The sequence below is a fragment of the Trachurus japonicus genome, chromosome 15 (genome assembly GCF_045865225.1).
Source record: "Trachurus japonicus isolate A0001 chromosome 15, Traja_1.0".
NCBI lineage: Eukaryota > Metazoa > Chordata > Actinopteri > Carangiformes > Carangidae > Trachurus > Trachurus japonicus.
In genome coordinates, this window is record NC_140921.1 from 14,673,051 (window position 1) to 14,805,808 (window position 132,758).

Below are 132,758 nucleotides of genomic sequence, written 5' to 3' on the forward strand. Positions count from 1 at the left end.
CTTTAACTGGCTTATGAAAAAAGAAAAATATTTGAAATGACAAAAATATCACAGCATCACTAGCATGAGCTGGTAGTTAGAGAAATACCATAAATCATATAGATTCAACCATATTTTGCAGAAAAATCCCATAATGTCTTGTAATCCATTCCTGAGCACTTTTTCGTGGCAAATAGCATTCTTCCACCTCAGTAACCTTTAATTAAATCACATTCATGACTGTTTAAGCATAAACATGGCTTCTATATATATACAAAGCTCTTAAGGTCCTAGAGGAAAGTGGTGACATGATCATAGAAATTGGCTACAGCAGGACATCACTCAGCATCAGTGTTGATGTAACAGATATGACAAAAACAGCAAAAATAACAGAGTTTGATCTGACCGTTGATCAGGCCGTTATATAAGCTGCACGAATGATCTCAAAATGCTCCAATGAAATTGAATGAGCAGTGGTGAGTAAAACTTTTCAAGGAGCAATTAAGATGGGATAAGATTAATATTCTGTTAAGATGTAGGTCTAATGATTGGCCCCGAATCTCCGAGTTAAAAAAAAAAAGAAAGAAAGAGAGAGGGAGGGAGGTTTTGCCCCCTTGAGAAGACATCAGAACATTAGTCTTTCAATGAGGTATCATCACTGACGACCAAATGTAATGTAATAGGCTGTAAGAGGCTATGAAACCAAAGAGGAGTCAAGAGAGCGGCACATGTCAGGAGATTTTTCCAGCAGACATTTTACACAGGGAAGCATTTGTACTAGTGACTGTGACGTGTCAGAAAGCACTGCCATCAAACCTGAGCATCGCTTCAAAACATGCAAACAATCACACACACCTTTGGAGAGACTGACGTGTGCACGGCATCACCTTAATCTAGCGGTGGAGGGATGATCGTCTGATGGCAGTGGCAGAGATAGTCTGGGACAAATGAGCTGCCTCTTGTCAAGGAGAGGCGCTTGGAGATGAGTGTTCTGGTTCTTTCTTGAGCTGCTTTCATTTTGGCAACAACAACGAGCATGTACCACCAGTGTTTGACTCTGCTGCTGCTGTTGCTAATCACAGAGCCCAACAGTTTGTAAATAAATCAAAGCGTCTCCCTCGGGGCTACAGGGCAGCGCTCTTTGTATTCAAGTCTCTTTGCAGTGTGCCTTGTTCTTGTGTTGTGCTCTTGTCATTCAGGCACTCGCCAAGTCTTTTGCTTTGGTCATTTACACTGCCAGCTACTTCTACGGAAGCACACAGATGGGATGAAAATGTTAATCAGACTCCCCTCATTGACTGGCTGGATCCCCCTCCCCACCCCCTGGCTCCCCTCTACAGCCCTACCCACAGCTCAGTGCCTGCCCTGCTCAACACAGAGGGGAAAGAGAAATGGCTCTGATCTTAAAGGCAAAAAGCCCCAACTGGGGTTTAACTTTATGCTGGGAGAAAGACAGGGTGCTGTCAGCCCATATTCCCATGTACTTGAAGAGGCTGTCTCAGGCACAAAGCAATTAACTGTTGTTGTGGCTGTGATGGAGCAAACTGGGATGTGCTGCTTCCTTAATTATAGATAGATTTTGTTTTTTATTGATACTATCATGACTGATAGCTTAATTCCACGCACTTCATCCTCTATTATTTCTACGTTGTGTATTTTATGTTCAGCCTCTCAATATTTTGAAAAAAAAAAAAAAAAAAGTGGGAGAAAAGCTATTCACTTCTATAATAGTATTCATTACCTGCTTGTTCCAGGTAATTTGCTTAACAACAGACAACACTATAGCATTAATATTTGAGTGGTAGAGGACTTAGTTGAATAAATGACCCAAAGTAGCCTAATGGCTGTTGCAGACACAGTGTAATTTCTATCTGCAGCACCATAATAAATGCAAAAATAGCCCTTTTCTTTATACAGTTATGCCTGTGTCATCCCAAACAATATGGACTCAGACAGGTTCACTCAGGAGGACATGAGGCACTTCTCCTAACGGTAGAGCTGCGGCTCAGCCTGTCGTTGAACTCTGTAAAAAGCTCCTCATTTCATCACCCACTTCACATCAGGAGCCGCCCTCATATTCCTCTCATTTAATAAGAAGCTTTACCTTCACAATGCGTATACACACACACAGAGTCCCACAAACACAGTTTCATACATATATTACCCCCCACACTGTGCTGCAGATTTCCAAAGCCAGCTAGTTTGAAGAGCCACAATATCTCCCGAGGTGACTCCAAACCTTAATTACCCCAGGAACAGAGGCATAGATGGATATCTAAGACAGCATCTCACTGAGTGCTGCGCCGCCGAAGAATCCCTGTAAGGCAATTACTACTTGTGCAAAGAATCAGGAGGCTAGGGTAAAGAAAGGAAAGCAAACTTCATTAAAATGAAGAGCATTAAAAAGTATACCCCCACACCAGCCACCCCCACTGTGATCATCATTTTCTTGTCCTCCAGTTCTGCAAACCTGGCCATAGCCCAGACTCATACAGGCATCAGACTTCGTGGTATCAAACTGAGAGGGATTTTTAAGACTGCAGAGCTCCGCCAAAGCCTGCTCGCCAACAATTGCACCCAAAGACATCATTCTTATCACGTCATTTATAGTTAAATTGAATCCTTGACCCTGCAAACATACCCTTTGGATTTGGAATCAAGCCGCTATCTGGCTTAAATTCCTAGTTATGGATTGTTATGGATTAAAAACAGTAACTGTCTAATGGTGAAAATCCTAGATCTGGAGCTCTACCAAAGTGTAATCAATTGTTCTCTGGCTCAAGGCCTACCTGTCCAGCTATTATCATGTAAATCCATTTGTACATTTCGAGATAGCTAGTGGAACATAATAACTAAGAGGCAAAGACATAACCTTGTTAGTGCAGGTATTAAGAGAGATGATTTGAGATAAATATTTAACATGCAATGAGAAACTTTCTGTATTTTCTAGGTCAGTGGATGGTTTCTAACATTGGCTTTTAAAACCTAATTATTTTCTAGTTATTTCTAGTAGAATAACAAGGGAACACGCCATTAAAAGTTACATTCACTGACTTTTAATGACTGAGATGATGTGGGTGATCACTCCTCTGCGAGCTCTAACACTTTGATACACCATATGAAATAGCTGTTGGAGTGATACAAGGACTTTGTAATGTGAAATAATTTCGGGAAGGAATTTGATGTTAGTATGCATAAAGCTGGTTTACCTTTTTACTGTCCCTGGAGCTCTTGATTATTTGTTTGATCTTCCTGAGCTTTGTATTTCCAATCTGAAATATCACACTGTGTTATATACATAACACATCTGGTCATTTGGATTCATATCCGAGAGATCAAAACCATTTTCAATAAGGTTTCACTTGATAGAAAATATATTTAAGAATATATTTGTCCTCTCAGCTGCTAAGATTTAAATAAGCATCTCTCCCTGTTAGAGTAGGTGTTCCTGTAGAGACAATTACTAAAGAAACTTCAGTGCTTTTGTCATTTGGTTATTTTCTCTCCGAGATCCTTGAGGATGGGTTCAAACTATTCAGCTAAACACGTGTGTATTGGCAGCACATGTCCGACTACCACCTGTACTTGATCCCTGGGTGGCCTTTGATGTGATTACCGTTGAATGCGTAAGGCTTTCCTTTGTGCAAAAAAGACGTGATATCACAGTAGCAGAAATATTCAGCTGTGGGCTGCATTCAGTGAAAGGTGCAAGAACATACTGTAAATGGCTTATGTAACCTTAATTTAGTGTTTCCTTTTGTTGCCTCTCATCAGACTGGTACTTCTTCAAGGAAGCGATGACTATGGTAACAATTTTTACTGCTGGGCGTTGAGCAAGGACAACTAACTGTTGAAAAATATTACAATTTGTCAGATTTGACTTGAGCTAAATGTTAACATCTGGTTACTATCATGTGTTTCTCAGGTATAATCAGTGTTTATCAGGTATAATGCTTACCATGTTCTTCATCTTAGCATAGTGTGTTTGTTTCTACCATTTGCGACTTAGCATTAAACACAGTACAGTTGAGGATGATGGGAGTGAACCTACATCATAATGAGTATTAAAATTTTGAAAAGTTGATTGTGAGGATACATGGAAAGTTAACAGATCACCAGTAAAAGTTTTGATTTATCCTGACTGTGAACCAAGTTTCATACAATTCCCATCCAAAATGAGAGACTTGCTTAAAAACTACATGAAAAAGACAGATCACAAAAATCCTCAGAGGACCTCAAATGACTGTGCAAATTTCATTCCTATACCATGTTGTAGAATGCATGAATGAATTTTTTATTTTCGTGTCCACCACTGTGGCCCATCCCATATGAGATTACAAGACACATTTAATGACAAACACTAGAAAGAAAGAAAAAAAGACTAGACAGTCCTTCCTGTTGGTGTTACCTGCCACACAGGTGTGACATAAATAAACAATTTAAGATTACTTTTAGTATTCATCTATATATCGCTCTTCGTCTCATTGCCCAAGCCTTTTCAAGAAATAAAGAAAATGCAAATATATTCAACTGAAAAAGATGTTTTAGCTAGATGTAGAGATATTTTACTGGAAAAGTGAAAGTTATGACCCTCCAGTGGCTTCAGCAGAAATTTCAGGGGATCATCAAAGTCATTTGAATCCATGGTCTATAGGTCATAAATATCTGTACCAGATTCATGACAATGGGTCCAGTTCAGTAGATGCCGAGATATCTCAGTCTAGTTGACCATTGGACTCGCTCAGCCATTGCTAAAAGTATACCTTTTGGTGAAAACCCTGATTACTTGAGTCCTTTGTTGTGGTCTCAGACCCAGAGTTTGATGTGAGAGCAGGTTTCTAAACTAGAAGGAAAGGTGAGTCATTCTAAGGGAATTATGGTGTTTTTTCCTCCTCTTTTCTTCTTTTTACTCGGGGTTCATTTTGAAACAAGCTGCTGTTGGCCCTCCTGCCGAGTACCTATGATCTGACCAACAAGAGCTCTATGGGTGTAGAGGAGGTGCTAGCAGGCCTCTGTAATCAAATTCAGTCTGACTTGTGAACTGCTTTAAAGTTGCCTATGCAACTCTAAAGATGAAAGCAAAGAGGGAGTCACGTACTTGTTAGGATAGAGAATAGGACCATCAATGCAGAATGCAGCAAACACAGTCTCCCGAGTTCAAACTTCACTTAACTTTGGCCACCACTGACAGTTTAGATTCCCACATACAATTCATCTCGGGTAACAGAGTGTTGCGCACACTCAAGAGGAAATGAAAGAATAGACCTAATGATTTTTTTTCTTACGTTGAGAGGATTGTTAAACCGAGTGTGAAACCATTCAATATCAGTATTCTGGAGGTTTTCATTATTCACAAAGAAATTGTTGATGCAGCTGAATTGCCCATGATGTAAAAGAATTGCTTTATCATGAGGATAAAGAACTGGACATTATTACTGTGGGAAAATGTATTCTGAGGTATTTTTCACCAAACAAAAAGGGTGAGTTAAAACATATTGTGAATAGATTTGTCGGGTGCGTTATCAGTCACAGCTCAAACATCTGCCCTTTGGGACATTAACAGTGAATTTACATACATCAGCATTTCAGATATTGTGTTTCAACAGCAAAATAAGTTTTTTATAAGCTATCATTTTTCAGCATTTCAACATATAATGAAATCCTGTCACAGCTATATGCTCTGCTGGCATTGTGGAGCTGTGTGTGCATGACTGCCATGGATATTTGTTATCTGTATTGTGACAGTTCAGACAATCTCGACAAATGTGTAAGGCTGTTCATTCTACGCTTAATTCCTGAATGTGCACAATTTGAGCAGACAACAAAAACTACATACTGTACTATGGACAGTTAGCAAAAGTACACATTGTCCTTGTAGAAGGGCCACGTGTCCCTCTGAAAAAGTCCATCAGACAGTCAAAGTCAAGTCAAAGCACTGCTGGGAGTCCTCAGAAGACAGTGCAGTAAATCTCTGCATTTCTGAGCTCTCTCTACTGGCTTCCCATTTGTCAAAAAATTGATTTTAAAACACTATTTTTTTTTTTTTAAAGCGCTGGATGGTTTACTACTAAAGTATATTTCTGACTTGCTGCTATGTTAAGGAACCAAGTTTGCCTCCTGTCCCCAGAGTCAAAACTAAACATGGGGAGGCAGTGTTCAGTTTCTATGAAACACATATCTGAAACAAACCCCCAGAAAAAGCGATGTCTGCTCCAACTCTCAGTTCTTTGACATCAAGGCTGAAAACTTTTGTGCCTGCTGCTGCTTGTCATTAAATTAGATTTGGAGCTAAACTTGCCCTGCACGGTAATTGCACTCGGTGTTGATCAGTTCACCATTTTGTTTCTAACTGAAGTACCGGTAGTTCCATTATGTGAATTGCTGTGAAATTTAGTACTGTCATTCATGTTTCCCAGGGGATTAGCCCATGATCTAAACTCTATATCGCCACCGCAAGGTTGGAGTTTGTGGTTCAGAGTGAAATAACTTGAGAGCTTGTTCACTGATTTCTTTGACATTTGCGATGGATATTGAAGGTCTGTAGAAGATCAGTTCTAATGACTGCAGCTTTCCTCTGGTGCCACCAAAAGGTCAAAGATTTTCTGCTATTTTATATAATATCTCAACATCTGCTGAATAGATTTGACATAATTTAGTGCAAATACCCATGATGCCCAGATAACATTTTCCTATTCACTCTGATGATCTTCAGACTTTTACCCTATAGTGCCTCATTGAGGTTGACACCTGACATTAAATATATTGACAACTACTGGATGGATTGCAGTGAAGTTTGGCACACACATTCATGGTCCCCAAAGGATGAAATGTAATTACTCTCATCCACAAACATTTCATTAAACACTATCTTCAGGATAAAATCTCTTACTTACTACTCTTTATGACCAAATACCTGCACCACTAATTACATTTCCATACTTTGTTTTGTGCTAAGAAATTAGCAAATATTTGTATGGTACAATTCTGATGAGAGTTATTTTATCTTTACACTCGCTTTGAACTGTTATTATTTGTTGTCATAGTTACATTCCAGTTACCTAATCTGTCTAATATCTGGCAGTAAAGCAAATGTCCTTCAGAATAATAAGTAGGTGGGAAAAGAAAACTGAAGATTTATGACCTTTGGTGACCTTGTCTTTATTCAGAGTTAGTGAGAAGTGTGAGTTGTTTTTAATTGCCAAACATTTGCTTGAAAAAGGTCTAGTACCGAAACGTTGCACAATAAAATTCTGCAAGTTGGCTTAGTGTGCGGGAACTCTTCTTTTTCTAATTTGGACTTGATTGTCGCCCTCCGACGCACCTGTCTGAGAAGTGGATGTGCGAAGATTTTTGCTTTTTCTAATTGGCATCTGAAAAACTGCTTTTAGAGACTGGGCTTTCATCAACGTTGTTTGCTGTGCATCTTTCACTGACGCATAATGGTCACTCTATACAAAGGTGCTGTGGAATTGAATGAAACCTTACATTATCAACTTTATACATGGAGTGCTACTGCACTCTCCCTTGTTTTGCACGAGTTGGAAAAAGGCACAGTGTGTAAAAAAACTTGTACAGAAACCAGAGAGGATCTTTATCCATAACTCACTGTAATGAATGTAATAGATGGAAATGAAAGCCCTTTGGTTCATGAAATAGAGGCCAAGGTTTGGTTCCATACCTGGTGCTCTTCGTTGTCATTGTCATTATTAAAGAAGAACACGGATAAATGAAAGAATTAAGGTCATGACTCCAGTATCTTGGCTCTGATTCATGTTAGCCTGCTGTCCTGGGACTTGAACTGTAGCTCTTTGAAGACAAACCTCAATCATTTTAATGAGTTCATCATATTGCTGCTGACTGAGATGTCCCTGATGTCACTGCGGGGCCTACACTAAATATATTCCATTGTTGTAACCATTGATTTTTTTTCCTCCGATACATTTGTTTTTAATGAGGTGGGTCTCTTCCCCGCTCCTTACAGGCAATCAAAAAATGACACACTGCTGTTGTAGTATCCCCAGCGGTGCTCCAACACTGCAGACGTCTATGGGTTATAGGTGCAGAAAATACCTGCAAGTATGATAAAAGATAACCTGTGTACTTTTTACGATGTAGTTTGGTTTCTCCAAAAAACAAGGATCATATCCGCAAGGAGATCATTATCTTATCTGGACTGTTTCATCCGCCCACTCAGCACATAGTAGCCTATGGATTATGTGAATAGGATACATATTTTCTATAGAGGTCAGATGTAGCTGGTTGGGGGTTATGGTGAGTGTACAAGATGAAGTGCTTATACACCACAGATAGAGAGCTTGGCATATAGGCTACACAAATGTGTTGTTCAACCACCTCAGACATCCAAACAGTTCCAAACAGTCATGATAGAGAGCGATAAGATGCAGTATCATTTCAAATATTGGAATAAGCGCACACGTTTTCAGACTCTCACTCCTGAAAGGCGTAGATAGTGTTGCACTGACTTGTTAACAAGAGAAGTGCCAGAAATAGTTGTGTCAAGACCGAAAATAGAGAGACAGAGATTGAAATCCAAACCCTGTTTCCTCTCTCACCTTCCTACCACCGGCCAATTGTGTTGTGAAGTGGGTGTCAAGGTTAGATTGTTGCCTGTATAAAGTTACAGAAACGGTTGGACGCATCTGATGTCAGTAAGGTGTGGGAGGCAAGGAGTGGATGAAGCTATCCAACTGTATGACAAGCAGTTGTGATGGAGTATGCCGGCAGTAAAATATGTGTCTGTATACTAGCATCTCTGTGAGGAGGTAATACAATAATGTCACATTTGTATCAGTCCTGTCTCAGTCCCATTTTTTAAAGCAATGGAGGTTGAGAAAGTGAGGTTTTTTTTGTTTGTTTGTGTTTTTAAAGAAAAGAAAAAACATATTAATCAGATCTGGAATGTAATAATTGTAGAGATGGTGGAGTCTCATTGTTACTCATGCAGGACTCACACGCAAATGAAAACTCACCTTGACTTTGTAATTTGGTCTTAGCAGCTGTGAATTAGCACCGTGATAGCCTTTTTATTGTCCGTCATGACTTACAGTGTGTGACAGCTGCTGTGACTAATAGCTTTCTGAGCAAAATTAATGGCTTACTCGTTTTTAAAAGACTTTATCAAAACCACCGTGGACTTGAAAACAAAAAAAACAACAAATGAATCAGTTTTGACTGCATCACAATGCAATTAAACCATCATTAGGACTCTAATTTAGAAAAATAATGAGATCAGAACATTAAGTAACCAACTTTTGTTTGAGTTGTTTAAATCGGCCAATATACTCACAGATGTACTTTCAAAGTGACAGTGACGTTGTGTGTCTCTTTTTCGTGCAAAAGATTCATTTGAAATCATTGTAGAACAACCCAGACAGCGTTTCTTTTTGTTGCTTAAGCACACCCATGTGAACGTCATAATTAATTCATAAAGTCTGAAAAGTGTGCCACAGAGAAGGCTCAGCCTCCTACGTCAGGCTTCAAAAAACTGGATGGTGCTTATAAAAGTTTCAGCTCCTTTCGGAATGAAGAGTTCAGACATGTTGTCTTTAATCATTTCATTTCACATTAAAAGTCTGAAAACATTCACTCCATATCCAGAAATGGGAAAAAAATGTTTGGTGCATTCGGAGGGCATCCCTTTTAGACCATTTCCATCTTCATTCATAAAACATGAGAAAGGTTGATAAGTCCCTAATAATCTTATCAGACTTCTTTTCTTTAAGATTTGATTGATTTTAATATCAGCTGTAAACAGGATTATCACATACAGCAAACAGAGTAAATGCTAGCTAGAGTTTTCATTGCAGGGGTAACTGGCTACTTCAAAGTCCATCTCTACTGCAGTTAGTGCAACCTCCCTCCATAAAAGCTCCCTGCTAACAGGTCTCTGAAGAGCCCTGTCTGGATTTCAGACATGTTTTAACCCTCTTTGATTGAAGAACCGGATGGTAACAAAATGACAAATGGTAAACGATGGATCTTAATGACATTATTGTGCAGAGTGAAAGATACAATTTTATGTTATATTGGCTTCAGTACTGTTCAGATATGTATGTGCCATGAGATTTGCAGACACATAGTAATGCTGAAATTCATCATTAGGAAGAGTTTGCCCCAAAAATTTGTAGCTTTGATGCCAGCAATATTTCCAATGCTGTCACATCAAAAATGTTCTGAGCAGCCACTGAACTCTGATAGTGTCCCATGTGAGATGCTTGTACCTCATTTGTGGCATGTTTCTTATTTCAGTCTTTCACAACAAAGTATAAGGAGCGAAGCTGGATAATGATGAGGTCATGGAGTTAAATGAAGTACATGTAGTCAACACCCCAACGCCGAATACTGATTCTTCCATAAATAGCATCCATTGACGTCACAGTTTAACTCCTCGCACAGATTAATTTAAACCCACATAAGGTATGTGAATACATTTCTGATGGCCTTGACAACTCTCCCTTCTCTCACACCTCCAATAAAACTTAACTGAGGAGTCTGCAAGCCTTTGTGTGAGCTGTTCACAGAGGCAAATCTCAGAGGAGCAGCGGTACTTGTGCTATGACAGTCAAGCCTGGGACATCGAAGTCTCGCACTTTTCTTCTTTATCTTCCCTTTTTTTCCCTCCTTGGCTACTGAGAATAAGCTGAGTCTTCCCAATTAGCAGCTTTCTGAAGAGGTGTTGTGACAGCCAGGGAATACAATTTACAGTTGTTAAAGCTCATCTCAAGTCGGTGTTTATGTCTTACAGGCGTAATATTAAGCTTGATAATAATCCAGAAAATTTTATAAAATGAAGTACTGTGATGATTGATCGGATACACATGGATCAAAGGCGGTCTAATCTTTACAGCACATCTGTCCGAGCAGCTTATACACTTATACGCTGACTATTGCCCAGCAGTTTGGTCAAATGCCACTGGAGACATGTTAAATAAACTACAATGTATACAGAATAGAGCTGCCTGCACAATACTTAAGTGTGACTACAGGACAAGGATAATTTCTATGCACAAGAAACTTAACTGGTTACTGGTCAAAGACAGACTATTGTACTCACTGTTTGTTGTTATTAGAAATATATCTGTCCTAAAAACACCTGTTATCTTGTTTAAAAACCTCGCTTTTAGTGCAGAGAGTCATAAATATATCACCAGACATGCAGCTGTAGGAAACTTTACATTACCTAAAGCAAGATCTAACGCCATCAAGCGTACGGTGTTGTATAGAGGTATGAAAGAATGGAATTCACTGCCGAAAAATATCAAACTCACCACGAACACAAAGAAATTCAAAATATTAATAAAACAGCATTTATCAAAGTAAGACAACATGGTATATTTATATATGGAGTATATTTCGATGGATATAGGATATGTGTTATTATAATGTATATTCGGTAGAATGAATGTATATACAAGTATGATGTGTGATGTGTAATGATGTATACATATATGATACGTAGAAATGTGGGTAATCGGATTAGTATGTGAACAATTAATATAACGAAGAATGAAGAATGAATGAAGCACAGTTAAGAAATGTAAACACTTATTCTGTTTTTGTTTTGTTAGGTTAAGCATATCGCTCACTTGTTTTTTTTGTTTTAAATTTTTATAATGTTTTTGTTTTGTGTTTTCAACTGTATATTTGATACTGTTGGACCCCAGGAAGAATAGCTGTGGCGTTGCTGCAGCTAATGGGGATCTTAATAAACAAATAAACAAATAAACACTTACCCAGAAATTGCTGTCTGCTGCCAGATAATATAGACCAATCGCAAATTACACCTGCTTGTTGTAAGCTGGTGGAAGACCTGCGGAGCTTAGCCAAAAGCAGGTGGAAAGTTTACAATGGGGAGACGAAGAAAAGAAATTAGAGACTGCCGCTGTTGATTCCTAGAAGTGCTGTGGCTCATTTTATTATAATCTGGCAAGAAACGATGAGAAATTTGGATGCAAGATGCTCCTAATTAATTTCACACGTCTAACAAACCTGTCTCATGAAGTGTCTTCACAAAGAATATGTTCATGATTTTTGTTTTTATTTCCATAACAACATGGCACCTCTAACACTCTTATTCCTAGCTCCGTGTTATCTTATGCTAAATTTAGGTACAGCTTGAGGTTAAATCTTTCACTGATCCAGGATCTGCTGGAGTTAGCTGTGCACTTCAGGTGTCTTGCCTTGTCTTAAAGATTGTAGGGAAATAAATGATGAAAGAATGCTTTAATTAAGGGCAAGTTTGACATTTTTTGGAATTTGGCTTTTATGCTTTCTTGTGGAGGGATGAGGATTTTGAGGCTACTTTCTCTCTAGAGTAAATATGAGCAACGTGTTTAATGCAAATGTGTGTTTATATGTGTAATTGTTATGTGTGTGTGTGTGTGTGTGTGTGTGTGTGTGTGTGTGTGTGTGTGTGTGTGTGTGTGTGTGTGTGTGTAGAAAACCAATGAATCACTATTATGCGAATTAAATAAACAAGAGCATAGCTGTTTCCTATTTACCTTTATGCTAAGCTAAATAGCCTAAGCCAGCTGGTGGAAACCTCACATAGCTAACTAGCAGACATAAGAACAGGTGTTAATCTTACTCTAAGCAAGGCTGGTTTAAACAGGATGATTTGATAATGTTTCTGCTTTACCTATGAATATGCGATGACAACAAGATATCTTCATATTGCAGTAGCAAACTTAAGTTAGCTTTGTGTTAGCTAAGTGATGTGGAACTAGTAGAAACGGCCCAGTAACCTGTTGTGTTGTCATATGATCACTTTGAGGTCTGACTGACTTTCTCTCAAACTGTTTACATCCTCAAAAGAGAGATGGAAAAAAGAACATCGGTGAGAATTAGCAGCATGCTACTCGACTAGAAGGCGCCGCTATAACTCACAAGGGGTTTTCAAGGGGCTAAGAATAAAGTGGGCATTATTGGTGTTTGCCAGACGAACAATATTTCTTCCACTGTCACAATGTCGGAATCTCGAAGGTGACCTCATCGCACCTCCGCTGTGAGGCAGCCACTATCGCATCTTGCCAGTGGGGTCGGAAGTGAAAAGCCTCAAATGCATTGATTTCTAATGGAGCGCTTTAATCTTAAATGACAGCTCTCTGTGAGTACCATTATGTGAAAGTCGCTCCAATGAACTCCATTGATTAATTTGTCTTTTGAAACGGCCGGCAGCCGTGGGTCCTGAATGTATATTTCTTTTATACTGATACAGAGAGTCAATATGTGGCCTTCCACACCATTGTCCACAGTTTTTTCAGTCAACTTTTTCTTCCACTCGTAGCCCAGTGTGTCTTGGAAATGACGTAGCCAGATAAAAGCCTGTCAATACAGCGAACGCTGACATGTTCTCAATAGAGGCAAGCCTTCTCCCTTGCTGTGGAATAGATTTATTTCATTTTCCCTTTATTCAAATGCCATTCAAGATTGTCAGCTGTATGCCTCTGACTATCTCCTGCAGATTCTTGATGCCAGAGCATTGTGGATCCAGGCACACAGTTGCAGCAGTTGATTTTCGTACAGCATGCTGCAATGCAGACCAGCTCGATGTATTGTGGAGAACTGGGAATAGCAGTGAAGGGACTGACCTATATGAACGCAGCATTTTAGACCTTCAAGCCACTAAATTAAAACCTTCATAAGTGGAGATTGACAGCACAGTTGCCTTCTGTGCTTGGGGATTTTTGCAGGACTGTTGGCAAATGCTGTACCTGCGTCCCTGAGCTACAGCCCAGGGTCAGTGCCGGAGGTGGCCACCTCAGCTTGGTGTAAAATGGCCAGTAAATCACAGGCAATCCAGGACAAGACAGTGCTTATGTGGAGGTGTGAGAGGGGTGTGGGCAGAGAGTATGTGTGCAATCTTTAGCATTTCAATGTTGCTCATCCACAGAGCTCTGACTACACAATGCATGCCTGATCAGCCAGGAGATTATGTACATTCGGGTAGCAGGGTACCCTTTGTGCACTGGTGAATGTTTATATTTGCCTCTATGCCAACATTTGCATGTGCCCGTGCATGTCTTTGTGTGTGCGTGCGGGTCACCCTGAAGCTGCCAGACCAGATGTGCAAGAGTCTGGATTGTGCAGAATGATGAGTGGCTCCCTCGCTGACTCTGCAGACTTGGAACAATGCACACAGGTCTCTCCAACTAATGAGCTCTCTATATAGTGAGCACATAGAGAGAGCCTCCTCTCTGCCTACAGTTTCAATCAAGGCCTCCATATCTGGGGAGCAGAGCTTTTTATGCTCATGCTGGCGCCGGACCAAGAAACTTGATACAAAATGCAAATCAGCATCGAGTACCTGAGGTGGTTCCAGTTTGTTTGTGTCACAAGGTGGAGAGTGACAGGTTCTTTGGATCAGGATAGAGCAGGTTTAGGAATGCAGAGGCAGCTGAGCTATTTTTGTTTTAGACTTTATAAAAGATAAAAACTCATGGGCATTGCACCTGGTGGATTCTGTTACAAAGCATTTTCTCGATGTGTGACTGTGACCTAAAACATTACAAAATGATACATTTCCAATAATCTGAGAGGTATGTGGTGCGTGGATGCTGTGTCACATTAACGCATCGCCACACAAGGACAAAGATGAATCATCTGCTTTAACGTTGCAAGCTCATTGTATCGGAAAGCTCTGCTCCCCGATGAGCTGTTAAAACAGACTCCAACAAATATAGGTTACAGGGGCCCGGAGTGACGCAGCCCCCCTTGAGGCAAGTGTCCAGACTTCTTACTCAGAAATGACTCTACATTATTCATTTCACCTCTAATGTCTTTGTTTTGCAACAGTGCAGAACAGGACAGGACCACTACCTTAAGTCTGAGATGCCTAACTGCCAGCGAGAACCTGCCAAATATGAGATTAAAGTTCACTTAGTTCATTAAAAAAAAAATAATAATCTAAAAATAGATTGATTTATTTTTTTTTTTGGCAGCTGGAAATATCCAAAGAAAGAGTGCTATGGCAACATCGTCATTATTAGAAGCACCCACAAGGAGGAAAGTCTTTTTATTATCACCAGTAGCAGCAGAAAGAATCAGAGCATACACTGAAATCTAGTCTTCCGAGTACTAAATACGGCTCTAATGAATCAGGGAATGGTGGGCTTTTAACCTAGGGTAAATATTTTTACCTGCCATGTGGTTTCTAACCTCAGGGGAGACAACAGAAAACACCATACCACATGTTTTTGGACTGCCGGGTACATTAAGACTTATGTGAGGTTGGTAATGATGAATTTTTTGCACAACAGGCAGTTTGGAATGCAAATCTACTCTTATGCTACCAATCATAGCCTGGTAGCAATATCATAAAATATTCATTTTCACAGGAACCCTATTCTGTGGTGGTGCAAAATTCGCTGCCTCTGATGGAGAAGTACAAAGATAGACTCACATACCCTACAGTGTTCCTCTGCCATATCGTGTACCTGTCAGGGAAATTACAAAGACTCGTGAGCTCGCGTCAGATTTCAAACGCCTAACCTTTCTGTCTTAGGTTTGTGTTTCTCTGGCAGCGCTAAATATATGAGATGCCCTCTAGTATCTTACAAGCTTACTGTTTTGATCTATGAGGTTGTGATATAAGCTTTGGTTAATAATTGATGTCTAGAAGGATGTCTCTCTCCAGCTCCTTCATATGACTCAAAAATGACATTCCTGAAAATAAGAGGGGTCTTCTGCAGGATGAAATATTTCACTTTGTGAATCACTGATGCAGTGTGTGGGAGTTCCCACCCCCATCCTTGCTCCCTTGTTATTGTGCAAAGTTAAGGGTTTTTTAAGTTTGCCATGGCCTTTAGACTAGTAGGGAAAAGCTGTGCTGACCTCATTAGTGGCTACCGGCTAGCATGAAGCTCTGCTATGTGTCCTGAAGATTTTATCTGTATTCTAAACAGTAACAATGACCTTTCACATACTGTCCGTGACCAATTACACAAGGGAATAGGGAGTAGAAGACGACTGCATTGTGAGGTGAAACATAGGAAAAGTATGTTGCTTCTAGCAAAAACAGTTGCTAACACCAAAGGCATGCGTTCAGTCAGTTTAGAGGAATGATGTGACATTTTGGAAAATACGCTTATCTGCCTTGTTGCTTAGAGTTAAATGGATGATGTCTGTGCAGTAAATATGTGACATGCCTAGTGCCAGGAGGTGGTTAGCTTAGCTTAGCTTAGCATAAAGACAAGAAAGAGGAGAAAAAGACACTACCTTGGTACTACAACAGCTTTTTCCCAGTCACAGTGTCAAATCACTTTTGCACTTTAATGGAATCATTTAATAATTATTTTAAAACTCTTTTTAACTCAGTCTGACTCCCCGGGGACTCATCTGCACAATAATTCCTATTTTATCCAGTTTGTCTGTGCACAAAATGGCGAAATAAACTTCTTGAATCTTGAATCTTGGTGGTTCATGATATCACATCCATCTCTTGTAATTTGTACTGGGCTATGATATTGTCGTTTTGAAGTTCTCATCACTTTGCTCTTCTAGAACTGATCATTTCCCCAACGTGGAACTATTAGCTAAAGGATAATCTCATCTGTTTAGCTCATCTTTGGACAGAGCTGCCTGTTCTGGGCGCATGACGTCTGTCCGACTACCCATTTCTCCGACCATACATTTCTTTATTTTTGCGTCCATTAGTCTGACCTCCCACTTCTCCGACTTAAGTAGCCTTAACCCTTAACCTTACCCTAAACCTAACCTTAACACTGTAGAATGGGTAGTCGGAGAAATGAGCCGTCGGACTTTTGGGCAGTCGGACTGACGTATGCTCCCCGCCTGTTCTGTTGTTTGTTGTTTGTTGTTTATTGCTAAGCTAAACAAACAAAGCAGCTTTTGGCTGTGTCGGTCCACATCCATGGTGACCCGTCTGTGACTGGAGGTGACCATGGATACGTGTCCTTTTTTAAATGTAAAGGGAAAACAGACTGGGGAGAAATGCCGATGTCTAGCATTTTTTCTTTGCTGCTAGTTAAAATACCTTCACTGCTCTTTAAAACCATCAAAAAGAATAATCCAATGAGATATCTCAGTTTGCCCTGTCACTAGATGTATACAAGGTTAACTGTCTCACTCTGTAATAAAGAGTTCTTGAAAAAAAAAATGTTTTCATGTATGTTCAGCATTATAGGTGTTGAACTGCAATGGACTTCACATTACATAGTTCACACCTTTGAATAGCTTACTAATCAAAATAAAATTGAAGGAATATAAATAATCAAGGCAGACAATTAGATTTCACAACTGCTTAAAAGTCTTGGAGGGTCAGTCTGAATTTGTTGTCGTCATTGTAAGCCTCCTGTAACATGAACTGAAGAGTTAAAATGTGGATAATCTGAGCTAAAATGACTTTATTGCTGCACTGCTTTGCCTGGGGTTTAAACTGATTAACAGTGACCAGGTGGGTTTTAGGTGGACTCTATTTTTTTGCAAAGCTGCTCCTCCATGATAGTAAAAGCTACAAAATTATTGATTGTGTTTTAGCACCATAATGACAATACACATATTCTGCCTTGGTGGTGTAACATAACATGCCAGTCAGGCTGACAGTTTCCTTCTTCCTCACACAAATTGCTCTATTTTTATATTTATCTCTCATTTTAAAAACCACCTCACTGCAGCTCTAGATCTTCTCTACCGTTCAGGACATGAGTGTTGTTGATCCTCTCATCTGACTCTCCACAAGAGAGAAAGCAAGAAAGCAAACAATCAAGACTATGTCTTCTTTCAGGCAGATAAATAGTACCACAGAGTGCTGTGTCTTTGAGTCTTGTCATTTGCAAATTGAGAAAACCGTTTGAGAAAGGAAACATCCATAATTGATAATTACAAGTCTGTGAATCGTGGTTGTGGCTCTGCAGCTGCAGGCTTGTGAAGAGTTGTTATAATTCCCACTGTGAGGAAAATGGTTGGACTTGTCCGGCTGAAGGATATTTTGGTCTGCCCTGTCTATCTCAAACAGTTTCCACATATTCATGTGGTCCACTTACAGTGTTTTTATGTGTGGCCATAAGATTTCAAAGATGTCTGGCTTCATTTACAAACTACTATAATAATCTCTAAAGTGAGCGGGTCAAAAAGAAAAAAGACCACAGTTTAATGAGAAGATCTTGCGTGGGAATCCCAGACTTCTGTCACTGCCACACAGCCTTTAAGTGGGCCTGAAGGACTTTCGAAAGTTTTAAATCCAAGCTACTTAACGAAAAACTTCAGGCCCACTGTGTCAACATTTCAATATTTCTCACAGATATTAATGTTTACATCCAGGCTATCTTCAACCACTGGGTCGGTTTATTTTTCCTCCTCCACTCTCAGAGCTTCCTCTGATCACCTGACCACATCCCTCAGGAATCATCTGAGTAATAGGTGATAAATAATCTGAGTAATCTAATATAGGGATGAATCACCTCCTCATCTCATCCACACATGTCATTTTTTCATAAAGAACTAAAAGACACGGGGCTGTTATCAGTGAACTTGTGTGGCTTTGGTTGGTTGCATTAAATAAACTTCACCTCCAGCCTAAGCAGCATCTTCTTTTCCTTTATCTGGGGCACCCGAAACATTTGGTTTTTGTTTATCTTTTGCTAAACACCACTAATACCTCATCTACCTCTTATGCAGGCTACACTTGCACAAAAACATAATTTAAAGAACATTTTCCTATTACTGAAAACATTGATGCATTTCATATTAGGCAGGGACATGTGTGCAGACCAGTGGGATATTAATTAAACAGATAGGCTGCCTTATTTTAATGGAAGTAAGGTTTTGGTAATGGTTTTGTTTGTTTTTATTGAAGCCTGCTGGCCACAGGAGGTATTAAATGCTTTAAATACATTATTTTCCAGAGTGCTAAAGTAATGGAATTTAGTTGTTAAATAAGTTCATATTATGACATGCAAAATTTTATTAGGGATGCACTTTTTTCATTTAGTGGGGACTAGAAAGATTTAATTGACTCTGGAGCACTTTAATGTGGTTCATTTTACTTAACAAGCTTTTAATTATGCTCTCATAGTTGGTCGTGTGAAAAATAAGTTTCCTTTCAAAGGTGCATGATAAAATAATCCATTGTCTTATGAGAGACCACACCAAGATGAGATGGTATTCCCCACTGAACTATGTTTATCTGATGCTGTCTTGGCAGACACACAAACACAACAACCACCACAACAAATAGAATACTATACAGTGAGTGTGCGCTGATGGTGTGAATAATGAATACTTGAAGAAACAATCGGCTGTTATACTTCTTAGTGCTAAGTGCTTATTAGGGCCTGTATTACCGCTAATATTTTCTGGTTACGCCAACATTATGCGAACTAGTGCATGTTTTATACATAATATAAAAACTTTTTTGCCTGATATAAATATGTATGAGCAGACACACCAGTGCAATGGTAAACAAGATCAGGAATGTATCATCTGTAACATTATCGTCATGAAAAAATGATTACCAGTTGAGAGGGTTTATTTTAAGATGCTTTACTTCACTTATATGTATTTGTAGAATAAAGCTCCAAAGATACATTTTAATAGATAATTAATTTCAAATCAAACACCAAACCACTTCACAAAGATAGTGTTTATTTTCTTTTAAAATTAGCCTCAATTATTTTGCTCATTAAAAAAAAGTTCATACCTGTTTCCCCACGCTGCAGTCTAATTTCTTCAAGTCTTGCGAGGAGCTGAGGCCATTAATGGGCTCAGACCTATCTCACACATTTCAAGTTGAGTTAAGGTCACGCAACATCAGAGCATTTTGGCTTCTTGGCAGGAGTGAAACAAGGAAAAATTTATGCCCTGTAGCTCAAACCATTAATTTCTTAACATTTCCTCAAATTGTGTGAATAATGTGCTCTTTAAATGTGGATTAGTGTAACTCTGTTGCTGCTGTTGTCATCCTGATCTGAACTGAAGGTTAAACAAACAAAAAAAGAGATTAGATAATGGCAAATAGGTGCTGTAACAAGCTGAATTAGAAAATCTATAAATTAATGATGCTCATGAATTGAATCAAACCTGAAATGCTGGAGCTGAAGGTCAATACATTTAAGCCATATCTACATAATAATAAAATAAGCACAAAATAAATCAAAGGAGAGAATGACAGTGACAGCAGTGGAAACTATACGTAATGTATTTCTGATTAGATATTAATAAATCTATGCAGGTATTTTTATACTATTTTATTCCTCTGTGAGTCACACAGCAGAGTACAAACCTTATATCACATCTTTGAAGAGTTACTGAAGGATTTGTGGTATCAAATGGATACACCCTGCAGCATTTCACTGGGGTCAGAGCACTTAACCTGCAGCATGTATTGCATTTCGCCATATCTCTCAATAATGTAATTGAAATCATTATTTGAAAAGGCGATTTTCTCTCCCGGTGCCCCAGAGGTGTGTTCAGCACTAATTGAAGTGGGCGTCTCAGGTGTCCATCATTAAAGTGAGCTATCTGCTGTGACTACCTCAACACCTTCTAACTTAGCACAAGCGCTTCTCTATCATTTCCACTTTTTTTTATTAACGGAAGGTGCTGAAAAGAAAAGAAATCTGTCTTTTCAATGGCAGCTGTGTGTGGCTTTTGTCACATGCTGCTAGTGCTTATGAAGCAGATGTTCATTTTTTAATCAAGCAGAACTGCATGACTAATGTCTGCAGTGTCTTTTGGTCCTTTTTTAAAAAATGTTATGAGGATCGGAGTTATAAGGACGCTTGTGAAAAGACATCAATGTGGAAAAGGTCTAGTTTCAAAGCTATACAGTCTTCTTTCGTCTTCCACTGAATTCTATTTAATTAAACATACAAAGAATAATCCACCAACATGGATCACTGTTGTCTCGTTGCTTTGTGTGCTTTTCACAGTGTCTGCTCACAAGGTCCCATCATTGAAGTATGAGCTCAGGGAGCGCAACACAGTTTGTATTCAGTCTGTGTGACAGGCGGCAAAGCAGCAATCTTGTCTGTCGAAAGACAATAATTCCACTCAGCTGCCATGTTGCGCACACAAATGTGCTATGCGATATCGGCTCTGAAATCTGTCACCTTGCAAAGTGAAATTTAAAGTCTGAAGATCCTCCCCAGGATATTTGATTTTTAATGCACACTTTACACCTCCCAAAGTCGACTTGTGCGTTCATATTTGAAGCTGTGTGCGTGTGTGTGTTAGAAATCTTTTTTTTTGAAAATATATTCAATCAGGAAAGACACAGATTAACGCTAATGGTGGAACTTAATATAATAAAGGCTTTGGCATTAGCGCTGTCGATTCAGGAGATGTATGATGATGGAGCCCTTTGAATAGCAGCCATTCTGTGAACCCCCATGGGAGCCTTGGATGGGGCCGGGCGGTGGTGCAGTGGTAGAGGGGCGAAGTTGCAAGCAGCACAGACAGCAGTGGCATACATACATAAAGGCAGTTTCTAAATTTTTCATATAAGATGATCAGCGGATGATAGGCAAGCCTGCACACAGACACATCATTGGATAATATAAGGGACAGGTGGAGCTGCATTGTGAGGATGAGATAAGGGCGGCTGAGTTGTCTTCCTGCTCGAACTTGATCTTACACATGATGGCAATTACACAACTTCATCCTCCCACTGCAGCTTCAAAGAGAAATCTTCATTTCATCCAGAGCGTAAATGATTCATCGACTACTTGATTAGTCAGTTATGAAAGAAAATTAATCTGCTGCTCTGATAGTCGACCAGTTGTTGGAGTCATTTTCAGGGAAAAGTACTAAACATTGTTTTCAGTCAAAGTTTTCTGATGTGAGATTTTCTGCTATTCTCACTAATCTATATTATTGCAAATTACTTATCTCTAGGTTTTTTTTTTCTCCAGACAAGATTTGAAAATATGATCTACATCCCTGAGAAACTGTGGCATTTCATTCCACTATTTCCTGACATTTTAAGCAATTAATTGGTTGATTGTGACAATGATCAGCTGATTAATTGATAATGACAATAATCATTAGTTGCATCCGCCTTCAGGAAATGACTTTTATCACAGATTAGTTGCGAGAAAAAAATAAAGGCGAAGCAAGCCAGCCATACACAACCCCTATCCACATGTGCACAACCAGCCATGTCTAAACTAAACAGACAGGTCAGACAAAAATCCATTATAATCACTCCACAATGTCAGAGCAGATGTATCCCTGATAAAGTCCCTGCAAGTAAAAAATACATGTAAAAAGCTGAATAGGTGCCACACACGGGCATTAGGCTACTTTCCTACGGAGGCTTTTCTGCATTGTAATAGTTGCACTCTGCTTTAGGTTTGCATTACAGTCAAGACTTGAGCTTTTTAGCCAATGTTCTCCATGATTGAAATTCTCAGTCAGCCATCAATCTGCATTATAGACTGGTTTCCCCTTGTCTGGTGGGGGCTAACTGAAACAGATTGAGACAGCTCTTGCTCACTGCATCACTAATGGCTGCCGATGAAAGACGTCTCTGTGCAGTTGACCCGTATGTGGAACAGGATCACGTCGCAGCTCGGAGCGAACACAGCTCAATATAGGCAGTCTCTTCAGCATCAGTCACCAGTCAACAGCATCCTCATCCTATTGACAAAATGTTGCCCAGGAATAGAATCTAATCACAGGGTTTGGACGGGCTCTAGTTCTCCTAATGGTTTACCATTAGCTGACTGGAACAAAGCCCAAAGTATAGAGAAATATAGCAACATAGGCTATTCCAGGGTGTCTGGTAATAATGGCTTCTCGATTATTTCCATGGCACCTGCTTAGCTCCCCTGTGCCTATATGCCGGCAAACAGAGTAAGGTGATAGAGAAAATTATAACTTGCTCACCTCTGTCCTTCTCATTATTTTCTGTTACCCAACCAGGAGCCCATTCGAAACAAAAGGCAATTTATTTTTTGGTATTAAATTATTAACCCATCTTCATTGATATGTTGTTTTATTTACAATGTTCTAAACAGTTTTTTATTCTTTCCTTGTTTTTAGAGAATAATCCCAAAGCCTGTGGATTATAAAATGAATGAAATAAAAAATGATTAAAGCCGTTTCACTGATATGAAACATTTATAATGTAAAAGATGGCCTTTAGCACATTTCTTTCCGTGGGTATCAGTCTTGCATCAAATAGGTACGCATATCTCTTCTGTCTTATATTTTAGGGCTTGTCGTGGCCTGTGGTGGGCGGGGGCCCAATGTGACATCTTTTCATGGGGCCCAAATTACCTGCCGGTGGCCCTGCGGACATGCTGCCATTAATCTAGGAAAGGAGCACAAGGTAAAATCAGAGGAGTATGCATCTTCTCCATTCATTTGTATGGATAATGCAGAAGTGCTGCCTAAGCAAAAAACACTTCCAAGCCATTTTGCAGGCTAGCCACAACAGAGTCATTACCTGCATGCCGTAATTGACAGTGAACACAGGCAATCCTGTTAATTGATTACCTAGGGCCGCACTAATGGAAAATGCAAAGCCTCATTGTATCTTCCATAAAGCCCCTGTCAGAAACATTTCCACACAGAGAGGACTGGAGGCAGAGCCAATAATGTCTGTAGATCCACTCCCCGGGGGGACCCCCCACATCTGAAGACCTTTCAGACTGTTTTAATCTGGTGCATAATTACCTATATGATGATGATCTGGTCAGATGTTTCATACAGACACTGTAGCAGATCAAAGGACAGAATAAAGACAGCACGCGCCTCTACAGAAATATAACTTAATTAAGAGAAGGCTACACCCAGCTGCTGTGCGTGTTTCTTTTTCTTTTCTTTTTTTTTTTTCTTTCTTCCATCCAGGTTGAGATGAGGATGCGGGGGTATGGGCCCCTCTCCCCTCTCGTGCAGGAATCAGCCTCCAGCTCCTCCTCTGATGCATCGTTTGCATCAGTAGACTTTGGAGCACTTGTCCGCGCGCTGCTGCTGCTGCTGCTGCTGCTGCTGCACCTCCCCACTGTGCATTCTCGGACTCCACTTCAGCAGGTGATGACAGACAGACGCTCCAGAGTGAGGATGATGTGTTTGTAACACGCCTGAAGTCGGAATTAACGGAGAATGGAGACGCGCCTCGGTTCCTGTCTTTTTATCATTTTCTCGGAGTGGATTTGGCTCTTCACCCTAACTTCTTCCATCCTGGGCGGAACAAAAGCGGAGGTGAGGTGCATTCCCTCGTGCCAGCTGCCGCAGGTCACAACGTTTCCCCGGGAACTCTCGACGCAGGATTTGGCTCATTTTGGCGAGGCACCAGCTGAAGAATTTGTTGGATTTAACGAGGGGTCACCGGGCGCCAAACCCAGCGCCGGCGGCGGGGACGAGAGGCGCAACGTTGCGGAATTAACCGCGAGCGAAGAAAGTTCGTCCAAAGTACGGTTACGGGGGAATAAAACAAGTTGCCTCCAGAAGGACGCGTTAAACGACCAACAAAAACTTTCCCACTCCAAAGTGTTTTCTCGCGCCTTTCCTAAAAACGTGACCGATAACAGCAGCGGTGATGCACAAAACAACAGATTTTCTGGGGGGAATTGGGCGCAGGGTGATGTGACAGTGCGTGAGGACAAGGATGTGGGAGGTTGGAGACGGACGCCGAGGAGCGCAGAGACTTGGTCCGGATTCAGAGCCGAGGGCGGGGATGAGGCTTCGTTTTCGGACCAGGGGGAGTTTCAGCTCACAAGTTCGACATTTGCACTGAGCGGGGACACGGCTCACAACCAGGCGATGGTGCACTGGTCCGGACAGAACAGCAGCGTAAGTGCTCACTCACTGTGCTCCACATTTACGCACGGGGCTGACGCAGTGTGGTCAGCGCTCACTCTCACAGCTTCTGTGGTCATTTAAAGCTTTAGACGTGACTGAATGACCGAGCAGAGCAGTGATTAAATCTGAGACTGCTGAGAGGCTGCAGAGTTTGAGGGAGTGTGTGCCTGTTTCTCCCTCTCTCTCACTCTCTCTCTCTTTCTCTTTCTCTCTGGCACACACACACCCTATCTATGGTATTGTTTATTGATTAGCTAACCTGGCAGATGAAAAAGGAAAAAAAAACAAAATAATATAAGTTTAATGTTCTATTCAGAGTTTAAAGGGAATTCTATCCCCTCTTTCCTTTGTCCTTCCCTCTCCCATTTATTCACTCATTCATATACAATCACACAAAGGAACACTGTGCTGTCTATTTGTCAAAGCACCAGATTTTGGCAGGTGACTATAGGCATACATTTTGCAAATGAGACTAATAAACCTTCCCACTTTCTTGCTATAGCTTTAGATCTGCTTTGCTCAAAACTAGATGAGTAAATGGGTTCTGCTTCAGAAGGTTAAGTATACAGCCCACCGACTGATGCACTGTGTCCTCAACATATTGGCTATAGTATGCCTGAGTGCCGTGGGGTAGAAGTGGTAGTCATTATACAGCAGATAGGTGGAAATTCTATTATCATTATTGCACTCTCCATATGAAGAAATGCACATTACAATAGAGAGAAATGAGTAGCCATCTGAAACACAAAATGGCACCACCGTAATGCAATAAAATACTGAATATATGCAGGGAGAGAAAAAGATTTCAAGTCGTAAAAGTGACTAGTAAAAACCAACCGTTTTAAGGAGTTTCTTTTAAAAAAAGCTCTCTGAGGTTGTCTCCCTAATATCTAGGGGACTGTCACTCCACAGTTTGGGAACATAAAAATGTCTCATGTCTGTGGTTCTGAACTTCTAACAACCCAGAGTGGAGGATGTGCACGAACATGAAGGCTTTTAAAACAACGGGGGGTTTGCAATGTAAGCTCATCCATTTAGAGCTTAATATAGGCTACAAGTAAAGAGACTTTAAAATCAATTCTACAAGACTCTTGGACCGATGTCAAAGTAAGCTGCTCAAACCACACACATGTGCTCCCTCCTTTTCCTAGTTTTTAGTGAGGTGTGAAGCAGCCTAGGCCTAATTAGTAATATTTTTGTCCCTAAATGGGCATTTCAGTACGACCAGTCAGAGTGTCCAGGGCTTCAGATGGAGGCTTGACTTAGCTTTTTGGCATTTTGTTGGCTGGAACTGCACTGTGGTAATATTTCTGAAGTGAAAGACTGCTGATCATATAGTGCTGAGGCTTGATCTGTGCAGCCAGAGATCCAGGATTTTTTGCATAGCGCATCTCTTTTGGCCTTGGGGCTAAGCAATAGTATTTAGTGTTATTAAGAAGCAAAAATGACTTTTTTCATATTGATCATATGCTTTTTTTTGTTTGTTTATCAATTCATTTTGTCACAGACCAGGGTGAAGGTGTTGTCTGACCAACGGTCCAGAACCCAAGGATCTTTGTTTTTACTATCATGTGTGACAAAGAAAAGCATCAGATCCTTGTTTTTTTAAAGGCTGCAAAAATGAAACATAATTTATTCTGTCTTTAAAATGATCCTTTCACTTCTATATACTTCAATTATTTGTCTAATTATTAAAAGCTTTAAATGAGTTTAAGGCTTTTGTGTCATTCGGTTTTTTAGACATGTATAATAATTGTATGTCATTTGGACAGATGGCGCAATCTATTTCAATTCATATGTATATGAATAGGGTCAAATCATGTCATGTAATCTCAAGGCACTCCACAGAGTTAGGTCAAGGCCTCACACTATTGTAGAGCGAAATCCAACAGTCCCTTTAATGAATAACTGCTTAGCAACCGGGGAGAAGAAAACTGTATAGATTGAAAAGGGGCATGGGATCAGTTACAATTATCCTTTTCTATGTGTAACAAAAATAACATTGGGTATATTAATCAAAATTGACTTCTAGTTTAAAAACACATGCAAAAAATATAAGTGATGCATTCACGGTCGTGTTTTCAATGAAGCCTTTTAATCGGTGAATCGATGGATTATTATATACATGTTAAGAGGTGTGTATCTGTAGGCCTGTAGTCTTTTCTGTCATAAACAAGAGTTTACGGTTTATCATGCAGGTTTGGTTTTCAGCCACAATGTGGAAGTGAACCTCCAAGTTACAAGTCATTTATCTAACATCACAAACGAAGCTGTTTAATGAAGGTAAAAATGAAACACAAGGTAAATAATCCTGCATAGTTCTTCTCCTCTATGCTACTCTCATCAGCGGTGTTCCTAGCAACAGTTTGCTATACTTAGCAACGGTCTGCCAACCGACTGCAGGAATTATGTTTCTGTTGTTGCAATCCCTATCTTGGTCAATAGATGGTGGGATTCTGTTCATTCTCCATATTCAACCTTTTAATCATGTCATGTTTTTATACATGAGTTGTTTTTTGTTATACTTATTTAGCTTAGCTTAGCATTAAAGGTAAAGGTAAAGGTACTTTATTTGTCACATATACAGCTAGTACAGTGAAATTCTTTCTCTGCATTTAACCCATCCCTGAGGAGCAGTGGGCAGCCACGGTGCAGCGCCCGGGGACCAACTCCAGACTGGTAGTAGTGGGAAACAGCTAGCCTGGCTTTGTAATGAACAATCTGCATAGAGCTTGCTACTGTGATGTGAACACCCTAATGCGGTGCAATGCATTATGGGGTTGTGCACTTTGGGGATTTGCGACACTTCGCGCTAAAGCAAGGTTCATTCATCATCCCGTTATACCCTGAATCAAACAGGTGGGGAATGAGAAAGCACTAGCACCGCGACTCGCGGAGATCTTGCAGTAAACGGTCGCGTAAAGAAATAACGTTACTTTATTAAGTCTTAATATTTTTTCATGTGAGAAAGTCGCAGTTTAGATCGCCAATCTGTGGTCAGTGTATCCAAATAACGCTTGTTAGGAAGTTTGCTCCAACGTTTTCGAGAAGTGCAAGAGCCACTGTGGGAGCAGCGACCGGGATCAGCGAGTCGTCCCAGAGGCAGCAGCCGGTCTGCTGAACTGATCGGCCTGTCAACCTGCATTGCTGGGTAACTTATCTGCAGGTTTTTAGAGGTTTACCGCCTGCTGGTTAAATTCTTTTTAGGAGATAAATGCTGGTCTCATTGATGAAATCTAACAACTGTGGCAGTAGCATTAGTTTGTTTAAATGTAAAGTGAAGCTATTGGACAGAGGAGCAGCGCTGCTTTAGGACTCTGTACAGAAATCACATTTACATCAATAAATTAATGTTTTACAATGAACCAATCAGTCTACATAAAACTTTATTTTATTAAGTTCTATATCATGGTTACGGTACACAACAAAGATACTTCACTACTCTAAACCGTCTTTGGTTAGGGTTAGAGGTCAGGGGCGCATTGCATTGTGGGATACAGGACAATTTAGACTGGTCAGATGCACATTGGTGATATGTTCCGAATCAGTACGACATCCGGGAATTTTTCGCATACTGCAGATTTAGCTTTTGTTTGCAACTTTGCATACTGCATAGGGTACTACAAACTACATTTCGGCCAAATCAGTAGGCTACATACTAGCAGTATAGTATGCGGTTTCGAATACAGCCACAGTGTCACAGCATCAGCTGCACTGCTGTGAAAAGCTCATACGCGCTCCCGCGGCTTGGCTGATGGCTGCAGTAACCCTACCGGTTGTCGTGTCATTAATGAGTCTTTTTTCTTGATCCTGCCCCAAGTTCCTTTAAATATTGAAATGATTTCTTGGCTCATCTGTTTTATAGTATAGTATAGTATATATTACAGTATAGTAGCAGTGGTAGTATATACAGTAAGCATTAGCAGCCAATATGAATATAAACTCTCATCAAGTGTCATCATATATTTGGTAAAGTTTTGTTTCTCAGCATGCATGATGAGATTACATTTCCAATCTGATATCCAGACATTTGTCTTTGATTCAAGTCATTATCAGCAGGATTTGTCATAATCTTTTTCACACTTACATGACAAACTTTCCAGTCTTGCTTTGACAAATTTACCCCCTGATGGCAGGCAGTCTCATCCCGCCCACTCACAATGTTATGTGTGCACGTTCACACTTCTGCTAAATGCCACACCCTCTCTCGCTGCGTAGGTGCAGGCCAGGTGGTCACCAATGAAGCTCGCCGATTTTCCAGCTGGTGTACTTTCTTACATATCTATTTTAAGTGGTAATCTGTTTCAAAGTTAGTCAGTTTCCCTTCTCCAAGTTAAACGTTTTTGTTCAGACAGTCTAGCCGTAACAATTGTAATCTGCTTCCTTTAGTATGAGAGGGTCTGAGAGAGGCTTAATACAGGCAATGCAAGTACAAAGAAAGGGTTTAGGGGCTGGTGGTACATGTAATATTTCATCCTCATTGTTCATGTGGCTCACACATGTGGGGGCTTCTGTCTTCTCACACCTCAGACACTTGCTGACTTTGTCATACATGAAATCACATCATCGTGCTGATATCAAGAAATATGTCCTGTGATGCATTTGTTGCAAATTCTAACAACTGATAATTGGTTTATATTATTAGGCTCTCTCAGTGTAGCAGCCAATTGGTACACACAGCGCGTGAACCGCTTTGTCTGAATTTGTCATTGATTCACGTTGATGTTTAGTTTTCTTGTCCAATGCCGGATTTCAGTCAGTCATTAATTTGCCGCTGAAGTCTCATTCTTACAATTCTTTTATCATTTGTCCAATTACACAGTGTGAGAACTAAGCTGTGATGTCATTTCAGCATTTCAATCAACATGAAAACCAAGTGAGATGCAAACGAGTGTTCAGACCACGTGCTGCTAGCGCACTCATTCATGTGGTAATTGTCTATGGCGAGAAACAGTTCAATAACAAGTGCCCTCACGCTGGATGTGCGCAATTTAGCTGAAGCAATTAATTGGCCCATGTCAAGGATTTGATAACAATGAAAAACTTGTGACAAATGAGTACATGTGCAAGTAAGCTTACAGTGGTATCGAGAGGCTGTATTGCTTTCAGCCTTGCATGGGTTATCCTAAGGAGCCTGTAAATAAATAATATAACTCAACTCATGTGGCAGAGGATGTAAATCATATATGCTGCTGGGCCTTCATGAGCAGATAGCCAAAAGCAAACCATGTTTTATGGCTGGAGATATGAAGCGTCATATGTATAAATATGCAGCGGTACATACTTGATTTCCTTGGGTGTGCGTTCACTTCGTCATTTTTGCATTTGAAATTCAAAGTAGGATTTGAACAAGTCTGGGAAAAAATGGAATGTTCCATCTGTATTAATCCGTTTGGATACTAAATTCCCAGTGTACTCAGAGTTCATTAAATGCACTGTTGCTGGTCACGCCACCAAACTGTCAAAGTGGTAAAAAGATGAAACATTTATGACAGGAAGAAAAAAAAGGTGGATCTTAAAGGTGATGTTGATGATGTTTTTAGCAATTTACATTTTTATTACTCTTGCACGTTGTGTGAACTCAGTGATACACACTTCAATCAGCCTTTCTGCACAGCCAGATGTATCGCTTCTTTGTTCACACTGTCCAGTTTATCAGCCCTGACATGGGTGATTGCTCTCAATGTAAGCACAGAACCTCCAGTGAAGTTCTTCAGACAACCAGGGTGCATCCTCAACAATATAGCCAGAAAAAAAAAAGCAGAAAGAAGAAAAAAAGCTTCATTATGTCCTGTTGTACAGTGAGCCACAGATGGTCTATTCTCCTCTCGGTCAAGATTACAATAACCACAACATGTAAAATACCATTCCAGGGATATTAAAACAAGCTCAGTGCATTCTATAATGAGTCTTCTGACAGTAGCCATGTGGGAAATCAGACCGTGGAACTGCTCAAGCTGCAAGACAGCTGACCAAAAATTCGAACATGCCAGTTATTCACCCATTTGTCCTACAGCCAGACTGTTGGTTGTTCAGAAATTAAACATAGCTCTAATTAGTTATTTGGGTGGGGATGTAAGGGGTGGGGTCATTTAAAACTAAGCTCAATCTGTCTAGCGTCTGCTTGACAATACATTAATGTTAGCCTGTCACTCCAGTGAGACAGAGCAGGCACCAGAACAATTTCAATGCTCTTCCATAATTTAGGATTATAGGCTCTATGGGTTGCATTTGAATTAATTTCAATGAATTATATGTTTTAATTAGTTTGAACTTTATCTTTTCAGTGGGTGATAGGCCCTTTTGGCATGATTCCCCTGCGCTTGAATGGGTTTTTTTATTCAGGTGCTCTAGATTCCCCTCACAGTCCAAAGACATGCAAGTAAGGTGAATCAGAAAATCTGAATTGCCCGTAGGTGTGAATGTGTTTGTCATTCTGTGTTAGCCCTGTGAGGCTGTCAAACTGTCCTGTCCAGTGCATGCTGGGATAGGCTGCAGTGCCCCATGACCTTGAGCACATCTGTCCTGTTTTGTTTCCGCTCGACTCATCTGTTTTAAATGCCACACGTATGATATTAATCGCTTAAAATTCTCCGCAGAAGAAATAGTACACAGACTGCACACTGTATTATTTAAGAGATATCATAGCTGATAGATATTTTACTGAAGAATAAGGCACTCAGGTCCTAGATGTGTTCAGAGGCATGAAGTCATCTGAGTTTGAAGAGAGTTTTCTTCCTCTTGCTTCGGGTTGTGACCAGGCTGATGAAGATCTTTACAGCTTCTAGGACAATTTCCTGGAGTTTTTGTCTCATAAAAACTGTTTAACATTCAGTTCCTGTGACTTTTTCTTTTGAGTTTTCCATCTCTAGGTGACAGGGGACACACAATCTTTCTCTATATCTAAGCCGAATGGCAATCCGTGCAAGAAGCTTAAAGTAGTTGTAGTAGGTATGTTTCATTGTTAGGTGTCCTCTGACTGCAGAAAGGAGGATGTCAGGTGATATAGTAGCTTGTTAACGCATATTACTAGATTTGGATGTATGAGTCAGCAAAACACAGGGCTTTGACACAGGAGACTGCTGTTTCTTTTTTATTTAAAGGGTTGAACCATGACCGTTCCATAACCCCCTGCATCGTCTCAGCGGTATAGGGACAAACAACCGTTGTTCAGGTTGGACGACTTGCTGACTGAGTGATCACATCCAGGGTTCACAAAAACCCTCTGTATTTGGATCCTGTGTTGACTTTTTCCATCTTTGGTAAAGAGCCTTCTACCCATGGGAAAATATATTTTTCTCTGCCTTCAAAAAGCTGTAGCTCAATTCTTGAAACGTCTCCTCTATCTTACAGCCATTGAATATTTATTTCCTGCTCATGGTTACTCAAGTCCGTGTTTTGTAGTACTTTTAGCTCCTCTATTTTCTAGTGGAGGATCCTCCCCTTTTTCGCAGACCTTGTACTTGATAGCCTGGCATGTAGCTTCTCTTATTTGGCTTCATTGATCTCTTGGTAGATTTTCTCATCTGTCTCTGAAAACTGGAGAAGGGCCAGGTACTGTATGCTGTCAGTAGTTTCATCTGAATTGTATAGTTGCTTTTATGACTCACTGACTGAACTGTGCATAAAATACTGTATTCTCTGGTTCTGCTTTAATATTTTTCTCAGTGTTCTCCATCATCGCTGAAGTACTGTGAGATGAATAAACTGTCCGTGCATTGTCTATCCTTTCAATGCAAACATCTATCCTTGGGGCGGTGCGTGGCGCAGTGGGTAGAGCGGCCGCCCCATGTAGAGGCTACAGTCCTCGCTGCAGGCGTCCCCGGTTCGAATCCCGCGTCGGGCAGACCTTTCCTGCGTGTCATTCCCCCTCTCTCTGCCTCCCCATTTCCTGTCTATCTCTACTGTCATCACTATCAAATAAAGGCAAAAAGCCGAAAATATACTTTAAAAAAAAAAAAAAAAAAAAAAACATCTATCCTATTATACTGAAATAATCCAGTTTTGTTCAATTATTCATTTCCACTGTCCCGTGGAAAGCAGTAGGCTGCGGTGCCATGACTACACATGCTTGGGGAAAAAGTCCATGAAAGATGACACTTTTAAGTTTTTGACTGTCGACGTCATTCGTCTGAGGCAACCGGAGGTAAATGATCAGTTGAACAGAAACAGAATGGGGTATGTTACAGGATGGAGAAAAAGATGAATCTAGCTCATTTCAGGATGTCAGTTACAAGAATTTATTTTGACTCTGTCAGCGCTTCAGTGCCACAAAGCACTGGAAAGATAATTGAAATTACTGTACGTGCATTCTGCATTCAGTCATTGTGCAGAGAGCCTAATGGATGTCAGAAACTGTTAAGTCAAAACAATCAATGTAAAGTTAACTTCATACCAAGTTTTGAAATTATTCAGTCAAGGTATATGACTGAATTTTTACTTTGCAGCACCAGGGATAAAAATAACCTCAGTGTGACTTGTGTGCAAACAAAGATTTCAACGGTGTCTTCAGTATCGTATCGAAAATATAGGTATGACAACAATATAAGGGTATGCAAAATAGCTATAATAAGAGCAGAGCTTGAGATATAAATCTGCAATCTTTTGAAGAAGTTGAAAGTTGTGTCTTCTCTCTTTGTGACATGCAGGGTTTTTTTTTTTCGCTAGAGATCCCACTGAACAAAAAGTTCTTGAGTCACAGTGAGCATAGCACATCTGCCAAATCTATTCAACAGCAGTGAAGAAACACACCCATATTATTTTGAGTAGAACGCTGGCCTTACTGAGAGGAGAACAATGTTAATGTATAATACATCTTATTTAAAAATATATGAACAAGACTAGGTCAAAACCTAGAATATGGATGGACTGCATGGTAGGCTATTTGCATTCTGCCTAGTGTCAGCCAGTTCCATCCCTTCATCTGTTTCTCTGCTCAGATATACAGTATTTTAATACAGCTGAATCCCCGATGTTCTCATTTATATTTTCCCCGTTTCTGTTGTCAGGCAATGGAACAATTATGAAATTGAGACTAAAAAGTAGCCAATGTTAACCAGCAGTCACTTTCGAGTCATTTCCAAACTCCTGAGTAAACGTTTTCAGACAAAATCACCATAGATATGAGTTAAAGAAGAAAGAAGAAGCTGTGCTGTGATGGTAGCTGTTTACTCTTTAAATGATGAATAAGAGGGAAAGTTAGAAGCTCGTGAAAGTCAGCGGCCATGTCTAAGCCTGGCATAGAGAGGTGTGCCTGTGGAGGGAAAGCTTCTACACAAAGTAGCTAAGATCTGGACAGTGGCTAGATTTGATAATGCATGCTTTTCTGAAAATAAGTTAATTGGACAAGAGGCTAATGGGGAAACTGCAGTGGTGTAAGATTGTCCCTCACTCAGTCAGCGACATCTGTATGTACAAGGCTGACCCTGCTGTAGCACTCCAGCCAAATATTATTCAATACACGGTATCACTGAATTCAGGATAAAATGAATTTAAATAAAAATACACATACCATGCAAATCTGGAGGGCAGACTTGGGGGAATGATGGAAAACAAAATAAGCCAAAGATAAAAGCGAGACTTGAGAGTATTATCGATCTTTTCATCTAAGACTTGGCAAGATGGCAAATATTCCATATTTCCCAGAATATTGAACTTTTGCTTTCAAAAGGCCCGAAGGCCCTTTGAACAGTGACTTCAATGAATAAAATGCAAAGAAATGTGCACAGGTCAGAAGGCGGTAAGAGGCCCTACGGGCTACCCAGAAGAATTCTAAAATTAGACCTATAGGCTCAGTTATCAGCTTACCAATAATTATCAATACCGTAATAACATTGTTTCATCATTTAACACATCCTGTAGACAAATACACTAGAGCCAAGTTTGATGGCACATTATTTATATAAGATTTCAGTTTGTTTTTTGATTGGTCACCCTTTGGTTGGTCTTTTAGTAATTAACAGATTGACCATGATTGCTTAAATTTCACACCTTTGTTGATTTTGTATTGCTAAACACAGAACATACTGTTTTAATGTCAATATAATCATAATAAATAAAATGTATTTTTCCTAACCTATTTTTGTCCCAATAAATCAATTTGGGACAATGACACCAGAAATAGCAGCTTGCCTGCAACAGCAATATCTACTTTGATCGACTGTTAGAGCCATCTTAGCTCTTATTAAAGCAGCACAGCTCTGTCTCTCCATGTTTTATCTTGGGGGGGTTAGGGATGGGGGAGTGGACAAGAGATTTAATACAATCAGTAGTTTAATGCAGAATAATTTGTAACGGCATTTGACCATTTTATCGTGACTACCTCCCCCACCTTGGTACTGCGTCCTCAGCACACTATGACAAACAGCCCTGTTTTTGGACACTGATGCATGTAGTAGCCTGTATATAACTATGTTGACATGCTCAGGCAACCCCGTGGCCGATGCTGTCAGCATGGACCTCCATCAGCTTCCCTCTCTCCTCTGCGGCTGTGATGGACAGGCTCTGGAGGTGTGTGTGTGTGTGTGTGTGTATGTATGTCTGTGTATGCGTGTGTGTTGTTGGTGTGGTGTTTCTGCGGCGTTGTTTCACAGAGTGAACATCACACATCCGGCTAAAGAAACATAAATAAATTCATGAAATACATAACGATAAGAATTCCATCAACACTATTCAGCCTCAGAAAACTAAAGACAAAGAATTTATTTCTCCTGACATATTCGTGAATGTGGCATTGCTTACATTGCATGGATAAACAGAGGGGCTGGTTTTTAGAGCTCAGCATGCAGCTCTGCACAGAAACTACTGGCAGGCTGAGTTCAGCTCTGCCAAGCCACCAAGCCTTCCTGTGGCGAGCTTCTCTAATGCCTTGAAATCCTGCAGTGTGTTTTTTTATTGACAAGCTGCGTTACCCTCCTGGGTTTCCTTTCTTCTCCACCGAGTGTTGTCTAATAGAGCAGAAATCCCCTACAAATCAGCCAAAGATTTTACACTAGACCAGGATAAAGTTAATTTGCCTGGAAAAATGCATAATGAGATCTTCCTCCTTCTTTTTCCTTTTTTTTTGTCCCAGACACGTCTTTGTGTTTGCTCTCCTTTGTGTTCATTTTAATAAAACTAGTGTTATGCAGTTCATAGTGTGCTTTTCTTGTTGTCACTGTGCCTCACTGTTTGTTTCATGAACAGCTGCAAAAGCTTCAGAATAACTGTGGCAGCAGTTGTTGAGCAAAGAATCCCTTTCAGGCATTTTTTTTTATCAGATAATGTCTCGACAACCAACATGAAAGTTAGCGATCTATGAAATGTATTTTTAAGTTCTCGACTGCTCGGTGTGTTAATGTAATTTAGTCAGTGCATCAGTGCTTCATCTATGAATCAGAAACGTTTTTTATTCATTTTACACTGGACACCCACATTACTCATTCATATGAGTTACACCATCTGGCTGCTGCAAGGAAAAGCCTCTCATTCAAAACCATAACTTTCACTCACTTACTGAAGTTTCATTTTTGGATTTATAGTTATGCATTTTGGCAAAAGTGTAGGTTTCAAGCACTGTGGGTGACTCTAATAAGACATATGGATGAGAGAAATCCTTCCCCGGCATATTTGTCATTATCAGCGATTTTACTTCATAGATGTCAGATGAAGTAAGTGTAGTTTATTAAAAAGTCCATGGAGCTTTTAGTTTGTCAACATGCAACCAATCTTTTACCACCTCACTCAGCACCTCCAAAGTGCTGAGTGAGGAGTGAAAGAAGTTTTGAAATAAAACAGACAAAAAATATAAAATAAATAAAACTTCTTTGCACAGTGGGCACAACTTTTTTGGTTGGGTTGAAAAACCTACCCACTTGCTGTCTAATCTTGCCTGCATTGATCAGACCCCCTGCCCGTGCATTGCTGAAGCTTCCAAGCTCAGCAGGCCTCCGTAGCCTAGCGTAGCTGCTGAACTTGCCCGAGCTTTCATTTATGGTGAAGAAGCAAATGATGCGGGAGTGTAAAGCCCAGAGAAGAAGGAAGCCGTTTCAGTTGACTTATCAACCGAGCTGCTACTTTCACACAAGGTCGTTGTCTCAACATGAGGAGTCCAATAAAGTCAGACACTTGCTGTTCTGCTTGGGAGCCATAGCTGTCACATGGAGTATCTGCTCACTGCACGGATTTAAGATGCTGGTGTGATGTTCACTGATCAATGTTATTACCATCTGTAAGGGTACTATAGTGTTCCCATCAGTCACACTACAGCTGAACTTTATTACTTCAAGAGCTACATGTAGAGTCATTTTAACAATGTTAAACACAAAGACAGAATATGTTTTGTTCATGTTCCCCTGTTCAGAGCTGTTCACTGCTCCTATTCTGTACAGTATAGCTACATCGGGTTTTACCAGGACACCAATAGTTTGTTCTGTGCAAAGTGATTTTGTGAAGTTGCTTCATAATTTATGATTGCAGTGACCTGCTATCCATGGGAGAGCCAACAACTCTGACTTCAAACAACCTAGCTTCAGCACAACATCTGGTCCACGAGGAAATGTTGCCTTTGTTAATGAAGTGATATAAATTGATATGGCAGACAAAAGCCTCTGTACATTACGTGTCACACCGCGGTGGTATTGAAGTATACGAGGATGCGCTTTCCTGCAGGCTTGTGTTGCTGTAAACAAAGTAATGGAAATAGACAATTCTTTCTTTATTACAAGTGTTAAATGATGCTGTTTAATGTGAGCTGGTTTTATCGAGTGGAGTTTCATACTTTATACCACACCAGCCCCTCGGGTCTATGATTTTGCTTTCTACACTGTGTGTGTGTTTTTTTTTTTCTTGAGAGGCGTTCGGTGCCACACTGTTAACACTTGCTTGGTGTTAATATCATGCAGACAGGTGTTCTCACCCTTCTCCTCCCAACTCATTTGTCTTAGCTGTGACATTGTCACAAGTCATCGCTAACTCGAACATCACCCTCACACAAGCCCTACAAAATGTGAAACTCACTACTTCATATTTTAAACTACTATAGTCATTTTTTCCTCATATGAACATTGGGTCATGGAGCTGCCTGTTTGTGAAACGTGTTGACCAGAGAGCGCAGAGCTCTACAGTCTTACAGCCGTCATGTGGGCACAAACATAACTCCAAGTTAATGATAATGTTGCTCCATGTCTGCTGGGTGTGTAAATTAGAAGTAGTTTGTCAACACATTTATCATATTATATAAAATCACAATGTGTTGGCGTTGTTTACAGCTGCTTCCAGTTGGCTGAAGATTCAATTAATACAGATGTGAAGGAAAACAAGTTTGGATAAATGAGCTCTGTTTCTCTGTAGCCTTGTGATTTCAAAGGGTTGAAAGGGCTAGGACCGATTTACAGCAGATTAACCCAACACACGCTGGGCATTTTATGTATATGGTTGGGGTTAGGGTTTTTTTATACGTCATATTTGTCTCTAATATTAATATTCTGGTCAGTAACTCCTGTAACAATTGCCTTTATGGAGTCATCCATCTGTTTAATTGCTGTGGCCAAAAGTGATGACAGTTTTATTGATGAGGCAACTTAATTCCAACAGCTGATAAGGCTGGATCAACCGGTTAGTGAGAGTGGGAATGAATTGTAATGCATACTCTGTCGCTCCTTCATTCGTTCATCCTTCAATAACAGAACCCCCCCCCCACTGACCCACCCTCTTCTAGCTTTTTTGATACCTCTATCCCACCTCTTCTCCTCTTCATACACCCCTTTCATTTCACACCGGTAATCTCTTCACCTTAAGCCCTTTAAGTCACCATTAAGCCTCCATTCATTCTTACATAATGATCAAATTCATCCCAGTCCATTTACCTCCAAGGTGTAGGGTTTACAAAGGATTACAGGTTGAAAAATCAATTTGCTTGCTCTTGGATGTCAAGTAATCCAGTTTGGAGATATGTTGGCTCTACTGCAGTCTAATGGGCCATGTGCTACACCATAGCAGAAATCAGTCGTGACACCCTTGTTGAAATTCAAAGGAAAAAATATGATAATACATATGGCATTATTATTTAAGTCATGCCATTACCCTGTGAATGGTTTAAAGAAGAGCCTTTGTCCGATGATTTCAAATAGCAGTTTAATGGCTTTTGTGACATCCTGAACTTCAAACACCTGTTTCACACAGAAACATCTACAAAGTGAATTTTGTATCACTGAACCAATGTGTTAACTGCAGCCATGGAGCTTCACCTTCAACATCTCTCACAACGCAGGAAATGTTTCCAGCCAGCAAGAAGGTGGATGCAAATTACATCTGACTAGAATCTTGGATCCTTCCCAAGTAAATGCATAAAGTTAATTGCCATACAGAGGAGGGGGAGTAGGGAGGGTTGGGGCATAATTTGCCCTAATTTTCAGACTGCTGCAGGTTGTTTTATTGTGTATGACAGTGTCCATGAGGGTATGACTTTTGGAAGGTATAAAGGCTATTTTATTGGAAACCCATAAATCTCTGCAACCCAGTCTGGACAGTGGGTACCACAGAGCTATAACAAGCTCTGTGGATTATCTCTGAACTAGCCCTCATATTAAAGGTTTCATACATTCAGCACAAAGTAATAGAGGAGTCAGAGTTTTCTTAGTCAGCTTATTCAAAAGAGGGCACATAATTAGGAAAGAAACCAAAACTATAAAGTTTAAATTGCATTATTAACGGCAAGAGTTTCTTTGGAGACTTTTGGTTTTACAGTGTTGTACATAATTTAATGGTTGTGGTATATAAATGGATATACATTCACTGCAGGTAAAGACATATGCTGTATAACAGAAAACACAAGGAAATTAATGATGATGACAGCACCCCTGAGGACAATGAATATAATTGTGAGCAGTTGACGTTAATAATTTGGTGATTAATTGATTAGTGGATCCTCAGAGAATTGGTAAGCAGCTGTTCGTATTATTGATCATTTTTAAGAAAAGAATAAGAGATTGAAGGGACTCTTTATCTTCAGCCTCATTGGGTTTGGTGATTCTGTTCACTCATGCAGGAATTAATCACATCGCAGACAAGAATCAGATAGAGAGATGGGGTATAGGGGTTATGTTTGGGATGCAGCACTTAAAGACTGATGTTTTGTGTTCACGAATCAGAGTGTTATTGTGTATCATGGCATTGCAGCAGTGAAATATATCGGCTGGCAGTTTGCTTGAAAAGAATGTAATGTTTTTGAAACAGTTTGTGCAGCTTTAATGATGGAGTTGATTGTATGGAAGTGACCTGGAAGTGTGAATGCGGCATGCATACTGTATGTTACTGTCACAGTTCAGCTTCACTGAAGCAATTAGGGTTGAGAGGGGGCAGGCAGACTTTTTATCTAGCAGACATGCGGAGGACGGACTTGTTTGATTTGAGCGAGAGCTTAGAAAACGGCTGCTGGTTGGAATTTCTGCAAAGACTGTGAGCTGGATTTTTCAACAAAGAAGCAAAAAATTCTTGTTTACATGATGGAATTCTTACTTGTCACAGCGAATGTCACCCCGAACACTCATAACCCTTGATAATTAGAAGATACTAGCTATGAAAAACTGAAGAAGATGCCCAGAGAAGTTTCCCTAGAGAGCTGTATGATCTGCAGGTTTTATGTTTGCCGAGTGCAGGCAGGCCGTTGCTGGAGGGATTCATTTGTGTTAAGGTTGAAGGGCACAACATGAACAACTGTTTTTGTGTCAAGAACTGTTGAAACTGTTTCTTCTAAAGCCAATAATCTGTAGGAAAAATACACTCTTTTTGACTTAAGTTGTTATAATCATCAGTATATTACTGTAGAAAGACTATATGCATATAAACATGACTTTATGCCTGAGTAATTATATGCATATAACACACAGGCTTTGATTTAGAGATTCTCTTCAGACTAAACAAAGACAAATAGAAATGAACACCCAGTAAGCCATTCATTTATATCTGGGTTAATTTACAGGACATCTTCTCATTCATATTGAGTAAAGGCCTACGATATAAACCACACACCACAACTGCAACACTTTTTATTATCCTCCTCAAAAAAGGATGCCCATGATATTTATGAGCTCTATATCTCTGAACCTCAAATAAATTAGCTTGTTGACTGATTTATTCTTTTACTCATAGTTCACCTGTGGTGGCATTTGTTGGGCGTCTGCCGAGCCTTAAAACCCATTATGGCATACATATGCTATTAGAGTATGCACAAGGTTTGGCTTTACAACAAGAAGGCCAGTGGCTTGACACACATCAGAGTTTTGTTTGGGTTTTTAATAAAGCCTGTCAGAAAGTTTAAAAGAAGTGCACAGACAGCTCGGCTCTTTTGTTGTATGTGACACTTTATTTTTTTATTTTTTTATCTGATGATACAATCCTGCGAAGGTAGTAATCTGTTTGATCTGTTTTTGTAGGTGATCCTCATGTTGACGAAATACTACGACTTCAACTCTGGCAGAGTAACGGAGAGTTCTTTATGGAGGTAAGATCTCCTGTCTGTTGTTACCTTACATCTACATTTACAGAGAGGCTGCAGCAAAACATTTGTTTTGTAATGATTTAACCCCAAAGCTGACTGTATTTTGTGCTTCTGAAGAATCCTCATTAATAGCTCAAAATCCTTTTAATATTGTTTTGTCAGCTTGACGACACTTCCTAATTATGTGAACTCTGAAAAGTTTTATTTTTCTCTTTCCTCAGAGCTTATTTGTCTTTCTGTTGTTGGTGCATAACCACAGAATAGTCACAAAAGCGCACACACTACACAGCTCGCTCTCTACATCTACTTATTATTTGATATTATATATATACGCATACATATGTATATCAAATCATATCAAGCCATACATCAAATCACTGAGGGTAGGCTCAATAACAGACATTCGTCTTTGTATAATCCAATGCAGTGCAACTAGCAGCATAAATTGGAGGCTCAAAAAAAGTTTCAACAAAAACTGAACATTATGACCTTCATGAATGAAGATTTATGATGTCTTATACATAGGTGCTCCTAATAAACTTACAACTGTGTGTATAACATCTAAAACATGAAATATGTCCTTATTTGGTGCAATAACAATAACAATGCTTTAATGTTGTCACCTTCATCATTTTGCAAGCCTAGTTTGTGGCAAATGGAGGAGTTACAACTTCAATATTCGTCTATGTATTGATTTTTTATAAGGTCATAATAAAAGAAAAGATATTTCAAGGAAAGAAAGTTACATAATATTGTTCTTTGGATACACAGCATTGGGTTCTGTGAGGTTCCAGACATCGAGGAAGTCAAGCCAATGTCATCAATATTTGCAGTTTAAATAAAATATAATGATGACGTATCTCCCAATAAACATGCCCATAAAAATAGAAAAAATACAGGACGTTTTATATTGCAGTGTAAAACATTTCATGGTTACAGTACTTGTTTCTGAAATGTCACCAAGCAACTGAGACCAATATCTATTTTGGTGACAGTGAATGACCTCCAAAATGAACTCAGCAAAAGAAAGCCATTTTCTGCAGGACAATCAATATTTTCAAGTATATCTCTGGTTTCGAAAAACTCTACTGTTCAAGTTTTTTTACCCGACAGGCAAATAAGTCCTCCAATCCTCCACCTGACTTAGAAGACATGGAAATCATAAACCTTTGAATTACGTTTTTACCCCAAAGCATCAACAACAATAATAACGATGATAATAATAATAATAATATTAATAATAGCTCATCCTCTCGCCATGCATACCACACAGGATATTCTTGTTTATTTTGATAATTAAAAAAATCTCCATCCATCTAGCAAATTGCCTCATGACTACTGCTGTTGCAATTTTCTGCTTGCCTGATATGCTTAATGATACCATCAGCATCATAACGACTAGGTGTTGTTCGGTTCTCCTTTACTTTCCACCGCAACCTATTTCCTTTATGCTATGATTGAATTTCTAGGTCAACAGATTATGGGACCACATATGAGAAACTTAATGAGAAAGTGGGTCTGAAAACCATACTGAGCTACCTGTACGTAAGTCCCAACAACAAAAGGAAGGTAAGTTCCCACGTGCACGTTATAAAAAGTCCTGCCTGTGTTAATTGAATCATTCAATTGCTATCACTATGTCGCAGAGTTATAATCAGTTTTGCTACATAGCAGCCCTGTAGGAGTCTCACTCTCCACCATGTGTGTGTGTGTGTGTGTGTGTGTGTGTTAAAAGAAGTACGTTGCACAGCCACTCTTAAGCCCTGTGGAATGGATCCTGTCGGGGTGGGCTGCTAACTCTCCCCCCCGTCTCCTTTCTCGTCTCGTCTCAGATCATGTTGCTGACCGACCCGGAGGTGGAGAGCAGCCTGCTCATTAGCCTTGACGAGGGGGCGTCCTATCAGAAACACAGCTTAGCCTTTGATATCCTCAGCCTGCTTTTTCACCCCGAACAGGAGGACTGGATTTTGGCTTACAGCCACGACCAAAAGGTAGCGTGTAGCTGTCAGGTGGCATGAAAAAGCTGGAATAAAAAACTGAATATGTGACAGGAAAAACAAAATCTCTGGATGGAAATAAGGGTTGTTGTGTCTGCTTTACTTGCAGCTTTTCTTAGCTCAGTATAGGAGCCCTGCCACCTTGTTCGGCTAGATTATATATCACAGGCCTATTGGTTCAGAACGTAAGTAATATCTCTATCAAATGATACAAACCATAGGTTGCTGTCATGGACAAAAACATTCATTTCGATAATAGCTACTAGCTGTAAAGAACATGGTCTTCGTGAGCAGAGACATCTACCACTTAAGTCAAGGCTGCAGATGCCGAACAGAGACAACTGATCACCTGCTCCCCTAAACAAGTCATAAGGTCTGGCTGCGTATAGCCTAACTTTGAATGGATGCGTCCTAGACAGCACAGGGGAAGGTTAACAAGGGAGACACGCCCACACAATTCCCAAGTTCTCACACACACACACACACACACACACACACACACACACTCACACACACACACACACACACACAATGGCAAGCATAAACCCACACACCCTTCATTACTCTTTGTGAGAACCCTGCTGTCTGCTTCACTCAACACCTCAGATATCAAACTTGGCCTCCACACAGCCTGCTATTGGAAGACTTGATTTTCAGAGAGAAGAAAAGTCAAGGTCTGAGAAGTGAAATAAATGGCGCAGGGAGTGAGATGAAAGCTTAGCTGAGAGCCATCGACAGGTCAAAATAAAGACGCTCCACAAAAGTTTGCCTGCAGGTCATCACTCTGTATGTCTTTGCTAAATTCACCAAGCTAACAGCTAAATTACATCAGGTTTTTTCCTTTTCTTTTATCACTGCCTGCTTGAATAAAATAAATCCAAGCCTGGTTTCATTTTACATTTATTGATTGTCTGTCATGTCTTAAAAGTTGTAAGCGCTAAGATAAGTCAAAACAATGTTGCTTAACATTGTTAATTTCTGCGCTTAAGATGCTCACTGCTTGATCATTGTTGCAACATATGACAGGTCTTTTGGATGCTGGTTTGATACGGTGACAGTTAAATGGGTGGTTTTATAAAACCAGTTGATTCACTGTGAAGAGACACAAATGCGTATTTGTGGGACCTAATGATATTTGCTATTTTCTAGTTTATTTTAAAACCCTGGTTTCAGAGCACCACTGTATTTTTATGGGAGCTGATGTTTTTTTTCTAATCACTGATGCATTTTCAATTAAAGTATATGCTCACTGGTGGAATATTCAAACAAGCATCAACATACTGTATTGATGCGATAAAATCTCCAACTTTGATGACAGCTGCTCAATTATACAGTATTCTCTTGGATATTCTTACTTTGAAAATTATTCTTTTCACTGTAACTCATTCAGTCAATGCATTCCTCTCATTTTCAGCTCTACGTCTCTGTTGAGTTTGGGAGGAGATGGCAGCTTGTGCACGATGGCGTCGTCCCCAACAGATTCTACTGGTGAGGTCCTAAGTCAATCATTTCTGTTTGAGTGTTTGTCTTTCTAGGAGTCAAATTCTGCACTATGAATAATTGACAGTATACAGAATATAATTACACAATACCTTAAATTGTGTACACTTTTAGTATTCTGTTCAGGGGGGAAATACGTTCACTGTATTTCACTGGTTTCATGTGCTATAAAATATGTTTCATTGATTTTTGGCTGGAAGAGTTTTCCCAGATTCTATATGCTGATGTAATTGAAATGCGCATAAACAGTGACCAGGGTTCTGACTCATACTGCATCAATATTAATGTTAATATTAATAATAATTTCATCTCATTTCCAGCAACAGCATGAATTATTGAGTCAGATTTGAACCTGTTAACAAGTCTGGTATGCAAAGTCTGGCATGCAGTCTCAGGAGTGCTGTGAAAAAATGAAATTAATAAAATGGTTGCTTTTGTTATTACAGTCAGTGGTGGATGAAATATTCTGATTCTCTACTTAAATGAAAGTACCAATGCAACAATGTAAAAATCTCAATGACAAAAAAAGGAAAAGTCCTGCATGTATTAAAACTATAAGTTAGTTTTAGGCAATGTTAGCATTTGTTTACTTCTTAGTTTAGGAGATGTTACAAGTTCAGCATCAAACTTCATTCCTTTTCTCACCAAGATGTTGTCTCCAGCAGCGAAAAGAAATCCTTTTGTTGTTTCTGTATTTCTAAACAGATCCACACACACACATCTGTTTAGTGAGGCAGGTGCGTAGGAGCAGGAAGACAAACAATTAATTTGCAATGTTTCGGTGCCAGACCTTAATGATAATGGTCTAACAAATTGTTTATTGCAGTCTATGGGATTTTATAATTGGTGTTTCTCTTTCTGTCGCTTCTACTGAAGTTAGCATACTAACTTGCTCGGGCTCGGTCATCTGACAATAACAAGTCACTTCCCTGAGGAGTAGCCCTACTCAGAGGACTTATCTATCTATCTATCTATCTATCTATCTATCTATCTATCTATCTATCTATCTATCTATCTATCTATCTATCTATCTATCTATCTATCTATCTATCTATCTATCTATCTATCTATCTATCTATCTATCTATCTACTCATCCTTGTACTAAAACAAAGAACAGAGACACAAACAGAGGGGTAGGGTTTTCTTTGCCCTTACCCCACTATATCTTGTATAGAAAATAGCTTTTTGCTGTTATCATTGTTTAACTAAGTAAATGTCCTTAGTTATTTTCCACCACTGCTGATAGTAAAGGTAAAAACTATATAAAGGTATTAACACTTCTCCCCCCTTTACTTCCAGTGCTATTATTACTGAATTCCAAACCAGGCACAGTTCGCATTGATAAATAATTTATGATTCCTTTTGTTGGTTTTTTTTAAGTAATGCACTAAGCCTCTAGTTTACACATGCAGAGTATTATTAGATGTGTTGAATGCAGCCTGCTTATGAAATATTGTTGGGATAGTGTGTCACAAATCGAATCATATCCAAACATTATCCATTCTCATTTCTTCTGGATGTCTCCTCGGAGCATTTTAGTGTTATTAGCGGTTGGGTGCTGGTACAGGGATTATGGCCCAGGATAAATCCTTAATTTATAATGGTTTTATAGTTGTTGGCTGCAAAATCCTTTTCACCCTCTTATCTACAGAATAAAAAACAGAGCCATGGATTAATGAAGGAGGTTGGAGTGACCCCAAGTGTTTTTGCCTTGGTCTGGGAAATATAAAAATATTTGTAATTTGTGTGAATAAAAGTCACTTGAGGGAAGAGGTGATGACTAAGTAGATATTAAACCAAACAAAGCACAAAGACTATCTCTTGTCTAATGAGGCAGATATTTTTATCCTCAAAGGAATGTGGATGTATGACACTCATTTCTTGTGGAGGTTGACGTGTAATCATTCTCCAGCGGCGCTAATTAATCTTTGCTCATTTATTCAGTCAAACAGCTGTGGTACACAAAGGGTTAACGGTACAGTTCAAGATTGCAGCATCTGCATTAAAAAAATAAAAATAAACCAAGTGTGCAAGTGTGCATGAAATAAATCCACACTAACGACTATTAGAGAGTCTCTATTGGTGTGTGCTTATTAGGTATATTGTTTATTGTGTATTGGTGCACATGCAAGTTTCTGCCCACATGGACCCATACAGTAAGATATCAAAAGCACAGAACGCAGTGGTGAAACATTCGTTAGATAAGGGCATAAAATATAATATCACAAATAAAGAAAGATAAAGAACTGCTGTCTGAAGCACTGCTGATGAAATATGGTACAAAAATCTCAAGGTTTTCATAGTCACTCACCTCACAGACCTCATCAGAAATACACAAAATCAGAGCCCTTAAATCATTGTGTAATGAGCGATAAAGCACAAAATGTACCTTGTTCTCAATCTAACCAAAGCCGCATAACAAAACCTTTTCTGTTTGGTCTCTGTAGCTAATGGTAGTGTACCTGAGCTCGACTGTGCACATAAAGATCTATGACTGTGCGTCACATTAGGCTTTGCACTGTTGCTGTAATGTAGGTTGTTGTACTGTAGTTTTGTTCCTAGTTTTTCTTCTTAGGAATAATTTATAGAAAGCATCATGCACCATATTGACTCTGCAACCTGTTTAAAATAATCATATTAATTAAAAACATTAATTTGACCTCACTAACTCAGAGATATCCATGCAAAATATCCCAGTTAAAGATCTTTCTGGTGAACGGCTGTCTGCAAGTACAGTACATTTACTGTATTTTCAATGCTAAAATACAGTATATCATAATTGTATAGTCATATTTACAGTCCACACGCCAAGTAAGACTAGTGATGTTCTGAGGTTTCTTTCACAACATCTAGAAATTGGGAGTTAGAAGATGATCAATCAAAAGCCCTATTTTTCATGTTCAGATATGTACTTCCTTTTGTCCTCCAGGAAATAAATCCACCAAAACATCCACACACGATGAGAGATTCACTATGAAAGAATTACTTTCATCCTTTTCTGCATTGCTCATCCTATCTGGAAAGAAAAAAATATCTGACAAACAAGATTTACAAAAACATGTTAACAGGCCCCCTCGCCAGGCAGTCGTAGTGGTATGTGTTAGTTATGGGGGAACACAGTGTAACATTGCAGGGGTTTATTTAAGAGCAAGGCCTGCTGCTCACTGATAGAATTGGATGAAGTGTTTGACAGAAAGTCCATTAAAAGAGATGGAGCTTTGAGGCAATTACAGAGTGCTGAGGGAAGCAGGATGGGGGCTTTTTATATTATAGTTCAGACACGGTATGGAAAATGAGAAGAAACCCATCTTGTGTCACAACAGCTGCTATTAATATAACAAGTGGTCACTCCTGTCGCTCTGCACATAACAAGGATTATGAAGAATCTCTATTAAACGTGAATGAAACGGCGAAGCACACCTTACCCATTAAGAGCAGTGCAGGTCAAATGTCCATCGGGCCAGATAAGGCTGTTGTGTTACTGCTGCAGAGACAAGTACAGAGGTCCCAGCTGCATCTCTTACCAACTCAAAATGAAAATCCGACCTTTATGTAATTCACAAATATCAACAGAAAAATAAATGATTTCTGTCAGCTGTGAACAATTTCCTCAGTTTCCTTTTGTTTAGGTTATAAATATTCACGCAACATCACTTTATCAAAATAAACCTTGGGGCAGCAGCATATAGTTGGTAAAACTTTTGCATCAGTGCCTCATTAAGCCACCTGATTCTGAAACAAATAAAAGAAAAGTTAAAATTGCGAAACAAATGCTCTATAACCAAGTCTATACGGCACTTTTATACAGTATACGACATAATGAGTGGCTCCTAGCTTGGGGGTCAAAACCAAGAGTTCCTAGATTAAATATGAGAGGGTAATTTCTCTGCCTTTTCTATAAGTTTTCCCTTTTTCAAGGCATTATTGTATTGGGTGATTAAAATCAGTTTGTACAAGTAAAACTTAAAGAAAAGTGGCATAACAGCCAATTTTTTTTTATCCAGGTTTAATCTTATCCTATATGTTTGTATGGTTTCTTTTCAAATGCATGTACGTAGTAGATACTATGTGTTTCATAGCTAGTAGTATCCATGCAGTTTATGCAGAAATTCTGGTTTTATGTTAATCTGAGGCTATTAAATGACTCATTTAGTACAGTTTTATAATACTGTTTAGTCATTTGTGGAACTCTCTTATTTTTGTGAAGTCTAATTCAAAATCTTCTCTGTTTTTATGATTTTTGAAAAGCTTTTTTGCTGCAGTGTCAGAGGTGTTGAGAAATATTTTACTCTCCTGTCATTAGTTTTGTCATTTTGTCAGTTTGTAACACATCAGTTACACAACGTAGTTACTGGGTGACACATTTGGTTACCGATGAAGTAAAAAGGAGTTTGTGTGGTGCATTTAGTGACACCCAAATCTTTCACTTCATAAACACTTGGGTTATAATTAGGCTCTGTCTGAACCCGTGAACAGCTGATGTCGCAATTCCTTTGAAGTGGAAGGGTTTTTAAAGTCCTTCTTAAGTATAAAATACATCAATTCATATTGTAATAATACAACAGAGAATGCAAAAAAAACTGAATGTGAGAAAGAAAAGTCAGTCTTTCTGTGAATAACTCAGGCTTACAAGTACAGCTCATGTTTTGATCAAGCCATAAACTGCGATGAGGAGAAACAAACAAGACATTGCATCATTTTAAAGAGTTGCAAGCCCTGTAGGTAAAGGATGTTGTTAATAATGTACACGATGTCACTATTAATAGGCACATGTCTGTAAGTAGAAATCTATGCTCATGTTTAATAGATGCATCTCATGATGTTACAGGTCCAGACTGGGTTTAGATAAAGAGCAGGGGATGATTCATCTGGAGATCAGCGTCTCTGATGGACGTGAGTAATAATATGACATATTACGAGTTAAGTCACATCCATCCGCTGTGTTTGTGTGTTTTTCCTCTTTCCTCTTTTCCCTATTGAAACGAGACTTAATGCCTGCTGTTAGTCATGATGTTTGCTGACATTTGTTTGTAATTCCTAAATCTCAGTTTCAAAAACCCAGGTGAGAGATCACATCTTTTTGTTCTTGTGTGCGCTAAAGCTGCCTCCCTCATCTGAACTGGCTGTATGGAGACTCCTCATGCGATTCAGCTAATTCATTTTTTAAAGGCCAGGCTATGACTTGGCTATTTTCTTGGCCACAGCACAGAGAAAGGGGGTAGGGGTATGGGTGGGGGTGGCGGGAGACCACTTCCATAAGGCCTCGTGTGTTAATGCCCTGTCCCTGGGGAGACCGCCTCATTTGGCTGATGCTAACACACTGGGACAGCTCTCTCTACTTTATCTATTAGTAAGAATAAGGAGTATAAAGGCATCCAAAATGTTGCCTCAGTGGCTCACTTAATACCATCAGCATAAGCAGCTAAACCCTGATTGTGGTCTAAGGAAGGTTGTTTGTTTGTCATATTTTTAGCACTGATTTCTTGCTTATCCACAGGGTCACAGTACATAACTTGTAAACTTCAGAACTGCTCTGATGGAAACAAGGGCAAGCCTTTCCCTGGATTTATCATCCCTAATTCCCTGGTGGTTCAGGATGAATACGTTTTCATCCAGGTGGGTTTTTATTGCAAGGTCTGGCTTCATTAAAAGACAATTAAAAGCTGTAAAACCGCCGCATTCAATCGCACCTTAATGTACAGTCATGTTTTTCATTAACTAAAAGGGGCCATTATACTGGGAAAGAATGGCATGTAACAGAAAACACTGTGTTGTATATTCTACTCAGGGCTGCACTGTTATCATGCACAACAACCCAATTAGCACAAACCCAGAGTTTTGATGGTGGTTTAAACTGTGTGATAGATGCTGCCAGCAATCAGTGTACACAGTGATGCTTATGAATATTCACCTGAAATGTGATGAACTGTAAATTGCACTATATTGCCTTTCTAGGTGCCCATAGGTGGCCAGTCTGTCCATTATGTGTCCTATAAAAGGAACGCTTTCTACCCCATGAAGCTTCCTAAGTACACTCTGCCAAAGGTAAGGCTGCTGGACAGGCTGCAGGGTTTGGTGAGTTGAGCACATGCAGAGCAACAAGCAGCAGAACAAGCGCTGCATTAATTTTGCCGCGAACCCCTCTGTTCATTCCTTCAGGCTATTCAGTGGTGCCATGATGACTTACTGTGGGTTGATTTTTCAAATGATTTTAAGTAGATTTGTTCCCAGTTAGTCATAATGTTTGCTGACAAATCCATTAAATTGTTTTCCCCACATTATTATCCTTCTGAAAATTGATTCTGTTACACATAATTATAATCTTTAGATCTTATGTTTATTTAAGAACCATGCCTAGCTTTTAATCAGTTGCCCTCCCGTCTGTATCCACAGATATTTACTCAAAAAATGAATGTGGAGTAACACAGTCAGTGTTCCCCAGAACTCCAAAGGAACTTTTTGAAGTCGAAAGGCCCATTTGCATTTGCACAAAACAGTGTTTTGCACTAATTTCCATTTACCAAAGGCGCAGCGGGGTGTCTTAGAGGTTTGAGATACCGTGTCATAACAAAAGGAGAGATTTAGTGCCCACACTGTTGTTTCGATCAATCTCTCCGCCCATCCATCCAACCATGTATACCCGCAAAATTTCCTTGAAGGACACACATCCCCTATATCTCGCCTCACTCTGAAAGGGATTCAGTAAAATTAAATGGAGCCTGTCCTCATTTTTAGTGCATGGCGTGAAGCGCCTGAGGTCTGATCACTGCTGATCCTGACTGAATGATGTCAAGAAGTGACGAATTGCTAGCTTGCCGTTCAAGCTCTGTAGCGACTATTATGCACACACACACACTGCTGTTCAGATGCAACTTTTATTTTTTGCTGGGACAGTTCACTCCAATCAATTCTTAAAATCTTTTTGCTTGGTTATCTGTCTAATCCGCAAACAGACATCTTCTCATGAATCTCCTTTATTCAGGACTTGCAAATAATCAGCACGGATGATAACCAGGTGGTGGCAGCGATTCAGGACTGGCACCAGAATGACTCCTACAACCTTTACATGTCTGAGTCCAGAGGACTGCTGTTCATCCTGATGCTGGAGAACGTTGTGAGCAGTGGAGGACCCGAGGGCAACATCATGATAGACCTGTATGAGGTAAGCAGTGACAGTGCTGTCGGCTCGCTGCTGTCATCTGTTTGCATGTTCCCAGGTTATTCCAGGTCGAGCTCAACCAACTCCCATCTCTGACCTGGTTTTGTGACTACTGCAGTTTGTAGGACAATGTCTCATATTTAAGTAACCTTTAGTGCAATAAATCAGTGGAATTGTACATAGTTGCAAAAATATTACTATTATTGTTGTGCAATTCTGTACTCGTGCCTCCATATTCTGTATGTTCCAATGCTGCCCATATTTGGAGTAGATTCAACTCATTTTACATTTAATTAGAGCTGGAATGAGTGAGTAAATTAGTAGTTAATCAATTGACTGAAAATCAATTTTGCGGCTATTTGAATAATTTGGTAAACATTAAAATAATTCATCAGACATGAATGCAAAACATTTGCTGGTTTCTGAATTCTGAGAATGTGTTGATAAATGTTGAATCAATATGCACTGTTTATCTTAGTATCTAACCTAACTGTGGGTTACATAAAAGGAGAAATTTTAAGACACGGTATGAACTGAATGATCAATCAGTGCTCAGCATGGCTTTTGTCTATCACATTATGCATTGGGCATGGACAGAGTGGAGTCTTCAGTTTGTCTTTTTACTGTGAGAGAGAGAGAGAGAGAGAGAGAGAGAGAGAGAGAGAGAGAGAGAGAGAGAGAGAGAGAGAGAGAGAGAGAGAGAGAGAGAGAGAGAGAGAGAGAGAGATAGATAGATAGATAGATAGATAGATAGATAGATAGATAGAGGTAAGATGGGGAAATCACATAAACAAATAGGCCCCATTCGCTGTGTGTGTCTAAGGGCATCATACAGTATAAACTTCAATTCCTTCTTTCAGAGCTTTCTTGGACAGTAAACAGAAAAGTACCAACATGGAGGCCCTCGCCATAATGGACCATACGTTTATACGCTGCATTTTAATCTGCATTATCTGAGTGTCTCACAAATTTAGTAAACTCTAGTGTCACTTACAGCCCATAGTCACAATGCAGGCGAAATACCAGCTTTAACTTGTGCCCAGAACACATTGTATCTGTGTTGACAGATGTACTATGAGGTTGCATTCACTGCCCATGTATGCATCACTCCAGATTATCCTCATCTCGCGGCCAGCAGTAAAAGCCTCACATTGTAACACACCTAAAATAGCCATCAGCGGAGGTTACTCTCACTGCTCACTGACCTCCACACACATCGTACGCCCAGACCTATTTAGAAGTGAAGACGGACTAGTTGGAGATGTGATATGGTCATTCTTCATTTGACAAAGCTGTGAGTGTGTGTGCTCTCCCCATGCTGGAGAAACGGGAGCTGAAGTGATAGCTGCATGTGAGCGTCTCCATCTCTCTGCACATAAATACAAAGAAGAAGAAGAAATATCTCAGGGCTGCGCCATATGTTGTTTTGATTCTGCTCAGTCCTACAGATGGTCCAAAATAGTGCTCCCTGTCAGAAAAGCTATCACTTTCAGACTTTCTCCTCGTCTCCGAACTAGGCCTTCAGCTTTGCTTAAGTTTGAATAATTTACAGATACTTTTTTCCCCCTCCCTCTCTGTGTTTTTTTTTTGTTGTTATTTTTCCACATACCGCTCTCTGTCTCTCATGTGCTCAGGTTGCAGGGATTAAAGGGGTGTTCCTGTCAAATAAAGTTGTTGAGAACCAAGTGAAAACTTATATCACATACAACAAGGGGAGAGACTGGCATCTTCTCCAGGCTCCAACAACCGATCTCCAGGGAAACAAGGTCTATTGTGAACAAGTAAGTGGGCCACTGACAAGAGATGGATTTGGTTATTTGGATTTCCATTATTCGCTCAAATAATACTGCACTGACTCACACCGTGCCATGGTCACAGACTACATATAAATCAGTCTCAAATCAATGCAGCTCAGAATATTTCAGTAGCTGAAAAGATCTTTTGAAATATTTGTAACGGTGTAAAATTTTGCACAATTTTGTCCATTATGGTAAAAACCCACCCATCTACATCAAAGTAATACTTATGTTATTACAATGCAATTATTATATTGTTTATTAATATTATTGTATTGTATATTATTGATATTGTTGTATGGCTTCTATTAGTGGTGGTAGCGGTACGTCCGATTTTATCATAATAGATTATGTTATGTTATAATACAATATAATATATAATAAATACTGGGATGAGTTCAATGCTTTGCTTAATGGTTTAATAAATTAGTTAGGAAGGAGCATTATGTTACCCTCCATTATTTCAAGACTGATAATCTGCAATCAGTTTGAATTGTTTTTGGCATCTGTCTTTTTAATTCATTTTAAAGGGAAGGTTTGTACACAACAGCAAGTAAAGCTATAAATTATCTCATAGTCACAGGAGGAGATATTACTGAAAGGCGTGGTGCAGAAAGCAGAGACACATTAATGACAATAAAGCAAAATAAATTGAAGGCGCACAAACGTAACTGGTAAACCTAGTCTAGGAAAACACAAAGTAAACAAATGGAAAACAATCGTATACTCATGGGATTCTGAAAAGAAAGAGTCTAAAAAAGATCTCGCAAACACATCCTATCTTCCAAACTGCCCTTCAATCTCCTCTGAATACACTTGTAAGAAGCTGTTTCCACTGTTGCATCCACACAGGTCATTTTAAATCTGAACCTTTTAGCTATTTCAACTGTCTAGAAGCTGTAACAATAACAGAAAAGACACATTTTGATATGTTTGGTATTTGAGTCGGCATGAATCAGGGGTCGATGATACCTCCATATTGAAGCATAAATCAGGAGTTTATCAGTTTTATTCTATAGAGACTTTGTGGTGTATGATAATATTTATATAACAGTTTGTAGTATGAAAATGTCAGCCATGTTCAGATTCCTCTTACAGATTTCACTACCACTTACATGTTTCCTTCAAGGCTTTTAATTAAATAAATTTCCATTTTAATAACCCTCAGTAGGCTCTTACGTCATACAAATAACCTAATGGGATCAGAATGAATTCAGGGCAGGTTTTATGACAGCTTTTATTTTCATTGTACGTGAACCAGGTCTCTGTGAAATCTTTTATTTTCACATTGTGACTGCAGCAAACTAATCTGCTTTGCGTTCCGCAGCCGTTCTGTTCGTTACATCTGCACCTTCATGTGTCGGAGAATCCTTACACCTCGGGAAACATTGTCAGCAAAGACTCGGCTCCAGGAATTATAATAGCATCGGGTGAGGACATTGTTTGATTCGCACATCCATGCTGTTGTTTGCTCTCAGCCTTAATGCTGCTCCTTGATCACATCCCTCAGTTCTACCAGTCAGATCTGTTCTTCAGTTCTGTTCCCAGCACCATCTTTCTCAGCTGGCAACAGTTTACAGAATGAAATGAAACCCATCCTCTCTACGCATCAGTTCCATGTTCAGTGGAGAGAATTTGTACTGGCACAAACAAAGAATAATAAAAAAGAAAAGAATAGAAGAAGTAGCAACCATACTGTTTAGCCAGTATTTGAGTGACTTCTTGAATTAAAATACTGCCTTTCTACCTTTTATATCCAGGTGTGGTTGGACCTGAGCTGACCAATACCAACGTCAGTATTTTCATCACATCTGATGCTGGAAACACCTGGAGAGAGGTACAGTACAATAACTGTTAGACTGGGGGTTTGGTGCCAATTTTGTTACCTGAACAATACCCCACATCTATGCATTAATACTATTTGAATACATTCATTTGCAGAGCATGATCACCTTTTCATGGGGGAAAAAAAACTCTTTATCGTTTTAACACAATGGAGAGAAGTTCTTCAAAGCGTCCGCACTAAACGCTGTCTTTCCTTCTAAACTTTCTCACAATACAATACAGAGTAAAATGAGCAAATATGTCTGCAGTGAGACATTATCTGAATAAAGAATAGGAGAACAAAACAAGGAATCTGATTGAGCATTTAATGCCAGCTTTCAGTTCATGGTGCTGCAGTCGCAGTTACGAAGAAATAGAGAATTGAGGTTTGACACCCAGCCTTGTGCGAGACATGTGGATCTCTGATCTGTAAAACAAATAAATCAAAAGGAGCATGCAGATTTTTGCCGTCGGCTTAACACTCCAGAATTCAACAAAGAGTGCAACACTTGCTCGACGCTTTTGTTTATTCGCACAACTGAGACTCTTGTGCAAAGAACAGTTGTGGCTTCTACTTTAATGCGTAGGTGTACACTAAGTAGGCGTGTGACTACAGTCGCATACTTTGTGTAGATGTGAACTTTTCTCAGGTGACATGAAGCGAAGCTGGTCGCTCTCGTTGCAGGTCTTTCAGGAGGAGTACAGTGTGTTTTTCCTGAATCAAGGAGGATCTCTGGTGGCCATCCGACACACACCTCTGCCAATTAGGCACATTTGGTAAGGCTCTCTGAGGGCGTGCTGCGTCTTTTTAAAGACTATACTCCATCTTTAAAACAAGAAGTCAGACTACTTTCCTATTGAGATTTTCCCACTGATTTCTACTCTATTTGTGGCGAGTCTGTCTGTGATCCAACCATTGTTCTGTCCCTCAGGCTGAGTTTTGATGAGGGCAGAAACTGGGACAAATATAGCTTTACCTCCTCTCCGCTCTATGTTGATGGGGTGCTGGGGGAGCCTGGAGAGGACACCCTCATAATGACGTAAGATATGAAGAATCATAAAGAGCTGATGTCCTCCTAGTTTGTTAATTACTGGACTATTTAATTATATATTGCCCTGATGAAGACCTAGAAGTGTACATGAATATTCTTGAATTAATTTAATGTGAGTTTGAAAAGGAGTTTCATAAGAGGAGTTTCTTCACCAACAGAGGAACATGGATTAAAGTCAGTTCATAAAAATTACCTAAAGTCAGGTCACTGTTATTTTTACACAACATGTTTTATTCATTGAATCTGCTCCATGTGCCATATGTTTCTGACCTTTGTCTCTGCAGGATATTCGGTCATTTCAGTCATCGATCTGAGTGGCAACTTGTCAAAATTGACTTCCGGTCCATTTTCCAACAACGATGCACATCTGAAGATTATTTGACATGGCAGTTACACAGTGAGGTAAGAGGATGTTGCTGCCACTTGAATGTTGAGACGATGAACTTTAAGTCATTGATTAAGCTTAAGTGAATCGCTTTGATTCAGTCACACACAATAAAAGCACGAGATAGTAAAAAGACAAAAACAATTGTGGGAAGAAGACCCTCTGATATGTTCATAATGCATTATTCATCACAGGGGGAAGTGTGCATCATGGGAATGAAGAGGATCTTCCAAAAACTGAAAGCAAACGTTCGATGTGTCAAGGCCAGAGATCAGTATATTTCCCAGATGTCAGACTCTTGCCCATGCACAGAGGCAGATTTTGAGTGGTGAGTTCCCTGCTCTGCAGCTACTCTTTTCACTTCATTAAATCCAATGAATGCACAACACTTTATCAATCTCCAGAGGCAGAGTCTGTGAAGCAAACCTAAGGCACAACAAGAGGAGAGTTTGAAGACTTATCTTATAATTCACATTTCCTTTTCTGTTATATTTTTATCTCCACAATTTAAGATGCTATCAGCTGTCTTAACTCTTGGGAATTAATCATTTTGTAACAGTCATTCTAATATAATATCTGATTTCTGTATATATCAGCGCAGCTATTACAATATCGCAAATATGTGCAAGATTTAATGTAAATAATCAAACTGGGATTCAAAAAATATGTTTACTAATTTTGTTCATTTCTAACTACATTTTGCTTGAAAATATATTTTGGACAGTAGAATATGATACAACAACTAGTCTGTGGTCATATAAACAATATTTAAAGATAACTGCGTAGCACTCAAATTGAAATTAAGATAAGGCTTTACGACTTTGCACGAAGATCAGATTATCATCATATAACATAAAAACAATATAGGACAAAAACATTGTCCACACTGTATGGAAAGAATGAGTCTAATGGATAAAATAACATGAGCAGCTTTAACATTTTTACAGATGTAATGATTCAGATATTCACTAGAGAGTCTCTGTCTCTTCATGTCAGACAACAATCAGCATATCTTGCAGCTAGTCCTGCACACAGACTCTTCTCCCCACATAGACGGGACAGTTTCTGAGCACCAGGGACATGAATGAACTCAGGATATATTGATGTATTGTTTATTTCCTTCGAACAGATCTTCCCCCACATCCTTATATTTCTAATAGTATAGTGGGAAGTGGGATTCTGTGTTGAATCTATTTTTTATGGCAAAGTGAACAGTGCTCGGCCGCCCTGAGAAGCCTGTTGTGCCTTTAACGGTCCAATATTTGATTTCATTTTCTCTTTGTTTTGAGATGATGTGGTCAGGCCAGATTGTCTGGTGTCTGTCCTGAAGCCGTGGTGTGTGCAGGCAGAACTTAAGGACCAGTCAGATTTGTGATAGGACTGCCATGCTGCATCTTTCTACTTATATTAAGTGGACTGGAAAAGATCTGCATAATGAATAACACTAATGGTTCATCCTAGACGCTATTATAAGCTTCTTCTTGATGTTTCACAAGTATCGCTTCAAGTCAGAACTTTTTGTTCATCTTTGTGCTTTGTTTCATACTTGCTTTCATCTTTCTGTTCCAGTCTTAATTGATCAGCACCGACCAGTATATTACAAGCTTAACACCACTTTATAACTAAAAGACTCATTAAACTTTGCAACTGTGGCTCCTGAGACTGTTTGACTGATCACGATGAAAGAACTGTGACAGAGCCCTCTGACTTTGCAGTGGTATAATTATAGTTTGTGTAAACAGGAACAATGCTTTTCTCTGCTTCAGAAGTTTGATACAAAAAAGCATCAAATCTCAAATACTCCGAGCTGCTGTGTTGTGAACATTTTTCTCTCACCCAGAACACCTCTATTCACAGTAGACGTGCACTTAATGGCTATGATTGTGGGCTCAGTGATTATTATGTTAGATATTTTAAATTAATGATCTAATCCTGATAACGTTTAACTCTATCTTTTTTTCTTCTTACTTGTCATTCCAACTGAAACAGCGATTATGGGTTTGAGAGGCAGATTGATGGGAGCTGCACTCCGGCTTTCTGGTTTGTTCCTTCGGCAGCATCTAGAGACTGCTTCACGGGGGACAGCTTCCTCAACACCACAGGGTACGCCTGATTCACTTGCACCGACACGAGCGAAAGCGCTAGAGGGGGCGCAAATGCCCTTGATTACATTTAAGCTCCTTTCCCTTGAAAACCTGCTATTCTGTGTGAAAATGCTTGTTTGCATATCACAAGTGAATGAATGGAAACCTTTACAATAGTTGAAAAATGATATATTGTTTTTCTCTGACTGTCTGTATCTATTCAATTATTCATAAAGTCCCCAAGCACTACGGAAGTTTTCTCAAAACACTTTATTGTGTATATATTGTATATACTGTATGTATGGCTGTATATATAATAGGATTTGGTGGTTAGTCACTCATTCTGTGTTCTTCTTTGTTTTTTCGGTATCATAAATAAATTCCAGATATCGCAAGGCGTTGTCTAACAACTGCACTGAAGGAACTCTGCTGAGGTACAGCCCCAGGCGACAGAAGTGTCCTAGTCGGGCCCCCAGGGGCCTCCAGCTCTTCACCAATGAGGGGACACTGGTAGCAACGTTGGGGAAGAATGTCACCTTCTTGGTCTTTCTGGAAGAGGTGCTGACTTCACTTACACAAAGCAACAACAGGGACTGGGCTGCATGGTTTTTCTTTTGTGTGTCTAATGTATTATCCTGTAAATCGAGATGCTGTCAGACTTAGCACCGAGGCTGGAGCTCCAGCATGTCAAATAAATATGCAGTGACATGATTTACCACTTGACCTTGTTCTTGAAGATATTATAGAAAATGCGCACTGTTATATGTCAGCGAGGCGGCTGACAAACAACTGAGGCTCCAGTTGTGAGTGACAGTATTTTGTTTTCTCTTTGAAGGGTCTTGGCTCCACAACGAGTATAACGGTGGACTTTGGCGACGGCACCGCCATATCATATGTTAACATAAGCTCCATTGAGGATGGGGTCAAGCATATCTACAGCAAAGTTGGCATCTACCAAGTTTCTGCAACAGCAAGCAACACTCTGGGCTTTGACAGGGTGATACTCTACCTCCACATCTCCTGTGAGTCAGAGACAGTCATCTAAAAGTTGCTGTCAAAATTTGAAATGTTTTTGTTTTTTACGTGTAAATAAAGAATGAGTGTTTTTTTTTTTTTTTCCTCCAAGTTATTGTCAGCATTATTTTAATCACTTGTTAAATATCCGTTTCACCCAAGTGTGGATTTACTATATGGTAATAAGCTGATGTGATAGAACTGTGCAATATGGTAGTGGATAATCAATGCAGCCAGGTGAAACATAGACAGGATGTACAGATGGTGTTGCAGCAGTGTTTGCCTGTCACACAGGTGTGAGTTACTGATGAGTGTTATAGTCACTGGTAGGAATGATTTCCTGATGAGTTTTTGAGCTGAATGAGTCTGTTAGAGATGAGGTGCATTGTGTCACGCAGTGTTTCATGCAGATGATGGGATGGATAGTCCACGATGCAGAGCAGTTTGCTCAGTGACCTGCTCCTCATGACTCAGTTCTGACCAGTAATGATCTCACCCAGCAAGTGAGTTAATTGGTCCTGCTGGCTTCTCTGGCACAGATGCTGCTCCCCCAGCAGACCAAAGCACAGTAGATGGCACTCATTACCCCAGACTGATGATCTCCAGCATCTCGCAGCATAGATTCAAAGATCTGAGCCCCCTTAGAAAGACGAGTCTGCTCGTCCTCTTCTGTCTGTGTTGCTCCTCCTTTATCACAGCTAATCATAGACCAACAGCCTTCAAATAGTTCAAAATACTTCAACTTGCCGGCCTTTAGAAATTAAAATAATAAAAAAAATAATTATAATGCGAAACACTTGGGCAAATGTGCTCATGACTCTTCAGTAACTTCAAATTGGCTCATTAAAGAGAGACTCGAGAACTCCATCCAAAGTTTCGAGTGTCACTCACCCTGTGCAGACATAAAAGACGCCTGTTAGTTGTTTTCTCATTGACAGAGGAGAGCAGCGGTCAGCTTGAATTCAGCTCATTATAATGGATTCCTGTGGTGACATTTTCATGGCAGCAAAAAGCATCAAACTGTCCTCCGACACTTGTCAAGCAACACTTTCTCCAGGGTCTGTCCATATGCTCATTGTGTTCCAGGCAGTGTTGTACTTAAAGATATTTACATTCATAACGGTGTGTGTGTTTAACATACTTTAACAAAAAGGTGTGAATGTGTGTGTTTTCTCTCATAAGGTCAACTTGAACAGGTCCAGCTCTCGGCTCCTTCAGTGGTCGTCAAGAACAAAGCAGTAAACCTCACCACAGTGTTACGGCCCAGCAACGTGGGCACTGTCATCTACTACTGGTGGTTTGATAATAAAACAGAGGTAAGCCTTCATTTTCCATTCTCTACCAGGCTGCCTGTTTACTCAAGACGTGAGAAATTCGCAAATCACATTCTTCTCTGTGTCTGTGTCTTTGCCTTCAGCCTGTTGTCACCCTGGATGGAGCCATGTCCTTCACTTTCTCCAAGGAGGGTCGCCACAGTGTCACCGTTCAGGCTTCAGTTGGCAACACTGTCCATCAGGACCAAATGACTGTGGCAGTTTATGGTGAACCATATACTCTTTTTCCATCACGCTCATCGCACTTCAACAGCCTCTTAATGCAACGCAGGAAAATCTGTAGAAATCCAAGCTTACTTTTTTTTAGAGGGGGAGGAGGAGGGGGGGGGGTCTGCTCAGTAGTAACTGAGATTGTTTCCATTCATTTTAGATTATGTTATAACAGGTGGTTATGTGTAGGAGAGATAGAAACCTTGGATTTTAGTCAAGGACTAAACTCCAATTGCCCATGAAGGCCATGAGATGTGGCTGAAAGCTTAAGTAAGTGAGCCTTGTAATAAGAAAAGGTCAAGCAGCAACCTATAAGCTCAACTTTGAAGTATTTTCCCCCATAAAAAAGATTAATATGATAATAACAATAACATGTAAAATCACACACAGCTAATACCTGGACCTATGCACATACAGTATAAGTATTTTTTTTCCATTCTTTCCTTTCTATTAAATTGTTAAAACTATTTCACTCTCATAATTAAAGTAGGCTTACCACTACAACTTATGGGGCTAGGGGGTTATTTAATAACTGAAGTGGATTATTATGAAGAGGTGATCCCACATAATGAAGATGTACATTATCTGACGTTAATTTATGACTATTTCAGATTATTTCCGGTCACATGTTTTGGCCTTCTCTTCTAATTTGGATGAGCTGAACCCTGGGGTGCCTGAGTGGAGGGAGGACATCTGCAGAGTTGTGAAGAGCTCCATGGTTCAGGTCAGTCCTTCAGCTGTTATCTCCAGTAGACTCCTTTCCCATTGTGGCAATTAGCAGCCGAATGTAGCTCCAGTCAGTGTAGTGAGCCTCTAACATTTCCATTCTAATTTTGTAATGTATGTATGTAGTTTAATGTCAAGTGTTACACTCCACCAGTAGTAGTAGTGTCTTTACACTCACTTGCAATTAGTTGTTAACCTCTACACGCTGACATACAGATGTGTGACAAAGTAATGGGAAAAAGTGAGTAAATGTAGTCACAACAAATCCAGATGCCTCCATGCAGTTAACAAGGGCTCACTGAACGGTTTAATGACTATGAAGTGCTGTGAAGTTGTATAGGAGCTTGTGGGGATGTAGTCTACATCCTTGATAGCTGTGTGTGAACTGCAAAGGCGGAACTGAAAAGAAAGTCATGACCTCTTCTTTGCATGAGTCACAAAGCGCCACCCCTGATGTCTAGTTACTCTGAACGCATGTCTTTTTGATACAGAAAAGTGATTATAACCTATTGAGCTGGAACCCATAAAGCGTAATCCCCAGGCGTTCTTTGCTGATATATTATTTTCACAGGTGCTGCACAAAAATCTTGGTAGAGGTTTGGCTCCTGTTGGAAGATTTTTTGACTCGCAAAAGAAGGCCACATTATTGGACCACATTTGAAGGAGCCCTTGGAAGTTGGACAGCCTAGTCACGCCACTGCGACACAGACTTCTAATGCAGCCTTTTTAAGACTGGGCTCCTCAAAACTTATATTTCTAGTGTCTCAAGTTAAAAGACTTTCAACACAGTTGGCTTGAAAGCATCAAAGCTTTAACAAGCCTTAATCAGCCCATCACTGATGGCCCTCATATTCTTTAAAACACATCCCAATTGAACATCTATGGGATATCTACTGTAGAAACAACGCGCTGGACAGCGCTCTCTGCTGCCATCATCTTAGCACCATTTTTAAGTCGAATGTTGTTCATCCCTGAAGTAGAGCTCAGAGATTTGGAGAATGTATGACAAGGAATCAATGAAGGTGTTTTGGTCAAATTTGAACAACAACTTATGAAGACACTTTATGTTGGTTTCTCCATTAATTTGTCAGCCTTCTGTACCACATCATCTGAAATCATTATTCCAAGTACAAGCTTTCAGCTGCACTTGTCAAAACACTAAAGGGCAATAAAAGCCCTGCCTTGACAGTTGCCATTTGCTCCTCAAAGAGTTGAATGCAATTGCCTTGAGAGAACACCAAAACCTCAAGTAAAGTGAGCCTAACTGTGGTTAAGTGTGTCTAGTTTCCATCTCAGACACTGCGGGGATGTCAAAAAAAGTAGCAGCTTATGTAAAAGACCTGGATACTAAGCTCTATATATATCCTACAGTAGCCCTCAGTATGAAACATTCACTTTGACCTTCTGTCTTGTCAGATATTACCATGGTTTACACCAGGAAACTGACAGCAGACCTCTGGTTACAGCATAAATGCACTAAAAGCCCTGGCCTTTACCAAAGACTGTCGAATTGCACTTGCATGTTTTAGTTGATCCGCGCATTATATCTTGACAGTGACTTGTACTTAGGCAAATGATATATGAAGCAGAAAGCCAACAGTATTTACTCATTAATACAGACGACCCCCAAGAATCATGTTTCAGGGCCAAAGCGCAGAATCTCACCACCAAGTGTCAGTGTCAGTTAAAAAACATTTTTATTTAATGAGGTTTTGTTGTTATTAAAGGTCACAGGAATCAGCGAGAATCAGCTCCTGGTCACAGTGCTGCCAGGCTTACCAACCACAGCCGAGGTTTTCATCGTGCCCGAGAAGAGGTCAAGAGATGGAGCCACGGATGAGAAGTGGGCGCACCTGGATCAGGTACTGTCTCTTCAAGTCATTTTAATGGCCCCTGGCAGATGCTCAGCACAATGTATTTTTCTGCAACAATTAAAACCACATACACACACACACAAGCTGAGGAAGTTGAAGAGTGAGTCTCCAGAGAGAAGGTCCCAGGAGAATGTGTTCTTTATTTTAGTTATCACTTTAAGCTCTATTGTTTTATTAAAAGGGGAACATATTTTCTGATGTTAGGTCATTGCTCTCACCACAAGGTTACATCTAGTTGTGCAGATTCATTATTACTATTATTTCCAAGCTAATGAGAGGGTTGATAGGAACAACACAATACTTGCACAGAAACACAGATTTATAATGACTATATAATAGGTTGCACACAATGGCAGGTTCAGGCCTATACAGTACATTTTCCATCATTTCACTTATTATTCATGTTATAGTCTCAAAACAAAGGCTGCTTTCTCCCAACAGCTTATTTCACTGACAGTTGCATCCGTTGTTGGAGATTTTGCCTGCAGCCATTTATCTGACAGCTTTCTAGCCTAGAATGCCTAAAAGATATTCATCCGGTGTCATGAGTTCATCAGGGAGCCACCATCTGGCTTCCACAGTCTCGTTCATTTATCTCTGATTATTCTCTGATTTCCAATTGTCATGGACAGTCCAATCGGTTTTTCTTATTTTTGCGTCCCAGTGTATTATTAGATATTAGACGTTTGTCGCCTTTAATCTTGAATGAATGAATGTGCTTCACAGAATGTGTTAACCACACTACATCCACCATCCCCCAACTTGTTCAGTTGCTTTACAGAAGATGCCTGAAGATTTATGTTTTCATTTTTATACATATACACCTCCTTCTTTGTGCACAGCACTTAAATGTCTATGCACTGTAATCAGAATAAAGTGAGCAGATCCCCATACTTGCGGAGATACCTCCCCTCTTATCTCTGACTACTGTGGAAAGTTGGATACCACTGTTTTTGTTTTTTTATAACTGTTTCCCATTTTCTTTCTCTTTTGAGATTGAACATTTCTCACACAAGAGGCTGAATATCAAATGTAATTTACATCCTCATTGATTACTTTCCAGTTCTTTTATGAAATATTTTCCATTTCACATACATTTGAATCCATTTTCCTTCCAGGCAGCCACTGGTCTCCATTCATTTCAGTGCGGTATGAAAATCAACTTGTAGCGTCTTAAGGCTTGTTTGGGTGAAGCAATACATCACAATGAGCATCATGTCCACATTTATTTTTGTCAAAGTTACATTATCGTTGGATGGTAACACAATTTTAAGTGCAGCTTGATTCGGAAAGTCTGCACTCCATCGCCACACAGCAGTGAGGTTAACTTTGACAGAAATAAATGCAGACATAATGCTCACTGTGATGGATTATCAAAGTCAGCCAAGTTTAAAGTCTCTGCAAATTTATTTTCATACCACAGTGGAATGAACAGACACCATGGCTGCATGGTGGGTAGGGAAAACACTGTGTTATTTCGTGGAAAAGGTCAGCGGTAATGAAGACTGTACATTTTCATAGTAATTGGGGTAAAAGATGCAAAAAAAAAACTCTGGCGCAGTCCATTAAGTGAAGATACAGAGAACAAGAGGAATATGTTATAGCTCCAGTGTTATTATCATGCAGGCACATAGGCTCTCATCTCTTATAGCACCATACGACTTCCCTCCTAATTAGTTTCTAGAGTAAACCCCTTTGATTCCCTGTGGAGTCGCTCAATCAACGAAGTGCCTCTCAATTCTGCTATATTCATGATTTTATAATGGTTTAATCATGCAGTTGTTAATATGGTTGTTTTTGTTTGCTGCTGAAAAGAGGGAGGAAAAAACAAACTGTTTCCCCCCCTAATTGCACTCAGTGTTTCACAGAAGCTCAACCCTTATGAAATTAGGTTTTGTGTCTTTATTGCTGAAGTGCTAAATGATTTAATGTTCCCTCAATTCACCGCTTTATGTTTCAGTCCCTCTGAAGGAGCGATGCATTGTGTCAACACTAGAGGGCAATGTCTGCCCGTGTAAAAGCTGGGAACAGCATCCATGAGAGCACTGAAATAATACCAACAATTCCAGCATCTCAGTACACAACACCACCTTTGAGAAGTTTAGACACCTGCATAAGCCTTCAGATAATAAGAAACCCATAATCATTTCAAGCCACCGTGCATCACAGATGTTTTTATTTACTCAGAGTAAAATAAGATTCCTCGATCTCCAAAATTGATTTCTTATATCATAGAATGCTGTTGACTATGTAAACAAAACAATTAAAGAGGGCCCCGTCTAAAGCGCTGTCTACTCAAGCTCATTTATTCATCATAACGGATACAGCCTCAGTGTATCACAAGAAAACATAATTTTTCTGGCTCACAGTCAGTCTTGAACCAAGTTAATAGGTATTTAATTACATTGATGCATCATATAATTGGCGCCATCGAGAAAGGAGACAAACTGGGGCAGGCGGCCTGGATTGGGAATTAAAGAGATGTATTTATCTAAAGCCTGTCTGATTACCTGGCAGAACCTCACAGACAATAGGGTAATAAATCTTCAGTTCACTCTTCCCATCTCCAGTGAATGACTTGCAATGTGGATGCACTAAATGAGCGTGTGCCCACACATACACACGTGCATGTGGTGAGTGTATGCGTGGAGAGGCTTATTAAAATGTGTAATAGATTTACTGACCCTGATATGCCACTAGAACAAAAAGTAATTATTCATACTGTGTAGAGCAGTCTAATTTTAACCAGTGGAAAGATTTTAGAAAGAGCGAGATAGAATTAGTGAGGCATGGCTAAGGACTCAAATGGGCTCCAGGAAGGCATTTTGGTCTCTTGTTAAATGACTGCTTCATCTAGGTGTGAAAAGAAGGGGAACTTGAGGCACTTCAGGGGGAAAATTTAAAACACCAATTTTACCATAATAGGACATACTTTGATTTTCAATAGCTTTGCCTCAGTGAACTTTTACATTGGTTAATCATGTTGTTTTGGAAATTGGTATACGAAAGAAATCCCCTCATGTGACAGAAATAGCAAAAGATAATCTTCTTTTTTTTTCAAATGTCACTGCTGCTCTATAGGCAGACTGCCCTTTTACCTGATAGGGTTTCCACCGCTATTAAAAGGCTGCTGCGTTTCACCGCAGCGGGTTCGGTTTTCCGCGTGTCAGATCAACATTTGCTCCTCTTTAGAAGGAAGCAAAAATTCTGATTCATAATTCAAGCTGTTGGATGAAATGACTGCAGCTGAAATATTGATGACTGGAATATTGCTGTGCAGCCGCCGCTAACAGAGTCTTCTCTGCTCGGTCACTCCTCATAGCTTTCTCAGGTTCTGCTAAGTGCTCTGAACCAAGACCTCATCCAGTTCACACTCAAACCGGGGGTGCAGGTGAACGTGTATGCCACACGGCTGTCTCCGGGTGAGTCCTCTCTGCATCTGCCACACGGCTGCCTGAACTAATGGCAGTCCAATCCATTTTTAGGGACGAGTTGGGTTTCAGGCGGTTGTCTCTAAATGTGAGGCCAGACTTGGTGCAGCTCTTCCATTCTGGAGATGAGGATGAAAAAAAGATGTACCAGCACACAAACTAGTCTAAACACATCTTGTAATATATGTTAATACCCTGGAAAGCTGTATTGGTAGTGTGTGGATTATCCCAGTGAAATAAACTAAACTACTAAACCATAAAGAAAAGATCAAAGTGTTGATTGGACACTAACGCTCTAGGTCAAGATTCTCATTTTGTCAACATAACACGACAGTGATGATTCTCCTTTGTTACATAATAGGATTATTATATAATTTATATTCATATAGGATGATATACTGTATGCTTTTGTGTTCCTTTGTATGTGCACTGAGTTTCTCTTTCTTTGTTTCTCCTTCAAAGCTCCTCTTGTGGACAGAAGTGACAGTGGCCACAGCAGCACTGCAGTCATCATGCTCGTCTCAGTCGTGCTGATGGGCTTGGCCATCTTCGTGATATATAAATTTAAAAGGTAAAGTATAGAGCGGCTGTTATAGATTGCAACCACATACAGAGCAGTGATGAAGGGAAAACATCCCTGGAACAGCCCATTTCCATCCTCACATCATTGCAAATATCCACAGCAAGATAGATGTGATATTGTTTTATTTGTGTGTGTACGTGTTTGCATAACGGCTCGATTTACAGCCGGCCCCATTATCTACAAGCAAAGCACCTCACTGCTCAACTCCTAAAACTTTCCAGAAGTATTCAGACACCATACAGCTCTGAGTTATGGACACCCGCGGCACAATAATAGCTTGAGGAAGAAGACAATTCCCCTCTGTCTCAATCTGCAGAATATTACAGGGAATGACAGTCTAATCAATTCTCCCACAGTGCTGAATGGGTGTCAGAGTCCTGCAGTTATCAATATTCATCTATCTGACAATGTGAGGGTTGACCTTTCAGAAATGCTAAACACAGCCATTCAAGGTGAGGCATACTCGGCAGAATGGCAGGAAAGGTTGAGGAGATAAGTCCTGAGACAACATATATTATACAGTGAGGGACATACAGTAAATAACATGCTCTGCTGCAGGTAATCCCGTGACAATCATACTAGAATGGTTTACGACCTCAGTAGATTGGAAAATTTAGACTCATTACCAAGTAAAACATTACTTAACTTTAACTTTTCGGATTATAATTATGACATTAAGAAATCAACTTTGAGTTTCAAAGGCTGCCTCAAATGTCACAGCACCAGCTGCGGCACAAAGTCACAGGGGAAGAATCTGAAATTAGAAATGCAAGATGTTAGTTTTTAAGCAGAATTGGGGGTGCATCTGAGGGGATGAAAAATTGATTGAAAACTGAGGTGAACAATATGAAAGTGAGAGAGCAATGCCCAGTGGAATGCAAAATGCCCTAGTTTCCAGCTTTCAAGCAATCCTCTCCTATTCTTAACAGTTAAAAATAGTGTGCGACACATTATGCTTAGTGAAAGCATTAGTGAAACAGACCTGATGGCAGGTTTCCATTAACTTTGCCCCGCTTCCTTTTTTTTCTCTCCTCTACATAACCTACAGGAAGATCCCAGGCATTAACACATACACAGCGGAGCAGCCTGACAAAGAACAAGAGGTCATTCCGACAGTGACCTCCATAGCCGTCCCAAACCCTGAGGGGGACAAGCTGACCTCACTGGATCATGTGGATGTACAGTTGGACTCAAAAAGCAGAGGTGTGTGTCGGTTTCTCCCTTAGAGCTACAGCGAGGCCACAACAAGTCACACAGTGTTTTTTAGACTCTTATATTAGATAATGAAATAAAGGCCCGTTGTTTATATGCTGTTGTATTCAATCGCTCTGTGTTTGGTAATAAACCTGTAAAGGAGGTCTAGTAATCACCACCTACATTGAATGCGTCAGCTTCCAAAGTACCATCATGTTGGTACGTGGTCAAAAAAAACAGCAGAATCACTCTGAGGGTCACAGAAGAAATATTTTCTATATTTATATTTAGTGGTGTCTAGTGGTTTTTATTTACAAAAGTATTGCAATATCAATCTCTGTGATTTCTCCTGCCACACCAACACAATGGAAGCAGCTAGTCCTGACAGAATTGAAAAAAGGAAAGAAAAAAGAAATCACATTTAGAAAATTCAATATCAACATCATCTTTCCTGGAATGGTTTACCTATTACTCTGGATAATCCACAGAGCACAACGTGGACAGTTTTTTACTGGAGGTATTTCTTAAGTATGAAGTAGTTTGTATAAAAACTATTCACAGCGGCGCCTGTGAAGAGAAAAAACTGCAAAAGTACGAGCCAGTGAGTCCTCACTCTATCTTCCTTTCACTTAAATTGAAAACAGTTTGCCTGAAAAATTTAAAGATGCTTTTTCATGTTTTGTAGCAACCTCCTGGTCACCTCTGGCGACTTCAACTTTTCTTTGTGAATTTGCAGAAACAGTAGAGCTGTGTGTGTGTGTGTGTGTGTGTGTGTGTGTGTATTCTTGCTTACTTGTAAACTGAGTTGGCAGCTGTTCACATTTGAGTGAGGAGATCCATTATCAGGAGAACGTCCTGTAGCTCCATTTTGCATTAAGCTTTGCACATAAACACACTCTCAGCTGCCAGTTTATTAGGCACACCTAGCTAAACCTCAGGCTAACACGCACACAGATTATATTTTTATTATGCGTGACAAGGAAATAAAACCTCAGTAGCAATGTGCTGTCAACTTGTTTAACACAATGTTGCACCACCAGGCCAAAAACTGCAGCATCACCATTACAGCTGGTGATTACTCTGCTCATAACTGTTCATCACAGCACCAGACTGATAACAGTCATATCCTTTTTTGGGACTGAGTTTGATTGGAGAAAAGGTAAATGTAACAGCACCTTAACCGGGAAATTGTTTATGGAAAAACTTGTTGCTTTTGAATTTTGAATTTTTTTTTTAGATCTTTATTTAATGCTCTGAGCACCCAAAACAACGATGCAAAGAAAGTTAAGGCAGTATCTTTAAAAACGGCACGGTGGTCATAAGTTGAAGCTCATGGATGGGGGAAGAGAGACCTATTAGTGTTGATGCGACGCTTCCTTCCCCCGGTGCTATCATTTGAGTTGCCAAGATACAGTTATTATTACACGCTGAATATTTATGTGTTTGCCGCGCTGAGTTTGACACAGCGAGGTATTAGTATTCACAGGTAAGTGAAACACAATCAAGTGCAAGCTAAAGTGATGAGATGTCTATGTGAATTATTTGACCCAATAAAATAATTAGTGCATCAGGAAAGTAGCGGAGTGGTGAAAGCATTTTCATCAAGAAATATCTATAAGGTTCCAGCTGATTTACCTCTACCCGTAGCTAAACAATCGACCCACCCAAGATAAATGTGTTTGCCTGCAAAAAATACACCCGCATGCAAATAGCTACATAAAATTCCTCCTCTGTCTTTTTTCCTTTCTTCTCCCTTGCCAGGATACCTGCCATCTCACACAGACATCAAGCTCTCTGATGAAGCGCCCCATGTGTTTTAATGTTGAGAGTCTATGACCGACTCAGAAGCAATACATCTTCTTTGGCAGTTACTTCCAGCAAGCTATGAAACCACGGTCACAATGAATGGTCTCGAGTGTTTTGCTACCCATGCATGGATGGACCAGTTCACACTGTGCTGCCTAATCCCTCTGAGGAGACTGTACAGATTTATACTTGCGTCTTGAAAAGGGACACTTTTTGACTGAAAATACTTGTATTTTTGCAAGGACATTGATCTTTTTATGTAAATAATGTACATCCATAATGGAAGAAGTAAAAGTTATTTGTCTCAGCTGGTTACAGCGGCGTCTGCTCAAATATGAAAATGTCAAACAGCGGAACAGAAGTGATGTGTAATAATGTCTCGAAAATATGCTTTGATTTCTGTTCTTTGGGCTTGTGTTTGTGAAGTTTACTTTGTTTAACTATGTGGAAATAGCTTATCTGAGTAAGACAGTGAGGGACGCAGATTCATTAAGCTCTGTACAATCAGTAAATCTTATCACCACAGTCTCATCAAATGAAAGCTTGCAATATCCAGGAGATGGAGGAAGGCTTCTAGTCCCAGATCTGTGTATTCCATCAAGTCTGTCTCTTTGCCGCTCAAATATTATATGTGTCATAACAAAAATAAGAACAGCAGATTAAAGTGGATGTACTAGATAGGTGTATACAGTAGATGAGAAACTGAGCAACCCCTCTGGTTTAGGAGACTTAAATAAGTTATTTTAGTGACGCTGGAATGAATGCTAGCATCATAAATCTACTTTAAAAAAAGGTCTTATACAAAATCCTCTCATGTAAATCATGCATATGGACTCTAACTGCACCGCTGCATTCTTGTATCTGAGTGATTTACAGTCAATTTGGCAATGACTTTTAAACTTGTGCTCCATGTTTATTTGATGCCAGGAGCATTTCTTGTACATTCTGGTTTCCAGATAGGAAAAAACAAAACAACTTACTGTAATGCAGTGGGAAAAAAGTGCCACAGTCTCATATTAGTTTTAATTAGTTATTAGTTCAAGGTTTATTCGCTACTAGATTTACAACCACACATTGAAAAAAAGAAAGAAAAAACTCCTTGACACAGATACAAGATATTTCTGAATCTTTTGTTGTTTTTCTTTGAACTGATCTCACTGTGAAGGTTGTGGTGCCCTCTTAAAGGTAAAATACAACAATGAAACTTGACCAGGTCTGAATAGAAACATGTTCTTTTTTTTGCGTTGTGTTCAAATACCCTTTTTATTTATTCTTGACTGTTCATATTATCCACATTGACACCAGCATCTCCACCTGACATTTCCTCAGTTGAGAGTGAAGCCGAGGAGCCTGCAGCCTGTGTGCTAGGTTTGCCCCCAAGGACTCAGCGGACAAAAGGCTGCAGATTTGTTCATCTCCTTTGCTGCGAGGGACGCAGAGATAGAGAAGACATATCTCCTGTCAACATGGCTCAGCCTACGCACAGAGCTTTGGTCAGCTGCTGTCTCTTTGGGATAAGTACTGAAGTTCTTCTTCATCAAACTTTTCTTTTTAAATGTTGTCAGCATCATATGTCAGTAAGACAAATTGACTAGAGGCTGCTCCATACTTCTTCCCTCCAATCCTCCGATTGAGCCTGAAGCATAAATAAACTCGTACTCTTCGTCAGACGAACTCTGCCTCTCCACCAGAAGAGTTTTATTTAGTGCTTGATATTTATTTAACAGTTTTTTTTTGTCCCATTAATCAACCTGTGAATACGATTGTGAACATATTTGCATGATGTTTTTATTTCCCTCCTTCAAGATATTTAAACTATGTCTTAATTAAGAGAAAAATGAAATGTTAGAAACGTGAACTGCAGTATTTTCCATTTCTCAAGAGGCTAGACGACTCATCCGTTACCAGTGACGTGATTATTCAGTGGGTTGTTACTGTGTTTTTCATTTGACCTTGCAAAAGTAACCATGGTTGCGGAATAAAGCAGAAACACAAACGTTAATGCCGTGTGGCTGGTTGTAAAAGTCATTTTTCTAAAAGCATAAACTGCTAATTTGTGGCGTCTTTGGTCTGTTGAAAATCCACAGAGGTGTCTGCACCTTAACTCTTCAGACTTCATTAATGGGGGAAAAGCTCTTGACTCCACTTCACTGTATCTGACTGAAACTGTCACTGAGGGGGAGTTTTGACCGACAGGGACCCACATTGTCAAATGTATTGCTCTTTTTGCTGTGTCTCAATTGTTGCTTAGCGTGTGCAAAGTTTCAGTGCAGCCGTTTGCCTGATACTGTACAGTGGGACAGAGCAGGGGGACAATGAAAAGCACCAAGTAGCCTGGAGTGATTCTAATGGGCTACTTCTCTGGCTCTCCCACTGTGCTACAAATTAATTATCTCCTCTCCAGGAAATCGACACGTACACACACACACACACACACACAGAGTCAAGGAAGATTTACCCAGACCGGGTAGCACCTTGAATGAAAAATGTCCCACAACAATAACCCACAGCAATATTGTGTTAGCCACAGTGTGAAATTGATGAGCATGTTTCCTTTCATTGAGTGCTACATTACAGCGTCTGGCTGCCGCGAATCATCCATTAGTGATTGTCACCGTTCAATTTGATTGTGCGCCGCTGAACATCCCAGGGCAGTTAGAGAAAGGCCTTGGTGTTAATTCAGACTGTGAGCAGGAGAGAGAATAAGACTCTCGGGGCACTGATGGCTGCCGGAGTGATGAAGATTGGTGTGTGATATGAAGCTGTTGAAGTGGCAAACAAAATGCAAAACAGAGGAACAAGGGCCTCGTTGCTGGAGAGTGTGGAGAGTTACACCACCAGCCAATCAGTACCGTCCTCAAACCTCAGTGTCTATGAGCTGTTTTAATGTGCAGTATGGCTGAATTTTCTTTTTTTTTATATAAATCTGAAATCAAAGTAGGAGAAATAGTGAAATCACCTGTTTCTCATCACTCGAGTTCAGCCTCAGTAATTGTCCCCATTAAATTGAAACCATCTGTAAATGGCAACTTGAGTGATAGAGTGATGGGGGTAAAATGAAGCTCAGTCGAAGTGTCAGATGGGAATCTTCACATGGGTGTTATCACACTTGTGCCCATTAAAGTCGACCCTCAGAGCTTCTTTGGGATCATTATAAGTGTTGGGCTGAGGCTGCTACACCGTCTACTACAAGGCACCTGTGTCTCAGATAAGACTGTGGCAGTGTCATAAAAATGACTTAATGAGCCCATTTGTTTAGAGGTTTATAGTCACGACAATTTCTCATTGACTTGCAGCCAAAAAGTCTTTCTTGCCACCTAGTAAAAAAAAAAAGAAAGATTCTGAACCATATTAAAATCTTCCACATCCCATTACAACACAGACTGTAGGCACATTGCAGAATAGAAAAATGTCATTCCATAAAAAAATACATTTATTTTGAACAATTTCAAAATGGCAATTTGTTCACAGTAAGAAATATGATTTAAAACAAGACGTTTTTTCATATCATCGACAAAAAGCAACAGTAGATTAGACCATGCACAACGTCTGGGCAACTGCACAACTAGACTATCAGACAGTGTGTTTTAATAATTTGTTTAATGTGTAAACTTTAAAACCACCATGAGATATATATATATTTATATATATGTACAGAACTCGCTCACCCTAATATAGTCTTAAGTCTTTTATCACAGATAATTAGGGCATGCTACTGTAAAAAAAAAAAAAAAAAAAAAAAATCCAAAATAAAAAAAGAGGACATACAGTACAGCTTGTTGTGAGACTAAAGGTCATGGAAACATACTAGTTTCTGTTTACAATAAAGTAGGATGAAGCTAGTGTATACATTCCATCTTATTCTATGTACAAGTTGTGTGTATTTTCCACTTCTAAGGCCAGACTTCTATGGTCATGTGAAGGTTTTGTTGTGTACCATCATGTGAGAGACAGTCTTTAAAAGCACCATGTTACCTTACAGAGCAAAACCAATGACACATTTCTTTCTTTCTTCGTGCACAATAGTCAGTTTTCCTTTTTTTTTTTATATACGTTCATTGTATTTACAAAGCATAGACCTCTAGTTACAGGGCGGTAAAGGTTCAAGTTGTTCTCTCAAGATAAACTTAAAATGACTTGTTAGTTGTTTTTCTGTCGTTTGGAGGCAGAGCAGCTATTTGCTCTGCATTCAGTGACAGCTCTTTGTCATTTGGGGCTTTATTGTTCAAAATTATTAGCGAAACAACACAAAAAGGTTACACTTGACTAATCTTATAGCCACTAAGTTCAGTTTGTGTGACAAAGAGAAACATTACCGTGTACTCTCAAAACATTTTATTACAATAAATTAGTCTATCCCAGATGATATTTTAATGCCTTGAGGGCCTAAATGTCTGTAAAGTGACGCGTGAAATCCAATGCTGAATTTTAAAGTGACTTGATATAACATATACAGTAGAATCTATACAATCTAACTCATATACAATCTCTCATTTACATTATATCGATATTTCCCTCAGATGGGTTCGTACAGTAACTCAGTGTCAAGGCTTTTGAGGTATTATATTTAAATGAGTCAGTCTGTGCTTCCTGTCTGTATATTTCTCTAATAAAGATCCATTCTGGTGTCACAGGGAGTAAAAAAGTCAGGCCTAACATATCCCAATTAGTAATGTCACATGCACTGTGTGGCGAAGAGCCTAATTGGACGGATATTGTGGCAATTCACCGCCCTTAAACTAGAGGCCCCAGAGTCTGGCTCTGTGTACTGATCTTCACCTGGTACTGTAAACTAGATACTTACTCTATACATGTGAGTTAAAAACATGACTTTGAACGATAGCAGCTATCAGCGTGAAATCAATAAACAAATAAGAAAACGATGCAAACAATTTCAGCACAACTGTAACACAACAATCTGTACTTACTCGGCAACAGAGCGCATGTCTTACACATTAGTACAGTTTGGAAATTCCCTTGTGTGAATTCGCTCCATATTTCTTCCGATGCCTCCTGGAAACATGCAAACAAATAATAAAGCAGACTCAATGCAGGGACAGGCAGCCACTTCGACTTTATATACACATCATAAGCTGGAGGTATCGGTATCCCCCTCCCCCCTTTTGGCTTTATCTACGTGACACTGATGTTGGGGTGAAGTAAAAACAGCTTTTAAACATCAACCAAACAACTCAAAAGTTCAATCTAGATTGCTCTAATCTTTTTTACATGAACATCAGATGGTTTGCACATGCTTTTTCACCTCATTATAAATTCATCACCCGGGCATTCTGGTTGAAAAGCCCCCCTGTTGTCTCAACAAAGCGGCACGCAGGCTACACGAGCGGGGCTGAGCCGGTGATGGTGAGCTGATTAGATGGCATCGCTGTGACAACTAGGGTCGTTCAGATTGTGCCGACACTGGCGTTTTCAAAAGGTGCCACTTTTATCTCTCAACTGTGTCAGTAGTTTGTACGAAGCTGCATGAAGCTAATTCCATGTTCCCATGTAACTAATAACCTGGCAGTAAATTCATCAAGGTAGAGCTCTGGCTGTCAGCTCAGATTTACTAAAAATAATATGATTCATTGGCTTTAAATTGCTTTTATATTGAGCATATTTGAAGAGTAAAATCTATGTAGTCTGTAAAATCACAATTTGAAAAAGATAAGAAATAAGAGTGTTTATTCTTACTTTTAAACTTGATCAAATTCCTGACTATACTAACGGTAACAGTAGATCTTAGATGGCAGAGACTCTGTGGCTGTGGATTGGCTGTAGTGTTTGGTGCTGTGCAGGTTGTAGTGGTGTATACTGTAGCAGGTGGTGTAGAGCACAGAGAGATGCCTGTTGCTGCCACAACACTGTGAGAGCCAAAACAGTAAAACAGCTGAAAGTCACTCAGCAGCCCCATAAGACAGAGGGGGAGCTGCAGATCCAGGTGACATCTCTCTGTAGGTTCATCACTACGAGCGACACTCTCTCACTCTCTCACAGTCACACTGTCATTCAATATGTTGTCATAAAAAACTAATTACAATACCTCCAAGCATTTCACACATTATTTTGCAGAATAAACTATCACTCACTAAACAACGGAGCAGTTGAGGATAAGTCATTGACTCTGATTGGCTGTTAATACATGTGATTAAAGAGCTACTCCTAAAGGTTATACTCGTATACTGTAATTATGAGTAACTGGCTTGATAGATGAGTTTTATCTCTCATACTCCCATTTTTTTTTAGAGAGAGACTGATTAATGCTAATCAGAGGACTGAATTTATAGAAATAACCCTGTGGTTTCTCTCATATAGTTGCATTGCGTCTCTCGTATTAAGAAATTAGCGACTTGATTTCTAGGTGGGACCGCTCAGACGACCTCCTCCCTGCTGCAGTCTGCGTCACACAGAGCATTCCTGAATCTCATTCATAGCGTAATTCATTTTGATTTTAACTGAACTGCAAATGTCTACTTATTATGAAACATGAGCTCATGTAAGCTGTTGTGTTAATCATTCAGAGCTGATTGCTATTAACATAAATCAAATTAAAAGACTGAACTAAACTTACAATAGGCACAATTTTCATTGTAATTGGTCGAAAAAAGAAAAAAAAAGAAACTGTTTGAAATAGTCAAAACTTCATCTTAACCTTCATGAATTTTGGCCGATTTTACCTCGTAGCTTGAAGCTGCAGAGTGACTGCCCGGGACTGGCAGATTCTTCTTATTAGGGCTTTGTAAAGCAATTTATTAAGAGCACATAAAAATCACTGAACCCAGACATTAATTAAATCAAAACTGGTTAATGGTTTTTCCTCTGGTAAGGGGCATGTTTCCCACTGGCTGGAGCACGACCTCCCTCACAGGCAATGGAGAATTCAATACTTCATAAAATATACTTCAAAGGAATATTGTGTTTCGACAAGGTAGCTATGATTTAAATAATAGCCTGTGCTCCCAGTGCAATAGTGGGAAATACTGCAGATGAAGAAGTGACTGCAATATCCAAAATAGATGAATTAATACTATGAATCCTAAGTGAGAGGACACTGATCCGCACTAGTGAGTTCATCAGAAAGCAGCAGACAGCCTTAGATCTTACTGTATTCTTGTGAAATGGATTGAAGCTTTGTGGGAACATTTGTATCGCGGCCAAAGTCAGGCTGCATGAGAATCAAGCCAAGCTACAGAGTATTGATGAAATCTTTAAACAGCAAGTTGTAAATTCATTTAATCTAGCGCACCCCGCATCAAAGGTCCCATGCTGTGCTGCCCTTTTGTAAATAAACACTTCTGAAAGAAACCAAAAAGGAGTTAATTTGTTTCAGATCAGCAAGGACTTGGAAAGGTAGAAACAGCTGAGAAATGAGAAATAGCCAAAGTGCTGAGTGACCAGAAAAAAGGCCTGCAGCCCACATGTCTGTGTCAGGAGCACTGCAATGCTACTTTTGTCAAATAATCCACTCCGTCTGCGGGGACCGAGTAGCTCTCATCTAAAAGACATCACAGTGGATGTCGGGCATAGCAATCAAAAAAGTTAGCTTGTCATTGTGATATTTGGTAAGTGTGCGGACGGCGGACGCTGAAGTTGTGTGTGTGTGTGTGCTGCGTAGTTTGCAAAAACAAAAGAAAAAATCGTGACATGCTGTACTGGTAGTGACATTCCCCGGAGCTCAGATCAGTGCCAGATTTCAGTGTACGGAAGCCCAGCTTAGAAATCAGACACTCAAAGAAGACTGAAACAAAGTTGTGCTTCTGCAATGAAATTCAAAACAGATGCTCAGTGGTGCGTTCTTAGGGCAATAAATGTTAATCAGTATCAATCTCATAGAGTGACACTCATCCCTTAAATCTTGTATTACTGTGTCCGAGTGGTGCACAGATATAAATATTCACCATTTAATTTTGTCACGGCATAAAAAAGTCAAATAGTATTTCCTACATCCTTTAATACAGCTATTTAAAATCAGTGGTTCCTCAGGTACTGTATATGAGTATACGATCTCAGAATTTCAAGTCCATACCTCACAATATCTTCAGAAATAAATGCAAATGAATTGACTAAGTCATCCAAGGTTACCGGACAAAGGGAAAATATTATGCAAAAAATCTTGGTTGCAGAGTCTTTGGTAACAATGGACACTTACTGCTTCTTGTAGAAGTTTCTTTCATCTGTCTGCTAGTAGAGAAATGAATTATTCTTCTATTGCTATGGGTTCAAACCCTTTTAAGTTTTCAGTGCTCCTTTTTCTCGATGGCAGATCTCTCTTTCTACACATTTTCAATGGAACTTGGGTCAGGGCTCATTGCTGACAAGTTTGAAACAGTCCATCTTTTCCTTTTCAATCACTCTTTAGTGCTGCTGAATGGTGCAGTGGGTTGTTGTCCTGCTCAAAAAACCCAAAACATTTGAGACACTGACACTGGATAACACGTTGAGCTCTAAGTGCCTTGGTAATCCTCTGATTTCATCATTCCTTTGATACATTTAGCATCTCCAGCATCAGATGCAACAAAACAGCCCCACAGCATGATAGAGCCTCTACCAGGTTTTATTATAAATGGGCTTTTTCTTTTCCTTCTGGCCTTTATTTCATCGCCTATAAACAAACTGATGCACTGTATTCCCAAAGAGCTCCACTTTGGCTTCAGACTGGGGCCAGCTATAAAAGTTGTTGCAAAATTAGATTTGCCTTTTTGTCTCTTTCTTTCAATAGTAGTGTCCTCCTTGGCCTCCGCCCATGAAACCCCAATTGGTTAAGTTTGCTGTGTAAGGTATGGGCTTGAAGCCACCAGGACAGATTGCTGCAGGTCAGCCTGAAGCACTTTAGATGTTTATTCCACAATCAGCACCAACCTACATAGTGTTTAGACAGACATACTAACATCTAAAGGACGGACAGACAAATGGTCTTGTGTTTCTTCTTAGAACCTCATCCTTGAAGCATCTGAACTGATCGGATCTGACTGTGAAACCTTACAGTTCTTATTTGGCAACATATTGTGAAAAATAAACACAAGAAAAAATTGGCCTCATTCATTGGTTAATTCAGATCAGGTGAAGACTAAAGGTTAAGCACAGGTTAACATGTGGTTTTTTTTAAATTTTGTTTGAGGATCTAATTTAAATACATCAAAAGTATTCAATAATAACATTTAAATAACTTCACTGCTATGCAAGTTTTTTCTTTCTTTTGTTCTATAACCTTGGATATTTTATTAAAAATGTTCTGGTTATGCAAAATAGGCTCATTTGCATTTATTTCTGAGGATATTCTGATTTATGAACTTGAGATTCAGTGGACACGCCTTGGGCACGCCTAAAATCCTGGGTTGCCAAATACTTTTAAGCAGGACTATACTTTACTCAAGAACTTTGATTTTTATATTTATACACTGTTGCCCAAAAAGTTGGAATAATTTTGTTTTCAGACACATTCCTCTTTTTATTCCTATTATAAATTGTAGTTTAATTTTCACAGTCTTATGTTTGGAAGAGATTGATCAACAAAGTTTTGAGAAGATATACACTTTATCAAGAATAAATCACGTTATCACAATCATTATTTAATTTCATACTATCAAGGAAATTCAAACACTGGTACATTCATTTGCAGTTACTTTGCAGATGGAAGAACTACACTAAGCACTTTTGCATCGCTACTTTAACTTAAGTAAAGGATTATAATACTTGTTCTTTCACTGATAAGAATACTGTAGTAGTTCACTTTCCTCATTTATTTCACTGGGGGTGAATGTTGAATGCTAATCGTATAAATAAATAGGGATGTCCCGATCCGATCACGTGATCGGAAATCGGGGTCGATCACGTGGTTTCAGACTCGATCAGAATCGGACGTTACATCCCGATCAGGAATCGGATATATTACATATCTACATGTCAGGGTTTTCCTATCTGTCTAAAGCGAAGACGGGCCGCATGGGGGGCGTTCAGATGTATCATCTTTTGCACTCTCAAACCCATTACTTTTACTGTAGACGTTCGTCATGTGCGCTCATTACCCAAAGCGACGCACATTCGGTGCAGCGTGCTTGTGTTTTGTGCATGGTCTGTGGCGCACAGCTCCACGGTGTGTGTGTGTGGCTGCGTCGTCGCGGACAAGTAACGATATGAAATGACGGCGCTTGCGAGAGTGTGAGAGACGATCGTGTCACCGTGTCAGCTCACTGTTTGTTTGTGTGTGTGTGGCTGCGTTATTTCACTGCTGACTTCCAAGCAGCTTGTTGTTGATGTTTGAGCGCTACACAGCAACAACAGTCACTGCAGCTTCTACTGAGAGCGAGTCCGACGCACGTGAGACCGACACACGGACCGACCGCGCAGATGTCGCGGACATTCTTAAACTTCTCATACTGTTGAAAAAAAAACTACCGTTGTGTTGCGTGATGGCAGATACAGAACCAGGTATTTATTTAAAGTTAGAGAGGGAGAAGGAACAAGGTGAGCTGGGTGAGGGAGGGAGGGAGGGAGAAGGAGCGGAGTGAGTGAGGGAGGGAGAAGGAGCGAGGTGAGGGAGGGGGGGGGGGGCAGACAGGCAGGAGAGGGTGGGATCAGGGGAGAGAGGCTGGTGATTGAGAAAGACATGATAAGCTATTTTATTTTTGACCAAATGTTCTTGTTGTTGACTTATGGATAACGGCATTAATATTATACTGTGGAGCTACTGTGCTAATATACATTGAGAGTTTGATATCATGGCATGTCTTACAATACTGCAATAAATGTCATGGGCTTGTTATTGAGGTAGAGTATTATTGTGAGATTGTGATATTGTTACATCCCTAGTAGAGCACAAAGAACAGAAAAATAGTGGGATGATACAGTTGATCTACATTAAAAACTTTACTGCGTTGCCAAAGTATCGGATCGGGACTCGGTATCGGCAGATACTCAAAATCAAATGACTCGGACTCGGACTCAGGGGCAAAAAAATGTGATCGGGACATCTCTATAAATAAATGTAACTACCTAGTAGTAGCAGTACTACTGTAGTAGTGTAAACATGTTTTGCCGCGTACCTCTGCTCCTGGCCTCCAGGTCCTTTGCCATGAGTTCCTTTGGAGATGGAAACTCGCTGAGCTTCACCTTGGACATGTTGTCGTTCTGACCGACTGTACTAATCACCTCTGGTTCTTTCTCGTGGCTGTCCTCAGTCTGAACATGGATCCAGGGGATTTTCCTAAACACAAGAAAAAAGAGCAGAGCAGCTGTGTAACATTTCCAAATTTGCAGCTGAATCCAGCACAATTTAATTTCTTGTCTGAGTGAACGCACCTCTTGAACTTGTAGATGAAGAATGCGGCTAAACCGACAAACACCACAGTGAGCAGCATCAGCATGGCCGACCCACTGTGGATGGAGTTTGAATCCACAAGTGGTGCTGAAAGACAGTTATGTCGAATCAAGTGTCATAGTGCTTCAGTTTTTTCTCAAGCCATGTCTTATTTCAAGGAGATTACTTCCATTATCCTGTGCCATGCAACAACTGCGGGCAAATAGCTGTACTCCGCATGATCCCCTTGGGGTATTAAAAGAAACCTTTAGGTGGTCCGGTGCCTCTCCCCGGGGACTGTCATGCAGGTAACTTATGCATAGTCATGGCTTTTTAAATGCTGAGATGCAATATTCAAAGTATTTCCCCCTCCGCCAACCATCTCTCTCTCTCCTTTAGAGAAAAGCCTATGAAGTCTACGACCTTTCTGGATCATTTTAAAGGCAACCCAGACCTTTGTATGCAGACACAAATGAAGACAGATCCGCTGGTGGATGAAAAGGGTAAAGCCACGCAACGTTGATCGACACGTTTTTGCGATATGCTAATGACCCGGTGACCCTGCTGATTTCCACAGTGCATACCAAATGCCTTCTTTGTCAATCATGTCATTGATCGGCTGATTTCAAAGAGAACTACTGTCTCACAGCCTCAGGTGCAAAAGTAGTGCACTGCCATGGATATTTGAATCTCATGATATACAGTATCATATGGATCTCACTCAGGAATTACTGTTGGCTTTGTCTTATTCTACTTGCTCGGTGTTTGAGCAGAACTCAATGTCAAATCATCCAAAGAAAGATAGGCGTCTTATCTTTTGCACATCACTGAGCAGAACAAATGCACTGTAGACGTGTAGATGCACCGAGCTAAACTGGCACAAATTAAGCCTGAAGCATTTTTGGATGCTTTGTTTTTTTATGTACCTGCAGAAGTTTTTTTTTTTAAATGTAACAGTTACAATCAGTGTGGAGAAATCATATATGCTGAGGTTACAAAGAAACTTACCCAGAGTTTGCTGAGTCATGTAGACAATAATGCGAATATCAGCTTTCAGCTCAAACTGGATCAGGCCTTGGTTCAGGGCAGTGACAAAAATATCCGATATCTGTATTTAACAGGAACAGAAAAAAATAAACAAACAAAAAACATATGAGACACGCTGCAACTAATAAAAACTAATATGAAATAACAGAATGCCCTTTTCATGTAATGGATCAACAATTTATAATTAATGTTTTCCCAAATAAAATAGGTCAAGAAATGTGTTGCTTTTAAGAATGAGATGAGAGGAGCATGGAGTTTGTGTTAGCTTAGCTTAACTGAAACGAGGGGCAAACAACCAGCCTGACTCCAACTCAGAAGTTAATATACAGTACCAACCCCATCAAAATCTGACAAAACAATGAATTACAGTGTCCCAGTTGGTCATTAGTTTTGGTTATGTTTTCAGTGAGCTTTAGAGTTTTTGATCGAACTCTTGTCAAAACGTATAAATACGATAAAGGAATGTTGAATTGCCCCTTTAAGCATCTTTTGTTTCGACTCCTTCACATGGCAGCAGACACCAAATCAATTGATACCATTGTTGACTGGAGGACATGTTTCGAGTTTTGACAACAGCTGTCACAAACTTTTTGGGGGGTTATGTCCTTTTTTCATACTTAATCATGTTATATTGTAGCATCCCTCAATAAAGCAGCTACGTTTCAGGAGCTTGTTTCACACCTCAGTGGTTCACTTAATACAGGCTGCTGTGGCCCATAACTAACACCACAACAAAAGACCTAACTGGTGCATAGTGTAATCTCAGTGCTACCAATTGATTCCAACAATTTCCATTCAATTGATTAACTCCTGCTCCTTAACTAACCCCGACCGTTAACCCTTCACCCCTCTCAGCCATTCACTGCCACAGGTAGCTTTGACAGGCCTATAACACACATTCACTAACCAACTGGAAAACTCAGGAACTGTAATTATCCGTCACTTCTATCTTTTTCTTCATAAAAGACAAGAGAACTAACTTTATATTTCCATATTTCTTGGTTCTCACCGTCCCTAGAGCCTCCTCACTCCCTCTCTTGTGCTCACTGGATGTATGCTCGTCAGGCAGGATGAAGAGCTCCGCTGTGGTTGGAAGTCCTGGGTACAGACACACCAGCAGCTGATCCCCGGGAACCCCAGACACCTGCAGTGACAGGACAACACCAGAGAGAGTCAAGTTTGGGTTCTTACCTCCAAACTTTGGAAAACAAAGTCAGAATCAATGCTGTTTCAACTTAAATTCTTATTCACACTCGGGTTGCTGTCGTCATGGGTAAACTATAAAAAGAACAAATCCCTCACATGGACCATATAAAAACACCACAACTGCTGTATCAATACTGCACACAGGTATAAAATAGTAATGAGTGTGAAAGCCACTGGTAGACCATGTTGGCTCCAGGAAAGATCTCAGAGCAATAGGGACTTGATGTACCTGTGACAGAGCTGTCCGCACCACACGGCCTATATCCTCCCTCCACTCTGGGATGTCAGGATTGTGCTCGTCAAGTGCCGGCGAGAACGACAACAGCAGTGACCTGAAGAACTCTGGGAATAAAAAAGGTGAAGTGACGTCTGTTAGAATATGAATGCTACTTCTGGTTTAGTTTGTGATTAATCAGATGTGCAGTTTTGTCTTTTTTCATTTGGCCAACATATGCCTTGAAGTTAATTGCTGCTCAAGATTTCGTGTTCGTTTACCATGACATTTTATTCATTAGGTAAGTCCACGTTGACATCAACGTGGCGCCGCTTCCAGCGTGGACCGAGAGGCATCATACTTTTCCAGAGATAGCGCATTGCATATTCATGTAACGTGCATCGCACCAATTAAAGTACGTTGAAGACTGTCTCCCCCACTCACCTTTAACAGTTATAACTTTTGAATCCTGCATTACGGTGCTCCCAGAAGCAACCTGGACCGTGACCTTGTTTTTCCCCTCTCTGTAAAACGTGTAGGAGATGCTTCCCTCCAAGGTTATAATGGGCTGGATTTCAAACGGAAAAACACAGAAAATTGCAGAAAACCCTGCATCCTCTCAGTCGCATATAGAATACCATGTACATGCAGCCCTTGACATACTGTATAATGAGGAGGGGAGCGAGGGGGGGGGCTTCAGGGAGCAAAATTGATGTGATAAATAAATACGACCACCAGCCATCTTGGCTGAAAAGACACAGTGTGGCCACGTGCAGTTACATTATACATGATTTGTGTGAAAACGCTGCAGATTCACATTAACACAAGGACAGAGAGGAGCTGGAGAATGGAAAAGACAGCAGCAAACAGTGCAAGAAGTGTGTGTGTGGAACAATTGTGGGAGGAGGACGAGCTTCTCACCTCGGAGCTGTTGTCAAACCACCAGAAGAAGGTCAATGTTCTGGTGTGACTCGGCCAAACCACCACAGTCAGATTAGCCTCCTTCCCCCTGATGGCTACAATAGGAATGGAGAGATATACACGCTCCACGGGACCTGAGGCAGCAACGCACACATTCATCCATACATGCATGCATACATGTGTGCATACAAATGGATGCACACACACGCACACACACAAAAGCACACACAAATTCAGCAAACTCTGAAATGTTATTGTGATCACTGCTCATGTGCATTTCGCTCCAGGTGTGCTTTTGCATTTTCCAGAGCTAAAATGTATAAAAGTAATGCAACCATGACTGAAATGAAATTCTGCAGACTGGGAACGTGACTATCCATGAAAGAGAAAAGCGTTCATGCTACACGCACTGCCGCAGGAATGAGTAATGACATTTCTTATTCACATACTGGTGATGTGTAAAAACAGTGTGCTGCTGTCAGATCCCTGGCTGTTCTCGGCTGAGGCTGTCACTCGGTAAATCCCAGTCGTTCTGTAGACGTGCATGATGCCATCATCGGTCCTGCTCAGGTTGGAGTATGTGATCTTGATGCCGTCCCCAAAGTCTAGCTGGATGCTGGTCCTCAGCGAGTCTCCCTGCGGATGGACGGTAAGACACGGCATCTGTCACCGCGGCTTAGGTCGGGATACTTTAGACCACACACAAATGAAGTAAGCACAGGCCACTACTCAAGTGCTTGGGCCGTGTCACAAACACTTTGTTGGTGATTTTGAATGGATGAAGACAGAAATTCAACTGAGAAAAGATGAGGGGAAAGTAAAGAGAGCTGCCGAGGCAAAGAGGTCATAAAAATGAGAAAGATCTGTTTTTATCTGCCATCTTGCCAACTGATAAAATCATCCAAAACAAACAAACAAACCTATTCCCATCATTCCAGTGTTTTTCACCCAAATGAGAAAAAAGTATATTTTCTTAGAAACCCCCAGTGGCATCTAGTCATGCAGATAGCTTTGATTTTATTTCCTCGTGTTTTGAGATATCTGTTCTGAGAGATTTCTGCTGCAACACTAATAAAACAGGTTAAAGAGGCTTCATTTGCAGTGCTCACAACCATGAAAAATTACATTTAACAAATCAACAAGAACCTGTCTTTCCAGAGTCAGTATCAGTGTCCCTGATACTCTGGGTAATCCACAGAACAGGTTTATTTAGTCTATTTTTCACTAGGAAGTAGTTCCACTATAAACAGTTCACAGGGAGATCTGAGGATTATCCAGAGTTAATGAGGACATTGATTTTTCTTTTTCTTTTTTAAAATTCTCCACAAATACATTTCTATTCACCCTCAAAGTGCTGAGATAGAGGCAGAAATCTCAGTGATATCTGAAAACTTGGGTGAATTAAAACACAACTATCTGCCTGGTCACACTGGAGGTTAAGTGGGGAAAGCCATGCAAGTGGCTGTGCAGCTGGGACATCTCAACAACTATTGAATGGATTTTTATTAAGTCTTATAAATCCAAAATTCCCAGATGACGTTTCCTATAATTACCCAACTTCACTTTTGGTTGCCATTTTTGGATTTGTATTAAGTATCCTTACAACCACAGATGAATAGCACCATAGTGACTTTTAATGAAGTGATATGACTCACGTCTTCAAGGTAGACCATGAACGTCACGTTACTCCCAACAGGGGCGCTGAGCTCTCCTTGACTGGCCGAGAGCCGAAGGCCTCTGGGTGGTCTGGGACGACAAGTCTGCCTCTTGGGCGAGTACACGTTCCTCCCTGCCTCCATGCAGTTATTGGACAAAACCTTTCGATACCTTTTGAAAGACCGCAGAAAGATGAGTGATGTTATATAGTAGTGGCATATACCAGTTTTTTATAGTATACAGGAACTGCATCAATGAATGATGTAAATCACAGTGCAGAACCGGAGAGAGCTACTGTTGATTAAAGTTCAGAAAGAGACTGTGAAAAGACTTTGTTTTTCTTTTGATCCAGGAGCAGCTAGAATCCATTTTCATTTATTCCATTTCTGAGCTGCTCCTCAGTTGCATCTCTGCAATTATTTGTGGGACAATAGTGTCCATCAGCAGCACAAAGATTTAGTATGCACACTTGCCTCTTTGAGTATTCTTAATTTTGTCACTTTTCAAGCGAGAACACACTGAATACTCGACACCTGCCTAGCAATATTATGTATTGTGGAATTAGGACATGACATTTTTCAGGTCTACTCAGAGATTTTTCTTTCGGAAACATTATGTTCTGTTTGTGTGGTAGACAACATGACAAACCAGATGGAATGGAATATTATTGTTTTGTGATGGGCTGAACATTGGGAGCCACTTACCCTGTGCTGTTAAGGAAGCTTTGGCTGGTGCTACAGCTTTTAGCTGCACTGTTTGGATTAAACCAAAAAGCAGGGGAGCACTTCCCATCTGCCTGGCGCTCCCATCCATAATCACTGCCAAAAAACACGACACTTCATGAAATGATAAACACTGCTACTCAAATAATCTAGCTTCTACGTGCTTTTGTAGTGGGGCAAATGCTTCGCAGTTGGAGATTCATGGAATATTTTAAGACCATAACTAGAGACATGATTGTCAGACAAGCAGGATCAAACAGAATTTCAGACAGATGGATAAAGGATATTTAAAATTCATTTAGTGATTCATTATTAATTGAATTCTAAGAAGTCACTTGACATTATGCAAATTGCAGTAGTGCAATGAAAAGTTCCCAACTTCCATGTACAATTTCCAAACTATAATTAGATTCGATGAACACAGTCATATTGGTTATCCAGTAAATATGCAAAGTAAGATGGATATTAAGGCATATGAATGTCAGCAAACTGATACTTCTGGTTTTGATTACAAATGTCTACAAGCAGCTGCTAATGAAGTACAATTGAATTAGATGGGGCAGTTTTGTAAACATGTAATCAAAGACTTTGAAGGATCACTGGGGATAAAAGTCTGAGTTACACTTTTGTCCCAGTTGGGGAAGCTGAGACGGGAAAAGTGTTACCATTCAAAATCATAAGTTGTGCAGAGGCACGGCTCCGAGGAAAAGATCCTGGAATAGCCCTGGACCAGCATGCAACGGTTGCCTGGCCTGCGCTTCATAAAGATCTGCTTCTCGCCCATCACACACAGCTCTCCCTGTCAAACAAAGAGGAAGTTGATCAAGTTTTTCTGCACGGCTGAGAGAAACTCAGCTGAGAAAAAAATAACAAAAAAAGAGTCATGTTTATGCATCAGGCCGAGTGTACTTTGTTTACAGTGACAACAGACAAACATGCATCTCCTGAAGCTCACAATAAATCAATAATGTTTAATATCGCTGTTACCTTGTTGTGCAGGTGCCATGTCTGATAATCTCCGTCCATGCATCTCCGGCTGAAGAGGCCCTTGTAATCGATCTTGATCAGCTGCCACTCTGACCGATGGCTGAAGTGTCCAAAGAAACTGAAAGATGATTCACCAAAATGCAAATTTCAGACGCGACTGTCCTGAGATACAGATGCACACGCTTCAGATCTGATGGCGCAAGGAAAGCACCTGCAAATCTGAAGTCTGACAGCGGAGATAACAGTCACTTTGACGAAAAGATTCACGTCCATGTGGAGAATCGAGCAGACCCCTCTCTCTGTTTACATCACCATAGAATTTTTTTTGTGTGTGTGCCTCTGCTTACGTGATAATGTGATTGTCAGATTCAGGCTCCATCAAAACCCCGTCCACATACAGAGGTGCCAAGGAGAAACTGTGACGGTCCCACTTCTTTCCTTCATCAAGACTGATCCTGCATTTAAAAATTAAAATTTAAAAAAAAGCAACAGCTGTCAACACATGAACATCTGTCTATGCATGTTTTTTTTCAAGAATTATCAACATCTTCATACAAGTTAAGCAGACAAAAACAAAGGAAAGATTTTCAGTTATTTAGCTTTTTGCCGTGGTTGAAAAATGAAGCACTGTGTATTCTCTTCAATGTAAAAAAAATTATCTCGACACGAGGCAGCACAAAAGAACAAATGTTCCTCGGACCAGGTACACTTTTGAAGGTGACAAAACAACAGAGGAGAGAGATATGACTCTGGTTGTAACATTAGACATAGATTTGGGGGGTTTCAAATCACCTTTCTCGGAGCTTAATCACTTCTGACAGGGCTGTGGTGTGCAGGGACATCAAAGTAGATAGTGTTACAAAGCTCCCACAATATGAGGGAGTTATGAGGGCATTCTCAGTCTCATATTTCCACCCTGCTCTACTTCTCATTTACATAAAAGCACTCAAACCATCATATCCAACCAAGAGTACAAAGCTATAACAGACTCTCTTCTGTTGGAAATGATTCAGGCTCTGTTTTGAAGCTGCAGAGCCGATACAATAATCATGCAAACTTGGCCCATCAGCATTTCAAAAACATTAAACGTAATCATATGCTGCACCAAATATCCCCAACACACACACACACACACAAAAAGAAATGATACCTGAGTAATTTACCACCACGGCTCCAGCAGCTATACTGTAGTTCCTACCTCCGATAATTGTTACGTCAGCTATTGTTGAAGAGCCGCTACACCTACCATAAGTGTCGAATCGGTGTCGGTGCGTGTAAGACTGCCAACAAAGCCCCTCCATTGTCAAGGAACCAAATGTTGTACTCTTCATCGAAAATCTTTATTGAAAAAATACAATAGAAAACACACTCATTTGCTCCATTTCTGACAACACACGTTCAGTATGAATACATCCACTGTTTAAGGTAAACACACAGGCAATGTGGAGACTCGGATGGTTCTCACCTGTCTCCAGCTATTCCCTGCATCAGATGTTATAAACATCCCAAGGTTGGTGGAGGACAGCTCTGTTCCAATATTCCCTGAGTACAGAAACATGAATAATTTCCCTCCTTGTGTATTTACATAGCAAAGACTCAACAACACACTTACAGAGGATACACAATCACCTGATAAAATCATTTGTGAGTCTGTGTATGTCCTCATTCCCCATCAGAGGACACATTTATGACTCAATACAACCTCACCAAAACATGAGATTTAAGGAGCTGGAGTTCCACTTAGGGGGTTCAATGACAGTAAGAGGACACTGTGTGATTAGTGTTGAGTATTTTTTATTTTCTTTATTTTTGCATTTATTGAGGCAACTAGGAAAAAGAAATGTCTCCCCATTTCTGTCCCAGGTCTCATGTGTATATATTAGTCTGATCTCTTGATCTTTAGGTAACCCTACCTGTGGCCACGATGATCCCCGGTACAGACTTTTTGCTGGTGATGGGTCCGGACGTGTAGGGATTCTCTGACATCTCCAGGTGAAGATGAAGCGAACAAAATGGCTGTCAACAAAGAAACGGATTCCAATTGCGGCACAGGTTGAGACACTACGTACGTATCGAGACAGATCTACACGGAAGCAATTATAATTAGCTTTGCCTTCAAACTATTCATCCCCATTGAAGGAAAAGTGCTAACATTTATAAAACAAAGATTCCTTTCATGTGCTCTGCCAAAAAAGAAAGAAGGAAAATGGCTGAGAGGACACAGAGGGCATTTGAATTGTTTCATTCTAAAGCAAACAAGGCATGTAATTAAAATTCCCCAAGATGCACTGATAAAACTGACAAAATTGATTCAAATAATTTCACTCATCTCCCAGACTATAGCACAGAGAAAACATCAATAAGGCTTTTCAAGCAGCTGAGACTGGAGGGGGGTCGCACAGCCGACAAGAGCAGAATGGTCACCCGCAGGAGGACTGTAACCTGCTATTAGCTGAACAATATACATTATTTCAAATAGTCTCTAAAGAACATACTGCTGATTAGGAGAAAACCATACCTGCTGAATAACAACATGGCCGCATAATGTAATTCTGTGTAATCTAATATTCATTAGTCCAGTGTGACTACAGGTAGTAAATTGAAATCAGAGAGGTTAATGGAAAGTCTGGACCCCTGAAACTAAACGCAATGACACCGTGCCTTACACCGATAATAAGAATATTGCAGCCAAGCATCTCCTCAGCCATTTAGGAGGCTAAAAAGGCGAGCTGATGCTGATGCTGAGGCTGGCACCTGGCCCTGTGCAAACGTGGCTCTGAATCAAAGAAGATCCAAAGCGGCGGCTGATGAGGTCGAAACATTTGATGAATGATATATGTCATAAGCTTCACTTCGCATGAAAAAGAGCATTCGTTCATTGCTGCCCAAAGGCTCAAGCTCACCAGAATGCAGTGAAGGTTATTTCCAGCCACATCACTGGCAGGGGCCGGCAGAAGGGCCCAAGTCTGTCCCTTGTTGTAGGTGATAAACGTCTTTATGTGATTATCCACCAGTTTGTTGGCCAGATACATGCCATTTATCCCCTCAACCTAGAAGGGAAATCAGAGACGGGACCATGAAAAATAAAAGTATACATCACACAGAAAGGCTTCTGTCAGTGTTATTATTGTTATTATTATTGATGCATTAACACTGAACAGCTAATGTTGTAACCGGTTGATGTGGAGCACATCTAACCACTTTATTCACAGGGTTAGCTAACCTACAACAATACATCATGCTATTCAGTAGAATAGTATTATAAACTCATTGTGTGTTTTATATGTAAAATCACAATGTGAAATTGAGTGTAACGGTGGAATATATGTGGCGGGTTAAAAAGGGCAGTATTCCCCTCATAATAAACATTGTGGCGTGGAAATATGAAGAAGCACAAAATGGAAACACTGCTGTGTTTGAGTTACTTTTCATGCAAAAAGGCCACACAACTGTCAGTAAAAGAGGTTTTTCTGCTTTTAAAAATGAATATATGTGGATTTTACATTGTTGGTCAGACAAAGTGAGGGATTCAAAAACATCAGACGTACGTTTCTAGGCTCATTATTCACAGTTTGGTAATATTTATAGACAAAACCACAAATCAATTATTCAATAACGAAAATAACGGCTACTTTAATTATAATCACAGCTTAGTTAATTAGCAGAGGTCATTGACTTGTATGCATTAAAGGTGGACAGGGAATTAGCTGTGCTGTGACAGAAGCAGCGGCCCGTGAACAAGACGGACTACACACCTTATAAAAGTCCACCAGCAGGTTACCGGCGGGTCCTCGGCTGGTTCTCAGATTCTCTAATGAAAGGGTAAAGTAGACCCCGGGGGAGTCTGAGATGTACAGGCTGTAAGTATTGTTCTGATTCCACTCCTGGACGGCAGCGAAGACCTGCTTCTCATCTGTGCTGATGATATGCATGTCCTGCAGGAGGGTATGGCAGAATGACAGAAATAAAAGGGGTTTAGAAGATACTTATATGTAATGAGACCTCTTTTATTATCTGACAGTTATTTGGAGCCCACCTTTGGCAGACAGTATTTAGGTAACTTCATCCGCCTGAAGGATTCTCTCATGTAGGAGACAAAGTAGCTGGCTCGTCCCGACTTGGTCACCTTTGCAATAAAAACAAAGACGGTTTGTCAGTCTTTAAACAAACCACATGCACATATCTTAGTGTCACTTCATTTTCAAATTATGCAATGAGAACTTTTTTTTTTCCTACATAGAGGAGACTATGTAGGCTGAAAAAAAAAAATCAGGATGGGGATGTTTTCACAAGACGCACAATATGTGAGAGGATTCTCCAACATCCCAAATGTGACTGCGTTGTGAAATGAGGACATGAAGCTAAAGTGTTTCCTGAAGGAGGTGTATTAATTCACAACGCATGAGTGGCTCGATAAAATGCTCGCAATTTTACTTCGCTTTCCCCCGCTGTCGAAAGCAGACTAAAATTACAAGCACAACAGAAATTATTATCATTATCTCAATTAGTCTAAAGCTAAGAGGCAGTGAAGATTGTGTTGGCTTTATCTACAGTGCAGCTTGAAGATCTTAATGCACTACCACTTTCCCATCCACTTACAGGCAAGGCAACACTACTTGATTGCTTATTTTCTAATCAACTAGAAGGATGGTGTTTGTCTCCCAACACACTACATTAGGGCTCTAATGGAATAATCTATCGAAAATCAATGAGCTGCATTTTCCCAGACCACATTTTTGAGGATGTTGCACTTGGCTGTTCCTTCTCTCCCATGAGACTTTGGAGGTGTTGAAGACTGCTTATTTCGTTGTAGCCCAATCGATAACCTCATTACTCTTTGTCAAGTTAAATCCAACTGCCCCGAGCAATGAAAGTCACAAGAAAGTCATCTGTGCCACCACAGCTCCGCGCAGACACTCTCCCTGTGTGTCCTGTTATTTTCACCAGCATCTTCCTCATGTCTGCCTCTGCCTTGACGGTCAATCTCATCTCGGCTAAATGCAATTTGGGCATTTTATTGAATCACCATTTCTGAACCATGCTGTGAGATATATAATTTTTTTTTCATACATTTTCATTCTTACTTCGCAGCCATTCCAATCAATTCTGTGGATTAAGTGATGCTGAAAGTGAAACTGGGTCACCGCTAAAGTATAGCTGCTGTAACATATCAAAAGATTAAATCTGAGGATAAATAAATTAAAAACCAAGAGCAAACATTTAGAGGTGTTTATTCAAAATGAAAGAGTGCAGAATGATCAGCTACAAAAAGAGCACTAGAGAGCTGCGCTCCTCTTATTTTTATTTTCCAGAAACAACGCTGGAGTCTACCAAGGATGAACAAATGCATCAAGGCTGACCAAGAAAGAGAAAATTGCTTTGCCGAGAATGGAAATCAATGACAGTTGAGGGCATTTGAAAATTAAATTTCTGATAATGACCCTGCCTGCCACTGTCTAATTGGAGTCAAAGTCAGAGTGAGTGGTAATAAGGACACCAACCTGTCTATTCACAGTTCCTTTGTCGTGTGCTCTCAGCAAGCAAACACATTTTTCAGGCATGGAGTATGTCTGTGCGGCAACTCAAACACTGAGTGTGCCTTCACATGAACGAGACAAAACCTAATCAAAACACACATTGGGCCTGTGGGGAACAGGTGTGTTGGAGAAAGCCATTATATGGGTTATGATGGAAAAGCATGAATTGGATGCACAAGATAGAAAAAATAAAAACAACAACAACAAAAAAAACAAAAGAAAAATGAAAGAAAATCAAAGTTCATGGATTCAGCAGCCTGAATGTTAAAGGTGAAGACATAGTTTAGTTTAATCCAGAGATATAATCTATCAGTAAGCAAACCTGTGTGAAAACATATTCATCCTGCACAACCAGTGAGTTGGTGTCGACGTATCCAGGAAAGAGGTACTGTCTGTTGCCGTCTGTGCAGCGCTGGGCTCTGCACTTCACGTACTGAGCGCCTGGAAAGAGGCAAAAGGAAATCAATCAGAAGTAAATTACAACCATTTACTTTATATGCACTGGAGCTGCTATAGAGAGGGTACTGTACTGTATATAATAAATATACTTAAAGTTCACTGTTCTGAAACAACTTTAATCTTAGAGAACGACTACAAGACAGTGCCGCAATCTAAATGAGCTGAGATTCAAAATTAATATAGTAGAAGCTGTTTTTGTAGCGTGTCAGACTACTGGAAAAAATAGAAAAAAGTTCAGGACGTTATTGTGTGAGACAAAAAGAGTTTGTATGCTAATTCACATACAGATTTTCTCACCACGGGAGAAATATGAGCATCTTTTCCAATGCAGAAAACCTCCATAATTGGAGTAACAGAGTATACCATGCTGTTTGTAAGAGGGAAGTTGAAGTTTGTCTATGAGACACAGGGGATAGATTAAGGAGAAGAAACATCAATCAACCCACTAAAACTCTCCATTTTTGTCAGGAGACACCTATTCTGCTTTACTAGACCTTCGGGGACCAATCTGAACAGCAGAACGAGTCTCATCTTCCCCGTGACCTCGCTCTAAATGAGAGGCAAGGGGTCCTGTGGGTCTTGCTACTGTGGCAGACTGGAGTGCTGCACTCACGGCCTTTCGCGGTGCGCGTCTCGATGTGGACCACATCTGATTCTTTGTCCAGACCCATTACCGCCCTTGGAAGACGCGGGAGGAGGAGAAGATGGAGAGAAGAGTAGAAAGAGGTGGAGGAGGGGGGAGGAGAAGTGGGGGAAAAAACGAGAATGAGAGGAGAGTTAGAAAATGCTCGGGTGAGTTTCGCAGCTGCAGATGGACAACTCTATTCTGTGAAACCAAAACAAGATGTTTATATCTCCTGTAAATCAGTCCGTTTAGGATCTGAGGCACCAGCAGCAATTAATCTCAATTCACTAACATCATCATCAGCATCAACACAGGAAACAACAAGAAATGGTGGGTGGGGGGCGGCAGAACATCAGCTATTCCCATGAATATCTACAATTGCAAATATGTGTTGTTATAAAATTGTAGGTGGCTGCAAATGCATCTTGAAGAATAAGTATTTGACGTAATATGCATGAATGAATGTTTTTCAAGAGCACAAATAATGCATTCTTTCGGGTGCTGGTAAACCCGCTGTGCTTTTCTTATTTATCAAATGTTTCGCTATTCAAGCATGTGGAGAGGATGTCCTCCAACCAATGTCCTTTCTTTTCCCAGCAAAAAAACAAAAACACACACACACACACTTGGGTTTGACACATGCCATGACAAAGAGGGATAAACAGGCTCACATCAATATTCACTGCCTTGTGCCTGAGCAGTTGAGATTACTAAATGACAGCGACAACAAAAACAGCATGTCATGTTTGTGCTATGGGAAAAAAAGCACAATATTCCTTCATGTCTACGTGACATGGATATAATCCGTTTTATGCTCGACTGCCGCCAGTGCGATGTGTTTTTGACAAGAGGTCACGGGATCCTCCTGACAGCTTACGGTCACGAACACTGTCATTATGCAAATTATAATTAATCACTGTACGAAAACCGTTCAAAAATAGGATGCACATAATCATACCAGTAGAATCGGCCTGGCATCACGTTGTCGTGAACAAGCTGCCACTTCCTCCCAAAGTCCATTGAGCTGTACAGCTGCAAGATAAAATTAGGCTGATCTTCATCCTCATCCACAGCAGAAATCACATGGAAACAAAAGTTTTTTAAAATAATGCAAATGCACTCATCATAGAATATCTCATCTCCACTTATAAGTTGATTCAGGATGCAGTCAGAAGCTAACCTTGCCGTCATGACTGTACGCCAGCATCCAGTTCTCCTGTGCCGGATGGAAGAGGAGGCTCAGGATGTTGAAGTTAATGGGATGCTTCTCAAAGCTTGCCCCTTCATCTGAACTGATGAGAACAGCGCTCTCTACCTCTGGGTCGCTAAGCATCATTATCTAAAGTACGGAAGGCCAGACGAGGGATATGGCATCAGAGGAGGGAGAGAGAGACAGAGATACAGTCATTTGACAGCAATTTAAAAAGAAAAAAGACAAGCAATTTCATGTCAGGAGCGAGTGTCTGAGAGATCAGAGAGACGGAAGCAACAGGGGAATGCTGACCTTCTGTTTGTTGGTGGGGCAGACGTACAGGTAACTTAAAACTGTCCTTGAACCCACTTTGTCATTGAGTTTGTTGTAGGTGCTTCCATAATCAGTAGATCTGGTTACAGAGAAAAGAAAAAAACATGTTCCTTGTTTGATATACAGAAAAAGAAAAATCCATTAGAGACCTGCCTGAAACAGATTTTAAAGCACCATACCGATGGTCTGGTATGTTTCAGCCCATTAACTGCAAATCAGTTATTCTTTATGTGACTGCATCTCCAAAGCATATGTGTTTAGATTGATTTTCTACCATTCAGACAGCCTTTTTACTTTAAGGAGGGGGAAATCAACGTGCAGAGACTAGCTTTATCCTAATGGCTTGTTTTCTGTGTGTGCTGCTCTTGTAAAGCACTTTGCTGCAATGCTGCAAGAAATGTACAACACAGAAAACGTGTGCTGTTATTACTTCAGCACCCGGTCATCTACTGTACTGTACTGTAGGTATTCAACCACCATCCTTCAGCACAGGTTGGCGGTGAAAAAGAATGAATGTGACTGAGGAAAATCAAGTTTAAAATGATCTATAATCATGTTCTCAGCTGTTATCGTGACATCAATATGCAAATTTACCCTCTAATTCCAAAAAGCTGATTTTGTCGACACTGTGGGACTTGAATCAAGAGGTTCCAGACACTGGAGTAACCTCAGTGTTTTTAATTACTCAAGTAAATCTTTTCAAACAGAAACAAAAGAGCAAAAGTTCCCCAAGTTCCCCAACACTGGGGGATCAGTCGATTGATTGTTAATTGCTCAATTACAGCTGATTCATGATACTTCAGAAAATAGTTGTGACTCCCTTTTCATTAAAGCAGTTCTGATTTGTCCAAACAGTTCCTGGACCAATAGGCGCCACTGTTGGTTAAACCTAGCGACTGACTGCATTATGAGTGCACACCACACACACTAAAGATGCACAAACACACAGGTGACAGGACACATATCACTGTCGACTGCAGGAGGCAGTAATTCAAATGTATGGAGCATGCAAGCTGTAAAATACAGGGAAGCACAAAATGAACAGGTGAAATATGGTCAGGTGCAGGAAAGGACGATGTTAAATGGTGAAGGTGAAGGAGAAGTCACAGCAAATAAACACGTACACATCAAAGATTGTGTCATGTCTGTCAAATTAAAGGGGGGGGGGGGGATTCAGGTTATGACCCACCCCCAGTTTATTTGAGTCAGAGAGCGAAAGATACAAGTATTTGACTGCTAACTGACATTAGCATGGGTGTAAACATATACAATGCAGGTTGTGAAATCACCCAGTGCATCGGCCTTACAAATGTTTTATGAGGAGGGAAATGTATTCAACAGGTTTCTTATAGGCCTCAGGGATGCACGTGAAGCATTCTCATGGGTGACGCTGAATTTAAAAATAACAGCATTTACAAAAAAATAAAAAATAAAAAACCCAGGGCACTTTAAGCTTATTGGAACATTATGGGAAAAGTATCTCATATTTGTGTGGTATAATCATGCATAAGCGCAGAGGGGCTCATCTGAGAACTCCTTCCTGCTGCCGCATTAAGGGAAGTTCCGACTCCATTGCTGTTTGACAAGCAGCGAGGAAATATGGAGATCAAGAGCAGCATTAAAAAGTTTGACATAATCATTAGGCATTTTCCCACTGGAAATTGCAATACAGCGCAGCAATAATACAGCTTTGACAAACACAATATGCAAAATAAACATTCACCTTACACATGTCAAGCAAATGTCACGTGTTTGCAAGCTGATTCATGCGCTTCATATATGTAATGGAACCAGCGGCTGCATGAGAAAGAGGAAGGAAATCAATTTATGAACTCCACATATGCGTTGGCAAATGGTCAGCACTAGCATAAGTACACTAAATGCAATTTGTAATTTAAAGGCTAAAACATCCAGCGGTGGCAAAGTCCTTGAATGTAGCCAACCCTCTGAGTGATGTAAGCCATTACTCACATTTTATGCTAGTGGATAGTGGTGCAGTGAAGACAGTGAGGAAGGAATTTGAAGACAGCCTTTCCAGAGCAGCAGTGAAATCCCCTTTGATACAGTTTTTTATCTTAAATTAATGCCAGAATAGCCAGCACTTGTTCTCAGTTTTCATCCTCTTTGTATTCACTTTCCTTTTCAGCAGGGACAGCTTGAGTGTGCTTTTCTTTTGCAACAGTCCAACAAATTAGCAACACAAAAGTGATGAATGCAGGTTCAGGGTGATGTAGTTATAAGGAGATTAAAAAAAAAAGATTATTAAAAGAAAAAAAAAGAAAAAAAAGCACAAACAAATCATCTCCATTTTGATCCTCATTAATTAATGGCCTGTATCTTTAAAAAATCACTTAGGTTTGTCACAACATGTTACAAATACTCGCTCTTTCATGCATCCCATGACAAGGGTAGATGTGTCATCCCAGTCTTCATATTTGTCCTTGCTACAAACCGCCAATCCACGCTCTCAGTTCTACCTGAGCGCCTCCAAATGTAATTTCACTGCATAATTGGATAGATACCCAGAGTCTGCCATCATTGTCTGTGCATTAATCTGAATCGTGTCATTTGTTGTTGACATTGTTTTCAAAGACTTACCCCTAAACACATTTGTATTTGCGCTTAAGCACTCCTTTTCGCCTGGCACATCCGTCCGCGATTGTGGCAGTGGGAGAAAGACTCTTGACTGATGTTATAACACTCTGAAGTTTCCTCACTAGACAAGGCAATCATCTTGAAACATAAAGGGACTTGATGCGTGTTTAGATAGCTCCTGCAAGTCAAGCCATTGATCTGCACATTGCATTTTGCCACCAAACACTGGCCCGGAGCTGTAGTCATAAATCATTTATTGTGTTATCACAGAAATCATTTACTTCCATTTCTTTTCATAACATTCAAATCTCGGCTACTCTGATACACATACTAAGAGCCTTTGTGCACCCCCTGAGGTACACTCTAATTTACTCATGGTGCCATTGTTAAGCAGACACCTTGATGATGGAAGACCTCCTGTACACAATATGGGATATCAAAACGTGTCAAGTCGGGTGTAAATCTTGCAGGAGCCTCTGGTGAAACATATTAATTTGAATCTCTATGCTTGGCGGCCTTATGGTCTCTTTTTCACGTGTATTTCAGAAAGAAATGAGTTCTCTGCAGGCTATGGGAGAGGTGAGAAAAGAGGCATATCAAAGGCTGGATTGTGCTCTATGTTATAATCCTTAATGAATTCCATTCTTATTTATGACCTGACAGGGCACTGTAACTCACCTCCCAATACATACTGAATGGAATTACTGGAGCTATACAGTCGCAATTGCATGTCAATTGCTTCTGAAACAAAAGGTTACAGATGACAATCAATCAAAAAACTCTGGAAAGAAGTTTCTAGGTCAGAGGAAACGAGCCACAGATCCTAACGCAGAATCTCTCAGATAAGTCTTCCGGTTTATCTTTCAAAAATAGCCTTTCAGAAAGTTTCTTTTCTTGTGATGGACAGAAAATAGGTTGGGCCTTTTCCGAAAGGTCACTTCAGTCTTAGGTGTGTTATTTATGGGACTGTGGGAAGCAGAGAGGAAGCGTCATCCAGAGCTGCTTCAGATTGCTTTATTAAAACATACTTCATATTGGCTTCCACTTTGACTTGATTGTTCATATCCTAGCAAGGAAGAGCACCATAAATCATACTCACTGCGCACTGAAAGCTCTATGAATATATTATTCTTATTGTTTTTAGGGACTTTTGCATTTTTATAAAATTCTTGCAATGATGCCGTAACTTTTCCATTTAGTCGGAAAAGGAAAAATAGCAGCGATTAAAAATGAACTCACCTCCAGAGCGAGCTCTCGGTGACAGCCCCCAAGTTGAAGTCATACAGCTTAGTCAAGATCAGGATCACCTACAACATAACAGCAACAGACACATTTAATTATATGCCAGGGTCTGGTCTAAACAGTCTTTGCATGAATGCCTCACTAGCATACATTACCTGTCTATACCTAATGACGTGGAATGAATACAACATGTCTGCCTCATCACTTTATTAATAAATATCAACCTCATACAGTATATGATAGCAATGACAAGTGAACCTGGTGTTGAAAGCATATGTCAGTCTGCTGGTGGCAGGATCTGAAAAAAAAAATCCATTGGGCTGTCAAAAATTTTGTCTGTATCTCATGTGGAATGATACCTACATGACAGCGAAAATCTGAACTTAACTGTTCAGTGAACAATGAAAAGAAATGCACAAAGTGGCTGCACTGCAACGCCCCCTTTCATTCTCATTTTTCTTTTTCTTTTTTACCTTGTGTCTCCCTTTTACCTTCAAAATAGTGAAGTAGTTCAGCTGCAAAAGCACCAACAAATGTTGATCTCAAATATTGATGGAAGATGTTGTGTTATTTTACTCATTGGAAGACATCCAGTTCCAGTTTGGGCTAAATGCTTTTGCGTGTTCTCTGAGGATGGTTGGACAATGTGTTTCTGGGAAAGCAAAAATGTGGCCCATAAAAGCCTGCCAAAGCACAGAGGGCAGAGTGAAATGGTGTGCAAACACATTATTGTCACTCCAATGGCATTATAAATGAGTTCCCATGGGGATGCTCATAACTCAGCATAGAAAGGAGTGGGGAGGGGTGGGGGGGTAAGAGAGTTTGGGGCAGGGCATGGAAGGAGGAATCAAGAAGCAGAAACACGGCATAATATGACAATTTTTTTTTTAATGCCTGAAAGATAGGTCAAAAGCTCAATTACAGTGAGTTTAAACGCATTAACCTTATGGGACCCGTGGAACGAGTCATTAAACTGAGAAAAGCCACACAAGACTCAGAGGAACAAAGACATGCCTCTAAGTCTGCTTTGAAAATGTTAAAAACCCAATTGACCCACAATTTAGCCATCAAACGGCCACTGTGCTTGGCTGGGACTATCTGCATTACAGGTTAATTAACCAATCACACAGGGAGATAAGCATTTGCATAACTAAATGCACCATGTCTGCAAGGTCCAACACTGGAGTCTGAATCAATTTGGAGTACAGACTTAGTTAAATGGCTGTGATGTTAGTCCTAATTGCCTGCTTTGAAAAATAGATACAAGAGAAAAACTCTGCCACACTGTTGATCGTTTGTCTCTTCAGTTCTTTTCCATGAACAACAATGACTCGGTGTCACGGGACATTATAAATACTACAAGGTAAATTGAATCTGGAATTGATTTTATCAGTGTCAAACCAGAGGCAGTTCATTCCTAACCAAAGGAATTCAAATAGCACAGCGAATTAACGGTGTGAGCAACAAATAGACGTTCACAGTTTTATGGGTTTCAATCACTTGAGTCATTTTGCACGTGGATCCAATTTAATCAAACGTTCACCAATTCAGATGAGGATGTAAAATGCGAATTAAAAAAAAAAAAAAGCCCCAAACCACGAAACTCGATAACAAAAAGGCTCACAGCACTGATGCAGCACTTGCCATTAGGAGCTTTGTCTTAACTGCTGTCAACGTGTTTGTGCGGTTGACTCATTAACAAAAGCTGACCTGCTGAATTGGGTCAGTGAAGCTCTACCTCAGGGACCAACCGACTAGTGAGGCAGATGACTGTTTGGATGATTTGTCCCTAAGTGGATACATCAAGAGTACATCACCGGAGACTGTGTGTTCCCACGTCCTCAGCGTTATTGATAGGCTCTGCATCTGTGGCTCAAAGTCAATAGGGAGCAACTACTATACATGCAAATGCTGGGACCAGTGGTGGCGGTAGTGGTGGTGGGGGGGGGGGGGTGGGTTACGCATGACTTGGACGGCAGATGTGCGAGTCGCAGTGTGAAAAAAACCTGTCAGATGAAGCCGCATTAGATGCATAAAAAAAATCCTACGAGTTTATGGTGAAGTTGTGCGTTTATGTAAATACCGGGAACCAACAAACACAAAATGGCTTCCAGAATTATTTTGAGCCTTCTAGGTAAATACAATTCTCCATGCATATCATCGCTCACTTGCATACATGAAATTAAGTAAGGACCCTGGAAGGCCAAAAGCAGTGCATTTATTCATGTTTATGTTTTATTGATGTGAGCAAAGAGAGCTTTGCCTCGGGAAAGTCAACCAATCATTTTTCAGATTGGCTCTCACCCTCAGAGGAGTTGGGTTTAGTCATCCTCTTATCCTAACGTTCTATTCTTGTTGCCTTCTTTCCCTTCTTTGACTCTGTTTTCTCCCTCCTTCTCTCCCCCTTTTTCCTTGTCTCTCTCTTTCAATCCCTCTGTCTGTCTTTCTTTCATTTTCTTCTCTGTCTTTCAAAAACAAGCTCTCCGGTACTTCCTCTTGCTGTGGCTCTTTTGCATTCGCCATATAAAAGAGGAATCCACGCAGACACGCAGAGAAGTGAAAAAGAAAAAAAGAGCATCAGTCAGGTGCCGTTTGACCATGCAACACTTTTTAACTGGCTGAATGGCTGAAGACACGGCCTCCATGGCAACGCAGGTGTTACAGCCGTAATGTCATTGTGATATACCGCATCCGCTCGATGCAAATGACACACATACACACACACACACGGACCCACATGAGCCACTTGCACAGTCGTTCATCCATGCAGCCTATGCATGTACAGCGCGATCGCAGACACAGACTGTTGGACCAAAGCAAATCTTCAAAAAAAAATCCCTATCAATTTTTCTTCTTCTTCTTTTTTTAAATATTTATTTTAAGTGAAATATCAAATTTTTGGAGTGCTTCAGTGGGACGTGAGAGGCATCTCAACATCATGTCTCAGGGCAGACGATTTTCTACACAGCTCACAATTTAGGCATGAATCATCTTTGTCTGTACACTGGCTATTAATAAAATCTAATCATTGGAGCAGGTATATTGTGCTTTCCAACACCACCACACTTCAAATGAAACCTGTTACACATGCAGCCCCCAGTAAAGCATCATTAAGACAGCACCCCTCAAACATCATTCCTGTCTAATTGGGTAGTCGAGGGAAAGAAAGGGGGACACCGGCTCCACACATCACACCTCCAGATTGTTGTTTCTTTTCTGCTCAGGAGTAACACATCATCAGGAGCAGGAACAATCTTTAGAAAAGTGAGAAATGCAGCCACTTTCATGTAGATCTGCCACTGTTTTTGAACCTTGCTCGAGGGGACAACTGAAGGATCTAAATTAATTTCCAAGGGACCCACAAAGTTGAAAACACTGAATGATGTAAGGCTCTTTGTGATAACTCTGCTAACGGCTCATGCTCAGAGAGAAGCATTGACACGTATCTCTATTTTCTTTACCTTTAGCATCCTCTGAAAAGTTCACGGCTAAAATGATACACATTTACATTCTCATAAATACACATAAGCTTTTGTACACCGTACTGTAGGGTAAACACATCCATAGACAGAGCCATCTCCTGGGAGTAACCCCTGTCTATTTATCTTCTCCGAGTCGAACCACTATATCAAAATGTCTGAAGACGCGCTGAAATGTGTCAACACCAATTAAATCTTTTTTTCTTAAATATAAGCTTTCATAATAAGTGTTCTTCTTAGATATGCCAACCTTTTTCGGTCAGCTGTCTGGGGGTCAGTTTCTGTGACCTTATCAGATTTGATAAACAGACTGAAGGTGGGTTTTGAAACCGCTGAGTGATTGAATTGAACACAAGCCGACACTCGATGAGTGCAGGTGTTTCTCTGTTTATCTGGGCTGTGTGCAGATGCATTTGTTCAGAGTGCGTGTGAGTGAATTTTTGTGTGCTTTCCTATTTTGCAAGAGAAGATGTCCTGCACTACATAATCATCTAATCATTTATAATAACAACTTAACCAGAAAAGCACCTCGCTGAGATGACATCTCTGCTCTGGAGGAGATGTAGCCACAACAGCTGCAGCAGCAGTGAACATACAACACTGGAACTCCTCTCTCCGTTTTTTACAGACCTGTGTATTGAGTTTCAGCTCAGTGGTTTTCGATCTAGACCACAATTTTACCGTTTTGGTTCACTGTCACCACTATCAGGGCGTGGTTTTCAGGGCCAGCAGCAACAGACAGAAACAGTTAGTGACAAGCTAGTGAACATAGCGGTGCATTTGGCAGCTAAGGGGCCAGTGATTTCCCTCAGGAGCTCATTGAGCCCAAAAACCAGAACCCAAAGAATGAATGTATACATTCATCAAGGTGAATACACAAACATGACACCAAATGAACGATAATGTTAATGTTATAATGTGGAAATAAGGATCTAAAATCTAAATTTCCTCTCAAGAGGTGATGATTTGTCGGCATTTTGTTCACAACATGTTTCCACTGGTCCCAAGTTGCCAAAAACAATCAGTGACTGCAGGTAACTGATGCCCAGCTTCTACATAATTATTCATAATTACCCCAAAAATGACTCTGTTATCGCTGCTTCAAATAAGAAGCAGAGGAAGTGGTTTCAAAGCTGAGAGCATGGACACAGTGGGAACAGCCAAGTCTTCCAAATAATGCAGATCCATTGGGGGAAGGGGGGGGGTTATGTACGGTGGCCATTATCAGACAGTAAAACACTGGCATGTCACGGTGTCCTCACGCAAATGCAATCCTGTGGTTGCAAAAATAAAACCTGTTTCATTTGTTGTTAATCTCATTACTTTCTCGACTTCATTAAGGGAAGTAAGACAGAAGCCAAGGGCGAGAAAAAAGTCATTTGAGTAACTTGACAAACACTTTGTTTCCTTTAAGTCAACTTGCTAATTAATGCCTGGATCTCCAACCCACACTTAGAACATTCCAGGTCCATTGTAGACTATCACGTTTAATTTTCATTTTTCGTGCTCTGAAAGAAAAGTTCACCAGCCAAGCACGAGAGAAAAAAAAAAAGATTTTGTTTCCTCCTCTGAGCCAAATGGCCTTTAGAAAAACATTGTGATGACTAGCATAAACAGAGAAATGATCTCTGTACAAAAACTTAAGAGTCACAGTGCAACCAACACTGTAAATGTAACTTCTTCTCTCTCTCGTTAGATTAATATATTCATGCATCCATTAGGAATTATCTGATGCAAACACCTGCGGAGAAAAGAAATACAGTATTGGTTGCAAATTTGCATACATTTCTTAAAGGCTTGACAGCAACGAGGCCAAAATCAAGTTGCACTGTGAGTGGGTGGAGGGATGAAAACATAACATCTTGATTGTGGCTCTGTGAGGACATCTCCAAAGCAGAGCACTTAGCAAAAAAGACAAACGTCTTTTAAGAGAAATGGTGCGGTCGAAGCAGGGCCTTACTCTGTCCTCATCTTATCTGTGGACCAGATTGATTGTTTGTACTTTTGTGGGTAAAAACATACTCCCGGGGATGCTGCTTTCATCAAGTCAACCCCAGCAAAAGGTCCCTTGTGCATTAGTCTGCTGTGTGTATGTTTGCTTATCCTCCCGACTGCTGAGCTTTGGTCATATAGCCCTGATGCTTTGAGCCTGAGAGGTTTCAGCAATCAATTCAGTCCATTATGGCAGGGAAATTAATGAAATGGGCTGAATATAAAAGGGTTTTACTTCAAATACTTCTCCATTGTGAGGAGATTTTGCGGGCATGTTATGTCTCTCCGATGCTAACAACAATGCACAATAAATTGCCATTAATGGGGAAAAAAGATTGTGATTGCTCTGCTTCACTTTTTTTTCTTTTTATTCTTATTCTTTTCTTGTCTCTCTTTTTTTAAAAGCTTGAGGTAAAAAAGTCGGTGAAAGTCATTTTAATGGACCTGGTATAGGAATATGCTCGGTACACATTTTTCCTCCTGTGTTTTGATGATGGCTTTGCGGCACAGTGCACATCCATTTGCACAAAAAGGTGAAAAACAAAGAACGCAGTATTCAAGGACAAATTTGATGGCAATTTCAGAAGTCATTTAAATGATTTGACACATTTGACAAAGTTTTAGTCACATCCTGTGCAATTTGAAATTAATTTGATGCATTGTAAGTGGTGTGGAGAGCCAAAAATACAACATTAGCATTTTACTATGACAGGCTTTTTTTTTATTCTTGTTTGCTCATATTCAGTGTTCAGTTGAAGGTTGAAGGTACACCACCATGACTGCATTTGTTCTTTCTGTGTATAATCCTTCATAACAGAGACTAGAAATCTACATTGATAAATAATGATAATATGAAATCTTGAGAGAAATGAACAGTCTCTTATTGGGGTTTAACACTACTTAGCATTTTGGACAACTTTAAAGAATGTAACACCATTCATTTATTCCTGTCTCTTCTGTTCCCTCACAGCTTTGGCTCCTAATGGCTTGGCTTCTGCCCCGGGGGGGTGGGTGTCTGAGCTAGAGCCAAAGGCGGTAGTTGTGGGGTCCAAATTGAGATTTTGGAAGGAGAGGAGCCCTTCACCTAAAATGACCCCCTTCTCTGCCAAAAGTGCTGTGAGACTCAGTTCATGAGCTAAATGTGTCCCACTCTTGCCCATTTTGTCTTTTTTTCCCCCTCTTGTCACTTATTTGCATTTTTCATAATGTGTAGAAGCAGCGACCAGCCACTCTTTCAGGTTTAGTTCACATTCGGTTTTACACTCTATTTCTTCTACAGATTGTATTTATATACTACATATTTGTTTTGCCAGTTATGTTTAGAGTGGAACATACAGTACAGGATGATGTTCAGTGTGAATGTCTTTTTCAGGAAATAGAATATCACATTCTTGTACAGGACTTAGGTCTAGTAGTTAAAGAGTGGTTTTCATAGCATGTGAACTACAGTATACTACTTGTATTAGTCAGGGTGGGAAAGCTTTGTTTTAAGAGTCTTGTGCCACTTTTCCCCTGAGAAAAATTTGTAGATAACATCTAGTAGATCAGGCCCTTCTCTTCTCCAGGCGCTGTGACTGAGACCGACAGGGCACTGGGTTCACTGGGCTCAACACCCACTAATATCTGATGACCGACAACAGGAAAGGTCACCTGAGTTTATTACAATGAGGTCTAGTGGCTTGTTAAGTTATCTGAGAGCTGTTGACATACTTTCCAGGACTTTCAGATCATGTTTACTGGGTACAGTAGATCAAAAAACAGATTGCTTTAATCCTTCACATTACCACAAAATAACTACTAAAATCCAGAGAAAGCCTGAGTATCTCTGATGCTTGTTGTTTGATTGAAAATGTTGACTATTGTCTAGCAAATCTTGTAACATCAATGGGCCTACTAATGCAGGACTTAAGTATTAAGTCCCACAAAGGTTTAGGTTTAAGCTTGAGTTGTTGCTGTCAAGTATCAGTGAGTATGTGAGTGTGTGCACTGACCTGATACTGAGTAATTTATTAACAAGCTTTAAAGTTTCACACATGGATAAAATAACTCTTAACCCAGAAATCAATTGTCCTTTGCCACTTTAAGAGCCTTCATGAGAAGTTGTGCTACAGCTAACTGCTGCAGCAAAGCATCAGCAATTTGGTAACATTTAACACTGGAGTAAAAGCTAGTGTAGGACAATTGATGTAGAAATTTGTTTTCTGTTTCTAAATTAGTTTTTCTATGACTGACAGTCAGAGATATTAGATTTGATAGTTAGATTAGACAATATTAGATTAGATAATAAAAGAAAGCTTCAATGGCATTCATGTATTTGCCCAGGTCTTTAACTGAGACACAAAAATAGCACAACAATAAAAATCAACACACATCCATGCAGCATACAGATTTTACTGCCATGGTTTTAGATCAACACTTGGTTTCAAGTTTAGTTATTGGAATTGGAAAGGAAAATATGGTACGGGAACATCACTAGTTTTAACACTAAAAGTAATTAAAAGCATTAACGTTAAGACGAGATTGTAGTTTCTGCTAAATGTTAATTTAGTCAACACATTGTGTCCCATGGTTCAAGTCACTGAACCATCTTTCCACAACTTTAACTTATTACACTGAGGTGAACGAACACCACAGCGTTGTAATGAACTGCTTTAGCGTGCTTTGATTTCTACAAGCCTACTGCACGATTGTAGGAAAATAAATAAAAATGCGTTGTTGGAAAAGATCTTGCAGATCTTCTGTATCAACTTTTTTCAACTTGTTAGATACTGTTAATTAACATTTCCTCATTCTGTTGATAGAAAACATCATCTTGGCTGCTGCGTTCATCTAATTACATATTCATTGAAAAATGAATCCTACATGGACGCCTTTAACTGGAATTGTATATACTGTGACAGTTTGAGCAATGTATTTGTTTGTTTGATTTTGTCTTTGTTTACTTGCTTGCTCTGTCATGAAAACACTCAAATATAATGCTGTTTAATCGTGACGTAAAGTGCGGAAAACAACCTTTCAAGCATATTAATTTCAGAGACGGGCTGATCCATATTTGTTACACCAAGTTTAATATGCTTTGTGTACCGTCCTCACAGCAGCAGTAAGTCATCTACACTATCCACTACATCTCCATATCAGAAAGAGACATGCAGCACATCTAAACTTAATATAGATCGGATGTGATAAGACGAAACACCAACTACCTGCATGGAATATTGAATGAAATAGTAAATACACGGCAAAGAAAGAGAGAAAAGAATTAAAAATGAGGGGGATTATAATCAAAGATGGCCATTTAAACTTTGTGAGCAGCACAATTTAACTGTCAGAGTGTGTCAAGTAGCAAAGCACAGCATGAAATCAAGAATTTAAGACGGCTGGCTTCAGCTTTAGATGGTGTGTGGAAATGGTAGCGGTAGTAAAGCCAGAACCCAATTAGATATTATTTCAAATCCAATGCTTAGTTTAATAATTTACAGTCTCATGACATACTTATTGATGACAGTTCGAATCCACTTGAATATAATCATTACCTCATGCAAATGATGTGTAGGCTCTGTCAAGTAATAGCTCTGCAAAATTTTGATGAATATTTTGTCATTGAAATCTGAATAATTGCCATAATTTAGAATCATATTTATGGTCCCTCTGATTTCAGCAATAACTCAAGTGTTTTTTCCCCCCCTCTTTTTGGTTCAAAGCAAAAGCGAACAGTCACTTTAAAGGATTTGTTCCAGGATACCCATTGAGCGCGTATTCTGTTTTCTAAATGTGTCATTTTGTGTTTGGAAGTTTTCCATCATCTCCATTGATTGCGCACTGCGAGTGTGTGTGGTGATTCAGTTTTGGGTCTTTTGTATCTCACTGGATAGGAAAAAAGCATTTCGCCCACCTTCAGCTAATACATTCCTGTCAGTGTAAACTGCCAAGTCAAACCATTATTTAAGCCGACTGCCACCTGAGCAATCCCAGTCATCTTTAAACATGATAGTAACTGCTGGGCTGCTTGAGGCAATGTGCTGCTTCGAGGCAGGATAATGTTACCGATCCAGGGTCACTCGGTTCGCTTGATATTGGGGAGTAATGAAACTAAAGAACAAAGCAAAACATCTCCCAATTTGAATTCAAATTTTATGATTTTCCCAATCAGAAAATGCATAAATTTGTTTTCATAACCTAATCACAGCTATAGTTTGTGTCTCCCACACTGCGACAGTTATTAAACTAATTAATCACATGCAAACCTGTCAAATATGATTTTGCACCCACTTTGTCACTTTGATTAAAATTGAAACATAAAAGTGTGTGTGTGTGAGTGAGTGAGAAAGAGAGAGAGAGAGAAAGAGAAAGACTGTGACTTGTGGAGAGGCACAAAGAAATCAAGCCATGACAGGGTGCTTGAACATACCAGGCCTTTATTTGCTGCTTAAAATGCACTTTGTGAGGCAAAACTACAGACTAAGTGCTGAGGAAGTGCTGAGAGCCTATGTTGATGTGATGCATTATGGTCCCCAAGCACAAATGATTCATGAAAAAAGGGCACACATGCATGTCATTTGAGGAGTAAAAACTGGGATTTTACTGAATTATTAGTACAGAGAGGGTGAAACCTCAATTCTCTGTGCCATAAAATGAAGCTGAGGGAAAAGGAATGACAGAAAATGACTTCCCTTTTTCTCAGCAAACATTTAAAAATTGCCCAGACTTTTCAATTGTTTTCACTGTAGTAACCCACAGTCTACACTCTCACATAGCAGCACACAGGATAGCTGCAGTTTCTATCAACATCTTACAATCACATCAGTGGACAGTGCACCCCTAAAGGCTTGAGACGGGCTGGATTAATGAGCAGGCTTATGGTGCTGACACCCCGAGGGACAAGGAGGTAGAAGGGGAAACGCCGATTAGAAAACGAAAAGTTATCTCGACATTTGTTTTGTTTTCATTGGCTACAAATAGAGAATCTAGAAGAAAAATCTGAAGATTATCTAATATACACAAATGCAATTTCCATATGTTTAGGTGCTACAAAATATTTTAAAGCAGATATCAGTGGAATGTTTTTGTTAATATAAGTCCTAAATAGTCCTATTTTCCGTCAACAATCACTTACATGAAGTATTTCAGCCTAAACACGAGTCTCTCCGTCACTCTGCTCTGCTGTAACCCGAGGAGAAAATTTTCCTTGTGGGATACAAGTGTTATCCAATGAGGGGAGAGAACGGCATGAAGGGCTGTGTGTGCAGCCAAGGGATGCGCGTGAATGTGGTGACGTAGCACGAGGACCAATTGATGCCTGACAAGGGCGGGGGCTGCTAACTCATGGTGCGTTCAAGGAAACTCGTACTTTGTGTTTTTCCTTCCTGTGAAGTCATACCAGTTCGATCTGGTACGAGTTCACGGGTCGGAAGTTACGAGTGGCCGTTATAGGGAACTTTCACAGACAACAGGACGGTAAAAACACGAGCTACGGGTTACCTGGAATGCTACCAAGTCGTAGTTGTGACTTGAAGCTGTAACTTACGGTTTCAAAAGCCTGCCTTGAACACAGCATTAGCCGAAACGGCCGTGCCGCTGTTATCTGCTTTAACACAATAGGAGGAAAAGGATTCACAGTGAAATGTTAAAACTTCCACTCCTTTTGATTTTCATCATAAGTGTTAAAAGTAGTAGTAAAAAGTAGTAGTAGTATAAATAGTATAGTAATAATAATAATAGTAATATAATAATAATAGTATAAATCTCCTGACCCAGCAACAAAAGGGGCAAAGGATGATGAAGAGTGCATGAATATAATGTTTTATAAGGTCACATGTTGCCCCCTTTGACTGAGGATACTGTGGTTTTTCTATTAAAGGTCCAGTATTTTACACTTTTACTGTGTTTTATTTGAAGTTTCGATATCTCCGTATAAGAAGATATATTTGTGGTTTTAAGTACAAAAAAACATATTAATATAATTTTACATCTTTCTCAGGCTTCCCTCTGGAGCTCTTGCAGGAACAGGGCGGTTCTGTGCTGGTCTGAACCTCTCCTCTGATTGGCTGACCGTTTTATGATTGACGCACAGCATAGCCAACCAGAGGGGGGAAAAAAACTGTTGCCAGCGACTGCCACTTAGTAAAACTTGATGGCAGGTGCAAATGGTGATGGTCAGTCAGGGCTGAAATGAGCTGGACGGTAAAATTTGGACTAAAATGCAACAATATTTCCAAAAAGGGAACTAAACTAATGCAAGCTTATATGGATAAGTCCTAATACTTTCTGATGGGCATTAAATTCCAATCAATCTACATGAAATGAGAGGGAAATTAAGTGCGTTTCCCATGACCTTAGCCTGAACCTAATGTTAGATGTCAAAACCAGTCTTAGGATGATCCCAACCTAATCCTAGACCTGATCCTAAACCAAACCAGTTCTCTCAGCTCACACCTGAACTTGTAAGTCTAGTGTTTACACTTCCAGATTTCCTTGTTTGGAATATGTTCATCCCAGGCAGCAAGCAGACAGATGGAAGATGGAAGCAATCATGGCGTCCTTGGACATTTAAAGTGTGCAATGAAAACAGAGAAAGGTGGATGGGGGGGTGGGGGGTCTGGCGGAGTGAGGAAACATTAGAGATGGGGACAAAAAAAATGTGCTGAGTCTCACCAATAACAGATAAGATGGACTCCCCTTGTTCCAGCATTACCATATATCACACAGTAAATGTACAAGGGTAGAAAGAACCAGGCAAATCTTCTGTTGTTTGAAATGTCTCATTAAGAAATCGGTTTCTTTAAGACTTTTCCTTGAGGAACCGTTACACAGAGAGACAGCTACACACGGGGGTTGCCCACCCTCTCCAATTACAGTAATAGTATAAACTTTAGCCAATGGTCTCTAATATTACAATCTGTGGGAAGGATGTGTAATTACAAGCCTCCCAACATTTACTGCCTTGTAGCTCTCTAGCTCAGTGGAATGCGATGTTGTTAATAAACGTGTGGCTGGGTGTGGCTTCGGGGCGCTAACTGTGACACCACAGTATTACAGAAATCCTGACGGCCAGTTTTAAAGAGGAACTATGCAAGATTTGCATCTTAATTAAACAGCTTCGGAGTCATCGTGATGGTTAAATGACTTGTTACAGGGAGAATGGAGGCTCTCTGTCCTCCACCTTCTCTTGGCCGAAAACCAACCTTGCAAGATCAGCACCTCCGACCTTGTGTCTCAGCTCTCATCTCGCAACAAACATGGACTTCAATACACTACGTATGACACAAACACGCCCGGTAATCCGTAATCTAATAAACGTTACCCACATCGCTCCACAGATTGCCTTCTCACTAGCTTCGTTGAAAACAAATGCACATGGCCGAGGGGGAGGGAGAAGGGTAAGCTGTCAGTTTTTACGTAAGTAAAAAATATGCACTCCGAAACTGTAGGGGGAGCTCCATAGAGAAAAAAAAGTGACCAAAACAAAGAAAAAGCAACCAGACTAGAATAGTTCCCCTTTAAAACACAGCCTCTAAATGTGGCATTTGTGTGTTTTGATACTTTCACATTATATCTATCACACCTGCTGTATAATAAGAAAAGACATTGAAATCTCAGTTTATACAATATGGGACCTTTAAAAGGGGATCGTCACCAAAATTGTAATTGCATAACCTTTGTTGTATCTTACCACCTCAACAGTGGCAGCTGTTTAATGCACTTTCCATCATCTGGTAACACCCACAAACTCTGGTCAAATGCCTCTGTGAACTGGGAACCAATTCCATTTGATTTTATGGATCAAAGAGTTTCTGTGCAACCAGCTCCAGCATGTTAAATGGAATGGCTGTCTATCTAATGAACCAGTTTTAAATACGTGTCCCCTAGGGCTGTGCCATTTCCTCTATTTTATTGTCTATTTATGCCGATGAGATTATGTTCAACAATAACGGGCTCATTCTGATTAAGCATGCGGACAACGCGGCCCACGAGGCCTGTCCGATTCCCAGTCAGACTCCACATGAAAAGACGATGTAACAGAGCTGACAGATTGGTTTGACTCTCGCCACCTTAGAACAAATGGAACAAACAGCCACAGAGATTTAGTCCATGGCGAAGAAGAATAGGCGGCCTCATCAATGCTCTGCCCCTCCTAAAGCAGGCCAGTGACCAGACCCTTGTTCCCGTGGTATGTGGACATCATTTACACCAACATACAGTATCATTTCTGCAGCAGAGGCTCATGGGGATACGATGTCAATAAAGATGCTCATTAACTGTCCTCAGCTTCAACACGGTGGCCTAGTTTGGTCAGCTGTCTGTGAGGAGCTTGCAAAAAATGGTCAATCAGGAGCCTCAAATCATTTGGCAACCAATAACTCCCTGATCACCAGCTGGCTTGCACACTAAGACTTTTGCCTTCAGGGAGGGCGGGAGGGGGCTCTGCATCCCTTGAGAGTAGAATGTGCTGCAATGCTTGTTTAAAAAGATTACCAACATAGTCATATCACAGCTTGAACACCCATGTGAGGCAAAAGACTGAAAATTGTATTTGCCATAGAGGATATCCCCAGCCAAGTGTATTACTTTAATTAGTTTAATTCTTATTTGTTTCTATATTTTTGCCATTAGAAGTGATAAGTCTTTATATCTCCATCCCCATTCACATTCAGGGAAGGCTTAAAGAGAAACATGCACAGTCAATCAATAGTACATGTAGTTAAGAAGCATGAATTTTTAAGGGTATTCGTGCAGTATATGTTTTATTCCCATGGTCAAATCCAATCAATGTTTTCTCTCAGAGAACTATGACTCCAGGCTTTGATGTCTCAGACAATCACAGAAATCGAATAATAGTCTGGAGACAGATTTGTGGACAGATTTGCGGTTTGAAATTCTTTTATCAAATCTGAACTATGAACATCCCCCCACTGGCACTTTCACCATCACCTGCTACATCTTTCCCCTTTCACTCCCTGTGGGATTTTACATCTTGGCCAGATCACAGGCAAAGTCTTGAAGTGAATATTTGATAGAACTACCCTACACCACAGGAATGAAGTAATTTTCCTTCAAATGTCCCTTTTAGATTGGATTTATTATCAGTCATTTACATCTAATATAGCCTGAGCTCTAACATCTAGTCATAAAATGCCATCAATTTAAACTCAGCAGTTTCAGTCGTACTTTTGGGACCACAGACAGGGAGTCAGACTGTATAAATCAAAACTGTTGACTGGCTGCAGTGACAAGCCCATCAGTGATGATCAAGTGAACAGTGTCCTGCAGAACAAAAGGCCATTGATGGTGAAGACATCTCAAACCAACAACATATTTCACGTTACATCCCACAAATCAGATTTTATTAGGTGCATTTCGGGTGTATTTCTGGAGAGACTGTCTACACCAATCGATCACCGCGGCCAAAGCCTGTGTTGTCTCTTACGTTATGACATATTGCCAAACAGGAAATGTGCCCGATAAGAAAATATATTTGATGTAATCCATCCAGGGAAATACATCTGCATTTTTTTCATAATGCATGAATATTTCCATACTTTCTGGGACACACAAACCTTCAAATATAGCCCCAGATTAATGTTTCTATACCACACATCCATTTGCTCAGCACATAAGGTGATCTGAATATCCCGAGGTAAAAAGCCAGAGAAGCTCTTTCCTTTTGTGCAAGGCTGTTTGTAGTTTGAAGATCTTTGTGCTTGATAATTGCTGGTGCTTACAAACACTTGAGCATGCTGTATAAGTAAAGTAAGAGATAAAATCTCCACGGCGTTGTCTTTATGGTGGTAAAATGGTGTGCAAAAAAACACAAAGTGTGCACGCAGCTACGTGTGTACAGATGTGTGTGTGTCTGCCTGTGTGAGAGGGTGGGTGGGGGGGGTTGCTGCAATGTCTTTTCATCCATTTAAGTTGTGCACATTCCCATCAGCCTGTTTTGAAGTGCAAAGCTTGGCACCATCTCAACAACAAACATGTTGAAATGCTGTGTCCATCCAGGCAATTAGATTACTATGAACTATGGGAGTCAAATGTCAACGACAAAGGCATGGCTCATTTGCCAAAAGGTCAGACTGTGTCTCATCAGCGTCACATTAGGGGCCAGGTTGAACACAATCCGTTTTAATTGTAGCTACTGCACCTTCCTGAGAGACATCACTTGATTATTTCATAAATAATTAATGTGTTGTGATTGCTGCCAAAATGTCTGTGCCATCCCATAACTCAGTGCCACCTTAATTTACCTGGGAGGAGGTTAACTGTTAATTTAAAGTTCAGGTGGGAAATAGTTTGTTGTACGAAATGTTTCCACCCCAGTTTGAAAAGGCACAGATCAAGTGCACAGCCGTGTCCATCAGGACTGGCAGGTGCGTAATGCGCATACAGTCATAAGCTCTGTGGAGGCAACAACTGACAACACAGATATGGAGAGGAAAAGAGCAAACGCGCTGCTCAGTTCACGTCTCCAAAGACTGAAATAATTCATTTGGAGGGACGGATTTCCCTCGTGCGCGCTGAAACAGCTGTGCGTAAAAATGAGGCAAATACACGTATATCTATTCAAAATACTCATAATTTGCATTTCTGAAAGAAACATAAATAACAAGCATAATCGGCGCGCGGTGTGGTGCTTTTTCGTGTTCTCTAAAATCTTTGAAGTGTGTGTGTTTTTGCAAAACTAAAACTCACGCTGCTGTTGTGTCCGGACCAGTGCACCATCGCCTGGTTGTGCGCCGAGTCTCCCGACAGAGCAAAGGTAGAAGTGTCCAGGTGAGGCTCACTTTGTCTCGGGTTCGACCCTCTGGCTTCCTCCCCGGTGCGCCGGTACTCGGCTCTGGAGTTGGAGACACCTTGGACAGTTTCCACAAATCTCTCTCTTGACTGCGCTTCACCGCTGATACTCCTATCCACATTCTCGCCGTATGTTGGACCCACACTCCTCTTTGCCACATTTTTAAGGGTTGTAGGTCGCCTTTGGTTTTCCTCGGAAATGTTATCGTACTTTTTATTAGGGATTTCGAGACCATTGTGATAGTTTGGTGCCGTTTCGTTAGCAGTCGCTCCCCTGGCTGTTTCAATCCCCTCTTGCTTGTAATTTTTCGGTTTCAAAGCACCGACACCTCCCGCTTCAAACGCGGTAAAAACTTTTGTGAGATTGTCGTCTTCGGGTGAGACTTTGACCTCCTCTGACTTTTGGGCTACAAGTGCTTCCAGCTGCATAACCTCCACGCGATAAAATCTGCCGTTTGCTCTGGGTGAACTTATTTCCGCTTGAGCCACAAACTTGGAGTGAAAGGGGCAGATCAACACAAAAGCCAAAAGAGAAAAACTGCAAAATGACCACAGTCCCATTGTGTTCTTCCAAACTGATCGTCTCTCAAAGAGAATGAAAAAAAAAGAGATGTGATTCAACTTCTAAAATATTCAAGGCATCATCTTTAGGAGCAAGAAGCCGTTCAGCAGACCCGCTCACGTCCAGGAATTTGTCAAAGTGAGGGACCAGTTGGGGAGGCGCTGCGCATCACGCGAACGCGCCGACGGAGAGTGACTGCAGGAACCGATAGAGCTCATTGTTCATGAGGCTGCTCAGAAGAAGAAAAAAAAAAACGACTTGAAATTTTTTTAATCACCCGAAGTGATTATGAAATTATTCCACGGTCTCATCACCGCCTGAGACGACAGAGTTTTTAGTCTTTTTATATGGAAACCTAGGAAAGTTGTCCAAAACAGCTTGTGATTGAGCAGCGCGGTTGACAGGAGAATAATTTGTGCTCTGCTGAACAGTGCTGTGATCACGCTGTGGCAACTTTATTTTTTTTTTAGCCTCTGAAATGACAGAAAGGGGAAAGATATCACTCGCTTACATCAATCAACACCTGTCAGCTGTGTGCATGCGCGTGCACGTGCAGGGGGAGCTTGAGGAAATTCAGGTGGACTTCTTGATAAAGATTCAGACAAGTTACTTATGCATTTTTGATGTGCAGAGCTGCAGGATTTCACACATGTATTTCTAATGACACTGTAAGTCTTCTTTTTTTAATCAGGTTACTAATACAGTGCGCCTCAGGCCAGGATACAAGAGGAGCTTTGAAGTCATACTATCATATGTTTGGCGTCATCTTCACGACTTGTGGTGTCACACTGCCCCCCCCTAAAAAAAACCCTCTGTTTTTAATCCTGGCACTTTCACATTTCATTCCATGCATTTTTACAGTGCATGTTTGAAAAATTGAGCTTTCCCCAAATCAATATACTATTCGAGAGGTATTAGTTTCAATTAGTACAGCCAAATGAATCCTGAGTGGCAATTCCCATTTCCTGCTGACAGAGCTCTCTGTCAGTTGTTGCCGATAGTGCATGCCAATCTTGTTTTTTTATTTTAAAAAAGTCTTTCTTTTTTTTTCCTTTGGGAAAATATCATGTTGGCTGGTGATAAGAAGCTAAACAAGTGTTAGTTTTGTTTATATCCCAAGGGGAAAGCAAGTATTCCCCCCCTTTTCAAGGATGACAAGGATCACAAGAAGAGGACAAAGACTGAATCCAGATATGCTCTTGTAATGCAAGGGAAGATATATTTTGAGATGAAGTGAGAGCAATTACTTCTAACTGTCAAGGTTAAACCAATCCAAGACCTAAAGATACTTAGCACAAACCTCCACACTTGCATGAACATGTCAAGTAGCCCTGACTATTAGGAGAAAAATGGAGATCAATATCACTGTGCTGCAAACTGAGCTGTCATCGTCTTCATCTTCATTTGATAGCGAACACAGTATTTGAAAACAGGTGAAACCACATCATGCACATTTTCAGAAATCCTATATAGAACAGCCGCTTGCTCATGTACTGTGGATGAACTCCCTGCTGTAAAAAAAAAAGAAGATTTTTACATCTGTTGAGCTCTAAAACACAGCATAGACGGGGGGAATAAGAAAATTCCCCATCCTTGAACGCTGCATGGCAAGAACCACAGCACAAAAACAATCCACTGCAAGGACCTAAACCGACACAAGTTCATTGCACCCTCAGACAGCACAGTGAAAACAACAATCAGACGGCTAGCCAGCAGGGCCAGCCTCTTCAGCGGCCTCACTTCTCGGTCACCGTTTTTTGGCACGGCTGTACAAACAAATTGAGATTCATACAAGTGAGGGCTGCGGGCAGCAGGTGCTACTGTTGCAACTCCACCTCACGCCAGACAGCTCACTCTCTCTACAGGCCATTCCCGGCAGAACGCCTCTGCAATGAGGGGGTAATTGGACTGATCACACTCTGTTTACCCATTATGCTGCTAAAATGAAGTGGGTTGTTCCCAAACACACTGTGACAGGCCGTGGAGGGAGGAGGAGCCTCTTCCATCAATGACACATCTTTTAATCTGCACTAACCTTGGGCCGAGGGAGCACCGAGTGGATTTCAATGTGCTTGTGTCTTTGTGCACATGCATGATATGAGGAAATAGGCATTCCTGCTTATAATGTGATAAAATCTTAGGGAGGTGTTTTAATGTGCCTGTGATTATGCGCCACAACCTCCCAGTGCTTAAACTATGACAAGGAATATTGCATATCTTCCTGGGTGCAGGACATCTCAGATTCTGCATAAATCAGGGACACAGTGGAAGAGAGTAAGAGAAAACGGGAGATAAGAGCACGGGACTAAAACCTGTGTACATCGGTATAGCTCATTCAATTTTATGTGCTCTCCTCCTCCCCAGTGTAGATCATTAGCAAGATTATCACATGTAATCATCTCATTCTGGTGGCGCACAACCCAAGACGGTCCCTACATATGGCACCGTCCTCTCTCCTGTTTCCACCGAAGACAGGGAAGCAAAGTCTAAAGCTTTCAGGACAAAATCCCATTTGTGCATCCGCTGTCTGCATCCCAAGCTTGTTAGTTCCAACACTTCAGTGATCCCGGCGGAGCGGACGCACAGGCAGTAGCAGGAACCATAATGGCCATCACCCAGACAGCTCACACTCGCATGCGGGAGATGAACAGCAAGGTGCACTCCCCACTCGGCTATACCCATGCCATTAAAAAGAGAAACTTTCTTTTATTGCAAATGGCAAAACACTTATTTTGTACCTCCTTCATCGTCTAGATGAAAGGAAAGCGTTTTAAAATCACAGTGGGAGGAGCAGTTTAGGACAGTTTGCCACTGCAATAAACTGGCCCTGTCACTGAAAATACAACTCCTCTGGTTGGTGAGTCACTGTATTACTATTATCTCTTTGAGGTCTTTGTTCTCAAGCTTGTGCCTGCACATGATGAACACAGGGATGAGCCTGTCAAGATATCAGTACAATTTACTTGATCTCCCACAGATGTAGCTCATCTTTCATTCACACACACACGCACACACACACACACACACACACATGCACACACACAGTTTGCAGAGTTTTCTTAGATGTGCTGTGTCAATTATAGATTTTATTAATCTGCATTTTGTTGACATAATATTGTCAGTTTGGCCATTATGTCTGTCTGTTATGATAACACTGCATTTACCACAGTGACTGCTTTCATCTAGGAACACAGAGACAATCCTACAACAACTCAAGTAAGATGGGGCAAAAAAAAAAAAAGACAAAACAAAAAAAAGTAAGTCAGATGATCAGACAGCCTGTAAGCCAGCAATTTGGCTCCATTATCTAAACCATTTTGTGTAGGTAAAACAAAAGTGTGCACGCCTGGAATGTAATCATCCATCGTTGCAATCCTGTCTCCTGGAATTTACATTTATATACAGCGAATTAGGCGACGGCAAATAGGTTTTATAAGAAATGTGATGCCGACTGAATTACATTTTCTATCAACGTAATGAGAAAATGATGTAAATGAACGTGTCTGCAAAGTCTTAAGCTTATCAGTGAAATGTTTACTGACAAGGTATTTCATTTGATTTTCCTACAGTACAATCTCTGGTAATGTAATATTCACTATTAGCAATTAAGCATTATATTGTTTTTCATTATTTTTCTTTCTTTTTTTAAGGCTCTCACAGCATTTGAGGTTCAGGAAAGTGCATGGACTTTGCTGAATACTGAAAAAGGATATGAGCACAAGACAGAACATGTTTATTAAGATTTAGCCAAATCCACAGTGCTGTTGTTGTCTAGACTTCTAACCAGACACAGGACTGTGGATGCAAACCCCTGTCTCTAGTGTTAAAGCCCTGTGTTTTGTATTCCTTCTATCCACCCTGAACAACCTATAATGTTCCTATTGCATGGAGTATGAAACTGTAGCATGTCCTACACATTGCCAATGTACAGAGTCCATGCCGCAATAACATATATAGATTATTGAAGTATGTGCACAGTGTCTAAGAGACAGTTGGTCTGGTCTCAATGCATTTTGCTGTTATATTTCTTTTCTTTTCCGAACAAGCACGATTTGACCGACTTCTGACTTCTTTTTAGCGAAGTCATTGCTCTCCCAGACTTCAGCAATTACACTCGAGCATGCAAAGTTAATATCACCTAACTACAAGAGGAACAGAACGATCCCTTAACAAAGAATGGTGCTGTGCCTCAGCAGATAGCCCCGTCAATTTTCCTTTACAGGGTTGGAAGTTTCCCTACTCCCACATGAACTGTAAGTTGGGTGAAATTCATAGTTGAAGTTGACATACCTAGGTAGGAAAGTGTGTGACTGTCTGTCTGCATCAACTGTGCGATGGAGTGACAACCCTCACAGGCTGGCCTCGCGTCTTGTGCCAAAAGAATGGTGAGAAAGAGAATAAACCTTGAGTAGTGCACAAGCTGAGAGAGAAAGGGAATGAATTAACTTCCGTCTCTCTTGGTAGACTCAATCCAAGGAGGTATGAATGAGAAATTGTGGCTGCAAATAGTGTTTTGATTCCTTTTTGCTTGAATATGTCACCAAACTCCACGTGGCGCCACAATCATGACCAATGTATACAACAACACAAACATGAAGTAGGTTTGTACATTTGTACTGAACATGTTTGATGCCACTCGAGAATGAGAACCATCTGTTACCAAGCAGAAACTCATGGCCCACTCTGAAATGACCAGATTGGTATTTTAAAAGGACATGCCAGTCATTTTATGCAGAAAGCCAGTTTGAATCGGGTTAGTGGCATGGGCTGTAACAAGTAGACTTACTTGTTACAGCCCATGCCACTAACCAAGGCTGGTTTTTTTTTCCTCATGGGAGACACAATCATGTGCACATTTCATCTACCTTACTTTCAATGTCTGACAGACAAAGGAAGAGAGAAGCAGTTGAGACTGTGAAGCCATACTCATGCATAATGAATCCTTCCACTGAAAGTGATGCCACACGTGTGCATAGTTGCATTACTGTATGTTGAAGACTGAAATTAAGCAGGAATCAGTGAGGAGACACAAAGTCACTATTCTCATCTGGTGCCAGTTCCTATAGTGTTAGGATGACTTTACTGTTTAAGAACAATTGGTGCAGTACAACATTTGTGCAGGGCATTTACTTTTTATGTAAAACTGATTTTTTCTTTTTCTTTTTTAAGTTAAGGCGAATACTCCTTGAATCTACAAAGTGACCTTTGGTTTGACTGTTCCAGTATCAGTTAGGCATTATTATAAATTGTATAGCTTTAGGACTTCTTTATGTTCACAGATGCTGCTTAGGATGTGAGACCTTACTGTGGTTGTATTATATGCATGCTTAGATTTAAAAACTGAGTGGTATTTTTATTTAAGTTAGTTCCAGTAGGATTGGATGGCAAACAACAAATAAGATTAGATTAGGAGAGTGATAAAAGAAAAAAAAAACTTCAGCATGACACTGACTTCCATCCAAATCCCTTCTCTCCTTGTTAGTATTAGTATGATGTTGGGGCAGATTTATAGCTGTATAACATGGCAAAATTAAAAGGAACCAATACGTGTTTGGAAAGAGAAGTGATTTGGAAAAAAGAAAAAATCCCTCTCTTCCCTGCTCCAACATCATAAACATGTAATGGTTGTATCAGTTTACTGTCGTGTTATATTTTATGCTGACAAGAGAGAAGCCAGAGGAAAGAAACATCTTCCACATTATGGATTTTGTCCCACTTTTACACATCGGCGGTGTAACTCGGACTTTCAGTGGTCTTCCTTTAGGCTTTCCTCACAGACTGAGAGGAAAGTCAATACTGCTTAAAACCCTCTGCAACTTTTCTGAGATTTTTTTTAAATGAGCACTTTAGAACTCGGCCAAAGGTGGTGTGTTCCCTGGTCCTTTACTTCTTTGAGTCTATTGGCAGGCAATTGCTTACCACCAACAGCCTTTTTCCTCCCACCACATATGCCCACACACACACACACACACACACACACACACACACACACACCCATACACATACACACACACTTTTCCTTTTTGTCCTTCTCTCTTTCTTGGTCTCTCTCTCCCTCTGTCTTCCTTTCAAGTACATTCCCACCCCCCTTCCCCTTCCCCACCCCTCTCTCTGTCTATGCGTCTCCACTTGCACTTCCCCACTTCTTTCCCATCTCTCCCCTTTTGAAGTCGGAGACAGCTCAAAATCCAACGTGGTTCTTTTTTGGACAGCCGAGGGGAAATGGCTCAGAGAGAGAGGCTCAAGTTCGATTACGGCTGTTAATCAAAAATCTACACTGCCCAGCATGGCGTGATGTGAGAAATGATGTTGGTTTCGATCTGTCAAAGCCACGATATGCTACATGTACGGACCTATATGAAGATATATTGTAGGGCAACACACACTTACTCCCTGGGAAGAATTAGAAAAATGAAATCTTGCTTGGGCCGAACACAATACACACCCGTGAAGATATGCAAGAGAGGACAAATGAAACTGAAAGCAGAACAAATACACCAATACAAAAAAATACCCGAGCTCAAGCTATTGTATCATCTCTGGCTCAGTGCAACTCATTCACCACACAGATGTAATACTATTCTACAAACCTTGGCTTATGTGCCGTGGCAATGTTACTGAAAAATCACACCCAATGTTTGTTTTTTTAAGTCTATGTGATTATAACATCTCTCAAATAATTCTGCTACCAGTGTTCAGTCCTGCTGCCATGTCAATTGTTTGATTTCTTGTCATACTATCACTGGGAGATACCAAACTTTCATATTCTTATTTAAAATTCATGTTTTTATTTTAACCAGTTATTATAGAAAACTAAAATGTATTTTAATCAGTCACTCATGATGAATTTCTTATTGAAAAAGTAATGGCAGGACTTAACTCTGGCGCCGTGGTGTTGAAGCCGTTAGCACCGTTGCCTCACAGCAAGACGATTCTGAGTTCATACCTGCTGGCCAAGGTTAATTGGCAACTCTAAATTGCCTCCAGCTGTGAATGTGAGCATGAATGGTTGTTTGCCTTTTTTTTTTACTGTCGGCTCTGAGATGGACTAGCGACCTGTTCGGATGCATCATGACCTCAGCCAGTGTCAGATGGGATTGGCTTCAGCCTCCTTGTGACCTGAAAGGATAAGAGGTACAGCAAGTGAACGAATGAATGTCTTCACAAACCACTCAACAGCAATTAGTTATATGAGCCATTACACCACTTCATGTACGTATTTAGTTGCTACAATTTATTCACTCACATTTTCTCAAATATACAGAGTATGTGAATGACGTCAAATCCCTTGTATCCCAGAATGTAGGGGATTTACGTTGCTTGCTGCTAGTTTAATACTCATGTCCTCCAACTGTGAAAATGCCATTTCTGAACGCATACTCAAGAAACAGACATGGTCAAGTTATTATTTCCCAAACTGTTGATTGTAAACACTCGTCACAATTTATCGATAAATATGTTTACCAAGGTTTGATCAGCGCATATGCCAAAGTTGTGCCATCTCTGATTGTGGGTATATGGGTCGGTATACACTAAGCTTTATAAACATACAATAAAGGTTGAGGACAGCAAACAGCTTCTGAGAAATCTGTTCATTTCCAGGCAATGAAGGATCCAAAGTGTTGAAAGAAATGTTCACCTTCCCAAGATGCACTGGTTCATTGAACGTCTGTCATCATGTATTGTATGAACACTAATATAAGTCTTCTCACAAAGAGAATTTGACATTGTCCAGAAAGAAAACAGTGACTAGGATAAATAAACTAGGATAAATAAACTTCTTGAGTGTTTGTTCAGTTTGGCCTTTGTGGTTGACAATGGCTATAATGGCCATGCTTTCGTCATGTCCTTATGCAATCCTCACATAGAGTTCTTTTTTCTCATTTCAGGAAACCTCATCAGTGAAAGAGGAGATTTAATGGAGGCATATGCCACTTTTTTGTGGAAGAAAAAAGTGTTGTGTGCCTATATATGGTTCTTCTGTCTGTGTACTCAACCCCACTGTTGTTTTATCATGTACCCTTTTCCATTATTGTCACTTGTGCTCATTGTTCAGACAGTTAGATACATTGCTTCAGTTTTAGTCGACTTTCTTCGGGGACTCCCACAGAGCAGCTAGCAAGAATGAAATGGCCCATCTTCTTCAGCACAAATTTAAAGGTTTGGGAGAAAAAACTGTTATAGAACACCTTAGTGCTCCTCAGTACTCCCCCAAACAAAGTGGGACATTGCTATAAACAGGACTACGGGTAAAAATAATCACAGATTTATCACGGAGTGATCCCCTGGAAAAACTGCTAGCTTGTCAAAGGAAACAACTTTTTTGTATAGCTGGCCGATAACAGGCATTCTGGATCTCATGGACTTTCTGAGAGTATAACTGGACCTGACATCAGCATGAGATATCTCTACAAGCAAATATAGCTACCCTACTCTATCCTGCTGGGATAAATGTACTACAACTACTCCAGATACCATTCCTCTGCATCTGCATCATTATCCCACATGGCGTGGTCCCTCTACCAATCATATAATCATGCACTGGAGTCGACTGATGGCTATTGCATGCCATGAGACCCTCTTAATAGTCACAGTTGCAATTTATTTTTTTCACTTTTCAATTGGAATACAAAACTGTCACATATACTGTACAGGCTTCACTGTAAATCGCATAATAAAACTGTGCAAATAAAGAGAGCGTGAGAATAATAATGTAATAATCTTTCTCTGTTTTCACAGCAGTTCCCACAATAAAAATGCGTACTGTACCTAGAAGACCAGATCAGAGCACAGCACAGCATACAACTAATTACAAACCCCTAGGTCAATTCAGGCCAAAATATGGAAACAAATGCAATGGAAGAAGCATGAGAGCGCCTGGAGAGCCAATAGATATGGTACAGACAGAAAGGCAACTGTACTGTACAGACAATAACACTCTAAATCATGACTAAAATACTTCAGTATTAATTCACAGCATTATATTGCATGATAACAGGTTCACGCTTACATGCTGAATAAATATATTGCTCTGCATGTATGAATGTAAAGCATAACAGAATATCAAAATGCTATTAAAAGGCCTAACAACATTTTCAGCGTTACTCATTGTTACGAGGTCAAAATCCTTGCGTATCTGCACTTTTGTTCTGAGGCAGTTTGCAGCATTTGGACAAGGCTCCTTAGTTCCAGTTAAGGGAAATCTTTATGCTACAAGCAGACAAGGACATTTTGGACAATTGTGTGCAGACAACATGTAAGCATTGCTTTAGGGAAGGCTCTTTCCATTTTTAACATGACAATGCAATTGTGGACAAAAGGAGGTCCATAATGGAATTTCTTTAAATAAGTTAGGCATGGTAGAACTTGACTTGCTTGCAGAGCACTGATCTCAACCTTGTCCAAGACCTTTAGGACAAATTGAAATGCCTAAGGCATTCACTACATTATGCACATGTTTTTTTTTTTACAATCTTACAACATTGAAATTAAAGATGTAAGTGCAAAATACTTAACAGATCGCATCACCTCTCACCAGCACGATCTTTTTTTAATACCACTAATGATTAGTTAACCCTGGTTCTCCTGGTGTCCCCATTTCCTCAGAGGCAAACTGTGAAACATTTTTAACCTTTGTCATAGATAAGATAGGATGGGATATTACATTGCAGATTAGGTTTAGACCACAATTGTCCAGCCACTCCTCTGAATTACTAGTCCTGACCCTTCTGTCTATAGCAATTATAGACCATTTTCAAAGTTTCCCTTTATATCAAAACATTTTGATAATGGTTTCACATCAACTGCTACACACCTTACATTACAGACTAATTTTATTTAGGGTCTCCAACAGCATTCTATATGATCTGTCAGTGGTATGCCGATGCAGTTGTATGCTCAGTAGTGGTTCTGCCTTATATAGTGCTATCTATGTAGTTCATCATCGAGTTATTATTGAGAAGCTGAGGACTTGGATTAGTATCTTGGGACTGCCCTCTAGTCATTCTCATACTTTTCTGACAGAATATTTGTTGTGTCTGTTGATGGTCTCTTCTCCGCTCAAGCATTGTGTATGTATGGGGTGCTGCAGGGCTCTGGTCTAGGACCAACTTTATTGTTTCTTTATCAACTCCTTCTGGATTGAATCATTAAAAAGTACAATATTTCATACACTGATGATAATCAGTTATATTCTTCCGCAAAACATCTGACTAACAAGTTGCTGTCTGTGTGGTTTAGAACTGGATGGCAGGAAACTCTCTTCAACTGAACTTCTCCAAAACAGAAATAGTTATAATAGGTTCAGAGATCATTAATGGCCAACTTCTCTTGGATCCCTGGTTCAACATGTGGTACCCAATGTTAAAATCATCAGAGTTATACTTCACTCTTGAGCCTAACATTAAAAACCTAGTTCATAGAGTAATGCACTTTTCTTATGCCTTGGCCTAAACATCATTGAATGGCTTCAGGGTTTTCAAAAATGCAGCTGCCAGACTTTTAACCAAATCATGAAATCCTGATCACATCTGTCCTATTTTACCTTTCCTTCACAGGCTGCCTGTCCATTTTGGACTATGAAGGCCCTGCATGGTACGGCATCAAACTACCTGTCTGAGCTTCTGATTCATTACTCACCAGTCCGTAGCTTGAGATCTTCAGATAAAGTCCTGTAAGTTCAAGACCAAGAGTGACAGGGCTTTTACTATTATAGTAGGAATTCAACCCCCTAGCTTGCCAGTGGTACTTTTTTGATTGTCTTTCAACTTTGTTTCATTTGTCTGTCATTGTCTAGCTTTTGAAAGGTATACAGTATATTGTAAATAAAGATGAGGTTAAAAAAATGCAGCATGTTAATAGTCATACTTTTTTAATTATATTTATACAATTTTATAAATGTTATGTTGTGGACTCTATTGAGTTTTGGGCTTGTAGTGTAACCTTGAGGTTTGGTAGCACTGTCTTCTACAGAGCATTAATACACTCCACCAGTTGGTCTGCTTCAATATGTTTTTGACCTCAGGGCATTACAGCTAAATGCAAATTATACAGATTTGTTTACCATTTGCCAGAGTCATTCACAACTCATTCTGGAAATTCACGTTCTGTATCATGAAACTTTACCCGTTAACCACTGTTATTTACCATTCAAGGACAACTTCCGAGTGTTCAACTTTTCACATCACAATTTGACAAAGACCGCCTGAATGCACCATTAGTTTTGTCTCTGCAGGGTTAGAACCATCTCATTTGGACAGGAGCTGCAGGTTCAGTCTAGCCTTCGGGTCCTTCCAAGGACAGCTTTGTGAGCTGCGCCCTTCAACGAAAGCCAAGTCCTTGAATTGGGAAGCAACAATAGACAGTGTCCTTATTGTGCAGCTGTACAGCTGAAGTTAATATAAAACAGGGGAAATCTATTTTAAACAAATTATAAACAACTGAAATGTGTTGAATAAAAACACAGGTTGAACAGCCTCAATGAAGAATTGAGAATGTGCGACGACTTCAATAGTCCAGGTTCAGGTGTACTGTAAAGTGTGCAGCCTATTAGTGTAGTCAAAGGTTTGAACATTTCTTTTGTTTGACAAATTTCCAGCATAATGACTTTAGTAATTAATTAGACGTTGACTCATTTACTGTTTAAAACTGACATGTCACTCTAATGGACGAAATAAATCAAAGCGAATATCTTACACTTACGATGAAAGTGCATTTCCAAATGTATACGCTTCCAAATCCAAATTTATATGTTTCCTATTTCTTTTGTGATTTAGGTTTTATGGACAGCATTCTTTGACATGCCTTATAAGAGCCTGTATTGCAAACTTGCAAAAAGACTGAAATTGTTCAGAAAATTAGAAAAAGGGACCAATAACATCTGAAAGTTTTATTTATGATCCTGGTAACCATGAATCATACTGCAATTTAACAGGTTTCAACAACCAGCTGTTTTAATCAATATATAAGGATCAAATTACTGCTCATAGTAATGAACCTAGAGATGATTATCACTGGACTCAATTCCTCTCAGCTCTATAGAGTACTATTAGGATTTTATGCCTGTAATATTAAGGCTTTGGTTCAGTTTTGCTACTTTCATTGTGTCATTGTCCAGTATATGACAAGGCCAACACCGGTTTGGTGAAGATACTGAAGAATGTCACATTTAAACAGCCGGTGCATATTCTCATTTGTCCAGGTCATAGTATTGCACGCATGGCCCAACAGAGGAGAGCTAACTCCTCAGGCCTGGACTCTGCTGTCCATTTACATCTCAAGGAGAAAGCCCACTCCTTTGAGGACAGCAATGTCCAAATCCTAGACAGAGAGGACAGATGGTTTGAAAGAGGAGTTAAAGAAGCCATCTATGTAAAAGTAGAGAAACCATCCCTCAACAGGGGAGGAGGTCTGAGACACCACCTATCTCCAATTTACAATGCTGCCCTTTCATCCCTTCCCAGGAGATTCAACAATCTAGCCTCAAAGAACAACCACTGTTCACAAGTGGCAAGTGACTCCAACGACTGTCGTTATAACAACATATGGCACTAACGAAGTCGAAACCAACTTCCATCAAAGACAGTCATTTAAACAACTGTCGTTGGCACTTGGAGCACAAAAGGGAACCAGTGACATCATCACCCTTGTGAACGCCCACACAAGAGGTTAAATAGTGAGTCTCCACACCAGATAGTTGGACCAGTCCCAGCCTGGTCAGATGCGTACATGAACTGATGAAGCCTCTTGGATGAGAGGTGAAACGTCTTCCTAGACAAAAAACTAAGTCCAGTTGCTTTCGATTTAACCTCCTTTGAAAAAAAAAAAAAAAAAAATCACATTTAAACAGTTTGTTATTTTTTATTTGTGAATGCATTTTGCCACACAAGCTGCCCCCATGTGGACAAAAGTCAAACAGTGAATGCAGGTTCATGGGCTTTTTTTCTAGATATGACCAACGTAAACAAGGGTTTGTCATCACTGGGCAAACATCAAGAGCACATTTAGATTTGGTTTTGTGTTAAAGCAACACTATGTAGTAGGTTTTTTTTTTTTTTTTTTACCTTAAAACAATTTATAAACTCATTTAAGTTTTTACTGTAGGATGAATCGTGCCATCGTTGCAGCCTGAGCAGGGTCGCGCCAGCTACAACTGCACTATGTAACTTTGCTGTGCAGGTAGGAACACAGCGCCACCCTGCTCCTCTCACCCAAACATGAGTGCCCTGTGCTGGGCCACACAGCCGGCCAGCCTCCCCTCTGGCAAGCTCTGGACAACGGCAACGGCACCGGTGATGGCAACAGCACCAGTACCAATGAAGGCAAAGGCACCAGTACCAACGATGGTACCAGCAACGGCAACAAATTCACGCAGGCTGCTGTGCATCTCTGAGAACGACACAGGTAGCAGACAGTTGCACTTCTCAACCAGAGTACCAGTACCACTAATCCTACATAGTGTTAGATATTGCTGTCAGTCAATTTAGAGGCAAATTCCAGCTGTTATCTTGTGTTTGGTTTTTCTGTTTGGATCATGCTTCGTGGCTTTAAATGATTACCATTTTAAATCCGCATTATATACTGTCCATATCTAAAACATTCTTTGCAGCAAATTTGCCTGAAGAATCTACGACAAATTTGAATGCACATCTTTAATACGCTTATGTGGAATTTTAAACCACTCTGAAACACCGACATAGAAAAAATCATGAATAAATGAAGGATCACATTTAATTTGGTGTTTTACCAAAGTGCCAACATTGTCATTACAAGCTACTGGAGCAAAACAAATTGGTAGTGCAGTGCTTTTCAAGCTGAAGGTACAAACATGGTATAAGAGTCTGGTGGGCATTCATAATTTCCAAAGTTTAAACTGCCTCCTGTAGGGCCAGGAGCTGAGTCTTATCAGGGATGACACGACTTTTACTCTCTGAATCCCCAGACTGCTCACTGTTGTTAACTCTAATGCTTTACATTTTTTTAACTCCATGCTGTGAGGGGAAACGCACCAGTTAAGCTGCACAATGGTTGCAGAGCAAGGATACTCGCAATGAGGGTATATGTTCATACCCATTAGAAAGTCACTCCTCATCACAGCAGATCTGATGGAGTCGCTGTGATGGAAGTGAACGATGTGAGAGGGCAACGTGCGGCTGCAGAGCTTCACGCTGCTCTCTCCCTCCCTGGTAGGATAGAGGCTTAAAGCTTTCCACTGTGACTAAATTAAAGGATCTTCCCCCTGTGTCCCAGCTCCTCTGTGCTCCTCTCCCTCTCTGTTGGGTGGCTTTCCCCACAATGAGATGGAAATGTGACACAGTTAGGTGGGACTCCTGCCTGGGCCTGTACAGAGGAGTGGAGGTGTGTGTGACATATTTCCAGCGACTCCTAGCTGCTCCCAGAACAGCTGCTGAGGACTGTTATGACAGCTTTCCACTGAGAGCACAGGAATCCATCTTCTCTCTACGACACTTCTATTCCAGTTCAGTCACTCTCATTTTTCCTTTTTCCACAGTTTTTTCGATGCTGTCATTCAAGCAAGCCTAGATTGGGTTTCGGTGGGCTGAGAAAGTGGTGGAAAGCATTATTTTTTTGAATAACACTTGGCAGGTGTAATTACTCAGTTCTGTGAAACCTTCATACAAGGGAAGAGGAAACTGAGCTCCTGAATGCTCCCACTACTTACTGACAGATATTAG

General features: G+C 40.2%; 2 protein-coding genes and 1 long non-coding RNA gene across 4 annotated transcripts in view; 1 reads left to right on the forward strand and 2 right to left on the reverse strand.

The window, feature by feature from the left end:
* The first annotated feature begins 23,706 nt into the window (after positions 1–23,706).
* LOC146973365 (VPS10 domain-containing receptor SorCS1-like) lies at positions 23,707–73,214 on the forward strand. 2 transcript variants are annotated; one of them, XM_085799853.1, is made up of 27 exons: positions 23,707–24,756; positions 41,178–41,245; positions 42,712–42,811; positions 43,075–43,233; positions 44,654–44,727; positions 49,569–49,633; positions 50,238–50,356; positions 50,696–50,785; positions 51,723–51,902; positions 53,534–53,680; positions 55,023–55,125; positions 55,456–55,532; positions 56,205–56,296; positions 56,452–56,559; positions 56,856–56,973; positions 57,151–57,284; positions 58,946–59,059; positions 59,427–59,598; positions 59,876–60,062; positions 61,237–61,370; positions 61,472–61,595; positions 62,210–62,322; positions 64,052–64,186; positions 67,521–67,620; positions 68,092–68,200; positions 69,261–69,415; positions 71,168–73,214. In XM_085799853.1, the coding sequence occupies exons 1-27, from the start codon at positions 24,067–24,069 to the stop codon at positions 71,224–71,226; spliced, it is 3,726 nt and encodes a 1,241-aa protein (XP_085655979.1). In that variant the 5' UTR covers positions 23,707–24,066; the 3' UTR covers positions 71,227–73,214. The 2 variants fall into 2 exon arrangements, with proteins under 2 accessions (XP_085655979.1, XP_085655978.1); XM_085799852.1 differs by having other exon boundaries at positions 23,810–24,756; positions 72,542–73,046.
* Positions 73,215–74,629: 1,415 nt separating this feature from the next.
* sorcs3b (sortilin related VPS10 domain containing receptor 3b) lies at positions 74,630–118,258 on the reverse strand. The gene is made up of 27 exons (XM_085799833.1): positions 117,402–118,258; positions 101,242–101,309; positions 97,387–97,486; positions 97,063–97,221; positions 96,841–96,914; positions 95,871–95,935; positions 95,121–95,239; positions 93,298–93,387; positions 93,017–93,196; positions 92,165–92,311; positions 91,175–91,277; positions 90,727–90,803; positions 90,508–90,599; positions 89,609–89,716; positions 89,262–89,379; positions 88,940–89,073; positions 88,257–88,370; positions 87,552–87,723; positions 86,346–86,532; positions 85,897–86,030; positions 85,420–85,543; positions 84,991–85,103; positions 84,565–84,699; positions 83,517–83,616; positions 82,511–82,616; positions 82,255–82,415; positions 74,630–76,225 (listed from the first exon to the last, which is right to left on the reverse strand). The coding sequence occupies exons 1-27, from the start codon at positions 118,062–118,064 to the stop codon at positions 76,161–76,163; spliced, it is 3,708 nt and encodes a 1,235-aa protein (XP_085655959.1). The 5' UTR covers positions 118,065–118,258; the 3' UTR covers positions 74,630–76,160.
* A 13,446-nt stretch (positions 118,259–131,704) lies between these two features.
* LOC146973367 (uncharacterized) overlaps positions 131,705–132,758 on the reverse strand; it is a 1,504-nt gene continuing 450 nt past the window's right edge. The window contains exons 2-3 of the long non-coding RNA XR_015037672.1: positions 132,746–132,758; positions 131,705–132,602 (exon numbers count right to left, since the gene is read on the reverse strand). The exon at positions 132,746–132,758 is cut by the window's right edge and continues 94 nt beyond it. This is a non-coding gene — a long non-coding RNA (uncharacterized LOC146973367). The remainder of the gene's footprint in view (positions 132,603–132,745) is intronic.

What these genes read in the sequence shown, in the direction of transcription:
- LOC146973365 (XM_085799852.1), top strand. Translation starts at nt 24,067, where the DNA reads ATGGAGACGCGCCTCGGTTCCTGTCTTTTTATCATTTTCTCGGAGTGG. An exon ending in GGTCCGGACAGAACAGCAGC is followed by an intron (nt 24,757 to 41,177) that starts GTAAGTGCTCAC and finishes CTGTTTTTGTAG; the next exon opens with GTGATCCTCATGTTGACGAA. An exon ending in CATGGCAGTTACACAGTGAG is followed by an intron (nt 56,974 to 57,150) that starts GTAAGAGGATGT and finishes TATTCATCACAG; the next exon opens with GGGGAAGTGTGCATCATGGG.
- sorcs3b (XM_085799833.1), bottom strand. Translation starts at nt 118,064, where the DNA reads ATGGGACTGTGGTCATTTTGCAGTTTTTCTCTTTTGGCTTTTGTGTTG. An exon ending in GTGAGGAGGCTCTAGGGACG is followed by an intron (nt 83,617 to 84,564) that starts GTGAGAACCAAG and finishes TGTTAAATACAG; the next exon opens with ATATCGGATATTTTTGTCAC. An exon ending in TTCATCTACAAGTTCAAGAG is followed by an intron (nt 82,416 to 82,510) that starts GTGCGTTCACTC and finishes TCTTGTGTTTAG; the next exon opens with GAAAATCCCCTGGATCCATG.